Source organism: Lemur catta, chromosome 14, assembly GCF_020740605.2.
Source record: "Lemur catta isolate mLemCat1 chromosome 14, mLemCat1.pri, whole genome shotgun sequence".
In the NCBI taxonomy this organism is placed as follows: Eukaryota; Metazoa; Chordata; class Mammalia; order Primates; family Lemuridae; genus Lemur; species Lemur catta.
Window position 1 is genome coordinate 48,679,182 of NC_059141.1, and position 125,359 is coordinate 48,804,540.

Consider the following 125,359-nt stretch of genomic DNA (forward strand, 5'->3'; position numbering starts at 1 on the left):
TAAATTTCAATATATTTATTTTCTTTTCTTGCTTATGCTTTTGGTATCATATCTAAGAAACAATTGCCTAATCCATGGTTGTGAAGATTTGTGCCTTATGTTTTCTTCTAAAAGTTTTGTAGTACAGTTGGCCCTTGAACAACATGGCTTTGAACTGTGTAGCTCCACTTATAGGTATATTTTTTTTCAATAAATGTACTGGAAAATGTTTTAGAGATTTATGATAGTTTCAAAAAACTAGAAGTACCCTAAGAATATTGAAAAAAATTAAGAAAAAGTTAGGTATGTCATGAATGCATAAAATACATATAGATACTAGTTTATTTTATCATTTACTATCATAAAATACATACAAATCTATCATAAAAAGTTAAAATTTATCAAAACATATGCACACAAACACAGACCATTCATGGCACCATTCACAGTTGAGAGAAATGTAAACAAATGTTAAATATACAGTATTAAATCACAACTGCATAAATAAAGCATAGTACATACTGTACCACTGTAATAATTTCATAGATACCTCCTGTTGCTATTGTGGTGAGCTCAAGTGTTGCAAGTATCCACTTAAAATGCCATGTGACACAAATCATCTCCATTTGAGCAGTTTGTCTCTCTAGTAAAATTGTGCATTACAGCAAAAAGTGCTCACTCCAGTTCTCATGTATTTTTCATCTTGCTTAGTGCAATACCAGAAGTCTTGAATAACACCATAGGACCCATACCTTTGTACCAGTAGTGATGCTAGAAGTCCTCCCAAAAAGCAGAGAAAAGTCATGATATTGCAAGAAACGATTGAATTGCTTGATATGTACCATAGATTGAAGCCTGCTGCTGCATTTGCTCATTTCAACATAAATGAATCCAGCATAAGAATTATTGTAAAAAAAAAAAAGAAAAGAAAAGAAAAGAAAATTCACGAAGCCATCACTGTAGCTACATCAGCAGGCATAAAAACTTTGCATTTTTTGTGAAATACCCTTTTATTTCATATTGAAAATGCAGCTTTTTTGTGGGTTCAGGATTGCTATAAGAATGGCAGGCCTATAGACTGTAATATGATTAGAGAAAAAGCAAAGTCATTATATGACAACTTAAAGCAAAAGGAAGGTGTAGGATCTAAAGCTGGTAAATGTAATGCCTGCAAAGGATGGTTTGATAATTTTAGAAAGAGGTATGGCTTAAAAAATCTCAAGATAACAGGAGAAGCAGCTTCTGCCGACCAAGAGGCAGCAGACAGGTTCCTGGGAGCCATTTAGAAAATCACTGAGGAGAAATGATGTCTGTCCAAACAGGTTTTAATGAAGATGAAAGTGCCTTATTCTGGAAAAATAAAATGTCACAAAGGACATTTATTAGTAAGGAAGAGATGTGAGCATCAGAATTTAAGGCCGGAAGTGATAGGCTAACTCCACCATTTGTGCAAATGCGTTGGGTTTGTGATCAGGACTGCCCTCATCTCTAAGGCTGCTAGCTTTGTGCCTTGAAGAGAAATGATAAACACCAGCTGCCAGTTGTACGAGAAGGCGGCTTGGACAATGGGAACAGTTCTGGATTGGTTCCATTTATGCATTCCCTTAAGTTAGGAAATACCTTGCCAGTGAGGGAGTGCTTTTTAAAGTTTTTCTGATATTAGACAATGCCCCTGGCCACCCAGACCCATGAGTTCAACACTAAAGGCATTGAAGTAGTCTACTTGCCCCCAACATGTCTCTAATTCAGGCTCTAGGTCAGGGGGTCATAAGAACCTTTAAGGCTCATTACACACAGTGCTCTATGAAAAGGATTATCAACGCTGGGGAAGAGAACCCCAGTTGAGAGACATTCTGAAGGGCTGGAAGGGTTACCACTGAAGATGCCATCCTTGTTATAGAAAAAGCCGTGAAAGTCATCAAGCCTGAAACAATAAATTCCTGCTGGAGAAAACTACGTCCAGATGTTGTGCATGACTTCATAGGATTTACAACAGAGACAATCAAGGAAATCAGGAAAGACATCGTGGACATGGCAAAAACGGTGGCGGGGGTGTGTGAAGGTTTTCAAGATACGGATCTTGGAGAAAATCGAGAGCTGATAGACACCACGCCAGAGGAATGAACAAAACATGACTTGGTGGAGATGAGTGCTTCTGAACCAGCGCCAGATGATGAGGAAGAACGCGTGCCAGAAAAGAAATTGACACTGGATACTCTGGCAGGAGGGTTCCAAGTATTCAAGACTGCCTTTGACTGCTTTTATGATGTGGACCCTTCTATGATACAGGCACTGAAACTAAAGCAAGTAGTGGAAGAAGGATTGGTACCACAGAGAAATATTGTTAGAGAAATGAAAAAGCAAAAAAGTAAGACAAATTATGATGTATTTCCACAAGGCTGCACTGAGTGTGCCTGCCTCTCCTGCCTCCCCTTCCGCCTCTGCCGCCCCTGAGACAGCGAGACCAACCCCTCCTCCTCTTCCTCAGCCTGCTCAACATGAAGACAATGAGGATAAAGACCTTCATGATCCACTTCCACTTAATGAATAGTAAATATATCTTCTATTCCTTATGATTTTCTTAATAACATTTTCTTTCTCTAGTTTATTATAAAAATACAACATATAATACATATAACATACAAAACATGTTAATCGACTATTTATGTTAACAGTGAGGCTTCTAGTCATCAATAGGCTATTAGTGGTTAAGTTTTGGGGGAGTCAAAAGTTATATGCAGATTTTTTTTACTGCGCAGGGGTTCAGTGCCCCTAACCCCTGCATTGTTCAAGGGTCAAATGTAGTAGCTCTTACCTTTAAGTTTTGATTTATTTTGAGTTAATTTTTGTGTATAATGAGAGGTAAGGGACCAACTTCATTCTTTTGCATATGTATATCGAGTTGACCCAGCACCATTTGTTGAAAAGACTAAATTTTCCCCATGAAATGGTTTTTGTACCTTGTTGAAAATCAATTGACCATAAAAATATAGGCTGTGTTTTGTATTCTTGTATGAGGTGGTCAGTCAGGTGCAGTCACAGAGGAGACACAGAAGAGGCTCAGGAAAAAACCAGTTCTATTATACTCACAGGTCCTCGTCTTAGTCCATGTTGCACTGCTATAACGAATACCATAGACTGGGGAATTTATAAAGAAAATAAACTTATTTCTTAATGCTCTGGAAGCTGGGAAGTCCAAGACTGGGCGGCTGCAACTGGTCAGCTTCTGATGAAAGCCTCACGCTGTGTCATAATGTGGTGGAGAAGAGGAAGGAGAAGCGTGCAAAAGGGGCAAAACATGAGGGGTGGCCTCACTTTATAACAACCCACTCTCACAGCAATTAATCCAGCCCCAGGAGAGTAGCATTAATCCCTCAACTAACTAATCACCTCTTAAAGGCCCCACCTGGTCCCACCTCTTAATACCACCACGATGACAAACTAGATTCCAACAGGAGTTTTGGAGAGGATACTCAAACCATCGCAGTCCTCGAGACAGGAAGCATGGCACACCATGCAGGGCCCCGTGAGAGAGACACGCCCACCACCTCCCCGTGCTCCTGTTACCGAAGGCATAAATGCCCAAGCTGGGAAGGGCACCAAGCAGGAGCCAGGCAGCTAAAGGACAGAGAATTCGGGAACAGAGAATCTACAATAGGTGCATATTGCAGAGACTGGAGGATTAAAAGATCAAATTTTAAATTATTATTTTGAGCATCTACTGGGGGCAGACACTGTGTTAAACACTTCATGAGCATTATCTCATTTAATCTTTACAAGGACACTACATAAGGTCACATAGTAAGTGGCAGAGCTGAGAATTGAACCCAGGTTGGCTGAGTCCAGTACCCTTGCTCTTAACCCCCAGGTGGCTCCCTTTGACACTTAGAGGTAGAGCAATTGGGGTAAAGTGCCAAGAAGAGCAATTCTTACCTGAACAGTCTCTGGCCCCCCATTTTCTGGTCCTGCTTCCCATTTGGCATATGAGGAAAACGAAGCTGAGAGGTCCCATATTGGGCAGGAGGCAGAGCTGGGACTGGCACAGACTGAGCCCAGAGCTTCCTGAGAGCAGCGATGCTATAGGACGAATGTGGCACTGGCCAAGGCATTGGGAGACCCAGCTTCCGGGCTGAGTGTGCTCATTTATGCACGAACCAGAGGTGTTGGGAAGTCTCCTGAGTGTCCCCTTCTCCCTCTGTGCCCAATTAGCCCTGTCCACTGCCAGGGCTGTCAAAGTGCTCTAGGAACTGGGAACCACACTGCATGTGGTATGGGCTCCTGAGCAAACGTTAGGGAGCCCTTACCGCTGTCCAGCACAGCCACGCTGAAGAGGAAGGAGGTTGCTCTGGGTGACCAGACTGACTAGGCCATTAGGTGGAAGAGGCAGACTTGAGCTTCGGGTAAGAAACAGCAGCCTTAGCAAGTGAGAATCTCCTGAGGGATGCACATCAGGTGCAAATATGAAGTTTTATACAAATCCAGATGTCTGGACTGTACTCCAGGCTCACTAAACTTCTTTACTTGATAACCTTGGGATATTCTTAACATATGCCTTGTATTTTAGTTGCTATGTTTTATGTATTAAGTCTTAGGATTATGTTATATATCAAGATTATTTCCTCTGTAAAAAGCATGTTCATCTAACTTTATGAATCTGATGCAACATTCACTGACTTCTTAGGAAATAGGCTGAATTGTGGTCTTTAAAGACATTTTACTTAAGTTTCTTTGGAATGGCTTTATTATCTTGTTTTTCATGCCGCAGATACAAACCAAATTTGCTTGTCGGTTGAGTCATTCTTGTTATGAACTCTTATCATATCTTTCACATTGGAAAATTATCAGGAATAAATGAATCACAACTATTTATAAAGTAGCCTATCATAAAATAAGCACCCTTTGGAGTTAATGACCTCTTAACCACTGGGGAGGGTCAGCCAGCTGCTGGAGCATGCGCACTGGGGAGGAGAGGGGTTTCAGCCAGCTGTTGGAGCATGCGCACTGGGGGGAGGGGGGGGGTTCAGCCAGCTGTTGGAGCATGCGCACTGGGGGGAGGGGGGTTCAGCCAGCTGTTGGAGCATGCGCACTGGGGGGAGGGGGGGTTCAGCCAGCTGTTGGAGCATGCGCACTGGGGAGGGGGCAGGAAATGGGATAGGTCATCTCAGATACCAGACCCGCTCACGTTGAGGTTCTGTTTTCCGAGACTCTGCTTCTTAATATGAAGGGCAGTTCTGAGATTAGGACCTTTTATGCTGTCAAGAAGTGGGAGGAAATGCCATTCTAAGTTTACAAGCAGCTCTCTTTTTCTTCTGGTTTGGGATAGAGTTAGAAGACAGAATTAATCTTTGGGGTAAAGACAGAGCTTTTGCTCAAAAACACATAAGCAAAAGCACGATTTAAAATGGGCCTCTGGAGGAGCAGAGGCGCAGGCCCGATCCTGAAGGGCCTTGGCGACACGCGTGCTGGGGAGTGGAGGCTGGTGTGAGACGGGCGGTGAGGAGGAAGGTGTTTTCCCGGGGACTGGGCCCGTCTTCAGGGATGGGAGGGGCCAGGGGCGGGGAGCAACATGGCAGCACGTGGGGGGAAGCCGGGATGGCAGTTGGGTGCCTTCTTAGAGGAGTATCTTAAATCTTGTCTCTTGAGAGAGAGAAGAGGGACATCTGTCCATTTACACAATTTATCAAGCACCAATTCTGTGCAATTTGACAAAAAGGTAGATGGAAGATTTTCAACCTATTTTCCAATAGGCTATAAAGGGAGCATATAAGTGCCTGTGTCACCTTAAGTGTGACAAATGCTACAAAAGAGGGTGCAGCACATTGACCAGGCCTGGATGTCTGTAACAGGAGGAAACAGAAGAGGCTTCATGGAAGAGACAACATTTAAGATGGGCGTTGACAAACCTGTAGCTTTGATTTTGTTTATTTTCCCCCCAATTATCAAACCCATGTTGAAAGTTTGAAAAGTACAGACAAATCCTGTGGCAGTGTATTAAGTGCACCCTCAGCACTGTTCCCCATCTGTGCCACCAACCACACCACTGACCTTGCTCTTAGTAACTGAAACTGCTCAATCAGTCCCTACCCCAGACAAAGCTTCTGGGTGGCATTGTGAGTGGCTTTTGTTCCAGTGGCTTTTTGTCCCATGTTTCTATCTCTGTTGCTTCTCATTGCAAATACAGAATTGCTACTCCTTCCTCCTTTCCAATGCTATGCTCCCCTTGACCTCTCCCTGAGCCTGGCAGGCCTCATCCCTGTGCCTGCTCACCTGTACAAGCAACACTCCACCAAACTTGTGCTGAAGATATACTGGTCCCGGAATATCTTGTGGGCTGCACAGTTGCCTGCCTTGGAGTGTGAGCTGGCCACAGCAAAGGTCACGTTGGCCCCTGAGACAGGTGCCATGTCCAGCCTGCCCTGTCAATCATTGTGGATGCTATCAGCCATATCCTGGGCCACTCCCTCAAGAGAGCAGATTTGGTCCTAGCCAGGAAGGCTGGAAGCCAGTGCCCTGGGCATGCCAGTCGGTGAGTGCCAGGGGCAGGTGCTGAAGGGTGATCTGCTGCAGGGCATTTTCACAGAGGATGCAGGTGCCATCGGGCCACAGGAAGGAGCCCAAGTGTCAGAGGCTTGTCACATCCACACCTTCCCCAGCCAGCCACATGCCGGGCACGGACCTGTGAACATGCTGGCATTTGGAGCATTGGCTATGTGGGAGGGGCTGTGTGTTAGGTGCGGGTGAGAGAAGGATGCCTGGGAGGAACAGGGGGGTGGCCATGGAGCTGCAGAGACAGGGGGCACTAGGGAGTGGCAGAGACAGTGTCTTGGGCTTCAGCCTCCCTCCCTCTCTGTCTGCACACACTGACCACCCCTGACACTGCCACACCCAGCCCCTTTTCTCACACCTCCACCTCCTGTGGGCCATGCGAGGGGCAGATCTCCTTGGCGACGGTGGGGCTAGTGTGGGGTGCAGTGCAACTGAGAATGGCTCCACTGAGGGTACTCAGGAGCCTCCTAGAAGGAGCAGGCTTGATTCCAGAGCCAGTGGGGCTCAGTCACAGACCATGAAAGTCAACGCTAAAGCTGGAAACATCTTGGGCAAACCAGGACAAATTGGTCAGCCTAGTCATGCACACAGCCAGCACTCACTCTGACCTATGACCTCTAGGAGAGAGGCTGTTAAAATCTTGTGAATGTGCCTGGCTCTGGCCCCACTGTGGCCCCTGCATGTCTGAGACCCTGGGTGCCCTGCTGAATGGGCCCCAGTTCTGGCTTTGTCCCTCACTGGCTCTTGTGACCCTGGGCTGGAGACTCCTTTTCCATATCTGTGAACAGGGGTATTAATGTCCACCTGCTCAGCAAATCCACATTCACTGTGAATGTGAAGGGACCTAGTGGGCTGCTGGCATCATGGCCATCTTCACCATCCGCTCTCGCCCTGGTGTTGGAGAGAGTTGGGGAGTAAGTGTCCCTCACTGCCCTTCCCGGTAACCAGGCTGTGGGGCGGCAGTAGCGAGGAAACCAGCTGCCCAAATGTCACTTGGCCTGTTGCCCACTCTCCCGCAAGCAGGAGGGGGAAGGCCCAAGGAGTCCCCAGAGCCAACAGAGAGCTCCAGGTGGGTCCATGCTGAGCCTAGTTGGCCACAGGGCTGCTGAGACCCAAAGCCTGGGGCACTGCCCCTCCCAGCAGATGGACTACCTGCGCTTCACTGTCCACATTTCTTCAGATAACTGATAAACCTAATCTGTGGCTTGTGTTTGGCTTTCTGGGTGTTGACAGTGGTGCTCCTTTCCTTACAAAAGCCACTCGCCAGGGATTGAATGACTGACTCTCCCTTACCCCCATCTTAGTAAGAAGGTTAGGTCACTGGGTGTGGCAGCCTCCAAGGAGGGACTGTCTCTCAGCTGCTCTCTAGGCAGTGGGGCTGGGGTGGTACGTGGACCTATTTTGAAACTTCAGTGGTCAGTCACTTCCGAGTGGGAGGAATCTTCCTCTTGGCCAGGTGGAGGGGACTCTGGGAAGCGCATAGCTCAGGGGCCCGTGTTTTGCATCTTGTAACGTGCAATCTAGCGTCCTTTTTTAGCTCATTCCAGATTTGGGCCTTCACACTGTACTTTAATTCTCCGGGCACTGTGCTCTCTCTGTGACCCTGTCTTCCTGCCACTCTCTGTGGCCTCCACCCAAGGCCTCTGCTCAGCTCTGCTGGCCCTAAGTAGCCATCTGGTGACTGAGTCAGGGGCCCTGGGAGGAATTTCTGACCCGGTTCCCACCCCACAGCCTCCCAGCTTTCCAGCGCTGTTGGCTAATTGATCCGGAGGCCTTGCCAAAAATCATATCCTGGAGGCCGTCAGCGCGGGGCTGCCGGGGGCCCAGCTGGGCTCAGCTGCTGGGAGTTATAAAAAGAACCGCAGTGCCTGTGGTGGGCGGGTGACTAACGTGGCCACGGGGGGTGTAGCCGTCAGCTGTGGGGTGAGGTGATGTGTACGGAGCCTCACTCCGTTCCCAGGGCCTGACCGTGGGGGCTGACGTCCTTCCGCACCTTCTAGTCCAGGCTGCGGGGGCCACTTCTATCCTGTGCACAGGACTCAGTGCACAGTGCGCTGTCCCTCCTGAGAGCCGGCTGTGGTCGGGCCCAGTTCTAGGCACGGTGGCAGGCCGTGCACTGTGAGAAACTGTCACGTCATGCTGAGTGCTTGCCGGCCCTACGGGAGGAAGGTGAGCATGAATTTGGGGTGTAAAGAGCTGCCTTCAAGCCCCAACTGTGCCACTTACTAGCTGTGTGACCTGGGCTGGTTCCTTAACTTCTCTGGACCTCATTTCGTCTCATCTGAGGACAACGCCTACCCTACAGGGGTTACATGAATAAAGATAGTAGAATCGACTGTAACCTGCCCTTGAGTCCTATGGGAAGGAGTTACCCCTGGGTGGGTGACGCTTGGTATATCCAGCTTTCCCAGTGAAGGTCTGAGCAGAATGAGCTCCGATTTCTTAGCAGCAGCCTGCCGTCCCCACACTTTGCCCCACAAACCTATCATTATTACTATAACTGTATTGGTAGGAGAGGGTCTCTCCTTGGGAGCCTTTTTATCTAAGCCTGAGTCCATAAACCATGGTAGTGATGAATGATCTTCTTGGGCCATTGGTACTATTTTTTTTTTTTTTTGGCAAGTGTCAGCCTGTCACCCGGAGCCTGCCCTCCAGGTCCCCACACCAGTGCAAGTCTAACTATTTTCTATCCTAATATAATCCCTAATGTACACACCCTTTGCGGCAATGAGTTTGAACTCTTAGAGGAATCGTGTACCCTCTGGAAAGACTGCTCACCCAGTGAAGGGCTGGGGTGGGGGTGGGTAACACCCCAATATTGTCCAATGCAACACACATATCTTGAGCACCTGCTCTGTGCCAAGCCCTGGTGAGACAAAGGGTGAGCGGGGAATGGCCCCTGTCCTTAAGGAATGTATAAGAATTGCTTCAACAAGAAGTGTGTGGTTGTCTCCAGACCATAATAAGAATCTCCTAACCGGGTAATAGGTTCAGAAACCATCATCGATTCGTGCATCCGTTCATTGATTTCTCAGGCCCTTTAGAGCCTCTGTCATGTCCCAGGCTCTGTGCTAGACAGAAAGTATAGGGAAAATGAAACCTCTGGCTTGCAGCTACTAAGTCAGTGAACAATTTCAGCCCAGGGAGCCCCATACTAGACTTATGTCCAGAGTACAAGTGTGGAGCAGAAAAGGGAGTATTGGGTGATGTGCTGGTGGGAGAGTGGGGTTGGTCCTGTGTCTGGGAGCGTTTCATGGAGGTAGTGGCCACTGTGAGGGAAGACTCTTTCTTAGCTTGCCAGGTGGGTGCACAGGGAAAGGCGTCCCAGGCTGAGGAAACAGCCTGTGCAAAGGCCCGGGGGCTGAGCCATGGGCGCAGCAGAGGTGATCTCATCCACCCCCTTGTGGTTCAAATGTGTCTGGGGTGCAGAGGGCAGAGAGGACTGCCTAGAGCCAGCCAGCTGGTGGGCAGCAGAGCTTTGACTGGAACCTGGCCTCCTAACTCCGAGCTGGCGTTTTCTCTTTCTCAGCAAATGCCAGACATCATACACAACGTCATCTTCACCACTTGATGAGTCACAAGTATACGGTGAAGTCATCTGAATTTAGTTCAAAGTTTGCAAGTGGAGAGCAGAGTTGGAGGGGCTGACGTTTACTTGGGTCCGTGCAGTGCGTTCCGTGGTGACAGACATGTAGTAGGTGCTCAGTAAATGTCTGTGCCCTCTTCCACAGCCAGATGGTGAGTAAAGGCATCTCCTCTGGTACAGGACACATGGATGACAACTGTCAACTTATGATGATTTGAAGCTGGGCTTGTGAAAGCTCTGAGCAAACGGAAGGCAAGAATTTCCCAGTCAGAGCATGGGGACCTCTGTGTCACCCAGTTTGAAAGGGGGCAGGTCATCCTTGAGACAAGCACATGTCAACTCACCTCCAACCGGTCTTTGAGTGGGTACAGCGTACGCGGCCTTCTCAGTCATTTGGGGCTTTCGGTTTCAGGGGACTAAAAAGGAAGCCAAATGCCAACAACGTACGGGCATACCTCATTTTATTGTGCTTTGCTTCACTGTGCTGCACAGAGACTGGGGGATTTTGTTTTGTTTGTTTGTTTTTTACAAACTAAAGGTCTGTGGCAGCCCTGCTTCCAGCAAGTCTATTGGTGCCATTTTTTCAATAGCATAAGGTCACTTCATGTCTGTGTGTCACATTTTGGCAATTCTTCCAATATTTCAAACTTTGTCATTATCATGATAATCTGTTATGATGATCTTTGGTCAGTGGTCTTCGATGTTACTATTGTAATTATTTTGGAGGTGCACGAACTGTGCCCGTGGAAGACGGCAGACTCCGCTGGTAAATGTTGTGTGTATGCTGACTGTGCCACCCACGGGCTGTGCTCCTGTCTCCCTCCCTGTCCTCAGGTCTCCCTACTTCCCGAGACACAACAATATTAAAATTAGGCCATTTAGCAACGCTACAATGGCCTTTAAATGTTCAAGTGAAAGGAAGAGTCACATGCCTCTCACTTTAAATCAAGAGCTGGAAATGGTTAAGCTTAGTGAGGAAGGCCTGTGAAAAGCCGAGACGGGCCAAACGCTGGGCCTCTGGTGCCAAACAGTTAGCCAAACTGTGAATGCAAAGGAAAAGTTCTTGAAGGAAACTCAAAGTGCTACTCAGTGAACACACCGATGATAAGAAGATGAAACAGCCTTATTGCTGATGTGGAGAAAGTTTCAGTGGTCTGGATAGAAGATCAAACCAGCCACAGCATTCCCTTAAGCCAAAGCCTAATCCAGAAAAAGGTCCTAATTCTCTTTGATCATATGAAGGCTGAGAGAGGCGAGGAAGCTGCAGAAGAAAAGCTGGAAGCTAGCAGAGGTTGGTTTGTGAGGGTTAGGGGAATAAGCTGGGTCTGTAACATGAAAGTGGGAGGCGAAGAAGCAAGTGCTGATGCGGAACCTGCAACAAGTTATCCAGAAGATCTAGCTAAGATACTTAATGAAGGTGGCTAGACTAAACCACAGATTCTCCATGTAGACCAAACAGCCTTCTATTGGAAGAAGATGCCACCTAGAACTTTCCTAGCTAGAGAGGAGAAGTCAATGCCTGTCCCCAGGACTTCAAAGGACAGGCTGACTCTCTTGTTAGGAGCTACGGCAGCTGGTGACTTTCAGCTGAAGCCCACTGCTCGTTGACTATCCTGGAAATCCTAGGACCATGAAGAATTATGCTAAATCTGTTCTACAAATGGAACAACAATGTCTGGATGACAGTACATCTGTTTGTAGCATGGTTTGCTGAATATTTTAAGCCCATTGTTGAGACCTACTCCTCAGAAAAAACAATTCCTTTCAAAATATTGCTGCTCATTGACAATGTACCTGGTCACCCAAGAGCTCTGATGGAGATGTACCGGGAGCGGAGTGCTATCTTCATGCCTACTAACACAACATCCATTCTGCAGCCCATGGATCAAAGAGTCACTTTGACTTTCAAGTCTTATTATTTAAGAAATATGTTTTGTGAGGCTATAGCTGCCATAAATAATGATTCTTCTGATGGATCTGGGAAATGTAAATTAGAAACCTTCTGGAAAGGATTCACCATCTAGACACCAGTAAGAACATTCTTATTTTAGTTACACTTTTTTTTAGACATAGTGCTATTGTGCACTTATTAGACCGCAGTAGAGTATAAATATGACTTTTATATGCACTGGGAAATCAAAACATTTGTGTGACTTGATTTATTGCGATATTTGTTTTATTGCGGAGGTCTGGAGCCAATCCTGCAACATCTCCGAGGTGTGCCATGTGCCTTTACTGCTCCTGCTTTTTAAAGAGCTTCTGGGCCTACTTCTAGTGTTGTGTCCTTTCTTGACAGGAGATGGATGTTCCAGTTCTCATTTTCCAGATTTAGAAGACTGAGCCTCAAAGAGGGGTCATGGCCCAGGGTAACCTACTGAGTAAAGTGGGCTTGGGCAAAGAGAAAAACCACCGCCTCTGTGGTGTGGTGTCAGGGACTGAATTTCACCATTGGACTGCTACCCCATTATGTTTAAAATATGTGGGAATAAGATAGTATCCTAATTCTTTCAAAGCCAGGCCTTTGCACAGCCTATTTCCTATGGATTTTTGAAATACAGAATATATGATGATATATATCCTTATATTACATTTTATATTTATATAATTGATATATAATTATATAATATATTGTATATTTTATTATAGTTAATTATTAATATATCATATTATGCTTTAGTACAGTAGTTCTCTCTTTTTTTTTTTTTTTGAGACAGAGTCTCGCTCTGTTGCCCAGGCTAGAGTGCCATGGCGTCAGCCTAGCTCACAGCAACCTCAAACTCTTGGGCTCAAGCAATCCTCCTGCCTCAGCCTCCTGAGTAGCTGGGACTACAGGTATGTGCCACCATGCCCGGCTAATTTTTTCTATATATTTTTAGCTGTCCAGATCATTTCTTTCTATTTTTAGTAGAGACGGGGTCTCGCTCTTGCTCAGGCTGGTCTCAAACTCCTGACCTTGAGCGATCCTCCCACCTCGGCCTCCCAGAGTGCTAGGATTACAGGCCTGAGCCACCACGCCCTGCCTAGTAGTTCCCTCTTATCTGGAGGGGATATGTTCCAAGACCCCCAGTGGATGTCTGCAACCGCGGATAGTATCAAACCTGATTGCCGTCCGTTGGGACATGATTCTGTGTGTGTCTCCCACCCACAAATTTAATGCCTTTTTCATCTTAACTAAGCACTTATCATACACTGTGGCTGTGACTTTAGCCGTTTGAAGTTTGATAGCAAAATTAGCACAAATTTCTTTTTCCTTCTTCACAATTTCACAGACAGAAGATGCATTCTTACCGTAGATCTTAGCAGCCTCAGCACATGATTTTTGTTCTTTCCTTAAGTTGAGAACTTTCCACCTTTTCACTCAAAGGAAGCACTTTACAGCTTCTCTTGGCATATCTGCATTGGCAGCATCACGGCTTTTGTGCTTTGGGACCATTATGAAGTACAGTAAGAGTGAGTTGGACACAGCACTATGAGACCACGACAGTCAGTCTGAGGATGGAGATGGCTCCCAAGTGCCTGACAGGCAGGTAGCGTAGAAGGTGTGGATACACTGGACAAAGGGAGGATTCACATCTCAGGCGGGACCAGAGCTGGACGGCACGAGATTTCATCATGCTACGCAGAATGGCACACAATTTAAAACTCGCAGATAGTTTATTTCTGGAATTTTCCACATAATATTTTTGGGGCTGTGGTTGACTGCAGGTAACTGAAACTGCAGAAAGCAAAACTGCAGATAAGAGGTGACTACTGTATATATAATAGTCTATGATATTATATATTAAATAGATAATAAATTTATACATTTTATATAATTATAATATAACGTATTTTATAGCATATAAACATTTATAGCATACATCATATACTAAAATAGAAATTATATATACATCTAAGATATCATATAAAGATGTATATGTTTGATATATTTCAAGAAGACAGAGAATACTGTCATAAGCATCCCTCCCACTCTGCTTAGCAGCTCACCCCTTCTCCTCTCCCCAGTACACAGCCACGGCTGACTGCAACACCTCAGTGTGAGTGCGGAATCTGAGAGCAGGTCTGACATCTCACTAGCTTTCTGAGTCCCACTGCTGGTCCTGCTCTTCCATAGAACCCTCGAGTAGCTGCTGGCAGCCCTCTGGGTAGGCCAGACCCCTTCACAGGGTCTCTCAGGCCCTACGAGGTTGGATCTCTGCCCACATCTCCCCACCAGCCTCTCGGCCTCTGGCCCCTTTGGTTCCTTCCACCAGCCACGTGCTTCTCTCTTCCAGAGACATCTTCTCCTCCTCTTCCCCTGGCTGACTCCTCGTGACCCTCCAGGTCTTGGCTGAAACGGCACATGGGCTCGGGCTCCCTCCCCTGCCCTGCCAGCCCTGCGCCTACCCTCATCCCAGCGTGTCACTCCACCCTGCATCACCCGACCCCTTGTCTGTGACCCTCACTGTTTGGTGAGCTCTGACACGTGGACCGGCCCGCCATGGCGTATACAGCCCAGTGCTGGGAGAGGGGATGTGCCCACGTGTTTGTTGAATGTTGAACACGAGTGGGAAGGTGGTACAGGCAGCGTCCAGGGGCTGAGGGGTTGAGTGGTTAGAGCTGGCTGAGGAAGACTTGGCCAGCTCCTGCGTTCAGCTGAGATGGCTTGTTTTGGGAGGTTGGAATATCCTTGGTTTCCCTCCTACTAACCATCTACACCCTACCCTCCTTTCTGATAGGAACCGGATGATGTTCTTCTCATAAGCAGCCTCATGGTTCTGAAGAGGGGCTCGGCCCTCCCCAGGGACTGGCTAAGGAGGGGCTGGGGGTTCTGGACTGTAAGACTTGAGGGTGACTCTGTTGCCAGGGGACCTCTGAAGCCTTCACCTTGTTCTTCAAAAGGGGCACAAGAACATGGGGCCATCTGTAGGACAAACGTCCCGGTTTGACAGCAAAATTAGCACAAATTTCTTTCTCCTTCTTCACAATTTCATGGATAGAAGACGCATTCTTAGCAGCCTCACTTAGGAGCCATTGTCATTCTCAGATCGACTGTCGTGGTCTCAGAATGCTGTGTCCAGGTCACTCTTATTGTACTTCATAACGGTCCCAAAGCATAAGAGTAGTGATGCTGGCAATGCCGATATGCCAAAACCAAAACCAAAACAAAACAAAAACAAAGAGGGAACAAAAAGAAGGGAATTGTTTAGATCTGGGGTTGGTAGATATTTTTCTGCAAAGGCCAAGTGGTAAATATTTTGGGCTTTGTGGGCCATACTGTCTCTGTAGCAACTACTCAGTTCTGCCTTTGTGGCATGAAAAGCACCATGGGATCCATAAACAAGTGGGGGTGGCAGCGTCCCTGTAAGGTTTATTTACAAAAACGGGCGGTGGGCTGCATTTGGCCTCAGGTGTGGTTTACCCACCCAAGGTTTAGATGAAAAGAGGCTTCTGAGACACGTGTGATGTGTGGACTTCGCATGGATCCTGATTTGAACAAACCAGGTCTTAAAAACAGGACAAGACAAAAATATTTGTGACAGCTGGAGAAATTTAAACAATGACGCAAGATGATTTTAAGGAATTATTGTTAATTTCATCAGGGGTGACAAAGACATTATGGTTTTGTTGTTGTTGATGTTCTGACTTTGCTTTTAAAGAAGAGTCTTTATCTGTTACTGATACTAAATGGCAGATGATGTTTGGGTTTGCTATAAAATAACCCAGGGTGTGCAGAGGAGGGGCAAAGATGCCACAGGACTGGCCATGGGGTCATCACGATTGAAGCTGGGTGGTGAATGAATGGCAGGGTCTTCATACTAGTCTATCTTCTTTTGTGTATGTTTGAAAATCTGCATGGTAAAATCTTTTAAAAGGGAAGACAAGAAAGAACTCCCTTTTCCATTGCCTCTAGTCACAGTTGCATCCGGTGAACATGTGATGCCTGGAGCTAACGCAGTCATTTTGCAACTAAGAGGGGACAAGTGTGAGGATGAGACTAACCACTACGCATGACAGTGTAGAAAAAGGAAGGAATGAGGATGCTGGAAGATTCTGCTGGGCTGCCAACTTAACCATCTCCAGGACTGGCCAGTTTCAGGATTCCTTTTAATGTGAGACAATAAATTAACATTTATTTATTTATTTATTTATTTAGTTAGTTAGTTAGTTAGTTAGTTAGTTATTTTTGGTTACTTGTAACCCAAAGTCCCCTAACTGGCCTAGAGAAAGGAACAGTATGGAGGCCCGGCCACTCTGCTGCAGGATGCCCAGTGGTATCTGAGAGTTCACCAGGATAGAAGACAAGCTTGTGAGAAAGGGGCCCTCACCAAATCTCTCTGAGTCCTTCTACCACACCCACAGGGAACCGGGAAATGGGTGCGATCACTGCTTTCCGCCTTACCTCTCTTGAATCCCAGAGGGTCGATGCTGGGGCTGCACTAGACTTTGTCAGGAGAATGCAGATGCTGAAATTATAAACCCACAGTTTCAGGAGAGGAAATGGCAGAAACAGAGCTCCTGAAGGACAGCTGGCCTTTCTGGCATCCCTCCTTGCAAGAACAAGATCTCCTCTCTCTGCACCCCTGAACACACAGTAACCACAAGCACACAACGTCTACACACAGGGCACAAACAGCATTGTTTCTAACTGATCTCATGGCTCAGCTGGGCTCGGGGTGTCAGCTGTTCTGTAATGCATGACAAATCACTGTGGTTAACTTAACCCATCCGGGTCTCCTAGAAACGGTCCTTAGACACTTGCCAAAAAATGTGCAGAGGGAATGCAGGGGAGAAAAGGAGAAGGGTGATCCGGAGAAAGGCCACACGGCCCGGCCCCTCTCCCGTTCATCTGGATGCCCCTGGAGCTCTGCCAGGCTCCTGGAGTTCTGATCTGGCAGCAGCCCAGGCTTTGGAGCCTGGGGATGGGAGAGGAGGGTGGCAGCCTTTAATTAGGAGCAGGTCAGAGGTCCTTAGTTAGTTTGTTCTCAGTCTTAATTTGGCTCCAATTTTCAAGGCTTTGCTTAAATTTGAGCATGCATCAGATTCCCCTGGAGGCCTTGTTAAAACACAGATTGCTGGGCCCCTTCTCCAGTTTCCAGTGGAGGAGGTCTGGGGTGGGGCCTGGGAATTTGCACGTCTAACAACCTCCCCAGTGATGCAGACTCTGCTGGGCAGCGGGACGATGATTTGAGAACCACTGGCTTAGAACTTCCATGCACTTAGCAGGAGGAAGAGATCCAAACTCTTCTTCCTCTTTCCTTTGGGCTGAGGTAGGAACTGATTAATAATCCATGAGCAGAGGGCCCGTGGTCCTGGTCGGGAAGAACCAGTACCATTGACGCTCTGCGATCACTGTGAACAAGGAGCCAGGAGACCTGGCGTGTTATCCTGCCCCTGCATGCTGTCACTGTGTAGTCTTGCAAAGTCACCTCTGCTTTCTGGGCCTCAGTTTGCCCCTCTGTAAAATGAGCAGGTAGCATTTTTCTGTATGTGTTATCATTTTCACAACTAAAAAGTTTTTAAAAATAAAATAGGAAAACAAAGTGAACTCGGTGACCTCTAAGGCGGCAGAAGTGGGAAAATCTCTTACCGGTGTCACAGTGCACCTGGAAGCCGGTGAGTTGGAGTCGGACTTGGGTTTGAACATGGCTGAGATACTTACCAGCTGTGAGTGCTGAGTGCTGGGGCAAATCGCCTGGGCCTCAGCCTCCTCATCTATGAGCATAAGGATGTTGACCTTGCATGGTTGCAGTGGGAATCGAGGTAAAGGTGTAAAGTGCCCGGCTCGCAAGTATTAGCTAGGATGGCTGATTTTGTTATTTGTAATATTTTTGCAAGGCTTGGGGGCACCGAAAGCAACTCTTCTCTCATCCTTGTCTGACTGTGGAGCCTGGTGACCTTCATGTTCATAGTGGACTCAGAACTTCCAAGTGTATGTCTCAAGTTTTCTCCTGGAATGATTGTTCTGGGAAATGCTTAACTTTGCAAATTTTCCATGAACTGTTCCTTCTCCAACTCATATTCATTTGGTTATTAATTCAATTAATATTTATCGAGGGCCTACTATGTGCCCCACAGGGCAGGCATTGGGGATTCCAGATGTGGTCCCTGCTCCCTGGGGAGCTCAGTCTGGAGGGACGCAGATGTTACTCTGCGAATCACATGAATCAGGACAGACTCAACAGTGAGAACTGCCGTGAAGGAGACCTGAGGGCAAGGACAGGTTGGGAGGACAGCACAGGCTTCTGGAAGGAATGGCTAAAAGGATGATATCCGGAGGTAGCAGGGGTGGACTGGGTGAAGAGGGAGGGAGCACATTCAGGGCACAGGGCAGCCTGTGCAAAGGCCCTGAGGCAACATGAGCATGGTGCCTACAAGGAGCTAGGCTGGGGCTGTGGAGGAAGGAAGGTTGGCACAGGGAGTCTGCACTTTATCCCAAGAGCAACACAGCCTTTGGAGGCTCAGTAGCAGAGAGGGCCACGTGGCAGCTCACATATCTCCTTGGTCTGCAGTTGAAGAGATTCCAGGAGCCAGAGAGGAGGGGGTGATCTGTTAGGACAAAACTATGGCAGTGTCCAGAGAAGGAATGCTGGTGGCCTGGATGGGGTGGGTGCATTTGCGATGGAAGGAAGTAGCTGTATTTTGAAGATCCTTTGGAGTTGACGCCACAGGACTTGGTGGGGATTGATGTGGCAGGTGAGAGAGGTGACAAGGGCAGTCCCACTGTCTGGCTTCCTACCTGGCTGTCTAGGATGGATGCTGGTGGCTGTCACTGAGCTGGAGTAGAATTCTCTTCTCCTGTCCCGGGTATTTCAGAGCCCCACTGGTCACTGGTCACACCAAGGATTACCAGACAGGGACCCTCTTTGGGTGTTTCAGGGTCCTTGCCTCCTCAGGTAGCAATAAAACATGTAAAGCACTTAGCGTAGCAACTGGTACTCAATAACTGACAGCCACCTGCTGGGTCCCCTGAGCTGTGACAACATGGTGCCTTCCAGGTCACCCTCAGCAACCTCTCAGGAGCTGCTGGCCTCTTGCTGCAGAGATGGCCGCAAGCTGACACCCTTATTTTCTTGGTGGGGGTGGGAGGATCTGGGGCGCCCCCTGAGCTGGGGCGATTTTGTCATCTCAACCTTGAACCACTCGTCCGTGGGAAGATGGAGCAAGGGAGGAAGGGGAGCTCCAGCAGAGGTTTGCTCTTACAGGTGAGAGAGCAGGTGCTTGGATCTGAAGCCAGGGGATCCTGCCCTACTCTAACTAGCTGTGTGACCAGGTGCGAGTCTCTTTTCCTCTCTAGACCTCAGTTTAACTAACTGTGAAATGGGGTAGCTCGTTGGACTGGACACTGTCTCCAAAGCTCTCTAACTCCAAATCTCCGGGTTTTTGTCCGTGCTTGAGGGAGCACTGGTGGAGGGGACTACCTTCCTCCTCAGGGTGAAATCCTGAGGGGTGGCCCGAGCCCCAGCCCAGTGGTTCTATCTTCCGCACACTCTTGTCCCAGCCACTTTTGGGGCTAGACACCTCCACCTTCTGTGTTTCTGGCCTACCTGTTGGGGTCTTCCTGAATCGTGAGTTCCAGCTAGTCCAGCCTTTCCTCCTGGTGCTGGAGACGCTCACTCACGGCAGGCTGGCCCCCAACTGCCTGTGCTCCTGCCCTGCCAGACCGGGAGCACTTCCTCCTCTCCTCCTCTGCACCGCTCCTGTGGAAGCCCCAGCTTGGATCCACTGCGTCTGTGAACAGCCTCCAAGCCCCTCCTTCCCAGAGTCCCTGGCGTCCCCTGGGGACCTTGCCCATTCATCCAGAGCTCATGTCTCTGCCCCTCTCTTACCTGGTTTTCGGGCTTTCTCATGCACATGCCACGTCTTCCAGTTGCTTGCTGGCTCCAGGCAGCCAGCATAGACTTCTTGCCTTGCCCCCAGGCCCGGGCCGTGGACTAGAACTATTGGATACCTGTCGGGGGACTGTCAGCCAGAGGAACCCCCAAGCCGCTACCCCTGTGCAAAGTACAAAGGCAAGACACTGGAAAACCCAGAACTTGCCTTCCTAGGGGGGGGTCCCCAGCTGACACCTGGGGATTTCTTTGCTTTGGCCCTGCCCATATCCAGATGGCCACCCAGCCATCTCCCCCACCTTCTGGCCCTGACTCTGAGTTACACCCCCATGTCCCCTGTTCCTAACAAAGTCTCCCTCAGTAGAAAAGAGCTCGGACACACAATACTTGCCAACAAAAGCAAGCATTGTAGCCCCTGGGAAGGGGGTGGGGGTAGAGAAACAGGGTGAGGTTTTGCTTTCTGCTTGCCAAGACTGGCTCATGAGTCAGGCCACTGGGGTCCCAGCTGCAGTCTGTCCCTCTTGACTTATCCTGATTGTGCAGGAAGAAGGGGGTGGAACGGAGCTGAGGCCTCTGAGTTTTCTAGGGGAGTTTCTCTGGGATGGCCCCGTGGCATGGAGAAAATGAGCAATCCTTATGCCATGACTCTTCCCTTTGGTCCCTCAGGGTCCCCACTCTGCAGCTTGGGAAACTGAGACCCTGAGAAGGGAAGCCATTTTATCCTGAGATCATTTACTGGGTCTGCAAAGGGGTAAAGCCAAGGAGCACCAGCTTGGGCACCTCTCAGCCTCTTCTGGAAGCTCCCAGACACACACACACACACACACACACACACAACCTTTCACATTCTTGCTCCGCCAGTCCTCACACACAAAATGCCGTCTGGCTCTTGACTTTCGCGGACCTTAAAGGACCAGGAAGAGGAGAAAAGGGAATTCTATTCTTCCCAATCATAATACAGATCAGTTTGGTGGTACCATTTCCAAATAACTGAATACTCTGCTGTTGCTTGGAATATAATATACGTCAGCTCTCTGAACCTGCTTTTAAGTACACTGGTCCTCCAAAATCTTGGCATCATTTCAAAGATTATTTATTTCACAGTTATTTCAAAAAAGGAAAAATCTCCTTTCTCCAGTTCCCACCTCTGGATTGCATGAAATATAGTTTATTTGCAAATTGTTAGGAACACATTTATGGAGTAAAGCAAGAGCATGGATTTCCTGTTGGGCTGTCTGACTTAACTGCTGAACTGGCCTCAACACCACTGCAAGACCGGCATCCACTCTCATCTCTCAAACTTTTGGTTCTTTCCACCTTGGGCTGCAGCATGGTGTCAGGGACAGAAGTGGAAGGCAGTTATCATTTATTGAACACCTATTATGTGCGATAGTTAACATCCATTTCACAGATGAGAAAACTGAGGCACAGAGCTAAGATTTCAGTCAGGGCTGTCTATGAATCCAGGGTTCTCTCCTCACCCTCCTCATCCCTGCCCATCACAAGGACACAGGCCAGTCAGTGCACCCTGGGGCCCAGGGAGTGGCAGTTTGGAAAATGCGCAGATCCAAGTGGTTTATGGTTCGTGGGTCATCAAGACCATTATGAAAGAAAGAGAGCGACATCCTCTACTGGGGGGGCTCACCCCCAGTCCCACCCCCAATGCAGTTGACACCCCTTTAGCCCCAGGATTCTGGAACAGAAACAGAGGCGGCCAAGAAAGGGGGAGGAGAGGCCTTGGGAAGCGGATTTGGGCCACCACTCCAGGGAACCCAGGCGTCTGAGGGGACAATCGGCCCAGTGCGGTAGCAGCCGCTGCTCCGACCGGCTCCGCGTGGCACTTCCGATCCCGGGCCGCAGGCCGCCGCGCCCCGCCCCCGGGCGCGCTGCGCCCCCTCTCGGACCCGCGCCCGGCCCCGCCCCGCCCGGTGTGCCCACCCCCGGCCCGCCCCGCCGCCCCCTGGCCCCGCTCCCGCCGCGTCCCGGGGCGACACCGCGCGGGCGGACAGACCGGCCGGCAGTTGGCACGCGGGGCGCTGGCGCGCCAGCAGCTCGGCTCTCCCGCCGGCAGCCTCGGGCGCTCGAGCCAGCGGTCCGGGCGGCGGCGCCAAGCGGGGGGCCGGGAGCCGGCGGGAGGAGGCGGCGGCGGCGGCGGCGGAGGCGGGGGCGCCGGCCGGCGCTCGGACAGCCGGGGGCACGCCCCAGCCTCGCGCGCAGCCGGGACCTGGGGCTCGGGCGCCCCCCGGGCCCGCGTCCCCGCGCGGCCACATGGCTCCACTCCGCGCGCTGCTGTCCTGCCTGCTGCCCTTGCACTGCGCGCTCTGCGCCACCGCAGGCAGTCGGACCCCAGGTGCGTGCGGGTTGGGCGCGCGGGGCCCGTGGGGTCCTGGGTGCACGCGATCAGGGTGGCACTAGGGTGCCCGAGCCATCGAGGCAGCGTTCCAGCGGGTGGGAGGCAGTATGCACGCTTGGGACAGAACTGCTCTCTTTTCTTCCCCATGTGCCACTGGCGCTGTCCCGCGATTTCCCCCCATTCTGACACTAGAAGTAGAGAGAGACCACAGGAGAGAATTTGGGAACATTGAGTCTCTTCTTAGGAGCAATGTATATGTCGCTTTTTTTTTCTCTTTCTCTCTCCCCTTCCCCCTCCGTCCCTCCCTCTCTCTCCCAGTATCTATCTCTCTGTCCCGTGTGTCTCTTTCAGTGTCTTTTCTGTCTCCAGCTTGTGTGCAGGGGTGTATGTGAGTGTGTGTGTGTGTGTCACATACACAGAGTCAGGCTAACAGGTGATCGCCTCCCACCACACCCTGGACAGAAACATCCTTGGAGCCCCCCAGCATGGCATTCTCAAAGGCCGCAGACATCCTCTCACACCCAGAATGCGTCCTCCACACCTTGCAGCATGGGGTGCTGTCCTAGTGCTCTGAGCACGGGGAGGAGGCCCTGGTCGTTTCCAGGCAGGGTGCCTGCTTGTTTGCGAGCCCTGCTCCTGTGCCCCAGTGGGACCCGTCTTGCAGCAGTCTTGGGGGTCCTCTGCTGTGATAATCAAACTAGAGGAGAGTGAGCACCCTCCATCCACAACTGCCCTGGGCATGGGGGATTTTCAGGAAGCATCATTTTCTATGTTTTATCAGTACGGGGAACAGGGGAGGCGAGAGGTAGAGCTGTGTGGAAATGAAAATTCCTCCCAAACTCACACCCATGAATCACCAGCCCTGGAAGCCAGGGAGCTGTCATTGCTGCCCAGCCTGGCTGGGCTCAGGGAGAGCTGCGTTAGAATGGGCTTGCTGGCATGTGGCCTGGAGCATGGGCCATGACCTCACGCTTAATGCAGCCCAAGTGAGCAGGTCACCCCCTGTGTCTCCTTTTATTTTTGAAGATCTATATTTATCCAGCTTGGGGCTGGGCCATGCAGAAATCTCAGCAGCCACTGCGCTGCTTAAAAAAGTTTCCTTTCTAACCTTGGAAAAATATAGAACCGTGTCGTCCCTCCCTCCGTCTCCAGCCCCACCTTCTCCTTGACACGTGCCACGATCCCCTGGGTTTCTAGGTGTGTTTGTTTTGCCAGCTGCATTCTTGGGAACTTGGGGAGAAGGGCCCTACCCCAGCCTGGGCTGTGACTTCAGTACCCTGGGGGAGTTGGGGCAGATCTGGCCTCCCCTCTCTTTGCCCTGGGGGCTTTCGGGGAATTTCAGTCCTTTCCTAGGCAGTGCCCAAGGCTGGAAGGCTTGTTGCTAGAGTGACAGGACTGTTTGGCATCATTTGTTTTCTTCTGCTAAGTTTAAAAAGGATCCAGGTGTTACTGGAACAATGTATGTCTGCAAACTACCTGAACACCATGCATCCAAGCGTGGAAATCCAGGAGCTCAGGAAGCAATGCATGAAAAATGGATGCACTTGAGCTAAGGGGTCCATCTAAGGTGACACTTAGGATTCCAGATCCCTCCCTGCCCCCATGGGATTTCCGACTTCCCCTTACCTCTGCACACACTGCATCGAAGTGACTCTTTCTTTACCTCCAACAGAGCTGCGCCTCTCTGGAAAGCTCAGTGGCTATGGTGTGACAGTGCCCTGCAGCACGGATTTTCGGGGACGCTTCCTCTCCCATGTGGTGTCTGGCCCAGCAGCAGCCTCCGCAAGGAGTGTGGGAGTGGACATGCCACCTACACCACCATCCCACTTCAGTCACCCTCGGGTGGCTCGCAGCCCCCTGCACCCGGAAGGAGGGACCCTGTGGCCTGGCAGGATGGGGCGCCACTCCCTGTACTTCAATGTTACCGTTTTTGGGAAGGAACTGCACTTGCGCCTGCGGCCCAACCGGCGGTTGGTGGTGCCAGGAGCCTCGGTGGAGTGGCAGGAGGATTTTCGGGAGCTGTTCCGACAGCCCTTGCAGCAGGAGTGTGTGTACTCTGGAGGTGTCACGGGAATGCCTGGGGCAGCTGTTGCCATCAGCAACTGTGATGGATTGGTAAGGGACGAGGCCCTCATTAAGCTGACCCCCCCACATGGTTCTCTCTCTGGCTCCCCTGTGTGTGGGGTTCCTGTGGGCGTGTGTAGCCCGGGCCAAGTCAGGGCTGTGCTGCCTTCCCGAGAGCGCACCGCATGCCCCTGCTGGCTGCCGGGTTCACGCTCTGCCAGGTGTGAAGGGGCCGAGTTGGGAGGGTGCCTTTATCTTGTTCATCCCCTCACCATCTGTGGACCCACCTGGACCACAAACTACCTGGCTGGGCTGTCTTCGTCCAGACAAACTCGGGGGTGAGGAGAGCAGGCTCTGGGGTCTGACTTGGGGGGTTTGAGTCGTGGCCGTGCCACTCCCTAGCTGGGAGGACCTGGATAAGTGAATGTCTCTGTGGTTCTTTCCCTTAGCGTTAAATGGGGATTTATTCATTCTGCACATATTTATTGTTCTAGGGGAGGGGGGCTGAGACAGACATGGTCCTTGCCCTCATGGAGTTGACACGCTGCTGGTAGTAATGGGACCCATCTCACTGGGCAGCGTCTTGGGTGGTTGGCGCCTGCCTGGCGCACAGTTGAGGCTCAGCCATTTAGCCACTGTTGTAGTTTTGGCCATCGGCATGTTATGTCCTTCCTCTTCCACCTGTCTCTTTTCCCAAAGCCAGCCTGCCGCTTGCTGGCGGCTCTACATGGTCCCTTTCTTAGGACCCTTTCCCTGCTCGCAGATGCTCCCAGATGCCGGCTAGTTGGCTCCATATTGCAAACTGGAAAGCCGTGGATGGGCTCCCTCTTTCCCACTCCCACCTGAGGCTGGCTCTTGTTCCCCTCGCTGCTCCACCTTGGAGGGCGCTGGCATGACATCCTCAGGGCCCTGCTGGGCGGCTCCTTCCATGGTCTTCTCTTTGCCAGTGATGTCAGGTGTGAGCTCATGTGTCCCAAGAATGGACCCACTTGCCTCTCTGCCCTTCCACTTTGAGAAGGGGCAGGTCAGATGGGGCGGGGATGGTAGCAGGGGTTCTTCCTCCCTGGCAGGAAGGAAGAACCTTGAATGTTTCAGACATTTCTCCCTTAACATTATGCCTTCCATCTCCATGAAATTTTATTTTGTTTTAGAGGTGGAGTCTTGCCACCTTGCCCAGGCTGAGTGCAGTGGCTGTTCACAGGCACCATCACAGCTCACTGCGACCTCGGACTCCTGGGCTAAAGCGATCCTCCTGCCTCAGCCTCCCGAGTAGCTGGGACTACAGGCATGCACCACTGCACCAGCTTTCCCCGTGAAATTAAAATAGCACAGATATACTGAATATCTGTTTATATACTGCATGTATATTCATGCTTTATGTACAAAAAGATGGACTTTTTTTGCCTTCACAAGAATCAATTTCCACCCCATTGGAGGTGATAGGGCCCCCATTGAGAGATATGGTCTACGCAGGGGTTGGTTCTCAAAGTTGAGTGTGTATTGTAATCACCAGAGCACCTTGTGAGAGGTGTAGAATCTGACTTTTAAGGGAGGAATCGAGGGTCTACATCTTTACCAAACTTTTCAGGTGATCTGATGCAAGCGTTCCTTAGAGCAGACTTTGAGAAACCCAGGTGGTAAGGTCAGCTGAAGAAGCCCAAGACCTTGTCTGGCTTCTAGTGTGAGTCTCTGCTGCTGGCTGTGCACTTCTGTGCCACAGGAGCCCGCGGTACCCCCACTGGCTAGAGCTGTCTGTGGCCACAAGTTTTGGGTGAAAATTCCAAGTGATATAGGGAATTATCTGCAGTGCCCATGCAGGTGGAGAGACAGGAAGTGCTGGTGCAAACCAACAGCCTGATGGAATTATGTGTTGAATTCCTTCTAAAGTCATCCAGTAGACTGTAGGCACTTCAGTGACAGGGCTGGTGACCCTGCTTCTCTGCTGTCCACTTGGAATGAGGCACAGAGGACATGCTCAAGCAGTGCATGCTGGGGACCTAAACTAAGGCATGCATGGGTGATCACCACCATTAATAAGTCGCTGTTTACCCCCTTTGCACCCTGAAAACCACCCTTGTCTTTGAACCAGCTCAGCAGCCCATTGGCAAGTAGAGACTGGCTGCTAGGTGCTGCAGGATCAGGGCCATAAAGGACCCGGACCCAGCCCTGCACGAAGCATGATCACGTGGCTACACAGTGTGGTGTCTATGACAGCGACTCCTGCTCTGGTAGTCGGGGCTGGCGGATGGTGGGGGCAGGGCTGTTTGCTGGGCCTGGGCCTGGGCCTTCCTCAGATGGTGTTGCCGACTTTTGGTGGGCTCTGAGTAAATGTTCTCATGAGCTGTGTGACCTTAGACGAGTCACTCTCATCTCTGGGCTTTATTCTTCTCATCCGTCCAGAGAGGGGCTGCACTCGATACTCCCTGGCAGATGAGAATCGATTCTGTGTGACATTTGCCAAAGCCGGATCAGGTCTCAGTTCCCAGAGGCTGTCCACGATGAGCTTCTGGAGGCTTGTTCTGCGGCTGGCACAGAACGGTGGCTCCAGGACATGGCTTGCCTGGGTTGCCCTGTCCTTGGTGAGGGCAGAAATGGACCTGGCTGGGCTGAGCCTTGGGCTGGGCCACTGCTTACCACCAGGCCACTGCTCATGCCCTGGCTGTCTCCAGAGGCCAGTCCTGATGTCTGGCACCTGAATGCCTCCTGCTCCAGGCCCCAGGGGTGGTGCTATCTGACTGCCTGTCCCCTGGGGCTGCCAGCACAGAGGTCACCGCAGGCCAGGATTTCCTCACTTCCATCCCCCTCCAGTAAACTGCCCTGTGTCCTATGAGAGCAAGGGACTGTGCCACAATGACCCAGCTGAGCTCACCTTTGGACTCGAAGGCCACAGTGTAGCATTGCTGATGATAAGATTTAACTCTGCATCTTTACGTGGTCTGTGGATTTTAACCTTGTCTTCTCTAACATCTCAAATGCCAAAGCCTTTCACTTCAAAAAAATATGTACTGAGTGCTGGCCAGGGACAAGGTCCACAGGGAGATCCTCAGAAAAGGAAAGTGACACAGATAATGACAGCAGCCTTAATGAGTCCTTCCCACACAGCCCAGGCACAACGTGCCTGCTGCCGTGTACATGCGTTAACTTCATCCAATTTGTAGCTGAGGAAACTGAGTCATAGGGAGGTGATATGAAAGTAGTGCAGACAGCTTCTGTTAGCACAGGACTTTACACAACCCTCATGCCCCCTTCAGTCTAATGCTGTGTGTGCAGAGATTGTTACTACCCCTGCTTTGCAGGGTCAGGTCCCTGTCCCCAAGGAACTTGGGTGCCAAGCACAAGCAAACCCCACTAGTAGATTTAACATTCACTTGTTGGTTTTCCAGAACACAGTGGGGATGGGTAATCAGTAAATGGAAGTGATTATTCTCTTTGATGTCAGAGACGGTGACGTTTGAACTCGGCCTTGAAGGATGAGTAGAAGTTTGCTGGGTCCAGAGGGTGGGGAGGGTACTTTGGGCAGAGGGAAGCGCTCGAGCAAGCTAGCAATGGTCGGACAGAGGAGTGAGTGGCATGCCAGCTGGGTGACTGGCATCTGGGGTGTGGATCCTAGAAGACACCTGGGGAAGGGGCCTTGATCTGACCTTGGAGGAAGGGCAGGATGGAAGAGGGGGTGAGGGGCAGGGATGGGGCAGCCTTGTCTCTGCAAGAGGCTGGGCTGGGAGTCAGGAGACATGGCTGTGTGACTCTGAGCAAGTTGCCCTCCTTCTCTGGGCCCCGGTGACCTCCTGGATGCACTGTGGAAGCTGGAGTTGGTAAACTTGGGCCCTTTCCCGCTCTGGCATTGGCACTTTGTGGCACAGAGCAGGCCTAGCTAGCGGAGTTTGGAGCCAGGCCCCTGTAAGCCTGTCATTGATTCTTCTCTCCCTGGCGGGGACAGGGCCAGCTCTGGGCCAGGCCTGGGCTGGGCTGCAGGTTCAGAGAAGAATGAGACCAGTCCCTGAGCTTGGTTCTTACAGCCAAACCAACCTTCCATCTGTAAGACGGTCTGAAGAAAACCCCTCTGTGTGGGCAGAGACTCGCAGCCATTTGGCACCTCTGCTGCTCTGGTGAGAAGTTTGGTATCTGGCCTGGTGGCTCAATCCTCATTTCCGACTCCTCCTGCCAGCCCATAGAGTCACTGTCCTGGGGGAACCGGGGGCAAACGCAGGGTGGGTTCTGTACACTGCGGTTAATTCACACTGAACACTGGGGTTGGACAGCGCTTCTGAAGGGCCCTGTGTGTGTCATAGCGGGGGGAGGGGGAAGAGAGGGATCCAGCATTGAATACACAGGGCCTTTGCTACGGAGGAGTTTGAAGACTAATGGAGATCCAGACATAAAAGTAGACTAATTACAATCCTATGAGAGGCAGCAGCAGAAGGACCCATTTATTTTGGTTTGGGCATCTAGGAAGGCTCCCTGGAAGAGATGGCATTGTCTCAAGACTGTTCCAACATTATAAACATGGAAAATAGTGCCAGGCCTCTGGCCAGCAGGAGAATGACTGGCCCAGCCAGGCTTGAAGATGTTTGGGGGCAGAAAATAAGGGATGTGGAGAGGCCTAATCCTACCTGCATAGAGTTTCCTCTGGGGTGGGGGCAGCTAGCCTGGGATGCTGTCAGGCCCCAGGGTCCCAGGCTGGGAATGTGTCCAGGTGTCAGCAGTGACCTGATGGGCTGCTTTTCAGAGCTACTAACTCTGTGCACCTGGGAGCAATGTGGGGGCCTGGGGTGGGGGACAGTTCTTTGTGGGTCCTGAAGGGGTTGGGGGTATAGAGATGGGATTGGCAGAGTGGGGTCCCCTTCTCAGTGGGGCCGTGTGCTCACTGTGTCCATCTAGAACCCAAAGCACCAGCCTCCTGAAGGGTTGCTTCCCCCACAGCCACCTCTGCCTCCCCTGCCTCGATGCCCTGGACTGGGGTGATGGGCACTGGAGTGTCAATGCCCTGCACTAGAGTGACGGTGGCCTGCACTGGGGTGATGGTGCCCTGCACTGGGGTGTCACACTGTGCTAGGGTGACAAGGCTTGCCTCCACTATGTTTCCCCCTCAGCCTTTGGTGCCTCTGTGAGTTAGGGCCTGGCTCTGAAGCAGCCACATGTGTAAGATTTGTCACCATCTGGTTCCGTTTTCCACTCTGCAGAGCCTGCATTTTTGATGGGTTGCACTGAGTAGACCCTGGCAGGCGGCGTCGGGAGGGGCAGGGGTGGCTGAGTCTGGCCGGCTGCTCACCACTGCACCTTACCACTGAACAAGGCACAGGAGCTTTGAGCGCCGCCCTTTTGTCTTTAAAATGGGACTGCCATGGGGGTGGGGCTGGGGGGACTGGCGGCTGAAGGGTGAGGGTTTCGTTATGGGGTGATGAAAATGCTCTCACATTGTGGTGGTGGTGGTTGCACGACTCTGGGGATACACTAAAATCCATCACACTGCGCTTTAAGTGGGTGAATTGTGAGATGTGTGAATTATATCTCAATAAAGCTGTTGCAAAAAGTGCTTGGCCCACGGTGGGGCCCTCGAATGGCGGCATCAGTGGTTATGAGCTGACAGTCTCGGGCGGTGGAAAGCACAGAGTCTGCTCTCCCTGCACAGACTCGCTGTGTGACCCGGAGCGAGTGCCTAGGTCCCTCTGTGCACAGACTCCTCGTCTGCCAGGAGGGGAGAAGAGCCAGCTCTGTAGGGTTGGTCAGAGGATTAAGCGAGATAAGGTAAAGTGCCTGGTTCGTGATGGGGCCTTAAGAAATGGAGATTATTTCAGTGATTATTAATAGTAAGAATGGCTACTTTTTAACAGTAATTATTAATAATGATAAATATTATAAATATCGTAGAGTCCCTTTTATTGCAATAACATGTAGATCATAAGTGTTATCTGAGGCCACCTCTGGTTGCTGGGTTGGCCAAGCCCTGCTGTCCTCTGCTGCGGCAGCTTTGTCTGCAGAGGGGGCCAGGTGGTGCTTGCTCAGTGCCAGTGTGAGTATTCATTGGTCTGTAATACCCCGCACACCTCTGGGACAGGGGAGTGCTGAGAGGTGGCAAGTGGAGCACTCTATTAACAAACAGTCTGTCAGCCTGTGCCCAGGGCCAGGCCTTTGGCCAGGCCCTAGGGATGCAGGAATGAAACTCCACCCCTGTCCGTGTACTCCAGAAGCCCACAGTCTAGAGAGAAGGCTGGCACCCACAGGAGACAGTACAAAACGACACAGACCACACTAAACTGCAGTGGTCTGTGGGAATGTGGGGAGCATAATGCACTCCACGGGTGGCCTAGTGGTGAGTACTGAGAAAGACAGGTGCTCAGGGTAGGCTTCCCAGGAGAGGGGACATTTAGGCTGGGTTTTAAAGAATCAATAGGAGTTTTTGAAGCCACAGAGTAGTAACTGTAGGGATTCTGCAGGGAAGGAAATCCTGTGTCTCTGCAGGATTTGGGAAATGGTGATTCATCCCAGGTTTCCATAGGAGAGGGGGAATGGTGAAAATGTAACTGGAAAACATCCGCCTCACCATGGAGCTTGGACTTACCCCCAGGGCCACGGGAGCCATGACAGGTTTGTAAGCAGGAGTCACGTTACTATTTGGGAAAGACAATAATTCCAGCTGTGATGCTGGTCAGGGGAGGATTTGCCTGTGGCTCATTGGTTTTCTGTGCTAAATACCTGTCCATGCTTGGGCGGCAGCTCTTTGCTGGTTGAGTGAGTGAGTCGGCTGTCCTTGGGAAGCCGCTTGGGAAGCCCCCGGGGGATGTGCATTGTGGAGCCCTGGAGTCTCCACTGTGACTGGGCTCCTGCCCAGAGCCCAGCTGGCCTGTCTCCTTATATCTTGACCTGTGGGCCACCTGCCTGACACATCTGTGCTGAGAGACCCTGGGAGGGGCAGGGGGTCCGCCGGAGCCTGTGCCTGGCCCCATGTTGGCGCAGGCCTCACTGCCTAGCTGGCCTGCCTCGCCAGCCTCATTGGTGGCTCTGGCTGTGCAGGCTGCTGTCTTCCTTCCTCAGATGGTGTATGAACCACACACAGCAGGGCTGTTAGCTGGAGGCCTGGGTTGCTGGGGAGGCCGTATGAGCTGGGGACCAGAGTGACCCCAGAACCAGACTGCCAGGGCTAAAATCCCAGCTCTGCCTTTTACATGCTGTGATTGTGGGCAGCTTTCTAACCTGTCTGTGCCTCAGTTTCCTCGTCTGTACGGTGGAGATGACACTAGGGTTGTCATGTGTGTAAAGGGCTTACTTAGCACAGTAGCCAGTACACTTTGGGGGTTGCTATTAAGTGGTGTGGGTTTATTGGTTGGTGAGTTTGCCGGGACTGAGGGGAGGGTGGCAGGAAAGAAGAGGGAGTCAAGGGCACCCCCTCTGTCTAAGTGCCACCCAACAGGGGACTCTGGGCCTTCAGTGGGACCCGGGCCTGTGGGTTCCCAGGCTGCAGCTTGCTCCTTGCCCCAGTCGGCATGCTGGCCTCAGCGTTCCCACCGGGAGCTCCCAAAGGCCAGGTCAGAGTGCAGTCACCTGTGTGTCCCTGTGACCCTGGCACGAGGCCTGCCGGGAGAACCGCCTGGTGGGCTGGCTTAAATTCTGGTTTACATCTCTTCACCCCAGTGAGGTGAGGGTCAGCACACCTGTCATCCTCTCTGTGGCCAACTGTCCATCTGCTCCTAGGCCCGAGGTGACAGTGGAGGCATAGGCTGCCATTTGCTCACTTGAAGGCCCACTGTGGTGCTGTCCCCGAGACTCGAATCCTCCTGCGTGTGCTCCACGTAGCCACTCCTCGTGGGCCCAGTGGGCGTGGGGAGGAACCCGGTTTGCCCCCCTGCCCTAGGCACTCCCTTCCCCTGTGAGTCTGTCTCCAGGGCGCACGCCCTCCCGAGAGTGCCAGCTGGTTGGTCATGTTTGCCATTCAGGTCACCCAGTTCCCTGGAAAACACGAATCCCTTTGGGAATTTATGTTTGTAGCCTGCAAACAAGAAGTGGGCTCTTTGGAGTGAAAGGGAGCTTCTCATGACCCTCCTGCCAGGGTGGCCGTGGGTCCCTCCTGCCAGGGTGGCCGTGGGTCTTCAGTGTGGACAGAAGTCTGCTTCCTGATGACGGGGTGCCAGGGCCTGGGGCTGCACCCAGGGCCGCGGTCAGCATGGGGTGTCGTGATGGCAGCCAGATCCCAGGAGGTGGGCGGCACAGGCTTTCCTGGGGAGGCAGGCAGTGTGGGGAAACCGAGTGACTCTCAGTTGTCACTGCTGTGTGACAGCCTGAAACGGAGGAACTTACAACAGCAAAGTGTTCTTCCTCCTGGTTGTGTAGGGTGGCTGGGCGGCGCCTCTCCTGCTTGCTCCCAGCTGCCCCCGTAGCTGGGCCAGCTGGAGGGTGGGCTGGGCCAGAGGCCCCCAGCTGGCCTCATTCACGTGACTGGTGTGGCGCTGGTTGAGGGCTGGGTGGCCTCAGCTGTCCCCTCTGTGGCCTCTCGTCCTCCAGGAGGCGGGTCTGGCTGCTCTCAGGCACTCTCAGGGCAGCGTTCCAAGAGGGGAAGGGGAAGCTGAAGACCTCTTAAGGCCTAGCCTTGGAAGTCGCATAATGTCACTTCTGTGCATTCTTCTGGTCAAAGCAAGCCACAAGGCCAGACGAGGTTTTCTGAGAGTGGGAAAATGGACTCTTCCTCTTGAGGGGAGGAGCGGCAGAGTCTCACCGTGCATAGGAACAGGAGGAACGGTTGCAGCCACCTTTGCAAACATACTTCCGTACTGAACATAGGCAAGGGATTCGACGTCTCTGAGCCTCAGTGTCTCCATCTATAAAGTGGGGATCCCTACCTTGACCCCCACTTTACAGATGCAGTTTTGTCGATTAGAAATCATGCACTTAAAGTGCTGCCACAGTGCCTGGAACAATAAAAGGTGGCTTTTATTATTCTTATTAATGCCAGCGTCTTGGAGTGAGGAAACTGAGGCAGGCTCCCCAGTAGGTCTGTTTTCCGGCCTCTGACGCCCATCCCAGAGCTCTTCCTCCCACTTCCCAGAGGCCCCGTCCCGTCTGGGCCCCTGTCTGTCCGAGTGGAGTCCGGGCCTGGTCCCTGGGGGTTTCCCGTGCTCCAGGGAGTCTGGTCTTGCAGATCTTACCTCCCTTGCCTCCTCGCGGCCATGCATCTCTGTCTGCCCTGGACTAATAACTTATTTATGATATGGAGTAAAAGCCAGACATCACCTGACATGGCTCCTCGGAGCAGAGCCGGCCTCCCATTCCAGCGAGGGCTGGTTTTATTTTTCCTCCTCGGCGTCTCAGGTGGTGGCTGGAGGGAGGGTGGCCTTGGGGCTGCCCAGCGGGCTGGTGAGTGTGCCGGGGGCTGTGCTGGCCTCTCCACCTGCCTGCCAGCCTCAGCGTGGTGCAGGCCCGGCCGGGCTCTCGGTGCGTGCACGGAATTTCCGCACTCCCTGGCCCTGCAGTGGAAAGTTCCCAAACCATCTGCCAGGCCTGGCACTCAGTTTGCAGCATGTGGGCCTTGCCCTGCCTTCAGAGCCCTGAGGAACAACAGCAAGGATAATATTTACCCGCTGCTTCATCCTTGGCAGCACCAAGGGGCTCCCCGTCAATGTGAACTCGGCGTCTTCAGATGCTCCTTGTGTTAGGAAAACCTCCTTGGTGACTCTCAGCTCAGTGTAATTCCCACAGTTCACCCTGACCTTGGCCTGAGTCGGAGACAGCTATGGGAGCCCCTAGTCTCCTCTTCATTTCCAGCCCAGGAAGCTGAGGCTCGGGGAAGGGAAGGGACTCACCCAGGGTCGTGCAGCAGCAGGTGAACGTCAGATACTGGGGCCGGTGAAGTCCAAGGTCCCTGGCTCCCAGTCTGTGTTCCCCGTGGTCCCAGGCGGCCTGTCTTGAGTCAGCAGGAAAGACCAAGTCTGTGTGAACAGAGACCCAAGGTCATGGTGGAGTATATATTTTAAGTGACTTAATGCACTTTCAGTTGTATGAAACTTTCTGTGATAGAAACAGTATGTACAGCCCTTTAAATGAGCAATTGAGTCTCGACTTTTCCTTCAGTGTTGTAACTGGGGATTGTATTATCTAAAACTGCTGTAGAAAATTCATTTGTGGTGCATGGTGCAATACACTTTTTAATTAAAGCACTTCAATCCCAAAACAAGATAGGTCATAAACTGTGATGTTCAGTGATACGGTAGCCGTGGCAACAACTTCAGGGTGATGAATGCTAAAAGCGATGGGTCCAAAAGCGGCCCTCAGTGGGGGTAGGGGCACCCTGGGAACCCTTGGGCCTGGGAGGGCACTGAGTAGAGGTGTTTCTGGGGTGCCCACTGCGAGTGGGAGGGCTGCTCGACGTCTGCATGGCATTGTCTTCCCTAAAACTTGGAGGCCAACTAAGAAAAACAGATGGAAATGGTTCAGTTAGTGGGATTTGAAGTTCAAATGAACCTTCTGGCCTTTCTCAGCCCGACGTCACCATTGCCGCTGTTTTATGCATTTTCAGAATACCAGGGAGGGAGTGGGCTGCTGTTATGTACACATTACTTGTCATGGAACATTTAAAAACCCCGCAGTCTAATTTTCTTCTGCTTTCGGGAACACGCTGATGGAGCACTAGAACAGGTCCTTCTCAGAGAAGCGTCTGAAGGTGAGACTGGTCACCAGGACCCGGCTGGTCTGAATGCAGACCTTGTTCCCAACGAGTTGCTGAAGGCCTTTGTCAGCCTTTGTTTTTAAGCCAATCACATATTTATACCTTTGATCTGTCCAGAAAAAGCCTGTCGCTCCCCCCACCCCCAGCAGAGGATCACTTCCGCCCCTTAAGGCCAGCAGGAGCCCATGCTCTGAATTAGCTCCCGCAGCCCACCGACTGCTGGCCTGCGTGCACTGGGCATTTGGTACTTTGACACCTCGTAATCCATAGTGCCTGGGAGGGGAGACTCTGGGGAAAATATGCCATCCCCTAATCCTTGGCCACAAGTGTGGGAAAGCAGACCCTGCATGAGGGCGGTTGACCGAGGGAGTTTGCGTGAAGGCCTGACCCACAGGGTGCTTGTTTAAGATGGTTTCCTTCCAAAGTCAGTTCTTGTCCCCCTGAAGCTGACATCTAGAATAGGGACACACAGAGATATCTGGACAGGGATATAGCACCCCTCAAGAGCCACCGGGGCCCAGAGGAGGGAGCAGTGGGGTGGGTGACATCTGCGGGGAAGGGCCTTCCTGGCAGAGCTCCCGGCAGGGGCCCGTGTGAACTCGCGTGGTTGCAGGCATGGAACAGGTCCCGTGTGGCTGCGCGTGGGAGTTTGCTGCTAGTAATTCTGAGAGGGAAACAAAAGGGGCGTAAGAAGAATGCCAAGTGCCGGGGTGGTGTGAGCCACCTCCTGTCTCTCCGGGACGGTGGTCCGAGCCTCCCTCACTGCTCTCCCTTGCCTGCTGCCGTCCATCCGCCCACTGCAGCCAGAGCAGTTCTGTTAAAGCTAAAGTCCTCCCACGATGCGCGACAGTCCTCCGGGAGAAGCCAGCCAGGCCATCACCCTCCTCCTCGCTGCCCTCCCTGCAGGAACCTTCCTTCCAGGCACTGCCAGGGCCTGCCCTCAGTCCTCTCAGGCTTTCAATCTCATGTCACCTTCCCAGTGACACCTGGGATGTCACCTTCCCAGTGACATCCTCCCTGACCACCTTATTTAAAATTTCAACCTCCAGACCTCTCTATTCCTCTGTTTACTTTCCCTCCATGGCTCTTTCCATTGGTATTTTTCCTTATTTTTCGCTGTCTCCTCTCCTCTGTAGAGTGCTAGCTCCACGTGAAGGGAACGTTTGGCCATGTCCTCAGCACCCAGACCAGGGCCCGCTCAGTAATTGCCTGATGAAGGATGAATGAATGAATGAGTGGCATTGCAGGCAAAGGTGTAGGAGAAGCAACGTAGACATCCGAGTAGACGTGCGAAGTGAGAGGGGAACAGGCCGAGGGCACTGGTGGCCACAGTCTGGGCGTTGGTGTTGCTGGAACTGGCTAGACGTGCTTTGGGGAGGTATCAGAGTTCTGAGAAATCTGGGACACGCGCTGTGGAACACCGGCTGGTGCTGGGCCGGGGCAGGATTAGGGTCAGTAACCTGCCACCTTTGCTGGGGCTTTGTGTTGTCAGGAGCCACTCGTGGGGCCCACACAGGAATTCAGATATCTAGGTCCACACCCCTTCCCTTCTCCAGTGCTCACCTGCCTTCCGTCTGAACCTTCTCCTTGGGCACCACCAAGTGCCTCCCCTGTCACTGCAGGCCTGGCTGTGTGTCGGGCTCAGTGATAAACACGTACATGCATGATCTCGCACGGGGAGGAATGGCTTGAAACCAAGTCAGCACCCCTCTGGGCTGCTGTAGGGCTCAACCAAAGGGGAGGTATGGCTGAGACAGTGACCTGGGGGCCCCCTCTCGGGCTGGCCCTCTGCTGCGGGGGGCCTGGCCGCACTTTTTCCCTGGCGTGCATGTGAGCCCGAGGGTTCAGAGCACAGGGCCTCGATGCAGGGCGCCGCTCCTCAGCTCGGGGCCTGGCAGCCACACGGCCTGCTGGCACTCGAGGGCTGCTTCCTGTTTGCTCGTCCCGAAGCTGCAGCCGCTGCCTGGACTTGCGGCCAAGCAAGGGGCCAGGCAGAGCTCCGGGCTGAGCTTGGTGGGCTGTGGTGGTGACGGGGGTGGGGGGGTGTGGGAGGTCAGGGAGCCTCAGAGACACGTGGCTCCCGGGCACTGGGTAATGGAAACTCGGGGTGGCTGCCGGCCTGGCAAGGTCTGCCCGGCTCTGGCAGGGTTGGGTGGGGTGGGGGTGGGGAGGGGGTTTGCAGCAGAAGATGGGAATCTGAGCACCTGCAGGTGAGAGCCGTGTCCGGCCTCTGGGGGGTGAGATGGGGGTAGAAATAAAAAGCGACCACCTCTCCTTTAAAAACATTTACCAAGCTTTTGAGAACCTGAGTGACTCTTCTCCAAGGTGCTAGAGGACAGAGCCAGTTGTCCCCTTCATATCAACATCAGCACAGCGGGACTGTTATTGACTGTCCTTACTCTCTGCACTGAGGACTCCCCAGCTTGCCAGTGGCCGCTCAGCAGGTCACAGCCGCCCCAGGGGAGTCACACCTTGCAGGGAGGAGGTGGTTAGGTGCTGAGCAGCCCCTACGGCACAGCTCACGTGTGGTCTCGGTGGCCCTGGGTCTCGGTGTAAGGGGTGTGCAGTAACCCAGCCTGCCTGGACTCCCTGCCCCTGGCCCCGTTCAGGGCACTCGCGTATTGCCCGCTCCTTTCCTCTCTTTCTCGCCCATTTCCTGCATTACATCGCACTCATTCCGGGTGGACACCCCCATGCTGCTACTGCTCTCTTTGTGAATCATGGACGATCACTTAAACATTCCTTTTGGTGCCATTCCCCTGTTTGGCAGCCTCCAGGGTTGGGCTGAGTTTTTCTCAGCCCCAGCTGCACACCAGAAGCCCCCAGGCAGCTTCGAGAACATCCTGACCCCTGAGCCCCACCCACCGAGATTCGGGTGTGGCCTGGGCAGCAGTCGTTTTGCAGGCACCCCAGGCGATTTTAACAAGCACAGCACGCAGGGATGAGGACCGCTGCCATCCCATCCTGGAGAGTCTTCTGTGTTTGACGGAGAGGCTGGGATCAGGTTGTTAGGGACCAGGAAAGCCGGGCAGAGGAGGGAAGAAAAGGAGACCACCGCCCTGCCACGGGCCAGTTCCCAAGAGGGCCATTTCCTGTTCTTTATTTCATTTCATCTGCCCAGTAACTGTTTGGTTTCAGATGTGGAAACTGAGGCTTGGAGAGGGCCTGTGCCGTGCAGCTGGGCAGGGCCCTGGCTGGGATGGAACGACCAGTGTGCACCCCCCAGTGCCACCTGTACACTTCCTGGCAGGAAAGTGCGATGACAGGGAAGGAGGGCTACGTGGTGCTTCTTTCTTTTTTAAAAAAGCTTTGTCTTAGGAAATGGGAGTTATGTGATTATTGCCTGCTCATTGTATTAGGCAGACGTTCTGTGCAGAATCGCTTGCCTTTTGGGATAAGGAAATCATAGAAAAGTTAGAAGATACCTGAAAGTTTAAAGTGCAGGAAATTGCCTACCATTTTGCCACCCAGAGACAGCTCCCTAATAGCCAGGTATTCCCTACCTTTTGTCTGCACGTGTTCTTTTTCACCTTTAAAATCACCCTCTACCAGTCGCTTATTTTGGGTGAGGACTTTTCTCTGCAGGATGCTCAACCACTGGGATTTTTCTCCCTCAGGGATTTTTGCTTACAGGAGGGGGATCTGGGCAGGTCAGAGCCAGGCCACAGTGGGGCCAGGAGTTACAGAGAGACCTTCCTGTGATTCTAGAATGTTGCTCCCAGCCCCGGTCTGCCCCCGCAGGCCCTGCTCCCCAGCCATTGGAGCACCCAAGCACGCTGTGAGTGACTGTAATGACAATCACGGCAGCACACGCAAATGCTTCCACTGCCCTCGCTGCATGGTGGGGACCATTCTAGGTGCCTTGCGTCTATGACGTTCTCGGAGCAGACCTACAAGGTAGGCTCTGTTACAATCTTGAGGCACAGGGATGTCAGGTTACTTGCCCAAGATTACATGATGTGAGAGTCGCAAAGCCAGGATTTGAACCCAGGGACTCTCTGGCTCCACGGTCTCTGCATTTACCCGCCACACCCACCATATTGCTTTTCTCCTGAAAAGGATTCTTGCTGCAGATGGGCCAGGCCCAGCAAGACCTCAGCAGACTTTCACCCAGCACCTCCCAGGGTGTGGGGCTGCAGATGTCGTGACCTTGGGAACTGAGGCCCAGTAGTCATCCCAGATAAGTACCTCCGGCTGGTGGAGGCCCCCTGCTTCCTGGTGTTTCTCTGAGCCTTTGGCCTGTTCTGGGAGTTCTAATGCTGCCGGTGTGGGGTGTGGCATAGCGTGCCAGTTGAGGACAAGCCTGGAAGGTTTCAGCTCCATCCTCCAAGGGCTCCTTCTTCCTGCCTGTCCCCAAGGCTGCAGCTCAGTCAGAATCAGCTTTCAGACTTTCTTTGGCTTGGGCTGAGAGGACTTGGCGGCCCCAGCCTCCAGCAGAGCTCCCGAGGCTTGGGACTTCCACATCAGGTTTGAATTATATGAAATCTCAGCGTCTGCAGGCTTTCATCCCGGCCTTGCTGACTCCCGCTTCCATGGCAGCGGGCAGCCTGCATGCTGCATGCGTGTCTCTGTGCACGAGCGTCTGCCGTCTGCTGGAGCGTGTCCTGTCTCAGTGTGTGTCATCTCCGTGCAAGTCCCTCACCTCCCGCATGCATGTTGCCTATTTTTTTAACAGCTTTGTTGATAAATAATTTACATACCATGCAATCCACCCATTTAAAGTGTACAATTCAATGGTTTTAAAAATTATATTCACGGATATGTATAATCTTCACCATGGTCAATTTTAGAACATTTTCATCACCTCAAAAAGAGACCATATGCCTTTTAGCTATCAGCCTCTAATGCAACATCACCCCAGCCCTTGGCAACCAGGAATCTACTCTCTCTGTCTGTGGATTTGCCTCTTCTGGACATTTCCTGTGAATGGAATCACAAATGACCTTTTGTGTCTGGCTTCCTTGACTTGGCATCATGTTTTAAAGGTTCATCCATGTTGTAGCATGTGCCACTGTATCATTCCTTCTTATGGCCAAATAATATCCGTTGTATGGCTATACTTATTTTCTTTATCCATTCAGCCGTTATGGGCATTTAGCTTGTTTCCATCTTTTGACTACTATGAACAATGCTGTGAACTTCTGTGTACAAGTTTTTGTGTGGACGTATGTTTCCTTTCTCCTGGGTGCTTACCTAGGAGTGGGATTGCTGGACCATATGGTAACTCTGTGTAATCATTTGAGGAATTGCCAGACGATCTTCAAAGTGGCTGCACCATTTTATGCTCCCACCAGGAACGTACGAGGATTTCCGTTGCTCTACGTCCTCGCCAGCGCTTGTTATCTGACTTCTGGATTCAAGCCATTCTGTTTCCCTGCAGTTTTGATTTGCGTTTCCCTGAGGACTCACGATGTTGAACATCTTTTCATGTGCTTATCGGCCATTTGTGTATCCTCCTTGGAGAAATGTCTATTTAGGTCTTTTGCCTATTTTAAAATTGGGTTGTCTTTTGATTATCTAGTTGCAAGACTTGTATTCCTCATACAAGTCCCTTATCAGGAGAGCAGAGGCTGGTTCCTCATGATGTTGTGCACCCCACACCCCACCCTCACCCAGCCTCGCAACCTCTCCACACTTCGTACAGACACAAGGACACGTTGAGGGAGGGAGGGATCTGGGCCACCTTGAAGAGTCCTGGTAGGAGCAGTGGGCCCCGGGTGTCGGGGGCTGCCCCTCTTACCTACCATGCGTCAGAGACAGCAGCCCAGGCAGGATGACCCACTGGAGGGAGTGTCCCCTGTGGGTTATGCTGGGTGACACTTTCAGCTAAACTGACTGACAGAACCACCAGAGCTTGGCAGACTTGAAAAGCCCCGGTTCTTTGTGCCCACCCCTCTCCCTCTTTTTTGGCTTGAGCAACTGGGAAAAGGTAGTGCCATTTGCTGAGATGAGGAAGACTATGAGGGGAGTAGGTGCAGGCATCGAAGACCTTAAGGTTTGAAATGTCCAGTGGGGGTCCTGGTCTCTGTCACGGAGGCTGCTGGATCATCACACAGGGAATTCTGGGAGTCAGGGCTGGGGACGTCCTTTGGGAGTTATCTGCAAACACGGCATTTAAAGCCATGGAACTGGGGAAATGCCCAGGGAGAGCGTGTGGCTGGAGGAGCTGAGTGAGACGAGGACAAAGGAGTGACTGCTGGCCCTGCCGCGTGGCGGTCACAGGTGGGCAGTCTGCAGTGGTGGCTCTAGAGGCCATTTGGGGTGGGCAGCATGGAGGCCTGAGTGTGGACAAGCTCCCTGCTGTGGAAGGGAGCAGAGACCTGGGGCAGCAGCTGCACAGGGACGGAAGGGAGGGAGTGTTGCGGGTGGGAGATGCTGATGGGTGCAGTCTCGTGGGGGGGACGTCACAGCAGTGCTGGGAAGAGCGGTCCTAATCATAGGAGCTGAGTCCTCGAGGAGGTGACAGGAGGTGATCCTGAGCACAGGGTGGAGGGGCAGCACCGGTCCGCAGGAGAGGAGAGGGGCCCAGCTGTGGAGGACTGTTCACAGCAGGGGGTGTGGGCTGGGCTGGGGCGGTGTTGGGAGTCTGAGCCATTCGGGAGGACCCCAGCTGGTCTTGTGCTCACGTGAGGTGTGTGGCTGCTGAGTTCAAGTGAGACCACAGAGCACCTGTGTGCACACATGGAGTAGGTGGATATTTGGGCCGAACCAGGGCAGCAGGGTGGAGAAGCTTCTCTGGGAGACCAGGATGGAGCAAGATAGAGTTATTGTGCATCTAGACCGAGAGGTCAAGGTGGTGAGAATGGAAGTGAGGACTTGGGGGTGGGTGAATCATGCCTTGGAGGTCTTGATGAAGTTCAGTGATAGCTGGAGCCAGGTGCCAGGCTTAGGTGAGCAGGACAGCGGGGGAAGGGAAGGAGCTGCCTGTTGTGGTCCAGGAGGCAGCTGGGGGACATGCATGCAGATGCAGGTGGCCGTGTTGGGGAAGAACAAGCCACCCTTCAGGAGCCTGGTAGGAGCTGCTTCTGACCCTCATGTGTAGACCCCAGCCTCCAGCTGCTGGGTTTTCTCTTGTTTTCTGCAGCAAAACATACAGTTTCCAGCTGGATTTGCTGGGAGCCTAGATCCTGAGACAGCACAGCTGGCCAAGGGCTGTCTGTGGTCGTAAAACCCTCGTGATGGAATTTCCAGAATGAGTTCAGGCCCGAGGATGCCCTGTCCTTGTGAGGCGGTGGGCTGGTTGACGGGGAGGTGGCCTGCTCTGCTGTCTTCTCCCCCGGGGAGGCCCCGGGTAGGCCAGCCTCAGAAGCGCAAAGAAGAGGAGACCTGGCCCACGTCTCCGCTGGCTCCACTGGAGCTGCGGTGTTGCACTGGGCATTCAGTGGATGTTACGAGTCCAGGGGGACAGCACAGGGACTCAGGACCCCGTTTCCCAGAAGGCCTGCAGTTGCCCTCTCAGGCCACGCCACTTGCACTTGCCTGGACCCCAAGCTGTGTCCCTGCTCATCATCCTCGTCGTCTCTGTGCTCAGCATGGACAGAGCCCGTCCGTGCCCAAGTGTGGCCTTTGCTGCACCCAAGGACACGTTCTCCAGTCCTTGGGGCTCTGTGCTGTGGCCTCCCTGGAGATCTGCTTGTTGGCTGAGCGTACCCTGCCTCCCAGTTCACACGTACACATATGCCATTTGAGGATAAACACATTTATATATTAGTACATGCATGCATATATGTACACATAGCTTCAGAACAATCTGGCTTCTGTTACCTGCCGAAACAGTTGGGACGTCACCCTGACAGTAGGACAGCTGCCAGTGACCAACTGAACTTGCTTGTTATGGCCCATGGCAGGACACACGGGGACTTCTAAGCCAGCACTCACCTCCCCAGCTGCCATCTGACTGTCTTCTTTGGGTGCTGTAGAGTGACACCCTAAACTTGGGGACTTCCCTTGAGGGGAACCTGGATTGGGAAACCTCAGCGTGGCCGGGAGGCCTCTGGATGAAGAGGCAGCAGAAGGCGTCACCTTTGCAACCTAAATGACGTCACCCGCCACGTTGGGAAATGCAAACAGTCCTTCCCTCCCTGTCCACCACCCCCAGTCGCCCACACACACCTCCCAGGGGAGCCATCGCAGAAGCAGCCACGCTAGGGGGGTTTACAGCGTGGCTGAGGGTGGTCAGCCCTGTGCGTTGGAGAGTTTCCATTTGGAGAAACGGGCCAAGGACCTACGCGGTATGTGGCTCAGTTGGACGTGATCAGCGATTCTTTGTTTTGTTTTTATTGTGTGAAGAACCTTTCTAGTACATATTTCCTACTTATTTACTGTTTGCAAAAGAATAAGGTATGGGTGGAAATAGGTATGGCTGACATTTATTTTCTAGCCTACCATGATTTATTTCTTGCCTTTTCTTGATTTTCTTACACAGAAATATGAGTTGATTTTAGTACTTTAAAATGAGCTACCACTTTTCAGAAATATAAACATCTCGTAAATTGAGAGACGGGAGTAATTTAGTGAGGAGGCAGGGAGCCAGAAAGTTCTCACTGCCAGTCTGTCTGCCCGGGTGGTGCCTGGTTTCCTGGCCAGGACAGGGGTTTGAGGGAACTTGGGCCAAACCTCTCGTCGTGCAGATGGGGAAACCGAGGTCCGAGGGGAAGGGACCGAGTCCGTCCTGCCTCCTGATCTGGAGGCCAACTTTGCCTTCCTGTCCTCTCTCCAGGAGGAGGGTCTCCAAGGCCCGGGGGGAGCCCAGACCTGGACAAGAGCCACCTGTCAAGGCCTGGGCACAATGTACAAGACATTATGGGGACAAGGGCAGTCTCCGGGGAGGTTCTGCCCCTTGACCGTGGGGGGCCGATGGGATCCACAGTCACAGAGAAATTTAGAAACTTATTTCCCACTTGCATATCACAGAGCTTGATTCTAACTCTTTTGTCCTAAACAGTTAAGGGAGGGGTGGTGCGGGGAGAGAGAGATTTTTTAACCCTTCCCTGGGGAGAGGCCTGAGAGTGTGGCGGCTGGACCAGACCCCGGGTCTTGGGGCTCCACGTTTCTGGAGAATAGCTGATGAAGACGGTCTGTGGGGGTGAGAATCCCTTTAGGCCGAGGGGCAGTGGGAGGGGCTGTTCCTCTGGGGGCCGTGTGCTGTCTCCTCTGTTCTGGCTTCTGACTGCAGGGGCGGGTCTTGCCCAGAGGTGGAAGTGAGCAGACCAGACCCGAGGCCCAGGGACTTGCAGGTGGGGGTAGGGAAGGAGTGTTTCCTTGCTCCGAGCAGCCCCCAAGGGGAGAAACGGACCCAGGGATGACCCAAGTGATAGAGCACCGTGATTACGAGCCAGGCAGAGCTGGGCTCCGGTTCTAGTGCTGACACTTACTCGCTGGGTGACTGTGGGCAAATGACTTAACCTTTCTGGACCTCTGTTTCCTCATCCATGAAGTGGATCTGATATTAGTGCCTACCTCACAGGGCTGTAAAGATGGAATAAGATGATATATAATTATAAGCGGCAGGTACTGTTATTAATAACAATGATAATAAAACTATTTATAGAGGATGGAATGTAGGGAAGTGTTTCAGCCCAATAAAATGTTAGGAGTGTCGCTACACAGAATATGTGATGTCTTGAGGGAGGGAGCCCTCTGTCACTGGAGGCATCCAAGCAAAAGTTAGAGGTCCGCTGACTGGCGATGTTGTCGAGGTGAAGCCTCCTCACAGGCGGCAGAGCGGCAGTGGCCTTGGCGGTGTGTGCCAGGCCCGGAGGCCACCAGCTGGCCCTTCTGCCCTAGGCCCTCGAGTCCCCTGGGAGACAGGCCTCCTTTGGGGGTTCTGCAGGGCTGCAGTGACAGAGGCCCTTTGGCCACCACTTGTTGTCCAGGTTTGGGTGCAGCCTCTGCCCGTGAGCCTGAACACCTCAGCAGTCCCCAACACTGTCTTTCCTCCCTCACCCAGGGGTCCCTCTACCAGGAGTGCCCTTCCCTTCTCCAGTGGGTTTTTTGGCCACCCTAATAATTTCTCCCTTCTTCAGATGCAGTCATCACCCTTCCTCCAGCTGTGAGGGTCTAGCCAGGGTTGCTAGTCCCTGGGTGACCTTGTGACCCAACCCGGGCAACCCACAGCCCTCCCTTGGACTTCACGGATGACACTATGCGGGGAGAGTCTCCTTGTCTCTGGTGGCAGAGTGGAGATGTGCCCGCCTGGACGGGGGACACGTAGCCTGTCTGGGAGAAGAAGCTGGTGCGGAGGGTGCAGAGGGGAGGGTGCTGAGGGAGCCAGGGCGGGTGGGTCTCTCCCTTGCAGTCCCTGCCCCTGCCATGGTGTGTCACGGGGCCTCAGGACCAGTCCAGTAAGTGTGACGCTGACATTTCAACAAGCGCATCAGAACCTGTGCAGACAATTGAGCACCACCTGATAAAGTGGTTGCTGGGGAAGCCTCGAACTCATTCCAGTGATGCTGCCGTCTTTCCCTAGAGCGTTTCTTGGCCTCCTGATTGGGTCTGTTTACGAGGCACAAAAGGCGCCCATCTTGGTTTTGATCCCAAATGGTGTTTTCAGTTTGATTAATAGAAATAGCTGGAAGGGACATGAAAAAGGTCGGCCGCTGCTGGGGGTTTATGGTGGGTGTTCAGTCGTCTTGGAGGGGGCTCCCTAAGGGGCAACCTCAGAGCAGGCTGAGGTGGGAAAATTGGTGGGATTGAGTTGCAGAAAGTTGCCGCAGTTCCAATCCAAATGGGGAAGGCCCAGTCGACGGGTAAAAACGGTTCCCTCAGTCAAGGCTTTGTGTTCACAGCTGCACTCCCAGTCCCTGCTATGTGGTCGGCACCCAATAGATACTTGTCGAATAAATGAAGGAATTCAACAAATATTTATTTGTTAAATATTATTTTCCGTGCACTGTGGTAGGTCTTACTACTTTATAGACATGACGTGTTTTGTGTGTGTGCACACGCAGGCACACGTATATTGACTCACATCTAGTTATGTGTTTCACTGGCCTCGTGATCACCACCTCCACTGGGGGGTAATAGCACATTTGCTGGGCTTGGCCGATGTTAGATTTTTATGTTTTTATTTCCAAGGCCAACACTGATTTTTTTTTAAAGGGAATATTTTGTTGCAGGGAACAAATTAGATTAAAAACAGAACATGCATTCCTGGTGCACCATCCTGGCTCCTTTGTTGTCAGTGGGCATCAGGCCCCCTCTCCCCCTCGTGTGCATGCATGTGTGCTGTAAACCTCAAACAATAGCCTTTGTGTTGGAGTGGGGGCCCGGCACCCACCTTGGGGTAGCGAGCCTTTGTCGCTAGGATTTTCCCTCCTGTCTTCCCTTAGGTGAAGCCAAACCCCTGTGATGTGCTTTGCCCTGGAATGTGGTGCCTTGGTGTATACGCACATTCCTTATGGCAGTGGCTTTCTCGCCTCTGCCCTTTTCAAAGCAGTGGAACCCTTTGTTTAGATCACATTTTATGTGGCACCCCACGGGCACACAGCACAGTAAAAGTGGATCTGCTTTGCCTACACCTCCCCCCACCTCCTTGCCAGTGAACTTCCTCGCAAACCAAGGCCCTGGAGGAAGGGCCTGCACACATGCAGTCTCTGGGCACGCACACATGCGTTTGCGTTACAGATGGTCACCTGTTGGCATGCACCGTGTGTTCATGCCTCTTCTCTCTCTCCCCTCTCTCCCCGGGCAGGCGGGCCTCATCCGCACAGACAGCACCGACTACTTCATTGAGCCCCTGGAGCGGGGGCAGCAGGACAAGGAGGCCATCGGGAGGACACACGTGGTGTACCGCCGGGAAGCTGTCCAGCAGGAGTGGGCGGAGCCCCGTGGGGACCTTCACAACGAAGGTAGGCCATGGGCAGGGGCCCCAAGCGCTACTTCTGTCCCCACCTCTCGGGTGTTTTTAGGTCACTTCTGGCCCTAAGCTCTCAGTGCCTGACTTTAGTCTTCTCATCTGTAAAATGAGGCTGGGCCCCATATATTTATACCTGGTGCACTAGCAGGGAAACCCCAGGGGGTTCTAGGAGCTACTCTCACTGGCTGGAATTAGGGGCCAGGAGAGCCACTTATATCCTAAACTGTGGTCCTCGGGACTCCAGAGCTCTTTCAGGAGCTCACCGTTGCTTCTCAAAGCTATTTCTGAGCCAAGGCAGCGGGCAGAATGGCTACAGTTAGTGCTTCCCTCTAAAAATCAACTAAACCCTATAGAAGCCGCAGGAAGGAAGTTCCTGGGGTACTTGTAGGGGGGCTGTCTGGTGTCAAGGCCCGGGGTCAGCTTTGTGTCCAACAGAACATTTTTAAATCCTGCCTCTGACTTGGTCTACTGTGTGACCTTAGACAAGTTACTTAATGTCTCTGAGCCTCATTTTCCTAATCAGTAAAGTGGAGATGATCAATGTCTACCTGTTAAGGTTATGTAAACATCTCAGCATGGAACTTGGCATGTACATAGTAGGTGCTTGATAAATGGTAGCTGTCATTATGGTATTGTTATTAAGGGCAGCTACTGACATATTAGGGTGGGAGCCGCCTGAGGGCAAGGGCGTCCCTGCACCTTGGTGACCAGTGTAGGAGGCTGCACAAGCAGCGGCACTCAGGACCCCATGGCTGAGCGGGTGAAATGGTGGATGTGACGGGTTCTGCTCCTGGCCCAGGGCCAACTTCATAGTGAAACTTAGCTTTGTCACGAAGCCCCTTTGGGCAAGAGGAGATGGGAAGGCCGGGGGTGGAACTGGTTGTAAGTGGCCACACCCTTGTGCCAGGGCCCTTCGGGGTTGGGCCCAGCGTGAAGGAATGCCTGGAAACCAGTTGTCCCCACCTACGACGTGCTTTGAAGCTGCTTTCCAAGTGTCACTCATGAGAGAAGTCCCCCACCAGGGCCAGGATGTCTCTGCAGGCCTGGGGGGCGGGGGAGCTCTGAGCACAGGTGTGGATTTCGGGGCACCCCTCCTTTCACCACAGCTGGGAATAGGGATGAGTCACCCTTGCGTTCCATTTTATTTGAGGCCAGTTCTGAATCAAAAGACTGTAAATCCCCCCTTTGGGGAAGAGACCTTGGGAAGTACAGCCCCAGTCGGCGGCTGGAAGCTGAGGCCTCTGAGCACACAGAGTTGGGGTTCAGGCCCCAGCTGACGTGGGCACAGCTCTTCCCTCACCTCGGGCTGCCTGGCTGGAACCCATCTATGTTCCTCCCAGGAAAGACCAGGGACAAGAGAGGACTGTCTTGGAAATCTGTGACTCACACTTTTATTCGAAGGCCAGTTGTGGGTCCGAGCCCAACATGTGGAGAAGCATTTTTGGGTGCATCTGTCTCTATTTCACAGGCTCTACTGAGATGAGAGGCGTCACCATAACTCTTTGGGTGTGTTTCTCGGGGGGATGCCTCGGAGCCTGGCTGGGGTCCAGGGGATGGCTTCCCAGTAGTCTCTCAGTCCCTCTCTGCCAGTCTCCATCCCGTGCAGGTGTCCCTGCCCTTGGGCCCTCAGACCCCGGAGTGCCCTGGGTCTGTCCCATCTCCCACCCAGGCTGGGGGCCAGGAGAACAGGTGCCAAGTGTCCATCTCTGGGTCACCCACAGCAGCGCCTCCCTCCTGGGCCTGTGTCCAGCTGTCCTGGAGGAGGGGAGGAGGCGTCAGAGGCTCCGTCATAGCAGGTCTCCTGCTGAGCCGAGGCTGGGGAGGGGCCTCCTGCCCCGGGCTCCGCTGCGGTCTGAGGTGGGTGTGCCAGTGAACTTGGGGTGGAGGGGACTGTTCCTCTTGGCACTCAGGTCTGGCCTCAGCTGCTGCTTCCTGAGACGCACACTCGTGGCACATGCACACACTCACCCCAGCCGCACACCCACACTGACACACGGACACACTGACCTCACCCACACACTCCTGCTCACGCACCGGCACACATGCCCACCCGGACACTCAAGCTCACACAGACACAAACACACATGCACCCACCCGTACTCTCAAACCTACACACTCACACAGACTCACACCCACCCGTGCACCCACACTGACACAAACACACTCATACCCCCCACACACCCAAACTCACACACAGAGACAAGCACACACGCACAGGCAAACACACACAGACTCACACTCACACATATGCACACACGTCCTTGATGGGCCCCAGAGAAGAGTTAAGTGATTCGTTCTCAAGGGCTCCGGTGAGAAATGGGACAGTTGAGGGTCCGGAGGTGGGAGATCCCTTGGCTGGACCCTGGATGCTCCTGGCTCCTCCTTCTACCGCGGTCCTGCTCTTCACAACGCCGTTCCACCCCTAGGTCCCTCCTGAGGACGTGAGTGGGGCACGTGCCCCTGTGGCCAGACCCCGGCCCTCCCATCCTTTCCGGGCAGCCGGCCAGGCTGGGGCTCAGAGCTATTGCTGCTGTTGTTTTTTTTTAAAAAATTGAGATAAAATTATTTTAACCATTTTAAGGTATATAATTCAATTTTTTACTATATTCACAATGCTATGCTATCACCACTATCTAATTCCAGAATATTTCCATCACCCCCATAAACAACCGTGTGCTCATTAGCAGTCACTCCTATTTTCCCTCTCAAACCCCCTGACAACCACTAATCTACTTTCTATCTTTCTCAATGGAATTTTCCCATTCAGACCATCCATACAAATGAAATCATACAGTATGTGGGCTTTTGTGATTGGCTTCTTGGTCTTAGCGTATTGTCAAGTTTCACCCGTGTGTGGCAGGTGTTAATACTCCACTGCTTTTTGTGATGGGGTAATATTCCGGTGCTTGGATATACCACATTCATTTACCTATTCAACCTGTTTTTTGTTTTCCTGTTTTTGTTTTGTTTCAGAACATTACAGGGGTACAAATGTTTTGGTTACATGGACTACTTTTGTACTGCTGGAGTCAAAGTTACAAGTGTGCCCATCACCCAGACAGTGTGCATTGTGCCTGTCTATTCACTTGTGGGTGGACATGTGGGTCCTTCCTCCTTTTGGCTATTAGGATAACGCTGCTGTGAGCATTCGTGTGCATGTTTTTGTGTGGACGTATGTTTTCAGTTCTCTTGGGTATATGTCTAGGAGTGGAATTACTGGGTCGTATGGTAACTCTAGGTTGAACTTTTGAGGGGACTGCCAACTGTTTTCTCAAAGCAGCTGCACCATTTACATTTGCTGGGGGCTTCTTGGGTGGGCTCGTTGAAGCCTGCCAGTGGCTGGCTGGCCCTGCTTTGCCCTGAGGTGTGTGTTCCTGGCCTGAAGGATGAGGGACACATAGAAGAGGGTGATGTCAGCCGACCCTCCCCCAGTCCCCTGCATGTCTGCTGAGAGAGCAATCTGGGTGGGCCCTGATGGAGTGGTGATGGGGCAGGGGGAGACCTGAGTTTACATTCTGGGTTCTTGCCGTTAACTTGTTGTGTGACCTATGGTGAGTCATATAACCTCTCTGAGCCTCCCTTGGACAGACCTGGCTGCTAGGCTGGATAGAAGGCTAGCCGCACTTTCCGGATTTCCCTAAAAGGCCAGTGAGCACACATTTTTCCAACTCTTAAGTCTAGAATGTTTTTTCCTTTGTACTACAGCACCACTAACCAAAAAGGAAATAAAAAGAAACAGTAGTGCCAAGCCCCATGGTTCCTGATGTCCTCAGATTTCAGTTCCTCAGGTTCCCATGTGGATAGACAGTGTAGAGGCACAACTTGGGTCTCTGCAAAGACACCTGTTCATTCGTCCACGAGGATCACCCACATGTGGGTGGAGTCTCCACGTCCTTGCACAGTGGCTTCTGCAGGTGCTGTGCCCTTTGCTCCCTAGGCTAAAGCCGTCTGTCTCCGGTCCCCAGTCATCCCTAGCTGAGCTGTCCCCTCCTCCTGAAGCCTCCTCTAAGCTTCCTGGTTTGAGTCTCCAGTGAGGAAGCCTCTCTAGTCAGTCCTGCTGTAGCCCTTGACATTCCTATATTGGTACCATCTGATTTCTTGTCCGTCACCTCTGCTAGGTGGCGGGCTCAAGGGCAGGGACCCACCTTTGTCACCCGCCACCGTCCATCCATCTAATAAGTATGGGCCCCTCCTGCAGCTACACTCTGTGATATGGGGTATGTAGTGATAGCACCTTTCCATCCTCAGCCCCTCCCCATTGTCTGGGGGGTTCTCAAATAACTGGATGAATGAACATTCTTAGAAATAAAAGGTATGAGTGTTAAAACTTGAGGCTGGGGCAATGAGAAAGTCGTTAAACCTGAAGGCTCTAAAGCCTTCTTGAGAGACCCCAGCCTCCTGTCCTGCCTCTTAGGTTTCCCTACAGTGTCCCCCCCCCTCACTTGCTCTGATCTTCCTTCAGGCCGTGGCGTAAATGACTGACGATAGTTTAAGGTGCTACCTTTCTATGTGGCAGTCTAGATGGGTGATGTTGCAAAGGATGGGCTTTCGATTCAGGCAGACCTAGACATGCTACCTGACATCTGTGAAGCTCAGTCTGTTCACCTGTATAATGGGGACAGTAACTTGATAAGAGTTGTTGTAAGGAATAGATTGGATCGGATTAGATTAGGGTCAGGAAACTTAATTTAAGGCCCAGGGCCAAATATGGCCTGCCCCTTGTTTTTCTAAATAGAGTTTTATTGGAACACAGACACACTCAGTTGTTTATGTATTATCTGTGGCTAATTTTGTGTTTCCACTGCAGAACTAAATAGGGATAGGCACTCTTTGATCCACAAAGCCTAAAATATTTAGCTGGTCCTTTACAGACAAAGATTTTTTATGTTTTTATTTTTTAAATTTTTTTCTTTTTAGACATAGGACTTTGCTCTGTCACCTGGGCTGGAGTATGGTGGCATGATCATAGCTCACTGCAGTCTTGAACTCTTGGGCTCAACTCATCCTCCTGCCCCAGCCTCCTGAGTGGCTGGCACTACAGGTGTGTGCCACCACACCCAGCTAATAATAATATTTTTTTTTTTGGTAGAGATGGAGTCTTACTGTATTGCCCAGGCCGGTCTTGAGCTCCTGACCTCAAGCAATCCTACTACCTTGGTCTCCCAAAGTGCTGGGATTACAGGCATGAGCCATTGTGCCTGGCCCAGAAAATGTTTGATAACACCTAGATTGCATAGCTAATAAATGCTAGTTAAATAAATAAATATTTTGCTTTTAGCCAAAAGGGCCGAGCAGTGATGGGGAGTTTTGGGGTCTTGGGTGGTGCTTGGGAGGGATTTGAGAGGCTCAGTGCTCACAGGGGCATTCTAGGGGTTGCTCAAATGCCCTGCATAGGCCATGGCACCACCATGATGCTTTCCTTTATGAAGATGGTTCCACCCACTGCCACCTTTGCTTTTTACAGCAACCTGTGGGGCAAGAGATCAGGGATGATTTATCCCCATGTTACAGGGGAGGAGATGGAGGCCCAGAGAAGCAGAGGGACTTGGCGGAGGGCGCACAGTGAGATAGGACGAGGGGTCCTGCAGCCCAGGTCCCGCTCTGGGCCAGTTCTCACCCCTCTGCTACTCATTGCCACAAAGACTTAGCCACACCCTCACAGCAGGAAAAGGGCCTGTGCCCACGTGTTGAGCTGGTATGGAACAAGCCCTCATACAGAGGCAGGACAGGGGAACACGTGATGGGGCAGGGGTGGTTGTGGGTGGCGTCACAGTGACAGCCCCTCCTGTGGGTCTGACCTTGCTCTCTTCCCATCCTGATTCCAGCCTTTGGCCTGGGTGACCTTCCCAACCTGCTGGGCCTGGTGGGGCACCAGCTGGGTGAAGCGGAGAGGAAGCGGCGACACGCCAAGGCAGGCAGCTACAGCATGGAGGTGCTGCTGGCAGTGGACGACTCGGTGGTTCGCTTCCACGGCAAGGAGCATGTGCAGAACTATGTCCTCACCCTCATGAACATCGTGAGTGTCCTGTGTCCTGGGACTGGGTGGGGGTGGGCCTCCGTTCTGACTTCTCAGGCCAGGCGTTTTCCACGGGGGACTTGAGGGAATCACGGCTGGCTCCTTAGCCTGGCAGGCATGTCCTCGGCAGCTGGGTTCCACGGTGTGGCAGGCCTGGGCTGGTCTCCTGTCTGCTCAGTGGGATCTGAGCGCTGCTCTGGCCACACCAGCGCCCACCTTCTTCCCTCCGCCTCCTGCCAGCCTGTGTTGTCCGTGGCTGGTGACCCAGGTGTCAGGGAGGAAAAACAACATTTTCTCCATCTTCTTATGTTCAGTAAAGAGCCTGTGAATTAAACTAACAAAGGACATATTAGCAAGAGAAAAGAGCATCGTCACCAGTTCCCTGCCTATGGGAGTACTCGATGACAAGTAGCTCCAAGGAGTGGCTAATGTTGGGCAGCTGACATACATCATTTAGGGAGTAGGGAGGGAAAGGAGGGGAGAGAAAGCTTCCGTGGGAAGAACACATAGGTTCTTTAGGAAAGACATGGGGTTTTGAGGAGAATGAGGGGAGATGGGAAAGTTTGTGATGACACTTGTGCAGGTCGGGTGGTCTCTCTTCTTTATGGCCATGACATGTCCTTCAGGGGGACTCTTGGGAGCCTCATTTCTCAGACGTTGCTGCTTTTATTCAGATAAGGGAAGCTCTGAGATGACTCCTTTCTGCACTTGTTGAAATTTCAAATATCTTCAGCTTAAAATGACCTTTTACTAACTCTGGGAACCTCACATGGGTCCTCACACAGGCCAGGAACGGGACCCCGGGGTGACCCCAGGAGAGCGAGTGATTTACATGAGCATGTCCTGGAGGGGCCATGGCCCCGTGCCAGTCCCTGGGGTGGCTGCGTGGGGTGGGCTCCACGTGTGTGGTTCTGGGCCCTGTGTGCCCCTGGCAGAGCCCCCACCAGACCCGCTGGCTGACCTGGTTCAGAGAGGGTCAGGCCGAGTGGCCTGGGGTGGAGGGGTGCTCTTTGGGGCTATGGCAGGACATGAAACCCACCTCTGAGGTGTGGGGTTGGAAGGCAGCAAAGTGTGGAAGCTGGTTGGAAGGGTGGACGGGAACTTCTTCCAGAAGCAGAACGGAGCAGCTTCCCTCGGGAACTAGAAGAGGTCTTTGGATGGGTCCTGGAAGGAGACGTGTGCTTCCCTAGAGCAGAGTGTGCTTTTGAAACTTGGCGTTCCCAGGGCTTGCCCAGGGGGCTAGTTAGGCCCTCAGAACTGGAGCTGGAAGAGACCCTGTGGAAGTGGTGGGAGTGGGTGGGAAACTCTTTCCAAGCCTTTGAGGTTCATGACGTGGAGGCCAGCACCCCGCTGTCCCTTGTCCCGTAGGGGGTGTCCCTCCTCACGTCCCAAGACTTTACTTTTGGAGGAAGGTAAGCTTGTGATCCATTCTAGCCCTCTTGGCCAAATCAACGCGTTCTGACTTTTGACCCTTGACCTCTGACCCATGACTCATAGCCTTGTCCAGGGAGCATCATCAGCTTCCACCGAAGACCATGCCATGAGGGCATGCCATGGAGACTGCTGTTTGGATAGTCTTGGTTCCACCTTCCTTCTCACAACCTACCAGAAAGTGGGTGAGGAGAGTCCTTGTCTTCTCTGAGGTTCCAGAAGGCTGTTAGAGGCTGGGTCTTCTGCTCGCTGCTGGCTTGCCCTACGAATGTGGGGACAGAAAGCGCTGGGATGGGTGACGGGTGCCGTTGAGGCAGAGCTGCCCACTAGGGAAGCCCAGCTCATCTGGGGCGCTGGGGCCCGGCTTCTCGGCCAGCCAGACTTCCGGCCCAGGGAGGTGAGCAGGTGGGCGCAGCCACCTCTCCCTCCCGGGGGACCAGCAGCTCATCCTGTCCATTGTGTGGGAGCTTTTATTTGGCTGGGATGCTGGCAGCACAAATTCCCTTAGGGGATTTCCACCAGACCAATAAAAAGGAGGGCCTGTCTGCCTGGGACTGGTTCTGATCCTGATTTCCAGGGCCAGGGCTGGCCTGGTGCCATCGGAGAGAGGAGATCTGTTTCCTGGGATGGATGGCCCCATTGTGCTAACCCACAGATGGGGCCAGAAGCGTGAAACACTCAACATTATCTGATGGGGCCCTTGGCACTGCAGTTGGCGGGGCAGCTGTGAGAACCCGTCGGCTTGTCCTGCCTCCCGTTTTTTGTTTGCATTGACCCGGGGATGTGCTGTAAACATTAATGCAGCTCCGGATGATGGGCAAGGACTGCCTCGCCCTCCCTTCCTCACAGGCTGGGGGCCCTGGGTAGACTTGTCTTTCTCTGTGCCTCAGTTTACCTATCTGTTACAGATCACTTTCCTTAAGGTTTCTTCAAATCTGAGGACTAGAGACCCATCTGAGCCCTTTGAAACATAAAGGGTGAGTTTTCAGTGCTTTGTCAGTGCCTGTTGTGTGCCTAGTATCACAGACAGACTCCTGTTCCAGAAGCTTTAGTCTGGCTGCAGAAACAAGCCTCAGTTCCATGGACAGTTCGTTACTTGAATGATGTGGGGTTGTGGTTGAGAAGCCACCAGGAATAGCATAGAGGTTCTTGCTCGCACAGGCGGTGGCAGCCACATCACAAGTGCCACCTGGCCAACAGCGATTGTAAGTGTGAAAAGCACCTCCCAGACGGATGGAATGCGGTGTGTCTCAGGCACGCTGAGTGTTGGAGCACGTGGTTTGCAGTCACCACGTACCTTGTTCAGACTCCACGTCCTGGGACTGACAAAGGGCAGGAGAGGTCATTGTGGCCATTCCCCTGTCTGCAAGTAACGCTGGCCCCGTTCTGCCCACATTCAGAGGCAGTAGGTGCTCAGGGAAGGTCTTCGGAGGCCTGGGCCTGACCTCTGGCTGTGACTGCCATCCCTGGGCAAACCTCTCCATCGCTCTGGGCGTGCTTCCTCACCATGAAAACTGGGATAGTGTGCCCTTCTCCTTGGCGGGCTTTGGGGAAGGGCTGACTCTAGGACTCGGACAGGGAATATACAAGGTGAGCCTGGAGCTTCCTGTAGTACCAGAAGGTAACAAAGTGCAAAACAAACAAAAAAACAGTGGGGTGTGTTTAAGGGACACAGGAGCCAACTGAAAGAGCTCTCCATGGCCAAAGCTGGGACAATCTGATCAACAGAATCAATCATGTAGTATTGAATTATAACCCAGAGTATATAATAAACACGGGTCCATGCCAATAAATAAATGATTGAATAAATAAGTTGGGGGAGAAGGGGCATCTCTCCATGCAGAAGAATCCCAAATGATTTATGTAGATTCTGCATCCTTTCGGAGGTGGGTTTTAACTGCCCGCTCCTTGAGCGTGGGCTGCACGTAGGGACTTTCTTCTAAAGAGCTCAGTGTGGAAGGGGGGCAGAGGGTAGCCTTAGCGAGGAAACTGGCGAAGGGAGGGTTCTTCCCGCTGCTCTTTGGCCAGCTGTGAGTGGGGAACCACCTCCACTTGCATTTGGAACCAAGGAAGCCTTTTGGGGGTCCAGAAGTCAGGGTACACATTTGACAGGAGGAGAATATTCATAGGCAGGTTCCAGAAGGCCCAGAGAATGTGGTCGAAGCATCTGGGAGCCAGCCTCTCTTCCCACCCTTTGCCCATTTCTTCCGGCCCCCAGGTCATTCTCTCCTTTCTGTCTCTGATTTAGAAGGCATTTCCTGCCTGCCATTGTCCCTCCCTAGGCTCAGGGCCCAGGAGCACAGGCCTGCCCCACTGGCTCCTCTGGCCTGTCCTGATCTCACCCCGCCGGCCAGTCTTCATCTCTCACCTGTGCCACTCATCGCCGCGAGTCTATAAGTTGTTGGAGGACAGGACTCTTTCCATATCCCTCCCCCAGCCAGGAGGCCCATATTTTCTGAAGTAAGGAGGAGTAAATACAGATTGGAAGAGCCCAAGAGTGCTGATGGAGCAGCATGTTCATGATTAGGACCGCCTTACAAAGCCCAGGCCCCCGGGAGCTCTACTCTACCTGCTGCTCTTGAGGCTGTGATGCACCGGGCCAGGCCTGCGGGCCTAGGGCACGGACCCACCTTCTCCCTCTGAGTCGTGAACTGTCCTCGAATTCTCTTCCAGGCCAGAGAAAGCCCACCCCAGCGCCCTGCACAGAAACTGGTCCCGGACAGCAGCTGAGTACAGTGGCTAAGAGTAGAGTCCTTAGAGTCACAGTGATCTGAGTTCAAATCCTGGCCTCCCTTCTTCCAGCTGGGTGGCCTTGGGCACATTACTTAACCTCTCTGAGCCTCAGATTTCTTGCCTATGAGATGGGAATAATTCCTCTTCCCACAAGGTTGTTGTGCAGCTGTATGCCAAGTGCTTGGCCCAGTGCCAGGCACGCAGTAGGTGCTCAGGGAATAGCAGAGCCTCCCTCCAATCCCACACTCTCTACCCATCCTCCCCTTCTGCTGCTTCTTCTCCCTTTGGCCAGAGAGAGTCCTGACTTTGTTTGTTTTTCTGGTACACACCCAGTGGCTATCTCAGGCCAATATGTATGCTGAACCCTACCTGGGGGTCCTGGCAGGGGTGACTTTGGACTTGGCTCAGAGGTGAGAAGTGAGGGAACTGGACACACTGCTCTTTTCTGCCCTGTGGGTGTGCCTTGCAGCCGTCCTCCCTGTGCCCACCCGTGGGAAGCAATCCCTGAGCTCCCCTGAGCTGGCCCCCTGGCCTCCCCCACTGCCCCCTGGCATTTGGGAGGCAGCCATGGAGGGCCAAGGCTGACAGGGCCCGACCCTGGGTGCGCAGCCAGGCTGGAGCCTGTCAGGGCGCCGCCTGTGTGTGTGTTCCAGAGGGGCAGGGGTCCTGGGCCTCTTGGCTAGGGCGCCATGTGCCAGGCAGCCTCTGCAGTTTGGATGGACATGGCAGCCCTGTCCAGCCACCGCCTTGGCCTGTGCAAAGCCTCCAAGAAGCTCTAGTCAAAGCAAAGCCGCTCAAGTTCCTGCTCAAGGGCTGGGGAGAGTAGAAGCTGGGTAGGTGAGCGTGCCGGCGGCCCAGAGGACTGGACCAGGGGACTGAGAATGGCAGGGCCAACCCTACCTTTGTTTTAATGGAGGAGAAAAGGGGGTAAAATAGAAGCACTTTATTTTTATTATCCTTATTTAGTGTAAGAAAAGACCAAACTATTTCTCATCACTGAACTCCATTCCTGTCATAACCTCAAAACTATTCATTCCTTCTTTATCTTAGGCTTTCTTTTTGGGGTTATTTCCCATCTTCTCCGCAGTTTCTTTCTTTTTTTTTTTTTTTTTATAAAAAAAAAAAAATTTGAGACAGAGTCTCATTCTGTTTCCTGGACTAGAGTGCCGTGGCATCAGCCTAGCTCACAGCAACCTCAAACTCCTGGGCTCAAGCGATCCTTCTGCCTCAGCGTCCCGAGTAGCTGGGACTACAGGCATGCACCACCATGCCTGGTTGATTTTTTTTTTGTATGTATTTTAGTTGTTTGGCTAATTGCTTTCTATTTTTAGTAGAGATGGGGTCTCACTCTTGCTCAGGCTGGTCTTGAACTCCTGAGCTCAAATGATCCGCCCACCTCGGCCTCCCAGAGTGCTAGGATTACAGGCGTGAGCCACCGCGCCCGGCCCCCACAGTTTCTTTAGTTTTTGTTTACTTGATAATATCTTCATTTCAACATGGTCCTTAAAAGATGGTTCTGCTGGGTGTAGGGTTCAGGTTGGTGGTTTCTTTGTCGTGGTGCTTTGATTGTATTAATTTAGCGTCTTCCATTGCTGAAAGCCGACTCTCAACTCAGTGGCTGTCGCTCGGTGAGTGAGCCGCGTTGCTTTCTTGCTGCCTGTGAGATTTCCTCTCTGACTGAGATGTGCTTAGAGAGAAGTCCCTGAGAGACTGTGGTCACCGTTTGTCCCCAGGAAGGGAGCGGACATGCTCAGTGACACTTTAAGGGGCAGAGGTGGATGGGAAGGCTGGATGGGGCTCCTGGCCCAGAAGAACTTTCTGGCGGCTGAGGGCTCCTCACTGCTGGAGGCAGGTGAGCACTGGCTAGGAGGAAATCCCCTGTCATATGGGGACTAAATACCATAAACTGGGTGGCATATAAACGACAGAAATTTATTTCTCACAGTGCTGGGGGCTGGGAAGTCCAAGTTCAAGCGGCTGGCAGATTTGGTGTCTGCTGAGAGGCCACTTTCTGGCTCACGGATGGCGCAATCCCACTGCGTTCGCACATGGTAGAAAGGGTGAGGGTCTCTCTGGGGCCTCTTTTATAAGGGCACGAATTCCATGCAGGAGTGCTCTGCCCAAAGGCCACGTCTCCTAATACTATCACCTTGGGGGTTAGGTTTCAATACATGAATTTGGGGGGCACACAAACATTCAGACCAAGCTGTTGGCCTCAGTTACTTTGGTTGCCAACGACCCCTGGGTTCTCTTGGCAGCTCCATGCGACTCTTGCCTTCCTCTCCCCTGCTCAAGCCTCTACCATCTCCTCCTAAGGGCCCATAAGCTTCTTGGTCCAGGGACTATCCCAGCTCTTTCAGCAAGACATCCCTGAGCCCTCCTGCCACATGCAGACGTCTCCCTCTTCTCCAGATCCTGGGGTGTGGTGTGTGGGGTCTGTGCTGCAGAGCTCAGTGCACCAGTCACCTGAGCCTTCATCTCCAGGTGGCTTCTGATTGCTGAGTGGTCTCTCCAGGTGGCATGTCTCTTTCTGTTTGCTTAGCCTCTGTATGTGGGCCAGTTACCTGGGAGTGGGAGGTGCACCAGGAGGCCTCACCCAACCCTCACCAGTGTGGGCCAGTTTGGCTCAGCTCAGTTCTGCCTCCTGCCCAGAGAGGCAGCAGCCCCCAGTCCCACTGTGAAGAGCCCCCAACATCCTGGGCTGGAGATGGCAGCTATGGAAGCAAGGGTCATTGGAGGCCTTGATGAGTGGATTTGGCCAGTTGAGTGAGGGACACACTTGTGTGCCCTACCCCTCCATCCCACGGTCCCTCCTAGGATAAGTCCAGGGTGTGTGGGTTGAGAAGGACATTGTCTCTATGCATTGGAGCATTTTGCTCTCATGAAACCTTTGCTCCTGCTGGGGAGGGGAGGGGGTGGAAAGGAGGACTGTCGTCATTCCTGTGGTGGGGTGTTGGCAGGGAGCTGTTTTCCCACAGCGGGTGCTGGTCTTTGGTCTCACTACTCAATTGGATCCAGACACAGGCGCCAGGAAGGCCCGTGGCGGAAGCCTGGTGCTGGCTGCTGTGAGTCTGCCCATTCATGAACTGGGGCAGCTGCCAGTTCTGGGCACCGGGGAGGGTGGGTTGGGGCTGGCGCTCTGTGGTGCACGCGGCTCCTGCTGCCGCGGCTCTGTGCCTACAGCCTGGCTCCACTCTTGGCTGGCCCGGGGGGTGGTGGGGGGTGGTGTCAGCACAGGAGCATGTCTGCAGTTCCTCTCCTGGCTCTCCCCTCCCTGTGGGACTGTCACACGTGTGGTTGGAAGTGCTGTTCCTCTCCATGCGGTGGACAGCAGTCCCGTTGTGGGTCGTAGGTTGGTTCCTCTGTTTATGAGTAGAAGAGAATTGATGGCTGAAGTGCACGGGGAGATGGAAGTGGTGAGAAGAGCATGGAGCGCCATCCTAGCTCCTGGGAAGCCATGTGGGCCGGAGTCCGAGGCTGGTTTCCACTGCTGCCTGCGTCGCTGACCACTGACCATGCCTCTGGGCCTCTGTGCTGTGTGTGGTGCACTCGCGGTTCCCACGTGTTCATCCATGCCAGCCCTGTGACAGCCATCGTTATCCCCATTCTGCAGAAAAAGAGACAGAGGTTCTTAAGGGTAACCTGCTGTGCCCCAAGCCACCCAGCTCATAAGGGGCAGAGCTGGGATTTGAACCCAGTACTCCCAGTAGCTGCATGGCTCCACCACTGTTGTGTACTAACACTGACTCACTGAGCAAGTCATTCTCTTTTTGGGCAAGTTACTTCTCTCTAAAGTCTTTCAGGGTCTAACTAGGGGATTAGTTACATAAGTGATGGCCCAGCACATGCAGACATTGGAAATTATGCTTTTAAATACACAGAATAATGTTCCACAAAACAAGCAAAATACAAATAGTTTATTCAATATGATTCCAATTTTGTAAAATAAGACACACGCATGTATACACACGTGGCAGGAAGCATGTTAGCTGTGGTTATTGTGTATCTGGCTAATAGTAGTGTGGGTGGTTTAATTTTCTTCTTTTTTTGTAGTTTTCAATTTTTTTTATAGTAAAATGTTTTACATTCAGAAAAAAAGTTATTTAATACAAAAAAGCTGGAGTGTCCAATGAGACAACTCAGGAGTTTAGTGTCCTCAGGAGAGAGTGAGCTCCCCGTCCTTGGGGGTAAACAAGCAGAGGCTGAGTGTCTACCTCCTGTGGACACTGTCCAGGGGCTTCTAGAGCAGAGCAGGGGAGAGGACTGTGCAAGGCACTGCTCCACAGGTCCCTGGGCTTGTGAGAGGAAGAGATTATCTAGAGCTGTGCTCCCCAAACTTGACCATGAGTAAGAATCACCTGGGCATCTTGTTCAAATGCAGATCCAGATTCTGGAGGCCTGGGTAGGGCCTGAGTCTCTGCATTTCTAACAAGCTCCCAGGTGCTGCTGCTCCTCCAAGGCCCCTGAGAATGTTTCTCCCAGATTCACCCTGGAGAAGTGTCCCCCGCTGCCTCCCTAGTGCCGGGGCACTCTAGGGCAGACATCATGCAGTGGCAATTGGAAAGGTACACAGGGATGTTGGGTCGAGTGGCCTGAGCTTCCCTGGCCTGGGTGTCATTTCTGGAAGAGGCGCTTCAGACGTGGAAAGGTGAGAGTCAGTTGGAGTTGCTGGGTTGGAATCCCAGCTCTGCGGCTTGGTTGCCATGTGTCCTTGAGCAAGTCATTTCCCTGGCCCCCCAGCACATTTCTCCATCCGTAGAGGAGGGACCAGAATGCCTGCCTGGTGAGGCCACAGTGGGGCTGGAGTGGGTGCCACATGTTAGGTGCCCAGCCTAGTCCCGGGCACTGGCAGGCCGGCGGTGGGCGTCTGCTTCCCCTTACACCGCGGTCTCTTGCAGGTGGATGAGGTCTACCACGACGAGTCCCTGGGGGTCCACATCAACATTGCCCTTGTCCGCTTGATCATGGTCGGCTACCGCCAGGTAAACCATGTGTCTGCAGGCAGGGGCTGGAGGGGGAAGGGCGGTGGGGCCAGACCACTGGGCCAGCTCTGTGTGGGCAGGAGGGACAAGTGTCCAGGAAACTTTGTGTCTAGAATTAGAGTCCCAAAGCTACTAGAATGGCAGCCTCAGTAGGGGAGGCCTGTGGAGGTGGGAAGCAGGGCTTTATGGGGTCGCTCCAGGTGAGGAGCTGATGATCCCGCACCTGGTGGCCGGGAGGAATGGGGGGACAACAGGCTGAGAGTAGGGCGAGTCCTGTGGTAGTTGAGCCCAGTGCCCAGGTTCTGCAATCCTAGACCAGTCGGTCTCTTATTTTCCCCCAAATGGGGGAAACAATGGAACTTTCCTCTAAGGGCGGTTGTGACAAATAAGACAATGAATGCGAAGTATGGAGGAGGTGCCCAAACAGCATCTGCCCTGCAGGTTAGGAGAGGGGACTGGAGTCACGGGGGTCAACTCCCCCCAGCGCAGCTGGGCTGGGTGCTGGGCGTGTGTGCCTTCCCTGCAGCGGGGAGGACTGTGTGTGGCAGTGGAGTGGGGACAGCTAATGACCATGGGATGTGTCCTGCAGTCCTCTGGGCCTTGAGTTCACACCTGTATGTGGAAAGAGAGAGGCCCCTGGGTCCTGGGGCTCTGACCCTCCTCTCGGCCCCTGCAGTCCCTGAGCCTGATCGAGCGTGGGAACCCCTCGCGCAGCCTGGAGCAGGTGTGTCGCTGGGCGCATTCCCAGCAGCGCCAGGACCCCGGCCACGCAGAGCACCACGACCACGTTGTCTTCCTCACACGGCAGAACTTTGGGCCCTCAGGTATGCAAGGTACTGTATTTGCCGTGGCCAGGTGTGTGCAGCCTGCGGGGCAGAGGCGGAGGTCGGGGCTGGGCCTGGAGACGATGGGCTCTCTCTGGGGAGGTTTGAAGGGTGAGGACCTGGATGGACAGGTGGGCATGATTTCTTTGGAATGATTTCTTGGGGACCAGGGGAAGTAAAGGGGTCCCCACTAGCTTGGTGGAGCCTGCAGACAGCTGTGAGTGATCAGGCCGGGCCCTGTGCTTGCCATCCCAGAGCTCAGCTGCCTAAAGACCTCAGTGGTTTCCAAGGTGCTTCTGCCCACACTGTGTCCCTCTGCCCACGTGGCAGAGTGTGGGCACCTAGGGTGGGGCCTATGTGGGCTGCAGAAAAGGACGTCTGTGCTCTACCTCCAGCTCCAGCCTCGCTGGCCCAGGGACCCAGAGCTCCTCACCTCCCGGGATTGTCCCCACTGCCTGATGGGGAACATGGTGACATTTGCCTTCCCGCATTTCAGGGTGGCTAACAGCACCAAGGCGTGCATGAAATGTCTGTGACAGAGTGTTGACAACTGTGAGCACTCTGCAAGCATGTGCAGCTTTGATCACCCTGTTTCCCATATGGGGAAACTGAGGTATAGAGTGGTGAAGAGGCTTGCCCATGTCCCTCAGCAGAGAAGAGACAGATCTGAGGCTCAGACTGAACCTCCAGGCTCCCCGTGGAGCACTTTCTTTTTTTTTTCTGCTTTAATGCTAGAAATGAGTCAGCCGGTCCTGGGTTTCTTATCCTGAATCGCTGAAGCCCCAAATGTGGTTTCACACACACAACATGCATGTACATACGCATGGACACAGATAGACACATGCACACGTGCAGATAGACAGCGTACAAGCTTACAGACCACAAACACACAGTCTGCACATGTTTGCAGACACACAGACACACGCACACATATGCACAAGCACACGTAGACACTGACATGCACACATACATGCTGATACTCACATCACACGTAGAGCAAATCCCAGAGCTCCAGGACAATAGAGGCCCCAGAAACCTCCTTCCCACTGCAGCCTCTTGTTCTCTTCCCCAAACCATCTCAAATGAAAGAAAAACTCAGCAACTCCAAGCCAGAGGATGCCCTGCCTGGTGGACTGCAGACCCAGGCCGGGGTGTGCTGTCTCTCATCAGCCCCACCTTGGAGGCCCCTTAGGACACGGGCCCTGCACACAGTAGGGCTCAGTAACTGCTGGCCGTGGCATTCCCACTGGTCCCCTACCCCACCACGGTTCCTAGTGGCCTTTCTGCTCCTCTGCCCGTGCCCCCCCACCCCTGGAGAGTTGCCTCAGCTGTCCCCTGCTGCCCCCCTAAGTCACTCCCTGGTCTCCCTCAACCCCTTCAGTTGACACTATCCCCTTCCCTCTCCCTCCACATCACCTGCACCTGCACTTGCTCCTTGAGTTCTTGCCCTTCAGGCCCATCTGATCGTCTCCCTGCTAAACCACAGTTCTCTAAGTGTAGGGCTGGGCTTGGATCTGCGTCCTCGTCCTCTCTGTTTTCCCCGTAGGATGTGACACAGTGCCACCCCCGACTCCGGAGCAGAAAGCACTCGGAGCTTGTTTGTTGACTGACCGGCTGACTGTGGGACTGGAGGGAGGCAGCGTGGAAGTGTGCGGGCTCCACGGAAATCCCACTGCCGGTCTAGCACGGGGCTGACAGGCCCTGGGAAGCTGCGGGCCAAGAGGGAAGCCATCCAGCCTTAGCATGCGGGGCAGCTTGGCCCGGATTCGCTCTGCTGGGTGGAACTTTGAGAGCATCCTTCTTCCTCCAGGGGCTCTCTGGCACTGACCACGTGGCCAGGCTGGGCACAGACCTCGGCGTGTCCTACCTCCCCTGCCCTCTCTCCCTCTCCCCGGCAGGGTACGCGCCCGTCACTGGCATGTGCCACCCCCTGAGAAGCTGTGCCCTTAACCACGAGGATGGCTTCTCCTCGGCCTTCGTGGTGGCCCACGAGACCGGCCACGTGTAAGTGGCACCAGCAGGGTGGGTGGGGCCGTGGGCTGTGAGCTCGGAGGAGTTCTGTGGCTGTGGAAGGCCCCAGTCCCAGCGTCCTGGGAGCTGCCAGAGGAGCTGGCCTGTCCCTGAGGTGTGGCCTCCTGGTCCTGCCTGTGGAGGGCCTGCCCTGAGGGGGAGGGAGCCGAGGGTTCTGGGCAGCAGCTCGGGCCTGCCTTGGGCCCAGCCTCCAAATCCCAGGGCCATGGGACACCAGACATGGCCCTGCCTTTGGGCGGGTCAGTAACAGTGTCCCCGTCACAAACAGGGGCCTGCTGTCTCTGGGTGGTCTCCATCCCGGGCTTCCCTCCATCCCGCCCACACCTTGAGGCCCTTCTGAGACCTGTCCCAGCCCACGCTGGTGCTCAGCACTCACTGGCCTGTCGCTGACAGCCTCACTTAGAGCACGGGTGTCAGACCAGGCACAGGGCTGGCTCGCCCGATACTAGGGCTTGGATTTTGTTTAGACCATGCTCATTTTTTCATCCAATCAGTATTTCTTGAGCACCCATTGTGTGCCAGGCCCCGTCCTCGGGATGGAGCTATGGTGGAGAACAGGGCAGAGAAGCCCTCAAGAAGCCATGCGCTGGGTAGAGAAAAATGAGCCACTGTCTAGTGTCCCCAAAGGCAGGACCAAGGGACACCATCAGCCCTGTTGGATTTCATGCCAGCTGTGCTCTTGGCGGCAGGTGGGGCCTCCTTTCCACACCTGCATCACAGGGACTGACACCAGGGAAACCTCCGAATCCCCCCAGCCCCCGCCCCATGGAGAGACAAGGTCAAGCTTAGGCTCCCATGTGTCTGCCTCATGGGCAGGGCCAGAGGTGGCCACCTGGGAGTATTTAAGAAATTAGAATCATATTTAAGAAACTAGAATTTAATTTGGCATTAAATACTAAGTGTAAAGAGCAAACATTTCAGGGTAAACTGTCATTAGGTAGGTGCCTGCCACGTGCAGAACTTTGTGCCCATCCTGCAGGGGGTCTTGGAGAAGCCTGAGAGGCAGCACACAGAGGGGCTCAGTAAACGAGGTCGAATCGAATTGAATGAGACCCTGTCTTTGCACAACCCCTTTGGCCTGATTGGAAGACAGCGAATGGCTGCGAGTCGTTCATGGTGGGACAGGTGGCCTCTGCTGTGGAGGGCAGCCCACAGGGCCGGGGTCCGAGTTTGGCTTGAGCTGGCCTGGGCAGCAGTGAGCTCATGGGTGGGGCTGCAGGAGGGGCAGGGGTGGGGAGTGGAGAGCAGCGGCCGCAAAGGCTTGGGGGGCAGGATGAGCCCAACGCCACCGGGGGCAGCCTCCACCCAGCAGCCTTGGCCACAGAGGGTTGATTCTCCCCGCTGCATGGCTGGGAAACTGAGGCCAGGGTCTCCTGCCGCTGGCTGGCCTGCCTGTCTTCCCAGGGGCGGGCTCCCGGGTGGCTCAGGGCCCCTCTGCCTTCCGTTCCAGGCTCGGCATGGAGCACGACGGCCAGGGCAACGGCTGCGCGGACGAGACCAGCCTGGGCAGCGTGATGGCGCCCCTGGTGCAGGCTGCCTTCCACCGCTTCCACTGGTCCCGCTGCAGCAAGCTGGAGCTCAGCCGCTACCTCCCGTAGGTCACCGCCGCCCTCGGGGCTGGGACGGGGAGCACACAGCCGGCCACTCTGGGCACAGGTCACACGCCTGGCTGTCTCCTCCAAGCCAGTGCCCCCACCCCCTGCCCCCCACCCAAACACCCCCCTTAGCATCACAGGTGGGTTAGCCCAGTGTTTCCAGGTGTGCTCAGGTGACCACTTGCATAAATTCCTACTAAAAATGCAGATCCCCCGGCCCCACCCTACATGGTGAGTTGGATCCTGCCGGGGTTGTGTCTAGGAATCTGGGTTTCCCAAGCACTGCAGGTGGTACTCGTGCATGCTGAAGATGAGGGGCCACTGGGCAGGGCTGGGTCCCACTGTCTCCCCGAGGCCCCAGAGGGACAGGCATGCCCAGCGGTGCTCCCTGCTCCCGCACCTCCCCACCCTTCCCTGGCCCCAGTCCCGTGCACCCAACTCTGGCGTGGCTGGTCAGCCCCAGGGGCTTCAGGGATGTTTAGGTACAGAACAGGGGTCAGACTCAAGGCCTGAGAAGGGGAGCAGAGTGGGTTTGGGAGACACAGGTACAGTCACCAGCCTCGCGGGGAGCTGGCCAGGGCAGCCTGCCCGGTGTACGTCCTGCATGGAGGGCTGACTGTTCCTCTTTCAGTGCAGACTGAGCCCTCAAACTGTGCATGAATCAACCCTTAATCTTGGCCATAGCCTGTCCCTCTAAGGTGGGCAGAATTGACCACCTAAGCCAGCTACAAGCTGAGCTCCTAACTCCAGTCATGGGTGCCCTTGCCCCTGGCCACAGACAGAGCCCTCCCGGACCCTGTCACCAGGGAAGCGAGGTCCTGAGCGAGGGCGATGCTCGGGGCAGCCCGTCCTCCCTGGAAGGGACGGCTCCAGGCACAGGGAAGCAGGCGCAGGTTCCCGCAGGCCTTCCCTGCTCGTTAGAACCCAGCCCCGGGGAAAGGCGAGCGTGGGGCTTCCTGCCCCCAGCCTGCCTCACCCCCCTTGCCTCCACGGACAGTTCCTACGACTGCCTCCTCGACGATCCCTTCGAGTCCACCTGGCCGCAGCCCCCCGAGCTGCCTGGGGTTGACTACTCAATGGATGAGCAGTGCCGCTTTGACTTCGGCAGTGGCTACCAGACCTGCTTGGCGGTGAGAACCCACCCAGCCTCTCCCAGGCCAGGGGTGCCAGGGCTGTGTCCTTCTGTGGCCCAGGCTGGTCATTCTCGGGGCACCTTCTGCAAAGCTGGCCACTGGGCCCCCAGGCATGGTGCCAGCCACCACGGGGGGATGCAGAGTGAACACCGGTGGGGGCAGGTGTGCAGTGGCTGAGAATACCTTAGCCCGGGAAAGACGGAGACAGCAGAACAGAGAGGGTGGGCAGCCGGTAGGGCCCTGGCTGGGCTCCTTACCTGGGAAGCTCACTTGTGAGGCCATGCAGGTGTCACATGAGGTGTTGGGCTCTGGCCTGGCAGAGCAATAGTTCCCACACCCTTGAGGGTTTCAACAGGACATTTCAGTCTAACTCCTTGCCTTCTGCACCTGCATGTCACCTTTCTCCAGGGGGCAACTCCATGCCCCCTGCTGCCCGGGCCTCAGGACATAGATACAAGATTGTACAACGCTGTCACTACCCTGCAGGACAGGGCAGGAGGAGACCCTTGAACCTGGAGATGAGCTAGAGCCACCCAGGAGGGGACCCCACAGCTGCTAAGCAGGCCCAGGCTGAGATGTCAGAACATGGGACATCTCAGGGTAGGGGGCTTTCTGAAGGGGGCAGCCTTGGTGACTCGGGTGCTTCACACCCCTCATCTGGGAATGCAGCCCCTCCTCACCTCCGCAGAACGAGGAGCCTCATTATGTGGTCACCTTCCCCACTGTCCAGGCCACACTGGAACACATGGTCTGACCGAGCCTTTGCAGGTGGAGGATTGAGACGTGGATTTCAGAGCCCAAGTGCTGTCTTTATAGGACACTTGTCTGGCCGGTAGCGTGTGATGAGAGACTATTAAGGAAATTGGGGCTTTCCTGAAACATAAGGTTACCCACCCCGGCATGGCTGGGCGGCCAAGTTAGAGGGAGATGGAGTCTTACCCGCATCTGGGTGCTAAAGGGTCTGGGCTAGAAAGCAGCAGCCCCTGCAGGGCCCCACAAACACACAGGGTTCAGGGGGCACCATGGGCCCAGACCTCCCCAGATCCTCAAACCCTAGTCCCAGCTCTGTGACCAAGTGGCTTCTGCAAAGGCAGAGAGGGAGGCTGGAGAGAGCAGGGGCCCCTGGAGGCCACTGGCACCGGAGGCAGGGCGGAGCCTGAAGGTGCTGAGGGCTCTGGCTGCCTTCCTCGCTGCATCCACTGCGCCCTCCTCTGTCTCTGTCACTGCCCTTTGCCCTTGGACAGCGTGTCGGAGCTGGAGAGCCAGTCCCGCCTGGTGACCCCGTCCCTTTGCCGTGCAGTTCAGGACGTTTGAGCCCTGCAAGCAGCTGTGGTGCAGCCACCCTGACAACCCATACTTCTGCAAGACAAAGAAGGGGCCCCCACTGGATGGGACCGGGTGTGCCCCAGGCAAGGTACCCGCGGGGTCTGCAGCGGGGTGGGAGCGGCCTTCCAGGGGTGCAGGTCCCAGGGGAGCCCCTGGCTCCTCCCTGCGAGTCTATGGTATGGGGCAGTGCTAAAGGGCAGGTGGGAGCCCAGCCCAGGTGGATGTGTGTGGCGTCTTCCGTGAACTCCCCCTTTCTTTTCTCCCACGCCACAGCCCTGTGCCCCCACAGTTGGCCGAGGTTAGCGTGATCTCATCGCCCATCCAGCAGGGGTGCTTACTCCCTTTTTACAGATGAGAACAATGAGGTGCAGACAGCTTAAGGAACTTGTTGGGGTCACCCAGAGTGATTAGCAGAGAAGAGGGGAGGGGAAGGCTCCAGTGTCCTGCCTACTCCCCACCGCCTGCCGTCTCTGTTTCTCCCACACACGCGTCCTCCCCTGCCCTTAATGTAGTTCCTGGTACATGTTTGCTCCCTCATGCGTGCGTGGGTGCCAGGGCTCTGTTTGTTAGGGGGACCTCGTGTGGGGTCTGAAACCCACCTCTGCTCTGTTGCTGGCCCTTGACCACTGTGTGGGCCACTCATGGAATGTCACAGCCTGCCGACTCCTGACCACAAATCCTTCCCACCCCCTGGGGTTGTTCTCAAGTTACTGAGCCATGTCAAAGCAAGGGAGAGAGCTGGGAAGAAGCAAGGTGTTAAGAGAGGCGATTTAATTTTTTTTTCTTTTTGAGACGGGGTCTTGCTCTGTCGCCCAGGCTGGAGTACAGTGGTGCAATCATAGCTCACTGCAGCCTGGAACTCCTGCGCTCAGGCAATCCCCTGTCTCAGCCTCTTGAGTAGCTGGGACTACAGGTGGGCACCACCACGCCCGGCTAATTTTTTAAAAATATTTTTGTAGAGATGGAGGTCTCACTGTGTTACACAATCTGGTCTCGAACTCCTGGCCTGAAGTGATCCTCCCGTCTCAGCCTCCCAAAGTGCCGGGATGTCAGGCACGAGCTACTATGCCTGGCCTCCAAGGGAGCTGGTTACTTAGCATCAGCTGTGAGCCCAGCTGCTGGAGACCCACCCCCAGCCTGCCCTCTGCCCTCTGCCCCAGCCAGGCTCTTCCCATTCACACCCGTCCTGCCGACCGTCTCCTGGGCCCCTCACAGATGGGTGAGGCTTCCATGGCCCTGTGCAGCCCGTGGGCTCTACACCTGGCAGGCTCTTAGCCCAGCGACTGGTCATACCTGCTCCAGGTGTTTCCACTTCTTAAGTTTGCCCGGGTATTTTTGGAGTTCCGGGCCCTCCCCAGTCACAATTTCACAGAAAAGTTAAACGGTGGTTCTTGATTTTTGCTGTGTGTTGGAATCATGTGGGGAGCTTTAAAAATCCCCACCCCCAGAACAAGGAGTGACTACCAGTGGGCACAGAGGTCTTTTGGGGTGATGGAAATATTCCGAAATTGAACGGTGGTGATTGTTGCACAGTTCTGTGAATTTATGAAAAATCGTTGAATTGCACACTGGAAATGAGTGAATTTTTTGGTATGTAAATTTACTTCATTATAGCTTCTTCAAAAAAAATCCCTAGTCCTAGAGATTCTGACTCAGTTGGTCTGGGGTGAAGTCCAGGCATCTGGAGTTGTAAAACCTCCCTGGGTGACTCCATGGTTGAGAACCACTGAGTTCGTCTCTTGGGAAGGACCCAGAGGGCTTTGCCCTGTTTCTTGTGTTACCCTACAGGAAGGGGTGGGGGGAGTTGCCTTGAGCCGAGCCCTCCTTTGTTGTCTGGCCCTGTGCTGAGTCCTTTCTAGGGGTTATTGGCTTCAGTTCCTACAACAGTCCCATTTAACAGGTGAGTAAACTGAGGCTCAGCAAGGTAAAGGAGGCACACATAGCTAGTAATGGCAGAGCTGAGATTCAAATCCAAGCCTACCTTCCCATGCGGCTGGCTTGCCTCCCAGGAACACATCTGCTCGTGGCCCCTGGAAGGTGATTCCGTGGTGCAGAGCCAAGCTCAACTCTAGAGGCAGTGTGGGAAGACTGTGCTCCTCTCCCTAGCAGCACTTTATTTCTCCCGGGGTGATGAACTGAATAACTGCACATGTATTGTCGTCACTAATAATACTACTACCTGCCATTTCTGGAGGGCTGTGTGTGCCAGGCGTTATCTCACTGGGTACCGTGGCCAGGTGCAGTTATCCACGAGTCCAGCTGAGGAGTAGTCTCAGAGAGGTGACCTTGTGTCCCAGGTTGCTCAGCTCTAACCCCAGGCTTGTGCTCTTGACATTCCATTCTCCGGGCTCCCCCGTGGTGCCCACCAGCAGTGTGTCTGCCCGGGTACCCTCTAGGACAGGCTTGGCAGGAGCAGCCCAGGGTGACCTCACGCCCTCTGCTCCACCCCAGTGGTGCTTCAAAGGTCACTGCATCTGGAAGTCGCCAGAGCAGACCTACGGCCAGGATGGAGGCTGGAGCTCGTGGACCAAGTTTGGGTCGTGTTCGCGGTCATGCGGGGGCGGGGTGCGATCCCGCAGCCGGAGCTGTGACAACCCCCCGTGAGTATGCTTGCCTGGGGCGGGCAGGGCAGGGGACCCCCTCCTAGGACCGAGGGGCTTGGAGGGGAAGGCACTGGGGAGACAGGGCGCAGGAGAGAAGGGCCCCTGGGGTGGTTGCGTATGCAATGAAGGAGGACCCGAAATTGTTGGGGGGACAGAGAGCTCCCACCTACATTCGCTGATGCCCCGTCACATCTGACTTCTGTGCATGTGTCTGAACTGGTGATTCTCAAACCCTCGTGTGCAGAAGGTTCCCCAGAGTCTGTGTGGGCCAAGGTTCTGCCAGTTTAACAAGCCCTCCCAGGACCCTGGTCCTCCAGCTAAACTTTGAGAAAATAGTGATCTAAACCCATTGCCCATGTCTTCGGAGAATAAATTCCCCAAGTTTCTTTTCCACCACACGGAGCAAATCTTCCTCTAATTTTTCTAAACTTACCTCTTTGTAAAATCAAAGCCCCCCTCCCAAATTTCAGCTCTGTTGGAGAGACATCCATTTCTCCTTTCTCATCTGCTCTGCGGGGATCCCCTCCACACATCATGGTTTTGGGGCTTCTGAGCCCCGGTTCTGCATGGCCTCCACCTCCCAAGCTGAAACAGCCTGCTTAGAGCAGTGTCCTGAGAGGTGGGGACAGGCAAGGGCTGGCGTGTGGATCGCCTGGCTCTAGAAACACAGGGGTCCCAAACCTCCACATGGACAGGGCCTGGCCTCGCCGCTCGTGGCACTGAGTGGTGTGACGAATACTGCAGAATCGCAGGGTTGCAGGATCGCCGCGGCCCTAGCATCCTCAGGAGCAGTCATGCATACCTCCAGGGATGTGAGGCTCACTACCTATCGAAGCAGCCTGTTCTGCTGTCAGATGGCTCTATTGACCTTTCATAAACGTGAGCCCGACGGATTGCCTTGTAACGTCCGTCTGTCGGGGATACAGAAGCCGGGGTTATACAAAGGCCCCGCGGTCCCTGCTCTGAGAGAACCACCTTGCAGGCACGACTGACAGTTTTCCCCGTGATCAAAGCTGCCATTAACGGAGCTCCTCTGTCACGGCAACTATTTTTATTTTATGAGGCCTAAATGAAATAATGTGTGTGCCCTCAGCACCATGCCAGCACAGATTAAGCACTTAACAGATGACAGCTGCCGTTATAATTCTTATGATGATACTGTATCGCGTACTTACTCTGTGCTGGTGGGATGCTGAGCCCGTAGGTGCAGGAATCTATGGGATTCTCCCGTGTCTCTGTGAGTAGGGCGCTGCTAGCCTCGTGCACCTGGACACTTTCTAGCAATAGTGTCAGCAGTCCTCCTGGCTTACAGCAGAAGAGAGTGTATATGGCTTTAAAATACCTTTTCTTGTTATTCCCCACAGATGCACCAAGAGGCAGGTAAAATCAGAGGGATTATGGCCCCTCCCTTCAGGGGAAATTAAGGCACAGCCAGGGACTCGGCTGAGGTTGCATGGTCAGGGCGCGAATCCAGCTCTTCTGATTCCAAATCCGTGTTTCTTTTCCCACTCCTTAGTTTAGTATAATATTAAGTGGAAGTGGATGCGAATAGCAGTAGGTGAGTCGTTTATTGAGTGCCTACTGTGTACCAGGCCTTGGTTCAGTTGAAGGGCTGTGCAAATATGAGCAAGACTGATTTCTCTTCCGGCCCAGTTGGAGAGGGTTGGCCAGTCCCTCTGCCTGTCTGTCTCACACGCTCACACACCCACACACAGCGGAGTAGGTGGTGTGTGCCTGAAGGGGGAGCGGTCAGGGAGGAAGAGGGATCTGAAGGCTGAGCTCAGCAGCCCCCACCCTGGTGTGTAGGTTAGCGGTGGCCGTTGTCACGCTGCAGTGAAGGCTGAGCCGTGGCCGTGTGGGGAGCCTGGCCCTCCCTAGCACTCGCAGCCAGCAAGGCCACCCCTCTGTCTGTGTCTGCCCCAGCCCAGCCTACGGAGGCCGCCCGTGCTCGGGGCCCACGTTCGAGTACCAGGTGTGCAACAGCGAGGACTGCCCCGGGCCCTATGAGGACTTCCGGGCCCAGCAGTGTGCCAAGCGCAACTCCTACTACACCCACCAGAACGCCAAACACAGCTGGGTCCCCTACGAGCCTGAGGACGGTGAGCGAGCCCTGCACCTCCTCCCCTCCCCTCCCGTGTCCTTGGGCAGCTGCTGGGGCAGTGTGTGCCCAGGCAGGACCTCCCACCTCTGCACCTGCCAGCGAAGGTGGAGGGACAGTGTGGGTGCCAGCAGGGACATGCTCTGTTCAGGCCTGCACATTGCACATCTCTGGGGCCACCGTGCCCATCAAGGCCACCTCTGAGTTGTATACTTATGATGACAGTTTTCTGGCAGATGCAAGGCAAGTGTCTGAGGAAGGCTCTTCACCCAGAGGTGCTGCTGGGGCCAGCAGTGGTGTTGGCTATGAGGGTTGGCCGCCTGCCAGACACCTGTGCTTACCCACACGGACACGAACTGTACGGGTGTGGGCGCCCTTCACTTTACATGGCCAATGTCCTGAGAAGCTCAGTCCTATTGATGCCATGTTTTTAGGTTTTTCTGACTGGGTTGCCATGTCAGCAGAGTCACGGAAAGTGATTTTGAAAGGCAGGCAGGTGGGAGCCTGTGTGACCCTCCCGCTGACCCCTCCAGGCCACCCTGGGACAGACGCAGGCCTCAGGGCTCATGCAGACAGTCTGAATTTGGGGACCACGCTGGTGCCAGTTCCCGTCTGTTTTCAGACACGTCCAGTGATGGCTCCTGGAGCAGCAGCGTGGCCAGCGAAGGGCTGGGACTCATGGGATCCGAGAGCCTCAGGCTGGAAGGGCCCCAGCAGTCCTCTGACCCCCCTGTCTCCTGTCAGCCCCCCGCGGCCCTCCATGGACAGACGCTCACTCCCTGCCATGCCGCCCTCGGCCCAGACGCACCCGTTATGGTGGCCTTTCCTTCCCCGAGCCTGGGGTTGGCCCCAGGACCTTAAGCTCTTTGGCTCATGTTTAGAATGACAGAATCATCAAGTTGGAAGGGACCTCAGAGGCCTGTCATTGCCAGACTCCTCTGGAGTATCCCTGCAGGGGGCTGTCTTATCTCTGCTTGGATTCTTCCCACTCTGGGGAGCTCACCACTGCCTTGCACTGTTGGCTGCCAGACACCTGCTTGCCTGGGTGCACTGGGCAAGAGCCTGCCTGTCTTCTGGAGGGCGGAACCCCTGCCGGGCCAAGGTGCCCCTAGGAATCTGGCTCTGTGCATGAGATCCAAGGTGATCCTGAAGGTTGTGGCTCTAGATTTCAGTCCTGCGTGCTGGAGGCAAGGAGTCTGCAGTGTCCTGGGAGCCCAGGCACCAGGAGCAGGGAGCCAGACAGGCCCCTTGGAAACTGGCTGAGGGAGGCTTGCTTTGAAAGCCTTCCAGATCTGTTCAGAAAGCAAACGAGCAAACACAGTGTGGGGAGGGGAGTGGCTGGGAGGCCTGTGGGACAACTGGGCTTTGGGCTTTTCCCAGGACTTTTAGACAAATTCCAGGAAATTAGCTAAGCCCCCAACCTCCCTTTTTCTAAGAAGCACAGCAAGTGTTTATATATTCTCTGGTACCTCCTTTTTAGGACATCTATAGCCCAAATAGAGAAGAAATCATTTGTTAGAACCAGAAAGGACCCCTTCCCTCTCTGACTGCTGCTCCATTTTACAAGCCCAGAGACCACTTTCTGTCTGCCTTTCTTTCATGCAGCCTTCTAATGTTTATGAACATGTTAAGGTACATCATCATGCGTGTGCACAGTGAACTGATGTAGAGGTCAGAGCAGGGCTAAAGCCAGATTGCCTGGGTTGGAATCCTGGCTGAACTACTTACTGTAAGGCTGTGCAGCCTTGAACAAGTTCCTTAACCTCTCTGGTCCTCAGTTTCCTCCTCTGTAATGCTAGAACCTACCTTGTTGGAATGTCGAGAGGGTTAAATGAGTTAATTCATGAAAAGCAATTAAAGTTGTATTTTAAGGGTGTGCAAAGGTTTTAGAAATATTTGGTGCCTAGTAAACATTCACTAAGTGTTGGCTTATTAGTATTATTACTTTATCCCTTGATTTTTTTCAATAACCTGATGTGGCATTTTATGGATCAGGGGTAATAAAAATAGGGAACCGAGGCTCAGAGAGGTCAGATCATTTGCCCAAGGTCACACAGCTGATCATAAGTGACACAGCAGGGATTTTAAGCCCCCACTCCACACCCACTGCTGCGGCGCTGCCCAGAGCTGGCCCCCGGGGCTTCCTGGCCAGCCCACTTGCTCTGAGCCTAGCTGGGGACTTAGTGTGTCCCTCTCCCCACAGATGCCCAGAAATGTGAGCTGATCTGCCAGTCGGCGGACACGGGGGACGTGGTATTCATGAATCAGGTGGTCCACGACGGGACACGCTGCAGCTACCGGGACCTGTACAGCGTCTGTGCCCGTGGCGAGTGTGTGGTGGGTGCCCCTCCAGGCTGCCCACCCTCTGCTGTCGGCGCAGGGAGACTGGAGGGCTGTGCCGCGGCCCCTCCTGCCCCCGGGAAGTCAAGCATTGCCTCACCTGCCCCACTCATGGCACCCTTTGGCCCTCAACATAGCCCTGTCGCCCAGCCCCGTTGAGGAGAGAGGAGACGGCAAGAATTGTCGCCACACCAGGTTTAAGGCCTCACCCAGGTCACATGGCAGATTTGAGCCAGAGCCTGACCAGGGATCCCTCTTGGGCCAGGCTTCCTCTCCTGGCCAGGGCCCGGGGAAGGGGCAGGAGGCAGGGGCTGCAGCCTGGGGTAGCGGTGGGGGTAGGGGGGCTCCTCCCACTGACCTCCCCTCTGGTCTTAGCCCGTCGGCTGTGACAAGGAGGTGGGGTCCATGAAGGCCGATGACAAGTGTGGAGTCTGTGGCGGTGACAACTCACACTGCAGGACCGTGAAGGGGACACTGGGCAAGGCCTCCAAGCAGGCAGGTGAGCTGGGTGGGCTGGAGCAATCGGGGGGGGGGGTGACTGGGGTCCTGGCCGCCCTTCTGACGAGCCCTTCCTCCTTGAACCATGCCACAGTCCGGGGGAGGGGGAGGGGCCCTGGGGCCTGACTTCCGGACCTTCCTGGGCTGTCCAGGGCTGGGGGGCCGGAAGCTGCAGCTGGTCACCTCATCTCCTGGACATGCTGCTGCCGGAGTTTGCAGCCCAGGAGCTCCAAGGAGCATTTTCCTGCCAGGCAATGTGATAAGATGAGAGCTCAGCCATTTCTTTGGCCCTAAGACTCTTACTGGGAGGGAGGGGTCAGACAGGGCTGAAGGTGTAGCCAAGACTGGGCTGATAATTTTCTTTTCCTCTCTTACCATTTTTTTTTTAACCTGTGGCACCTCTTACTTTGAACTCTCATCTCCACCTCGAATCTGACCAAACTTGCTGGAGAAAAAGGCCAGATATTAGTCCTTTACACTTTAGTGTGAACTGGATCTATTTCTCCTTTGGGATGTTGCAGTTTTGCCTCGCCTTTCATTGTGAAGGGGAAAGGTTGGTGGCTCCGAGAAAGGCTTGTTTCTGGGCCTTGGATCAGGATGGCCACGGGGGCTTAGGGCAGTCATGTGGGAACTTCAGGGCCTGATTCATCTAAATCCCTTCAACAGCAAGTAGCTTAAGGTGTGAGAAGAAAGAAGGGGAGAGAAAGCCAGAGGAACAAAAAGGAGGAGACGGGGTGGAAGTGAGAGAAGAAGAGGGTCACGGAAGTGGGAAACAACAGTGCCTCTCACACGCACAGAGGCCCTTAAAATTTACAGGGCACGTTAAGCTAGAGCATCTCATTTGATCCTCACAGCACCCCATGAGAAGTTCCCATCCCTAGTTTACAAACGAGGCGGCAGAGGTTCAGAGAGGTTCAGTGATCAAATGGGATGTTCCTGGGTACCCAGTGGGGAGTGGGGGATGCTCACTGCTCTTCCGGATCCCGTGTGGCAGGAGCCAAGCTGGTGCAGATCCCGGCGGGTGCCAGGCACATCCAGATCGAGGCCCTGGAGAAGGCGCCGCACCACATCGGTGAGTGCTGGGGTATGGGGAGAGGGCAGCGGGGCCTGGCCCTGTCCTCCAATTTGGGGGAGCTAGGAGAGCAGAGGGCAAGATTCTAATGTAGGGGGAATTTCACAAACTTAAATAATGGGTAGAGAACCCCTTTTACTTTTCTTTCTTTCTTTCTGGTTTTTTTTTTTTTTTTTTTTTTTTTTTTGAGACAGCATCTCACTCTGTTGCCTGGGCTAGAGTGCAGTGGCCCAATCATAGCTCACTGTAAACTTGAACTTCTGGGATCAGCCTCCTGAATAGCTAGGACTATAGGTGCATGCTACCACACCCAGCTAATTTTTTCTGTTTTTTGTAGAGACAGGGTCTCACTATGTTGCCCAGGTTGTTCTCGAACTCCTGGGTTCAAGGGATCTTCTCGGCATCCCAAAATGCTGGGATTACAGGTGTAAGCCACCATCCCTAGCCTATTTTATTTTCTAATTTGTGTTGAATGGGCAACCCATTCCATGGTTTGAAAATCAGAATGTCTATAAGGGGTAAAGAGCCCCTCTTCTACTCTTGTCCCCTAGGGGCAACCACAATTAATAATTTCTTGTGCACATAGATGGCTTTGAAAGGTAAACCATTTCCACAGAGTGTATCAGTCAGCTTTCACAGCATAACATACCACCCCAAAACTTAGTGGCTTCAAACAATGATTCACGAACTCCTGGTTCCGTGGGTCATCAGTTTGGGCTGGGCTCTGCTAGCTGGTTCTTCTACTCATCTGCCTAGGTGGACTCATGCCAATGTTGACAGTTGGTAGGTCTGTTGGGAGCTGTTGGTCTAAGATGGCCTGACTCACATGTCTGGTTGTTGGTACTGGCTGTCAGTCGGGGTTATGCAGGTAACAGGGCTATGTTCTCAACAGGTTAACCTGGTGTTATTCACATGGTGCCTGTCCTAGTCCTCAAGAGTAGCAAGACAGGGCAAGCCCCCGTGTGCAAGCACTTTTCAAGTCTCTGCTTACATCATGTGTTCCAGTGTCTCATTGGCCCAAGTTACAGGGCCAAGCCCAGATTCAAGTGGTAGAAGAGAGACAGTGTATAAAGTTGTTTGAGTGAGGAGGGCTCAGGTGGGCAGGAGGGGCAGGTAGACAGGGGAGTCCCGAGGGGCCCACTGGGAAGGCCTTGAATGTCATATTCATGGCCCCCTGTGGAGGGGAGTAGAAATCGCTGTGACCCTCTCGCCCCACCGGCCAGTGGTGAAGAACCAGGTGACGGGCAGCTTCATCCTCAACCCCAAGGGCAAGGGAGCCGTGAGCCGGACCTTCACCGCCATGGGCCTGGAGTGGGAGGATGCAGTGGAGGATTCCAAGGAGAGCCTCAAGACCAGCGGGCCCCTGCCCGAGGCCATCACCGTCCTGGTGAGCTACACTCCGCGTGGCAGCCTCTACCTGCCCCCTTGTCCCCATAGCTGCCACCTCTATTGCTGAGCTGGCATGGGCCTGGTGGAAATCACCTTTCTGGCAAGGCCAAGGCTCCCCTCCATCCTGGGGTCAGCTCCTCTTCTGTGCTTAAATGCTGGCAGGGTGGCGAGTGAGGAGGGGAAAAGGAAAGGGTTGTCCCCTCACTGTCAGACCCCAGAAGCCCCACACAGGGAGTCTGTTCTCCTTAACGCGGGGTCAGAAGCAGGGACTGGTGGGAGGTGTCAGCAGGGGTGGGCTGGCTTCCCGTGTCACCCTGGCATCATCTAGAGTCAGTGTGTGTCATGGCAGAGCCAGCAACCAAGTTCATGAGTGGCATCCTTGGGCTTTTAAGGCAGCTGACCCGGGGATACTGGCCTCCTGAGAAGGGGACAGGGCCACTGTCCTGGCTGGGGCCCATCTCTACCCCCAGCCCTCTTCCTAGACCATGGGCCAGGGCTGTGGAGCAAGGATTGTTAACCCAGCAGACCAGACCATGAGGAGCTCCATCCTTGGCCCTGACTGGTGGCAGATTCTTGTGTCACCCTCACCAGTTGGGGAGCTCCTGGAGGTCAGGCTCTGTGGCCTATTGGTGTCAGCATGTTAATTCAATCCGACACTTATTTTCTATTTGCCTTATATTTATTGACCACCCATACATCCATGACCAGCTGATTTGAATACCAAGACCATTTGTGGGGAAAGGACAGTCTCTTCAAGACACAGTGCTGGGACAATTGGATATATACATGCAGAAGAATGAAGTCGGGCCCCTACCTCACACCATCCATAAAAATTAACTCAAAATAGACCAAAGGCCTAAATATAAGAGCTAAAACCATAGAACTCTTAGAAGAAAACAGAGGGGTAGATCTTTATGACCTTGGATTCTTAGCTGTGACACCAAAAGCATAAACAACAAAAGAGAAAAGAGATAATTTAGACTTTATTAAAATCGAAAACTTTAATGCATCAAGGGACATTATCAAGAAAGTGAAGAGACCACGTGCAGAATGGGAGAAAATGTTGCAAATCATGTCTCTGGTGAGGGCCCAGCACCAAGACTGTGCCCACTGACCGTCTTGCAGAGCCAGGCCGTGCGACGCTCCAGTGAGCGGATCCGACTGGCAGGTGCGGCTCCTGCCCCCGTTAGGACTTAGGCCAGTGGAAGGGAAGGGTGTTCACAGGTGCACGGACCGCTCTCACCAGGTGTTGAGCCTGAGTTTGTCACGTGGCCGCTGGTCTGAACGTCTCCCCCAGCAGCCATGCTCGGCGCGACCTCATCCCAGCAGTCCCTGGTTCTGCTCCGACCCCACAGCCTTCTCTGGCCCCTCCTCCCCGCCCCGCCCCGGCCTTACTTCTCTCTCTGGTCCTGTGCGGCCTCCTGCTTCCCCTCAGGTGCTCCCCCCAGCTGAGGGCGGCCCCCGCAGCAGCCTGGCCTACAAGTACGTCATCCACGAGGACCTGCTGCCCCTCATTGGGAGCAACAACGTGCTCCTGGAGGAGACGGACAGCTACGAGTGGGCGCTCAAGAGCTGGGCACCCTGCACCAAGGCCTGTGGGGGAGGTACTGGCTCTCCCGACCCCGCAGGGCCTCTCGGGGTGGGGACGGGGGGCTGAGGCTGTCTCCATTTGACATGTCCTTGCTCGTGCCTCAGTTTCTCCTTGGAGATCTCCAGTGTGCGGAAGCCTGCTCTGGGCTGGGCATGTAGGATGGGGCCGGGGTGCTAGAGTGGTTGGTACTCAGGGCACGGCCTCTGCCCTATGAGCTGGCCCACTGTGGGGACAGGCAGCCATCCAGAGCCACGTCCCCACAGTGAGACGGGGCTGGTCAGGAAGGCGTCCTTTGGCAAGCGATGGGCAGGTGGGCGTGCAGAGGCACATGGGGAGTGGGAGCAGTCCTCAAGGCTCCCCCCAGGACACCGCCCCTGAGGCCCTGGCAGACCAGGCCCATGGCAGCGTGCCCTCCCACAGGGCTCCAGTTCACCAAATACGGCTGCCGGCGCAGACGTGACCACCACATGGTGCAGCGGCACCTGTGTGACCACAGGAAGAGGCCCAAGCCCGTCCGCCGGCGCTGCAACCAGCACCCTTGCTCCCAGCCTGAGTGAGTGCTCCTGGGGAGGGACAAGGAGTTTGGTCCTGTGCATCGTCCTGGCCCCTGGAGGAGGAGGAGGGATGCTGAGCCGGCTTCTCCTAGCACCAGGTGGTGGAGACATAGCCCTGCAGCCAGGACCCACCCTGTGTGCCCGTCCATCAGAAAGAAGAGGCTTCCTTTGTCTGTCCTTCCCAGCATTCTTTTACAGATGGGAAACTGAGGCCCAGTGTGGGGACACAGCTTTCCTGGGTAATCCAGGGGGGCCCATAGAGGCAACGTGGATTTCAGTGCTTCCGTGCTCTGGGTCCAGGCCAGGATGCTGTCCACCACCTCCTCCCTGTCTGGTCCTCAGAAGTCCAGGGACACGGCCTGGCCTGCCAGCCCTCAGCCGTGGTCCAGCCCCTGATTTTGATTCCCTAGACTGAGGGCACACTCTGAGCACAAGGTCATGTTCTTGGGATTATTTGGAGGAGCCTTCAGGGAGAAGAGAGGTGTGACTTTTGGAGGGTTCAAGGTCAGGCCTCAACCTGTTGCAGAGTCGGCACCAGGACGTCCTCAGCCTCCACGAGGCTCCCCTGGCACCCCCAGGCAGGCCGAGGCTGAGGGTGGGCGGCTGGTAGGAAACAGCAGAGGGCCTCGTTCATCCCCTGCTTCCCCGGGGTCCTCCTTTGCAGGCAGGGGTGCTGACTGGGCCTTGCCGACTGACAGCAGCTCCTGGGAGCCCCAGGCCTGGACAGGGGACCGGGGGCCAGGGCAGGAGCTGGTGGCCTCCCTGTGCCCAGACCAGGCGTCATACCCCGCCCCTCTTCTGCCAGGACAGCTCCATAACCGCCCTCTGTGCTTCTCTTCTGCTTGTTACTTCGTGCTGTTCCTCTCCTTTCCCCACAAATGCGTGTGACCTCAGAGTGTGCAGGGTTAACTCCGCCTGAGACGCTGGGTGGGTGACCCCACCTTGGGGTTTTGTTTTGGTTTATGCAGGAAGGGGTTGAGAGAGCCCTGGTTTGCTATCAGATGCCTCAGGAAGCCGATGGGGGAGTAGGAGTTTGGCTTTTATCTAATTCGTCCAACAGGTGTCTGCTTAAGAGGCTGTTGGAAGTTGCTCTGTGGCTAAAAGACACTTGGCAGGCCACCAGCGTAGCGGCCCAGTGCTGAAGCTCTATGGTTGATGATGGTGACAGTAATAGTGCTCTTGTCCCAGGAGCCCCAGGGGAGGTTGGGGGCATTTACCACGAAAGTGTAGCTTTGATCTGTCTCATGCACTGCACCCAGCACCCAGCACGGTACCTGCACGCGGTAGGCACACAAATATTTATGGGAAGTTGAGACAATCCTGATGTCGAGATGGGGTAACCAAGGCTCAGAGGGGTTTCTAGCTTGCCCGAGGACATGCGTGGTGCCAGCATTTAAGCATGCTGTTTTTCAGGAAAGAGTAGTGATCTCCCTGAGGCCACACAGCCGGGTGGACAGCCGTCTGGGGCCTCAAGCGTTCTGAAGTCCACACACTCTCTGGCTCCTGCCTGTAGCTGTCTAGGGGTGGGAGGTGGCCCCTGGGAGGAAGTGTCTCCTTGGTCTCACTTCCTTCCTCCTCCCACCCTGTCTGTCTCCAGGTGGGTGACGGAAGAGTGGAGCCCCTGCAGCCGGAGCTGCGGGAAGCTGGGGGTGCAGACTCGGGGGGTGCAGTGCCTGTTGCCCCTCTCCAATGGCACCCACAAGGCCATGCCGGCCAAGGCCTGCCCCGTGGACCGGCCTGAGGCTCGGCGGCCCTGCCTCCGCGTGCCCTGCCCAGCCCAGTGGCGGACGGGAGCCTGGTCCCAAGTGAGTTGTCCCCTGGAGGTGGGAGGGGTTTGGGGAGGAGGTGGGTTTGAGGGATTTTCTGGTGTTCCCTGCAGGCAGAGAGTTTCTGGCGGAATTTCTCTCCCGGTATCTCATCTGGTTTCTCTCAAAACAAAGTTGAACGGCTCCCATGTATGTTGCGCTGCTGCTCCGTGCGGGGCCTTTGCTCTCATTCACTGTCTCCTGCAAGCTCCCCACAGTGCTGGGAGGCATAGGTTAATATCCCCGTGTCCCAGCTGAGCAGATTCAAGCACATTCTTGCGTGCAAGAAGTATTTACTGCGCACCAGCTGTGTGCCAGGCATTGTACTAGGAATTTGGAAACCCGGCATCCATCAGGCAGACCTGTCTTGCCCTCGTGCCCTCACGGTCCGACGAGGGAGGTGTAATAGACAAGTGAGCCAACCACAGAAGTGTTCACAGAGAGCAGCTGGGACTGTGTCGGAGTCCCCGGGGCATCGTGATCAAGGACAGAGGTGGTCAGGGAGGGCTTCTCTGAGGAGGTGTTGTTCAGGCTGACACCTGAGGGATGAGCCACAGGAAGAGACTGAGGGAGGAATAATTGTACAATGTTCCAGAAGCTTCAAGGACAGTGGGGCCAGAGTTACAGGGAGGAGGACATTGGAGAAGCAGGCAGCGGTCCGGAGCTGCAGGGCTTTGCAAGGAGTTTGAATTTATCAGTGCAATGGGAAACCACTGAAGAGTGTTGCAAGCTCTGATTTGGGGTTTCAAAGACCACTGCGGCAGCTCTGTAGAAAGCTGATTGTGGGGAGGCCAGGGTAGAAAAACGGAGACAGCAGTCAGGCTGCAGAGTAATCCTGTGCTTTGTGGCTCAGGCTCTGGGGGTGGCCACAGGGAAATGTTCCATGTCTTGGGCTTTCTCTTAAACACTCATTTGATGTGAACCTGGAAGATATTAGGCCAAGTGACGTAAGCCACACACTAAGGACAAACACTGTGCGATTCCACTTAATATGAAGTACTTAGAGGAGCCTCACTCATAGAGGCAGAAGGTCGGGTGGTGGTTGCCAGGGGCTGGGGAGGCGGGAGGGGCAGGGAACGGGGAGTTGTTGTGTAATGGGTGAGGAGTTTCAGTTTGGAAAGAAGAAAAAATTCTGGAGATGGGTGGTGGTGATGGTCGCACAGCAATGTGGATGTGCTTAACGCTACCGAACTGTACAATTAAAAGCGATTAAGGTGGTGAACTTAGTTGTGCAGGCATTACCGCAGTTTTAAAAAACTCATGTGATCAAGGCCATCGGCACAATGATGTTTATTGTAATAGGAAAATATTCGGAAATATCCTCAATGTCCACCTACAGGAGATTGGACAAAGAAATCCTGATGTGTTTATGTGATAAAATACTATACAGCAAGAAAAATGGATACGCTTGAACTGTGCTTACCAATCTAGATAAACCTCGACTAATCCAGAATAAATTTAGGGGAGAAAAAGCACGGTGGGAGGAAGGGAAAAACGCACTTCCAGTGAATTCATTTCCTTCACATTTGAGAGGCGCACGCAATACTTGAAAATAGTCCAGAACGCTGATTTATTAAAGCTGGTGGCGGCATCTGGGCAGGCGTTTGTGAACAACTCCATACTTTCCCATATGCTTGAAATAGTGTGTAATAAGGAGTATTTTTAGAGCCTGAAAACTCATGCCATTCGTGCAGATTTTATGTTCTTCTCCATAATAGATGACTTCATTCATTTTGATATAAAATAGAAAGATTGCTGGTCCTCAAAGAACCTTATAAATAAAACTGACAGGGTTGGCAGATGGTGGGAGATATTGGCCCTTTCGAGATCAAAATAAAATACAGAGACGAATCTCTAAATCTAACATTTTGTTTGGGAAGCAAGTGTTGTAATTTGGGGCATACACTTAGGGTGGTCTTTGGCATGTATGAAGAACAAAAGAAAGGATGGGGGTTTATTAGAAAGAAAAAGGTTAGATATTGTTTTAGATGAAAGCTCACTGGCACTAGGGAGGCCCTTGGGAGCTGGCAAGCTCCGAGTGACAGCGGTGGGGAAGACCCGTCTTGGAGTTAGGGGAGGTTGTGTCAGCAGCCACGAGGTGAACTGGTCTCAGGGTTCCAGCAGGCCATTTCAGCAGCTGTGCTGGCAGAACGTTCAGTTCTTGGGGCAAGTAGTATGTGCCCATGTGCTTTTTTCACCCTGGCCCCTGGACTCTTAGTTGGGTGTGACAAGAATGACCCAATTCCTATAATCAACTTTCACAGCCCCTTGTGACCCTGGTAAAACACTCGAGAGCTATTAGCTGTTGTTTCTATTGTTCATCCTGGGAGGATGAGCCATGTTTGTCCCGTGGCTCTGTGTGGCCCCGTGACCCTCGTGTCTTGCTCAGTGGTCACATGTCCAGGGTGAGAAGTGGAGCCCTTCAGGTTCTTCCCCACCCAGCTCAGAGAGGCCATGGTCAGCACTTAAAAAGTGACCTGGTCATGTTGGGCAGCCTTGCTTTCCTGGAGTCCCTGCCCCTCCACCCTAGGACTCCTCATGACCCATGTGTCACAGTAAGAAGTGTGTCAGATCCAGGGGATGAGGTGTGTGGCAGCCCCTGCAAATGGGGGTCCTCTGCTGCTCCTGCTCCTCGCACCCACGCCCTCCCCTCTTAGGGAAGAGGACACTTTTGAACTTACCTCTGCGAGCTGGTGTTTGGTGAATTGAGTGTCAAGATCATTGACTATCAGAGCTAGCAGGGTCCGTTGCCACCCTGTCACCCAGCTCTCGCGGTTCATAGAGTTGGAAACTGAGCCAGTGGAGCAGCAGGTGCCACAATCCAAGCCCCTACATCCCATTAACAAGGTATCATCTGCAGGTCAGCCTGCTGCAGGTCGTGACCCATGGTGGATTGCAGCAGGGGACTTTGCCAGAGTGAGACACAAAATGTTTAAGAACCTGGGCAGCACAGACCAGACACAGTGGATGCAGGTGGTAGTAGGTGGAATGGGACCCTGGAGTCCCCCCACCCCGAGCCAGGGGTTAACTGTTTAGATGGCAGGAAGCCCCAGGGGCTGTCAGCTCTGGGCAGTGGCTCTTAGCCACTAGTGCAGGAGTGTTTGACATCGGGCGTGGGGTCCTGCTGAGGCTCTGTGCAAGCAGCCCTCGCATGTCTCTCTGGGCAGGGGAAGGCTTGGCACTCTGCCCCGTACCCTTTCTGTCCTCGGACACTGGCTGGACTCTGAGCTCACTGGCCTGTCCTCTGTCTCTCCACCCACCCCGACCCTGGCGGCTGTGGCCTGGCCCTGGCCTCCCACGGCAGTGCTCTGCCACCTGCGGCGAGGGCATCCAGCAGCGGCAGGTGGTGTGCCGGACCGGCGCCAACAGCCTCGGGCAGTGCGACGGGGAGAAGCCGGACACCGTCCGGGTCTGCAGCCTGCCCGCCTGCGGAGGTGAGCAGCTGGGGTGGACAGGCCAGGCCCAGCCCCCCAGCCTGGACCCAAGACCAGCCCCCTAGAAATCCCACACCCTAGAGCCGCTTCTGCCTGCTCACAGGAAACCTCCAGAACTCCACGGTGAAGGCTGACATCCGGGAACTTGTGACCCCAGAGCAGCAGTGGGTACCACAGTCCGGACCCCTACATCCCAGTAACAAGATACCAGCAAGTAAGTGCAGTCTTTGGCCCCACCCCCTCCCCATACCCTTCAGTGGCCCCAGTGTCACAGCATGGGCCATGCAGCAGGCAGGCCCAACTTGCTCCTCTGTGTGACCTGAGCTCCCTGGGCCTCGGATGCCTCAGCTGTGATGTAGGGAGGGTGGTTCCTGGCCCCTTATCTGCAATTCCAAAATGCTTATTTCTAAGTTTGGTGCACACTCATTTGGAGGCAAAATCCGACCTGAATTAACAAAATCATTTATTCTTTTGCTACAGAAACATTGCCATATTTGGTTACAAGGTGATATCACAGACTCTGCTGAGGGTGTTCTATAATATAAACACACACAGTATTACTTTTCTGACCCCAGAAGTTCTGAATTCTGAATCATATTTGGTTCCGAGATTTTCAGAGAAGCCACTGTAGGTCTGAGCTGCTTTTGTCAGGCTGAATCAAGTGGGAGAATGTGTGCACTCCTGCCCCGTGGTTAGCTAACAACGACAGGAGGAATAATTCGTCCCTGCCCCATGGTCAGGAGCCCATCAACTCATCCTCCCACCCTTCCATTCAACCATCCATGAGTAGCTATTTGCTGAGCACCTGCTACGTGCCAGGCTGTGGGTGCTACTCTCCCTCCCTGGGTTCCGCTCTCTTTCCCTTCCTCACCCTCCCAAGGACCAGGGTTCGGCAAGATGAGCAGCAGAAAGATCACAGACCCTAACTCCTAGTTAGAGGACCAGTAGGCTGTGTGGCCTTGTGCAAATCCCTAACCTCTCTTAGCTCAGCGACCTCATCTGTAAAATAAAGGGTTCTCAATGTGCCTCCCAAGCACCAACCTTGTCCGTCCTCTGCCGCCGTGCTGAGGCTCAGGCTGGACAAGTTTCTGGGCTTCCTTTCATTTTCCTCCCAAAGGGAAAGGGCAGGGCCCTGGTTCTGATCCCGACATGCTGGTGCCATCTAGGGGCCAATAGCTTTCCATTTTCTCTGATCCTTCTCTTTTCCTAAGCCTGCCCCTTCCTCCCTCTCTCTTCCCTCTCCCCTCCCTCTCCTCCCACCTGGCAAAAATTAGCAGAAAGCAAAGCTCCTGCATTCACATTCTATTTGGAGAGACCCAGTGGAGTCATTACGAAAACATTTGTAGATGATATTTTAAGCAAAGCAAACTAGTACAGTGAGCATCCCTCTATGCCAGGCACTTAAAATATGTTATTTATAATTATGATGTCATTATTCATTGGTTAATATCAGCACTATCTCCATTTTATAGGTGAAGAAGCTGAGGCTTGGAGCTTAAGTGACTTGCCCAAGCCTCACAGCTTTTAAGTGGTAGAGCCAGACTCTGAACCTAATTCTGCTTGATTCCAAGTTTAGCCGTGGAGGACTTGACTTCCAGACGTGTGCTGACTGGTGGCAGGGTGTTTGCTTTGCTTGTCGCCAGTGTGGGTTGCCTGGGCGTTAGCCTGGCGCTGGCTGGAGGGGGTCCGATTCCTCTGGGCTGATCGGGAGGGGGTGAGGGTTACCACTTCCACCTAGACCAGCTGCAGCTAGAATCACCCCGTGTCCCAGCCACACCCGACTGCCCAGTCTGTCTGGGTGAAGAGGTGGCATCGGCTGTTTGTAAAGCTCCCCAAGTAATTCCCGTGTGCTGCCAGGTCTGGGGACGAGTGACGTAGGGCCGTGGTTCTCAGACTTTCCCACACATCGGAACACCCGGAGGGCTGTGCGAGCACAGTGTTCCCGGGTGTTTCTGACGCAGTAGTTCTGGATGAGGCCTGAGAATCTGCGTGTCCAACAAGCTGCCAGGTGATGCTGATGGTGCGTGAGTGGGGGCAGCACTTTGAGGTCTACTGCTCTAGAGGATTCTAGTTCCCCTTCTGTATAGAAAGGGCTCGCTCTCCTGTCAGACAGCCCTGTGCCCCCTCTGGGAGGAAGCTTTATATGACTCCAGGAGGGGCAGGGGGTGCAGGGCGGGCAGTTGGTGGTGAGGGGATGGTGGGGCCTGTGTCCTGGTGTCCCCCCACTGATGGGCACGGGTTCTTGTGCTGTGTGTGCAGCGGAGCCCTGCCTGGGGGACAGGTCCATCTTCTGCCAGATGGAAGTGCTCGGTCGCTACTGCTCCATTCCTGGCTACCACCGGCTGTGCTGCGAGTCCTGTACCAAGAAGGCCACGGGCCCCGACCCTAGCCCGGACCCTGGCCTGGCCTCGCCACCCACTGTCTCCACTCCTGGGAGCCCCTTACCAGGACCAGAGGCCCCTCCAGATGCCGCGGAGCCCACCAGGGAGCCAGCAGGATCAGATGACCTCCAACGTGGCCGACCCACACAGCTCCCAGGACCTCCGGACACAAGCTCCCTGGTGACCCAGCGTCTCTTTGCCCCTGAGAAACTGAGTCCTAGAGCATTCTGGGGCACCTCCCCTACCACCCCGGGGGGACAGCCTTGGGGCTGGACTGAGGCCCCTGTGCCAGCCTCCAAGGATAAAGGGTGGCCCAGGGAAGACCCGGAGCATCCAGGTACCAGCCTCCCTGCCACCTCCCCGGTGACATGAGCCACGCCCCACCATCTCACCAGTGACGTTTACACTGTGAGCCGCCCCGGGGAGCCCCGGCTCAGAGGACACACACAGGGGGCAGGGGCAGGCACAGACTTCCTTTTAAATTATTCGCCTTCTTGTTGTTTGGGGCTTGATGCTCTACCCCAAGGGGTGGGGGAGGGAGGAAGACAGAGCAGGGAGACCCCCACCTGGAGATACCTCAGCAAGCAGTCCGACGGCTGGCCAAACCTCTCAGGGGCTCTGATTGGTCTCCTGCCACAACCGGGGCCAGCTACTGCCCCCTCCTCACAGCCACGGGGCCCCGGGCACATCTGAAGCCCAGACTGAGAGCTGTCAGGGCTACCTGCCTTCCCCAGAACTGTGGAGACCCTGTGGGGACCCTGCCTATGTGGCCCCTCTGCCCAGAAGGGCAAAGCAGGGCCAGGGGGGGTGGGGCCGGGTGAATGTGGCATGAGGCTTCCTGCTGCAGGGCTGGGGCAGGTGGAGGCAGCTCGTCCCAGCCCAGCTCTTGGTAGCCGAGGGCTCCACGCAGCTCCAGCAGCCGAGGCCTTTGCTGGCTGGAGGGCAGCGGCCGTGGCCATGCTCTGCCCCTGCAGGTGTCACTTCTGTTACTTCTGGTGACTGCAGGTTACAGGCTGGCCTCCCAATCCCACCCTGGCCCACCAGAGAAGGGGGCTCAGGACACCCTGGGTCCCTGTCCTCACCGTACAGCAGTTTCCAAACTGGTGCTCGACCCCTGGCTGGACCAGAACTGCAACTTTGGTTATGACTCTGGGCCTTGGAGGTGACTCTGTGGGACACAGAGGAGCCGTGATTTCTCAGGCTGGGCCCTCAGTCGTTATCCTCTGCCAAAGACCACTCCTGCTGGAGTCAGGGGTCTTCTCCACCTGGCTCAAGCTAGGGAAGAGCTGTGTGGCTCCCCAGGCACTGGGGCCCCAGGGCAGATGGCCAGAGAGTCCACTCATAGCCAGGCCCTGCAGGTGACCAGGGCCACCCAGGCTGAGTGTCCCAGGGCAGATGCCAGCCCTGCCCCAGTCTGGGGTGAAGAGTGCACACTGACCTATGGTGCTTCAGGGACTTCTCTGGGCTCACCTGCCCTCCATGTTACCTCCAAGAGACAGGTAACTGCCCTAGACCCTCTGGCTCTCAGGAGGTGGCCCAAGTTCCCAGCATACCCGCAGGGTCCTCACCCCCAGGGTCCTTGCCAGGTGATAGAGGTGCTTCTCATTTCTTCCTTCCCCGGGGGAAGGGGGCTGTTCTGAGCCAGCCAGGAGGAAGGGGAGCAGTGGGCCCCTGCCCCTGGCCTGCACCTGCTTAGAGAACAGAGGTCCAGGGGGCTCCCCAGGTGCCCTTTCCACCTGCTGCCCTCCTCCTCCCCCGCCCTGGGATGCTGGGCGCACACTGCGGCATTCCTGTGGGAACCAGTTAAAGGGCGTAAACTCTTGTGCCTTGGAAATCCAGGTCTTTAAACTTTTATGTATTTATTAACATTGCCCTTGGTGCTTTGTTTTGGACCCCAAAAAGTTGTATGTGTTTTTCTTTTTCTCTCTCTGTTTTGGAGGAAGTGGGGAGTGAAGTCAGAACTCTACGGGGCTGGCCGGGCTGTAGCAAGAGGACTGGGGGTGGGGGACAGACAGGGAGGAGGCTGGAGTCTTGGCCCTCAGGCTCCCTGACAGCCCCACTCACTCTGTGACTCCTCGGCATCAGCTCAGGGTGCGGCAGGGGCAAAATCAGGGCTGGGGGCCTGCGGGTCCCACTTGAACTCCACCACTGAGGAGCTGTGTGGCCTTGGGCAAGTCACCACTGAGAACTTGGTCCAAAGGGGGAGGTGCCTAGGAGGTGGTTCTGGGGTCTGCAGGGTGTTCTAATGTCCCTGTACAAGCATGCAAGGAGTGCTTTCCTTGGAAGGTGGTGAGCGCCCTTTCCCTGGAAGAATCCAGGTAGAATGTGGATGCTGGGTAGGAGGTGGAAGGAATGTGATGCATCTTATTGGGCAGGGAGGGCTGAAGAACCTGTGCTGTGTCATTTATGACTACTGACCCACCCCTCGCCCCTTGCTCATATCAGACATCACTAATCCATCACTGCACTGTTTCAATGTGTGTATCACAGGCCCCTCCCTAACATCTGTGGGACCCAGGACAAGAGTACAAAGAAGGACCCCGCCCCCCACCAGCCCAGGGTACACTTCTCTTTCCACCCCTGGTTTCTTCCCTCCAGGGACTTCACACGCCTGTGTACGGACAGTCTAGCCCTCGTGGCCACACTCCATTCACATCCTTCTGCAACAGCCTGCCCTTGGGGGCAACCCTTTGCAGACAGTTACCACTTGGGCACGCATGGTGACCCAGTCACACCTTAGGGGGACTGACCTAGGGAGATGCTAGCATGGGCCCCAGAAGTGGGCTTAGAGGATCATTCAGGCAGGGAATTCTATGAGCCCAGCCCCCCAGAGTGTGGCCTGCAAGGAGGGGGAACATGGGCCCTGGATGGGCCCTTGCCCCTGGCCCAGTGCAACCTTGCCATGGGGGTAGTATGGGCAGAGTGGGGCCCTCTAGGAGCCCAGCACTCCAGCTCTAACGGTGTCCTGGTACATTGCACAGGGCAGAGATAACATGGAAAATGCGTGCCAATGTGCCTGCATCTTGTGCCTGTGGCAGACATTGCCAGTCAATCACTGCACTCTCCCCACTGAGCCTGCTCCCCCAAAGACTCCTCTTCACACTGTGCTCTGGGTAGTGGCCGTGGATCATTGCCATCATTGTGACAAAGAGCAGGGCTGTTGGATCAGTACTTTTAAGTTGTATAACATTAGAAACCTTCGCACACTCAGTATCTCAGGCAGAAATGCGACATCTAGAAGCAGGACTGCAGTGCTTGAATCAAGGAAGAGGACACCGAAGCCAGCCCCAAGGAACCTCTACTGAGCTCTAGGCCCTCTCAGAACCCAGGATGGGGGCAAGACATCTCTAGGGAGCCTTTGGTTCCACCTGCTCATCTGAAAAATGAGAATGGAAGCGCGTATTTGCCTTGCCTACCTGTGAACACACTGCGAAAAGAGTGTGGCCACAACATGCAAGGTATTGAAATGATGAGGACGCCTCCCAGGAGCGACATTTGTCACTAGGTTATTCCTGGAATGGGGTTTAAGGGAACCAGTCAGCTTGAGGAGACAGATGAGCTGTCACCTATGCCACAAGAGTGGGCTCGAGTCAGGGTTTGGGTTCCCCCAGACCCCCAGACCTCAGCCTGTGGGGTCCTCCCACTTCTCCAGGTGCCCTACGACCCTCCCACCCCTGCAGGCCCAGGTCATTCCCCTGACCACAGGTTACCCACACTCTGCTTAGAGCGTAGAACACCCAAGAGAACATCACTCTCACCCTAACAAGGAGAAAAAGCCCAGTAATCTACAAAGTCACACATGTTTAGCCCATCAGAGCAGGGGTTGCAAGGCAAGCATGTGAACTAAATTCTGAAGTATGACAAGCCCCTCTAAGGAGAGACAGGACACATGGAGCCTTTGTTCAGCCTTGGTGAAGCACAGGAGGAGTGGCCACCATAGAGCAGGGGAGAAAATACAACTGAAATGTCAATGGATTTTTAAAGCTTAGTGTGACACTTGAGAATCGTTGGGAGCCCCACTGGGGGCTCCTATGGGGAGACCCCATGGGGGTCTACACCTGCTCATCAGCTCTTTCCCTCAGCCCCCCACTGGATGCACAGGGGGAAAATCTGGGGCAGAATAGGAGACCTAAGAGAGCAGCCTTGGGGCCCTGCCCAAGTCTGAGAGCACAAATTTAAAAAGCAGTGCCCACTCAGAGTAGCATCGAGGATACCAAATACCTGTACATTGAACATACAAAGTATTGCTGAGAAAAATTTAAGAATACCTGAGTAAAAGTAGACCGTGTCTGTGAATCAGAAGCCTCAATAGTGTTAAAATGTCAATTCTCCCCAGGGATCTATAAATTCAATGTGATTCCAATCAAAATTCCAGCAGAGAATCTGAACATAGACCCACACGGACATGGTGGTAATGGTTAATTTTATGTGTCAACTTGACTGAGCTAAGGGATGCTCAGATAGCTGGTAAAACATATTTCCGGGTGTGTCTGTGAGAAATTAGGATTTCAATCCATAGACTGAGTAAGGAAGCTCACCCTCCCCAATGTGGGCAGGTATCATCCAATCCACTGAGAGCCCAAATAGAGCAAAAAGGCAGGGGAAGGACAAATTTTGTCTGTCTGCTTCAGATGGGACATCCATCTTCCTCCCTTGGACACTAGTGGCTTCCCTAGTTCTTAGCCTTCTGGGTTTGGACTGGAAACCTAGAATTTCCTGGGTCTCATTTTGACAGTTTTGTTATAAGTTAAATGTTATAAGTTAATGTTATAATTTTATAGGTTAAACATACACTTTCTATACAACCCAGCAGTGCCTCCCCTATGTATTCAACAAGGAAAATAAAAACATTTGTCCCCAAAATGACCGTATGCAAATGTTCATAGCAACTTTATTCAAAATAGCTCCAAACTGGAAACAACTCAATTGTGTATCAAAGAGTGAAAGGATAAATCACCTATGGCAGAGCCATACAATGGAATACTACTAAACCGTGAAGAGGAACGAACTATTCATACATTCATGTGTGAATCAACTTGGGTAGATCTAAAAAGCACTGTGCTAAGTGAAAGAAGCCAGGCCCAAAAATAAATGGGTAGTTCCATTTATATGCTATTATGGAAAAGGTGTAACCATAAAGACAGAAAGGAGGTTACCTGATCAAATTAAAAAGCTTCTGCACAGCCAAGGAAACTGTGAGAGCAAACAGACAACCTACAGACTGGAAGAAAATATTTGCATGTTACACATCCAATAAAGGGCTGATAACTAGAATCTATATAGAACTCAGGAAAATCAGCAAGAGAAAAATCAAACCACCATATCAAAAAGTGGACAAAGGACGTGAACAGAAACTTTTCAAAAGAAAATAGGTAAAGGTCATTCTCACTGAAGATAAGTGACATCTCATTGTGGTTTTGATTTGCATTTCCCTGATGATTAGAGATGTTGACCATTTTGTCATATGTTTGTTGGCCGTTAGTCTATCTGCAGAAGTAACAAGTATAGTGGAGTGATACTCATATGGAATGCATAGTTGACATGGCAGAAAACCAAGGCAGCAAAATAGAAGACAGATTCCAGAAAAGCACATGGCACACGGAAGACATTAACCCAATGTGCAGTAGAGCTGAGCTATTAGACCACCCCCTGTGAACCCATGGGAAAGATATACTTACAAGCTGTTTGACCTTGGACAAATTACTTAAAATGTCTTTTAAATTCTTGTCTATAAAATTATGCTAATAAGGGTGTCTACCACATGGAGTTACTATGGGGTTTGCAGGGTCAAGGGGATGGTCTCAAACCCCATTCAAACTGCTGGGGTTTGAATCTTGAATCTGTTTCTTGTTACTTATATTAATAAGACCTTGGACAAGTTTCTTCTCCTTGCAGCTCCTGATCAATAAAATTGTCATAATGGTAGCATGTACCTCTTAAGATTGTGTGAATTAAACACTTGAAAATTGAAGGATTCTTCTTGACACAACTTTATAAATACATGAATACTTCAGTTTTTATATATTTGATATGTAAACAAAATCAGTTCATGCCTAATGATGAGAAATGAGAAGCATTTCCATTAAAATAATATTAAAATGCCCAGTATTATCATTATTATTTAGCATTATTCTCTGGAAGTATTAGCTAATGCAATCAGATAAGAAAAAAAAAAGAAAGGTATAAATATTTGAAAGGGGATGTGTTCTGATTGAGACTTATAAAAGAGATTTGACAAGGGCAAAACTTAGTCAGGGGAAGAGAGGAAAGACTTGATTTTTGTGGCTTGGGGGACTGGGATAAGGTCTGAGTCACCAGAAAATGTAGTGCCCAAGATACCTGTTACTGTGGGTGCTAAAATGGGGGTTTCCCATGGGCTCTTTGACCTGGGGACAACCTTCCCCCTCTGCTGAAAATAGGTCTCCAGCCCATTCTTATCCATGTAAGGGGAGTAAGGAGGGCCCCATTGTTGAGCCAGCAAATGGGACAGGGAGAAGCTGACCCCTACATGTTGTCCTTAAGCCAAGATTCCCAGGGGTGGCTCTTGAGTCTATTCTGATCAGCATTTCCCAAGCTGTGGTCAGTGTGCTCTGGTGGTACAATAGATGGTACATGGAGGAACGTTTCAGATTTTAATACATTTGTATTTATTTTCATGTGTATGAGAAACTTTTATAAATCACACATCAAACCATGATGCCATGAATATTATTGCTTAGGACAAAATTATATTTAAGTTAACAAAAACCAAATTTAAAGAAACATTAAGGAATAGTACAGGTGGTAATAGTGGCAACAAAATTCATGATGGGGGTATGGGAATGGTTCGAGATTTGAAACCAAGGGCTCTTGTCAGTGGCTGGAGCACTCTGGATTCTGGTAAGTCTGGATTCTAATTCTAGAACCTCCACTTACTAGGCATATGATCTTAGATCATTCTGGATCCTTTTGATCACACGTGACATAAAAATCACACGTGACATAAAAATCAATGACTTTGGTACAGCCATTCTCATAGTAGCATTATTCACAATAGCCAAAATGTGGAATCAAGGCTTACATGGATGAATGGATAAACGAACCGTGGTCTATACATTCCATGGATTGTCATTCAGCCTTAAAAAGGAAGTTCATTCTGACACATCCTGCAGAATGGATGAAACTTGAGGACATTACGCTAAGTGAAATAAGCCAGTCACGAAAGGACAAAGATTGTATGATTCCATTTATGTGAGGTGCCTGGAGTCAAATCCACGGAGATAGAAAGTAAAGTGGCTGCCAAAAACTGGGGAGGAGGGAACAGGAAGTTATTGTTTAACAGGTGCAGAGTTTCAGTTTCGCAAGATGAAAAGAATTCTGTGTACAGATGGCAGTGATGGTAACACGATGATGTCAATGCACTTAATGTCACTGAACTGTTACTTAACAATGGTTAAGGTGGTAAATTTTATCTTAAAAAATTCATAAAAATCAGCTCTTGGAGGAAGAAGGAATTTTACTGCTTCACACGTGGGGAGGGCTGGGGGAGAGTCAGGAGCATCTGGTGTGACTGAATCCAGGGCTTCATCCCCATGGAGCAGTGATGATCCAGATGCATCCTCTGAAATTCCAGCGTTCCTCCCCCAGCACAACATATTCCCAAGGACAGACTGTGCTTGACCCAGCTTGTGTCACATGCTTATCCTGCCCAAACCAGTCCTGTGCCAAGGGAGGTGCCAGCTTTCATGCTCCCGGGCAGCCCCAAGCAATGGCCACCATAGTAGCTAAGGAGACTGGATCCCAGCAAGAACCTGGAGCCATGGGGAGAAGATGGAAGGGAAAATCTGTCTTCATGCTCCGGGGAGAGGCACAGGGGAAAGGGAGCAGAGAACTTCCATGGCCTGGAGCCAGAGAAAACTTAGGAGTGTCCAGGAAGTGGCTGTGGCATACTGACACCAGGAGAGGACATCCTGATGCCCAGGAGGACTGGGGCACATGAGACAGCAGAGCCTAGGGACTCTGCCGGGTATTGGCTGCCACTGGGGAGACATCTTCCAGGGAAGAGTGACCAAAGGCTTTCAGAACAGATGGTTTCATATTGAATGTGAAGCTGTTTGCCAGATTCACAGCAAATCCCCAACCATCATCCACTGATCCTGACTGAAGCCTGCTGCACGGGTTAGTGTGAGTGGGGTATTTGGGAAATCCCGGGGAACTAACTGAATCCACCTGAAGGGATGTGAGGTGGGGCAGTGCTGCAAGTGCAGAATGAAGCCATAGTCCATGGAACTAAAGCCACTTAGCCCATGAACTAAGGCAGTGTAACACGAGCTCAGGGCCACAGGGGACAATGACATTGTAAACTTCAATGCCTGCTCCCCACCCCAACTTTCCAGGGAATTTTCAGAAATCTCAAGGAAAACATTGGACTTTCCAGAGGGTTGAGTCATTGTCTCCAGATCTTAAAGGATAGAGACCCCCCGGCTGCCATCTGGGTCACATTTATATAATGTCCCTTTCTTCCTTGATTTTGCCAACTGCCATGTTGCTAACCCCTATGCTTTTCAGAACTGTAACCGCAGCTTCTGGTGAAGGCAGCTGTTTGTAAGGCGGTAGGGAGCAGCGGGTAAGGGCAGGGATTCCAGAGCCAGACGTCTTGGGTTTGGATCCCAGCAGTGCCACTCACTCACTGTGTGACTTTGGACAAGTTGTTTCACCTGAGTGTCAATTGATTCATCTACAATATTCTACTGCTTTGGGGAGAATCAAATATAGTACCATATATATAGTGTGCAGAGCAATTCACATGGTGCTCGCCCACAGCTTTTACCTAAGGTGCTGCGTCAGTGGCCAGCACAGGGAGGAACTCAATCATCAGGGACAGTGACCATGCTAAGGAGGCCTGGGGGCTCCCTGACCCCTGCTCTAACCTACCCAGAGCCCTGTGTGTCTTGGCTCCTGGAGGGGCAGAACCCCTTTCTCAGGCCACCCCAACTACCACCTGCCCCTCATTTCTCTAGAACATAAAAGCAGCAGGTAAGCCCCAGGTGGCCGGTAGCACCTGGGCTTCTTCCGTGGGGGTGGAGACAGTTCAGTGCAATCCTCTCTTCTGGAATAAATGACCCCAAACACACACCTATTACTGCTGGGAGAGGGGAACTGTCCTCTCAAAGGGAAGACAGGATTTTATTTAGTAGACTCTGCAACAGGAAATTAGGTGCTGCTGTGGAGGTGGGAGGGACAGAAACAACCCTGAACTTGGGGCTGCGCTTGAGTGAGGCAGGCAAAGTTTCAGGGGCTCCTCAGCTCTCCTCCATCGGCTTCGTCGTTTTCTCCTCTGTGTTCTGGCTCGAATGCACCTGGAGGACTTGTGCTTTCCCAATGTACTCTGGGGCAAGGGGAGAGACAGCCGGCAGGGGAGGATGAGGAAGGGCTGGGCCAGGCCCCTAAGCAGGAGCTGCCTGGGAGCCCCAGCAGATCCCTTCTCCCGGAAAGGCCTGGGTGGAGGTGTGAGCGCGTGGGGGAGCCCGAGTCAAGCCCGGCTTCTGCTCTCGGCTCTGCTGGGGACCTGGGACGAGCAGGTTCCCGTCTCTGAGCCTCACCACCACCCACCCTCCTTTCAACATCCAGGTAACAGATATCAGTGAAGTGTCTGCTCTATGCCAGACAGTGCCGGGCACTCAGGACCCTCGACAGTCTGATGGGGGAGAATGAGGTACATGGAGGATGTATTTTCTCTTCTCTCCCCTCCAGCCTGCTGCCCCCTCACCCAGCTCTGGTCTAAGGCACCAGGATGACTGTGGCCTCTCCCTGGTGTCCCGCCACCCCTACCTTCTGTGTGCAGTCCATGCTCCACACAGCAGCCGGAGGGGCACACCCGCCCTGCTTGCGACCCTCCCGTGCACCCACGGTCTCTGCGAGAGCCACACACCTGGCCTTTCCCACAGGCCGGCCCCTTCCTCCCACCTCATCGCGTCTCTCACCACTGTCCCCACCTAGAAGGCCTTGGCCACCCCGGGCCCGCTTGCCCTTCCTCCACCACGCCAGGCGAGGGGAGCGCTGCTTGTGGGCTCTTCCTAGACCTGCCCAGGGCTGCCAGGCCTCCTCCCCACCTGTCACACCGCCCTGCCTCGTTTGCGGCACCCATGCCCCTCGGGTGCTTTTATCTGCTGTCTGCTCTCCTCGCTAGGACGTAAGCTCCGTGACCGCAGGAACTTGTCTGAATTCTTCCCCAGTGACCCCTAGAGCCCAGCAAATTGTAAGTGCTCAATAAATATTTGTTGAATGAATGAATGAGGGAGATGAGCAGCTTCCTTGGGCAGGGACCCAACTCCAGGTTGCCTTGAATACCCTGAGACACCCAGGCAAAGTGGCCCCGGTGGGCCCTGAGAACCACCGCCTGCGTGGAGTCCTACCTGGCTTTTCGCTTTTTGCCAGAGGCGGTGTTCTCATCTTCGTTGGGTATTGACTACAACCAAATACAAAGGAGAGGCTGGGGCGGTCATTCTGAAAACCTACCCCCGCGGACGGCAGGGTGGGGAGGGAGGTGAGGATGTGGTGCAGGTGCAGCCAGCCACCTGCCCCAGGGAGAGACAAGAGTCGCCCCTCCTGGAGAACCAGAAAGGGTCTGTCCGTGGCTGGCCCCCAGGTGGCCTTCCTGCATCACCCCAGGCAGGACCCAGACAAAGTGGCTCCACTGCCTGCTGCGGCCACTGGGAACCAAGACCCTCCTGTCCCTGGAGCCGTAAGGGGATGGACGGCCACTGCACCAGCCCTCCCCCAGCCCCTCGCTGGGAAAGGTCATTCAGTTGTTCCTGAGCCTGTTTTCTCATGTGTAAAATGGCATGATTTGTAAGGACTGGAAATATGTAAAATATGCAGCATTGTCAGGCAAACATATGGGCACTCGGTATTGCTGGTTACCTTGCCGACATTTGGGTTCCACTCGCTGGCGAGGCCTTCGGGCCACCCAGGGCACCCAGTACTGGTGTGAAGGTACTAAGGCTGCCTGTGTCTTCCCACAGACCAAGGGCTTCGGGAGGGCTAGATGCGGCTCACCCAGCCCTGCCTGGTTACAGCTGACACCAGCAAACCCCTCGGGCACCCCCACAGCCGGCGGTGGCTGAGGAGCTGGTCTGGCTGCCAGGGCCTTCGAGCAGCATGGGCAGAACTGGGGAGGGGGGCCAGGGGAGGGGCTGGGCCTCTTCCTCTAGGACTGGCCAAGTCAGCCCAGCCTCTGGCCAGCGTTAGGCTCCCTTCTCGGGCCCCACTGGCGCCACCTGGGAGGACAGATGGCTGAAGGCGAGGGAATGGTTCCCGAGGGGCAAGTGAGGGGTGCAGAACCCACCTGTAGGGCAGCTGCTAGTTTTCCTGTGGAGACTCCTGAACTTCTTCGAGCTGGTTCAGGAGTCGTTCTGCAGGAATGGAGGTCAGGGGCTTGGGCAGTAACTGAGCCACTGCTGTCTGCAGGAGTCCCAGGGCAAGGTCTCTCTCTGCAAGCACATCCCAGGGGTAGAGTCCTTAGCCCTTAGCCCCTTCCTGTCCTGGATGGAACAGCCCCTCCAGCTCTTGCCTAACCCTGGTCAAGGGCAGCTTTCTCTCACTATCCCACACTCTGCCCACAGGTTCCTGCAGGCGAGGCCGGTCCCTACTCCTCTCCTGGCCCCTGTGTGCACAGAGCACCCGGCCCTCCCACGTCTTCCTCCCGCCACATAGCGAGCATGTGCCTTGTTCTTGGCCCCACCTGGCCATCCTGCCTGCCACACCCACAGCCCCCTCTGGGCAGTCTACTGGGGATCGAGTTCCTCCTCCTCCTCCTTTACTCTACCGTCCAGGAAGTCCTCTCCAATTAGCTTCCTGGTTCTCATCACTCCTCACCCCCTAGTTGGGTGCATGCTACACCCACGGTGCCAGTGTGCATCTGCATGTGTATTCATGTGCTCATGTGTGCACATGTGCGTTCTCATGTACTTGCACCTGTGTGTGTGTGTTTCCCAGTAGTGTGTGAGGGGCCATGTGCTGAGCAGTCTTGGGACATCTCCCTCCCAGGTGCCTAGACCTGGGGTCAGCGTGACGGAGGGGTCCCCTGCAAGCAGCAGGGCCACAGACATTCTGATGAGGAAAGGGGGAGGAGGAAGCAGTGACACTGTCCGGCTGGGAAGGGTTAGTTCGGGGCTCCAAAACAGAGGAGAGACCCCTGTGGAAGGCTGTGGGTGGGAGCTCAGTGACACCTGAATCCTGCAGAACCAGAGAGCAAGGGCAGGACTTTGGCAGCCTCCATGCAGAGAGGAGGTCATGGGGCTGTGTTCTCACCCCTGGGGGGAGCGTAGAGCAGCCAGAACTGGATGGCACTCAGCAAGTCTGTCTGCAGGATCTGGCAGAGGAGCTCCAGGATCTGTGGGCAGGAAGATGGCATGTTCCAGCCAGGAGCACAAGCAAACATGGGTTCAGAGGACACCAAGGGGCCCCTCCCCGCAGAGTGGGTTCCCAGAGCCACAAGCTTGGCTAAACTTGTCTCTGTGGCAGTCCCTTCCTCCCCTCTGCATCGGACTTTGTCTCACAACAGTCCTGGAGGAATATGCTTAACCTCCCTGCTGGACAAGTGAAGGTTCAAGGCCTTGAGAGAGGAGGACACCCAGCAGGGAGTCTGTGGCAGAATGAAGCCTCAGATAACAGACATGTGGACCCCTTATCCCCAGAGCCTGCTTGGGCTGGCTGGATCCCCGGGCCCCGCCCTGGGAAGGCAAAGTCAGGGCTGGACAGTCAGTTCCTTGGAGACCCACCGAGTCCCACAGGCCCTGGTCCTTGGTGTACGGATTCCGGGAACCCCACAGAAATCCCCACCCTGAAGCTCCCAGAGTCTGGAGACATTAGCAAGGAGGTAGGGGAGTCCCAGGGGGGCGCTTGAGGGTGAGTGCTGGCTGGTCCTGCCAGCTGCTCAGCTCGGGGCTTCTTCCTGCTGAGCGGCGGGTACACTTGGCTCCTAGCTGCATTCTCAGGCTGTGACATCTCTGGTACTTCAGGGCTCATTTTCCCCTGCATTCTCCACTCCAGTAGCATCAGGAAAAGATCCAGCTCTGACTCAGATGGGTAATGGGGGCTCCCTAGGCCAGCAAGTTGATGGCGGCTGCGGCTATGGCTGGCTGGAGTTGGGGCTTGAGGAGGGAGGTAGAGCCCCCGGAGTCCTAGGAAAGTGGGGTCCCCTCAGCACTTGGCCGTCAGTCTTCCCAGGACCTGGAGGGGCCTGTCAGTCCCCAGCAGGTCTGCCTTGTCCTCGGCAGAGTGGAAACTGGGCCAGGCCTCTCCGCAGGACTGTGCCTGCGTGGGGGCCCACCTTGACCCCCAGGTACCCACCCACTGCAGTGACCCTGATCTGCCCCTGGACCCTTCACCGTTCTCCGCATCCAACTTACCTGCCCTGTGCCCCCTCCCCGCAGGACCCGAGAACCTAATTCCAGGCAAGGTGAGGCCGCCCTATGGTGGAGAAAGCACCTTAGTCCTGGTTCTGCTGCTGCTTCTCTAGGGAACCTGGGCCATGATATCACCTGGCAGGGCCTCAGCTTCCCCATCTGGGGCATGGGGGTGCGGGGCTCTGTCTGCTCTATCCACTGTGCTGCACTGTTGCGAGGCTCCAAAGGGACTACGTGTCTGAAAGTGCTGGTCACGAGGGAGGTGGTGGGATGCTGGCTCTACGTATGACCTTTAGTGTGCATTTTAACAGGGACCTCCAATGCCTTAACCCATTGGAGCAAGGCATAGACTCCTCTCAGGCCTCGATGGGGAAACTTGAACGTGGAAGAGGTGGGCTCTGTGCTCACGGAAGCACAGGAGGCCCCTCTCAGAGTGTGGAGACCAGGCTGGGCCTCGCCTTGGGGGCCGTGGGGTGCAGCCTGCTGGGGTGTGGTTGGAGAGCACACGGGGCAGACCCTCCTTCTCCACGCTTCTCAACCCACCATTGCAGCTCCCTTCCTTCCCTCATCAAAAGCCACAGCTGGAGCAGACCTTCCATGGCACTGTGTTCATGCTCCCAGTTTGGGTCGACCATGGAACCAAGGCCCAGAGAGAGGCTCACCCAGAAACCTAGAGGCAGCAGCGTGTTCGAGCCCAGGCTGCCAACTCCCAAGACTGGGATTTCCCGTCTTACAGTGTTTGGTGCCAGTGGCCCGGGAGAGGCCATCCCCTCAAGCAGCCTGTGAACGTCCAGGCTGGAAGAGCCGGGAGCCTGGGAGCAGAAATTGCCACAGTCTCTGCTCACAGGCTGGGGCCTCACCAGCAGCTCCTGATCCTGCAGGATGGCCCGGACTCCTCCGTCTCTGCTGGAAGGCTGGCCCCGCTGGCCCTGGCGGGAGCTGCGGCGACCAACAGCTCGGGTGGAAGAGGGGATGAGCCTACCAGTCTCGGCTGAGTACTTGGCCCCCTGCTCCCTCGGAGGCTCCTCCTGCTGCGACAAAAGTGACCGGAGTCCCCAGGCAGCCAGTGATGGGGGAGAGAGAAGGTAGAGAGGAAGAGACAAAGAGTCTGGGTCACACCTCCAGGGCACCCCCCAAATCCCAGCATCACAGCATTGCCAGGGACCCAGGATCTCAGCCAGGCCACCCCCAATTTTGTCCTGGACCTCTCCTTGGGCACCCCGGTGCTTCCACCGTCAGCTGTTCTGTTTAAACTAGCAAAAGCTCTTCCTCCCGGAACCCAGCAATGAAGGGCTGAGTGCTGGGTACCCCCTGGCAATCACCGTCCTTCTTCCCAGGCAGGTCCTCCGTGCTGCCCCTGCCCCAGCTGGGCAGTGGGCAGTGGGCATCGCTACCTTGATTCCTAGCTCAACCGCCCCCAGACGCACCCCTGCAGCTTGGCATCCTTTCGCTGCCCTAGGAAGCCAGGCCTCTGGGCACAAGATCTGGGGCCTCTTGCCCTTGTAATTCCAGCAAAGACTGGCAGTATTCTTTTCCCCATTTTAAAGATGAGAGAAAACTGAGGCCCAAAGAGCTTGGGTGAGTTGCCCCGAGTGCTACAAGTGAGTGAGCTGTGAGCAGGAGTGTGGAGCCAGGTCTCTGCCTCTCCACTCGGTGGGGGCCAAGACACGTGGCAGGACCAGACTCAGCTGCAAAGAAAGGGCCAGGCTGTCCTCAGACCAATTCCAGCCACCTTCGAGCTGCCTCCCAGTTGTCTCAGCTGCTTTGTCACCAAACAGCACCCATGGGGTCACCCCATCCTGTTTGAAAATCTTCACTGATTCTCCACTCAAATTTGGAAATTCACAGCAGGCTCCTCCTCCCCACACGCAGTCAGCCTCTTCCCCTTCCCCACTCTGCCGTGTGCACCTGGTCTCTAGAGGTGGCCTGCTCTCGCCAGCTGCTGAGCTGCTGAGCCAGTGCCATGGCCTGGAATGCACCCCCAGTCCACGCCTGAGTAGCCCACTTAGATATCGGAGGCCTCCGAATGACATGTCCCCTGTGAACCCTGCCTGGACGTCTCCACCCAGTTGTGCTCTCCCCTCACTGTGGCCCTCCTCCCTGGGGTCTGTAGTCGCTGGCCCCTTCCCCGCCACTGTTAGGTTGAACCCACCTGGGAGGGATCTCGGTACAGGGGGGTGGATCCATCTATTCTCTTCCCAGACCAGCTCCTGTGTTCTGCACCCACCTCTTTGTTCTTCTGCTGCTCGTTCTCCTTGGTGAAGAAGGCTACCCGGGAAGCCAGCTCCTTCAGCTCGCTCTTCCAGGTCTCTGGGAGGAGGGGACAAGATCCTGCCCACTGACATCTGGGGCCCTCCCCCCTCCCTGTGGCACTGGGAGTGGGTGGGAGAGTCAGTGCCCCTTCCTGCCCCATCCTAAGGGAAAGGGGTGGTGCCCTTGAGGAAGAAGGGTCAGAAGTCACACCATAGGTGAGGACTGCCTCCTTTCTAGGGGGACAAATGCCGATGTCACAGCCTGTGGCATTACCAGGAGATGCTGGAGAACATTTGGCTTCCCGTGCCAAGATGCATGTGGTTTAATTTAGCTTTGCCTCTTTGGGTCCCTGAAGCCAGGCCTGAGGTTCAGAGGACACGGCTGGGCCCGTTATTAAGATGTTGAACTGCTCCCGGGAGAGGCTGGCAAGAGTGCTGCACCTCTCTGCCCTGCACTGGAATATCACTGGCCCCTTCCGCAGGGTGCCCCCTGCCCCCAGCAACCTGACTCTCCCGCACCCCAGTAACAGAAGGGGTAAGACTTTGCAGAGCAGAGGCCCCTGGGACACTTCCCCAGCTCCGCTGCTGAGAGTTTTGATCGGCCAGTGCCTTAGACACACGCTGCTAAGTATCTCAAATAGCACTCCACCTATCGCTGCAAGTCACGCGACAGCAGCCACAGAATCTGCTTGTCCTCTGCTTGTTCTTACTCCTCAAGCCCCTCAAATCCAAGCAGGGTGCGTTTCTGAGGGCCAGGATCTGGGGGTGGGGGTAATACAGAGATGACGCTGCCCGAGGAAAGAGGGAGAAAGTGAGGCTCCTCCCACGGTCTCCACCCACCCAAAAGCAACAGCCCTTTGCTTCTCAGGCACCCGCTCAAGGGGGCAGCCGTGGGGAGAGGTGTGAGCCCCAGGGCAGAGAGGGCGTGGCCCTAGTACCCACCAGAAGAAAGCTGGGGGTTCCGGTTGGACTGTGGGTCTCCGAGGGGGACAGAGATGGTGGGCATGCCCATCAGACAGCTGGATAAGAGTGTGGACTGAGGCAAGGGACTCAGAGAGAACTCGTCCCTGACGACACAGACAGGCTTCCCGGTGAAATCTGTGAAGGGTTGGAAGATGGGGGAAGAGAGGCCTGGCTGGCCAAGAGTGCCAAGAGGCCAGAAAGAGGCCGGTGGGCAGGGAGAGCTCCGGCTCCACTTCTGACAACCAAGAGCACAAAGATTGTCAGAGCTGCGAAGGCCCCTGTGCCCGCCTAGATCAGTAACCATCTTACTTACAGAGGTGCTTAGAATGGACAGGGGAAGGGACCTGCTCAGCGTCACACAGCGAGTTGGGCAGAGACGGGACAAGAACCCAGGCTTCCTGGGACCCTGGTCCTAAGCACCTTTTGATTTCCTATGACCGGGCAACGAATTGCAGGTGTGAGCACACAGGGCTACGCAGCTTAAAGATGAGGAATTTAAGTCACTGTCAGTGATGGGAGAGGCCTGGGCCCAAGTCACAGGGACAGAGATGGAACCAGACCGTCTGGAGAAAACATCGGCTCTGTCGGCTTGTGCTAGGCTGTGTGCGGGGCAGCCGGGTAGGGGGAGGGCAGTTGACATGTGAGGACCCTCTGGCCTGACCCTGGGAGATGGCTACATCATTGTTGACAGTTAGGCCTTGAGGACCAGCCCTGTTAGGACACGGTTGCTCTATCCTCCCTGAAACACTGGTGCCAGGACCCCTCACTCCCTGGGTTTCTCCTCGCTCACTGCCTCTCATCTCCTCTGCAATTTCTTCTCTTCTTCTCAACCCCTTAACCGTGGGGGTCCCAGGGCCCAGACCCCAGATTTTCTCCTGTATCCTCAGGGATTCCCGAATGATCCCACCCAGACAGGCCACTTAAGACAGCAGCTATTGGCTGGGCGCGGTGGCTCACGCCTGTAATCCTAGCCCTCTGGGAGGCCGAGGCGGGTGGATCGCTCGAGGTCAGGAGTTCAAGACCAGCCTGAGTGAGACCCCGTCTCTACTAAAAATAGAAATAAAAAAAAATTGTCTGGACAATTAGAGATATATATAGAAAAGATTAGCCGGGCACGGTGGCGCATGCCTGTAGTCCCAGCTACTCGGGAGGCTGAGGCAGGAGGATCGCTTAAGCCCAGGAGTTTGAAGTTGCTGTGAGCTAGGCTGATGCCACGGCACTCACTCTAGCCCAGGCAACAAAGTGAGACTCTGTCTTAAAAAAAAAAGATAGCAGCTGTCCTCGAATGGCTGTCACGTTGGTATTTCTGCCCTGAACCCCAGAGCCAACCTCCACCTGGCAGTCTAAAAGGCATCTCACACTTCACCCCACCCACGCTCAAGACCAAAGCCCTGACCCTTCCCTCCCCCTGCGCTGGGCCCTCTGTGGGCTTCTTTGTCGTCACCATCGCACTCTGGTTTTCCAGCAGCAAGAGCCCTGGTGTCAGCCTTGGCTCCTCTTCCTCTCACATTCCTCCTTAATCATGTCCTGTTGGCTTTACCTTCTACACATGTCTAGAACAGGGACAATGAGTCTTCTGCTGCTGTTCCCCTGGTCCAAGCCGTGCCCAAGACAGAGGCAGGGTGACCTAGTTAAAACATCTCACTTCTGCCACTTCTCTGCTCTCCACCTTCCAATGGCTCCATTCAACTCAGCGAGGAGGCCCAATGGTGACGACAGTGGCCCGTACAGCCTGCCTGATCTGGGCCCGCTGCCTCCCTGACATCTTCTGTTTTCGCCCCCTCCTACTCTGCTCCAGCCTGGCTGGCTCTGGTGTCCTTGCTGTTCCTCCAGCAGAGCCAGGGCACTCTTGCCCCTGGGCCTTTGCATCTGCTGATCCGTCGGCCTGAGACGGACTTCCCCCTGCTATACACAGTTCCCACACTCTCTTCCTGTAGTTCTTTGCCCAGATGTCATGTTATTGGCCAGGTCTTCCACGACCACCTTTTAAACACAGCAGTCTCCCCTCTGCAGCCTGGGCACGTGGCACCTTGTCCACCCCCATCCCTCCCTACTAGAGGTCAGCTCCAGGAGGACGGCCACTGAGTCTGTCTTGTTCAGTGTCATATCCCCAGGGCCTAAAGAATGCCTGACTCATAGTTCACACTCACTAAATATTTGATGCATGGATGGTTGAGTGGGTGGAATGGCCTCAGTTAGAGGACAGAGCACAGGTCCGGGCAGAACGTTCATCCCCTTCTCTGGTTTGTAAACTGGGAGAACCCAGTGGTAAGGGGATCCTGTAGGGCTGTAGTCCCCAACCCACCAGTCTGTGGCCAGTTAGGGACCCCCAACCCACCAGTCTGTGTCACAGAGCTCTGCCAACCCGACTCCCACGCCACATCCATGGAAAAACTGTCTTCCATGAAACTTAGGAAAGAGGGAGGGGGCGCAGGAGGTGGTTCGTCAGCGAGAGCAAAGCTCCCCCCTCCACACATACCCCCACCACCCGCCCAGTCCATGGAAAAATTGACTTCCATGAAACCAGGTCCCGGTGCCAAAAAGGTTGGGGACCACTGCTGTAGGGGACCCACCGTTGGCCCTTGGTCCTGTGCTTCTCTCCCACCCCAAAGCTGAGTCCTGGCATGGGCACTCGGCAGCTCTGGGACCCTGGCCAGGCCCCCATGTTCTCTGGGCCCCAGCCTGGAAACGGACTGAAGCCAATACGTCCTCCCCAGTTCTCAAGACCCGTCAGTGATACCCCCTCTGCCGCTGCCCAGCCAGGCCCTGGCTGACCGGCCCCTACCTGGGCTGTGGGTCACACGCTGGGGGTGGGGGTGGTGCCTAGAGAAGAAGGAGTGGTGGCTGAGGCGGTCAAAGCGGTAGGCGCCAGGGGTCTGGGCCTTGGGGGTCCTCAGCGCCTTTCGGATCAGCTCGAAATCCACGATGCCTGGGATCACCAGCTCCTTCTGTGGCCCGTCCTCCCTGTGGCTCTGTGGCCTCTGCTCTGACTTCTTCTCAGGTTTCGGCTCTGCCTTTGGACTGAAGGAGAGGGTTTAAGGAGACACTAAGGCAGCCTCCCCTGGCAGTGGTGCCCACCTGAGTCACAGCTCAGTGCTTATGACAGAGTCCATTCCTGAGGCACCCTGAAATCTGGCTTCCTGGATTTCACCACCACCCTCTTGACCCCCAAAGCTGGGCCTCCCCAGGATCCTCTCACAGCTGGTGCAATCCAGTCCCCCGTCTTCCTAAGATGCCTTAGCTGGGAGCTGGGATTCACTTGCAGGAACTCAGATGGACTGTCCCAGGACCCCAGTTTTCTCCCAGAGACCATATCTAAAACAACAAAGAGAAGCCACAGACCTACCTCCTCATCCAAACACCTGGAATGGAGCAAAGGCACCTTATATACACCTCCTAGGGCCAGCGGGCTGACCCCAGCAGGGGCCTCTCCCCAAGCCAAACTGTTGACAGCCCAGGAGAAGACAGCTATAGGCTGTCACCCTCCCCCCATGCCCTCAGGTGCAGTCTTGGCCCAGACTCCTTGTCCAGGGGCCAAAGCTGGAGCATCGGCCAGACCAGGCCAGCGCCCCCTTTCCCATGGAGTCCCTCCCGGGAGATGCAGAGCTAATGGGGCAGCTAATGGAGCAGCTGGCAGGGCTGTGATGCTGAAGGGAAGCTACAGTCTCCCCGCTCTGCTCCGCTGGAGGCAAGGTTCTCAGGTTTTCCGTCCTTACCCTGCACCCTCCCCCTCCTGAGGAGTGTGCCTCTGCCTAGAAGAGGTTGAGGCCACTCCCCACCTGCTGGGACCTGCTGGGACCACCTGCCTGGTCACTGTCTGTACTCCCTTCTCCCAGTGGCCCTGGCTGAAGGGAGTCCTTCTGGAGGAGTACCGATGGACTCTGGAAATGCTAAGCAAGGCGTGCTGCCCCGGGACCCTGGTTGGACTTCGCTCACCCAGCCCCTGAGTCTGTTCCATTCTTGGTTCACCTGTAAGAGATCTGGGACTTAAAGGAATAAAGTAAACCTTCTCCAAAGGTTGCAGCTAGCTGGCCTCCTCTACCCCCTACCAACAGAGGAAGTCACCTCCTGAAAACCCCCGGAATTCCTGTGCTCGGTGCTCCTGGCCCCTGCTTGCGTCTGCTCCCTACCTAGGGAGGGGCCTCACCTGTAACCTGGGCTAACTTGGGCCTGAGGACCCACCGGAGGCCTGGCTGACTGGCAGTGGAGGACACGAAGAACTGCCTCTCTTGAACCACCAGTCTGTTGATTTCCCCCAAAGCCACCTCTGTCTTCCACCCTGCCCCTCACCCCGTTGGTCAGCAGGGTGGGCATTTGGCGCCTTACCTTGTCAGTGGGTGGTCAGCCAATTGCACGTCCATAGCCATTGTACGGTTTCTAACAGAATAAAGACCAACACTGACTACTAGTGTTGAAGATGCATAACAGGAACTCCCACAGAACGGCGGTGGGAGTATAAACAGGAACAGACACTTTAGGGGAAAAAATAGGCAATATTTTGTAAAATCGAACATTTGCATGCTGTATCACCCAGCAATTTCCCTCCCAGATGTAAGAGACACTCTTGCAAATGTGCAACAGGAGCTACTTATAAGAATATTCATTCTAACATTGTTCAAAATGCCCAAAACCTGGTGACAACCCAAATGTCCCATGGCAGAACACATAAATAAGCTGTGGCACATTCAGACAATGGAACATTTTATTGCTATGAAAATAAATGAACCACAGCTACACACAACAACATGCATGAATCTTATAATGCTAAGTCAAGGAAAGCGGTTCCGGAAGACCACATAACATGAGGTCGTTTCTAAAAATAAAAGTTCAAAAGCAAGCACAATTATCACAAATGTGATAAAACAACAACAGCAGAAAGCAAGGAAATGCTAACCACAAAGTTCAGAGAGTGGTTGTTTCTGAGGGCGGGTAGATGTGTTAGTGGTGATATTCCAGTTCCTGGACTGGGCGGTGCATTTACTGGTGTTCTTTTATATTATTAAATAAACTAATTAAATGAAATGGATAAAAGATGATAGGTGTCAAAACCAAGAATTGTGATTAATCTAAATGTCGGGACTTGAATATACATAGTCAAAGTTCTGGGGATGGGTTTGGGACAGGAAATCAGAGCATTCTGAGAATTAACCCTTGGAGTCACAGAATCTGCAAGGGACCCCGGAGGTTCCCCAGTGCCAGCATTCGTCAGGTTCCTTGTCTGAGATCAAGGAAGAGGAGAGGTTTGCTGAGGTCACACAGCAAAGGACCAGAGCCCATTCTGACTCACAGGCTCTTGGTCTTTTCTCTAAGAACAGCTGGCACAGCCTCCTATTATGAAAGCTCTGGACATCCTTGATGCTGGGGGCTGGGCTCTAGAGTGCGTAGATGCTGCAAGCTTGAGAACAGGGCATTGGGAGCCCCAGATCCACCTCCCTACAAGAAGACGTACTCTTAGAACAGAGACTTGCAAATACTTTTGGCTGTGACGACAGTAAGAAATTCATTTTTACATCATGATCCAATTCACACACGTGTGTGTGTATGTTTGTGTGTGTCTGTGAAACTTACAAGAATATAAAGCAATATAAAGAATGTACAGCAATAATTACTTATATCACATATGATGCACCCTGATATTTTATCCTATTTTTTGTTTTCATTCTCTAAATGTTAGACATGACCCATTAAATTGGTTTAATAAGTCACCAGTGGCTCACAGCCCACAGCTGCCGTAGAGAGGTCAGCAGGGACTCTAGCAGGCCAGGCCTGCCTTTTCCAGAGAGGGGCAGGTGGGAGCCCCCACAGTCTGTCCTGTCCTGTCCTTGCTCTCTCTTCCTGGCCCCCAGCCAGCCGGGCAGAGGGGTGTGAAGGCTCCCACCAATCCAGCCACAGAACTTCCCTTTCCATCTAGGCCCCTCTGGGCCTTCTAGTGTCCATCTCCTCCCCTGAGAGGTCCCTGGACTCACCGAGGAAAGTGCTTGCTATAGCATGCGGGCGAGAAGCCCTGCTGATCTGGTAGGGACGAGCAAGGGGACAAATCTTAAAGGGAGGCTCATCGATTCTGTGGGCAAGGCTGCCGCTTTGTGATGGCATGAGCCTGGTGGTTGCTAGGTTACCCGACCCACAACTCCAGGACCACTCCCAAGCACCCCTGTCCCTCACCCACACTGTCTCCTTTTGCCTCTCCTGGAGGGGCAGACAGGGCTGCCCAGGACCTTCTCTCCCACCAAGCTTCCCCTCTGCCTCCCATCCGGCTCTTTCAGTGGGGACCAAGGGGGAGAACGAGAGTCGGGGGCTGGTTTCGGCCAGCAGCAGAGGGAGAGAGAGTCTGGCAAAGGATGTTGGTTGGGTTTGGTCCCAGCTGTCACCCAGCTTGAAGCCACCATGCTGGGTCTGCCTCTGTGCATCCTGCTTCTGGGTGTTAATTCTCAGGGGTTATGTCTTAGAGAGGAGGAGACAGCCCGTGTGACCCAGAGGCTCCCTCCTGCCCCAATCGCAGCGGGATTGCTGGGTGGGAAGGTTCTGGGTTTTCAGTTGGACAGGGGCTCGAATCAGATTCTGACACTCCATAGATGTGCCACCTGGGGTGAGTCACCCATACTGCCACAGATGCAAAATAGTGGTGAGAATCCTTGGTTCAAATCCCCTTTCTGTTACTTCCCAGCTGTGTGGCCCTGGACAATTCCCTGACCTCTCTGAGCCTTCATTCCCATCCCTCTGAAATAGAGATGATGCTCACACTTATTCTCACAGGACTGTTGGGAATACTAAGTGAGTTAATGCACACTAAAGCACTTAGAACAGTGCACACTAAAGCAGTTAGAACCAGCACCACGTATGGTCTTTTTCTATTAGTGCCTCCTCTGGGTCCGTAAAATGGGGTCCCCTTGCCTACATCTGGGGTTATTCTGAGGGACAAACAAGCTAGTGGAAGTGAAGCACCTGGTCATATGTCTGTCACTCAAGAGAGGCTCAGAAAGGATGATAATAATAATTGTTGTTATTGGCAACTTGACGGAGGTAGGATTATGTAGTGGGATGAGTCTTTCGTCTGAGAATCATCTCGGGTTCTCAGACGAAGCACCATCTGCAGATGGTGCTCCCGGCTGTCCTCAGAACGAGATTGCGGGCCCTCGAAACCCGTGGGGTGGGCCTAGTCCAGGGTCTTTGTCCTCAGTACCCGTAGCTTCATATTGGTGCCCTGAGCCTTCTAGACTGTGTCTTCCCTCTGGGGAGCAAGAAAAGAAAGGTGAGTAGCTACAGGCAAACCCGAGAGCTTTAGAAGTTCTGCCCTTCCCAGCTAAGGGGTGGGGAACAGGGCCACCATGGTGGCCACTGCAGGGTGGCCTCTGATCCTGGCCTGCTCCAAATGCCTCTCCATCCATACTGGGCAGAACGTTCCCTGTCTGAGCTCTGGCTTCTCCTGGGCCTGTCTCTGCAGGAACGAGGTGATCCCTTTGAAATGATTCTGAAAACCCCCTTTTCTTTGCTTCTGGGCGTCCTGCTGACTGTTAAGATAGATGATACTGTGTTTGGAAGAAGAGAGGGCTCTCTTCCCTCATGACAGGCCCCTCCTGCTGCCTTCAGCACTCTTGCGGGACTTCCCACTGTGTGAGCTGACACAGCTGAGAGGAAAACCCACTCTCGCCCTCCCCACTGGTGCCTTGCAATGCCTCCTTTGTACTATTTAGAGCTGATCATGAGGGGCCGCCTGTGGATTGCAGCTGGGGGGATGAAGGGGCTCCTTAGGAAATGTCTTCAACACTGGTTTGTAAGAGAAGGGCTGAGGAAATCCTTCTGCCTTCTGTCTTTGTGGAGGGTCAAAAGTGAGAGAGAGACTTGTCAGCTGGGCATGGTTTGAATCTCAGTCCTCTGCCTACATACCCCAGTTATAAAAGGAGAAATAGAAAGCTTTATGGAACGCTTCCTATGTGCCAGGTATGGTGCTAACCCCTTTAGATATATTACCAATCTCGTTTAATCTACAGCGGAGGAAAGTAATGATTGGAGAAATCCTTAGTTATATGTGCTGCAAATATATTCTCCCCTCTGTGGCTTGCTCTTCTGTTTATCAATCTTGTCCTTAATAGTTAGTGGTTTTTATGTCTTATTTAAGAGATCTTTGCCTACCAAGGCTATGAAGATATTTTCCTATATTTTATTTTCTGGAAGACTTACTGTTTTACCTTTCACATTTAGATCTATAATCAATGTGGGATTGATTTTTATGTATGGTGTGAGATAGGGGTCAAGATTCATATTTCTTCCCCATACAAATACCCATTTGACCCAGTACCATGATGTGAAACACTGTCCTTATCCTGCTTCTCTGTAGTACCATCTTTATAAAAATTCAAGTATCTGTCTTTTTGTTTGTCTACCATTGCTCCAATACTATACTCTCTTAATTACTGTAGACTTAAATATTAATACATCTTAATATCTAGTGGTGTAAGACTTCCAGCTTTGATTTTTAGGATTGTCTTAGGTATTCTAACTGTTTTGCCTTTCCATATAAATTTTAGAATAATCTCATCAATACCTACAAAAAATTTTGCTTAGATTTTAATATGAATCGAGCTAAACCTCTATATCTTTTGGGAGAGAATTGATATCTTTGCCATGTTGAGTCTTCTAATCCATGAACATGGTATGTCTTTCCATTTGTTTAGATCTTCTTTGATTTCTTTCATCAGCATTGTGTAGTTTTCAGTATACAAGCCCTGTACTTGTTTTGTTCGATTTCCACCTAAGTATTTCAGGGTTTTATTGAGCAATTGTAAGTAGTATTATATTTTGACTTTAGTGTCCATGTACATTTATATGCATGGCTAGTACATAGAAACACAATTTTTGTATGTTTTGTATCCTGCAACCTTGATGAACTCACTTATTAGTTCTAGGAGATATGTTGTAGATTTCTAGAGATTTTATACATAGATAATGACATCATCGGTAAATCAGTTTTCTTTCTTTCCTATATATATGCCTTTTATTTCCTTTTCTTGCCTTATTGTACTGCCTAGAACTTCTAATACTATGTTGAATAAGAATGGTGAGAGTGAACATCCTTGCCTTGTGCCTGATCTTAGGAAGTAAGTATTCAGTTTTTAAACATTAAATATAATATTAGTTGCAGGTCTTTTGTACACATTCTTTATCAAGTTAATGAAGCTCCTCTCTATTCCCATTTTTATGAGAGTTTTTTCATGAATGGGTGCTGAATTTTGACAAGTGCTTTTTCTGCATCAATTAATATGATCATATCATTTTTCTTCTTTAGCTTGTCAGTATGACCGATTACATTGATTGACTTTCAAATATTAAACCAGACTGGAATCCCTGAAATAAACCCCACTTGATCATAGTGCACAATTATTTTTATATATTGTTAAATTTCATTTGCAAATATTTTCTTAAGGATTATTGCATCTATATTCATGAAGGATATTTACCTGTAGTTTCCTTATTGTACCGTCTTTGTCTGGTTTTGGTGTCAGAGTAATACTAGCTTTATAAAATGATTTAGGAAGTGTTGTCTCCTTTTCTATTTTCTGGAAGAGATTGTGTAAAATTGGTGTGAATTCTTCTTTAAATGTTTGTTAGACTTCTCCAGTGAAATTGCCTGGGCCTAGAGATTTATTTTTTTGGTGTTTTAAAATTGCAAAATTAATTTCCTTATAGTCATGAGACTACACAAATGATCTGTTTCATATTGGGTGAATTGCAGTTCTTGTTTTTCGAAGAGTTGGCCCGTTACTCCTATATTGTAAAATTTGGGGTTGTTTTGTAATATTCCCTTATTATCCTTTTGATGTCTGTAGAATCTGTAGTGATATCTGCTGTTTCATTCCTGATGTTGTTAATTTGTGATTTCTCACTTTTTTGGGGTCAGTCTTAATAGATGGAGGTTTATCAATTTTATTGATGTTTTCAAAGAAGCAACCATTTGTTTTATAGATTTTTTTTCTGTTTTCAGTTTCATGGATTTCTCTTCCTTATATCCTTTTTCTGCTTGCTTTGGGTCTGTTTTGCTCTTCTTTTTCTAGGTTTCTGAGGTGGGTGCTTAGATTATTGCTTGGAGACTTTTCCTCATTTATAATGTATGCTTCTAGTGCTATAAATGTCCCTCCGGGCACTGCTTTAGCAGTGTCCCACAAATCTACATATGCTATGTCTTAATTTTCTTTCCATTCAATGGATTTTTAAACTTTCCCTTGAGATTGCATCTTTGACCCATGAATTGTTTAAAAGTGTGATATTTAGTTTCCAAATATTTGGAGATTTCCCTTATCTTTATTGATTTCTAGTTTGATTTTATTGTGGTTGGAAAACATATTCTGTATTATTTCAACTCTTTAAATGTGTTGAGGTTTGTTTATGGCTCAGGGTGTATATTGGTATACATTCTATGGGCACTTGAAAAGAATGTATATTCTGCTCTTATTTGATGAGGTGTTTTATAAATGCCAATTAGATTATGTTGACTGATGGTGGTGTTGAATTCTTATATATCCTTGCTGATTTTCTGTCTCATCCTATCAATTGTTGAGAGAGGGATACTGAAACTTCCAATTATAATTATGAATTTATCTATTTCTCTTTTCAGTTTTATCAGTTTTTTTTTCATATATTTTATGACTGTTGTTTGGTACGTATACATTTAGGATTGCTATGTCTTCTTGGTAGATACACCCCCCCCAACACACACACAACACACCCCACTATTATTTCAAGTACTTTTGCAATCCTGTTCTCTTCCTCTTCTTCTTCTGGGACTTTGATGACACAAATGTTAGATTTTCTGTTATAGTCTCACAGGTCCCTGAGGCTCTGTTTTTTGTTTTGTTTTGTTTTGATTTTGATCTAATTTTTCTATTTTTGGGTAATTTCTATCACCCAGTTCACTGATTCTTTCCTCTGCCTCCTCCATTGTGCTATTGAGCCCATCCACTGACTTTTCTTTAATACTTCAGTTATTGTATTTTACAGTTCTAAAGTTTCCATTTTGTTCTGTTTATTTTCTATTTATTTCCTGAGACTTTCTATTTTGTTTTTGTTATATCAAGTGTGTTTCTAATTCCTCACTGAAGCATTTTTTATCATGGTATAAAATCTTTGTCAGATGATTCTAATATCTGTCATTTCAGTGTTGGCATGTGTCATGTTTTTCTAAGAATTTTTCCTTATCATCTACGTTTTCAAATTTATTGATAAAGGCCATATCTTTGTAGTGTTTCTAGGACCCACAGTGAGATCTTGTTTTTCATTCCTGATATTGTATTGAATTTGTTCTCTCTCTCTCTCTGATTCTCTTCTCTCTCTCTCTCTCTCTCCCCGTCTCCTGTATCAATCCTGCTAAGGGGTATTATTTTTATTAGTTATTTTCCAAAGAACCAATTTTTCATTTTCTTGATCCTCTTAGTTTTTACCTTCTTTCTACATTGTTTGGGTTTAGTTTGCTGTTCTTTTTATAATTTTTCAAGATGGATACCTAAGTCACTGACTTTCAGTTTCCTTCTTTTAAAATATATGTTTAAGGTCATAATAACTGCATCTCAAAAGTTTGTCAAGTTTGTAAGAGACAAATGCTACCTTAGTATAGCTTTAATTTTCATTTCTTTAATGGATGAGGTTGGGTATCTTTTCATATGTTTAATGCTCTTTGTATATATTTTTGTGACTTTTGTTGTATTCTTTGTTCATCTTTCTGTTGGTTTGTCAGTCCTTATATGGATATATGAATTTATATATTAGAGATATTATTCCTTTGTAATATGAGTCATTAAAATAAACATTTTTTTATAGTTTGTTGCTTTTCTTTTGATTATGCTGTGAACTCAGATTTTAGATTCCTCTCCTGCTAACCTGCTGCTCTGCTGAGGACTTACTCACCTGCCTTTGGAGCTCAGAGAGGGTAGCTCATTTTAACTTGCTCTCCTTCGCTGGACTCTCATCCAACCCCATGAATGATTCCACAGAACAGACGCATGGGCCCCAGGGACACCCCGGCCTGCCGATCTCTAGCTACATGAACTAAGACAAGTTTTGACAACCCCTGATCTCAGTTTCCTCATCTGTAGAATAGGGATAATAATTCTCCTAACCTTACGTGGCTGTTTGATGATTAAATAAGATGATGCATAGATGATCACCCAGCACAGTGCATAATGCATGGTGTTTATTTTTTATTATTATTGTTTACCAAAATCAAGCAAACATTTCATGAATGGCTGCTGTATTATCCTGATGTTATTTCCCATCAGGGTACAGGAGAAAGTCCTGTGACCACATGCCCCTTGGCTCACCCCTATATCTTTTCTGCTTTGTACATGGAGTTTCGGATTGTGGCAGGTATCGTTGGGTGCTTTGATGAGGGTTGGCTGCTCTGAGAGTTTGAGTCTCTGCCAGGCTCTTGGGGTACACCTACCATGGCATTGTTTGGCCTTTATTGTCCTGAGGTCTACATGATTAGCCTTCTGATGGTCTTTCAGAAAAGAGAAGAGGAAAGAAGGGGAGTGTGGTTAAAGAACCCACATGGCTCAACCAGCTGTCTCCCTGGGGTGATCAAAGTTATCTGGTTATCTGTCATCTGAGCATGACTAACAGCTCTGGAGCTGACAAGTACAGACTGGTATAAGCCAGCAAACAATCAGCCACCCACATGGAAGAGCAGGCATCAGACTAGAAAGAAGAAGCCTGAGCTCTCCAGAAAGTCTAAGGTCATGAAGCAAAACAAGCTTCCTACATTCATCCCCTTTCAGGTTAAATGTCTCTTATCTGATTCCCACACCTAGTTCTCCCCTTACACTCTCTCAGTACCCAGTAATTCTTACAATTACCTGTATCTCTTCTGCAAGCCTATAAGCTCCAAGAGGTCAGAGGCCACATTTGCCTTGATCATCACCAAGCATAGGGCCTTGATCTAGGTGGGGGTTACATGGGTGTGTTTTTTTTTTGTTTGTGTTAATTCATCAAGCTCCTGGTACTGTGCCTGGAGCCCAGCAATCATTGAATGAATGAATAAAGGAGTCACAGAGCCTCAGGTATTTATTCAGACCATTCGCCTACTGCACGCTTGAGTCCTAGCCTCATTCCTAACGAGTGTTTGATAGTATTTGTCAGTTAAACATCTCTAGTGACAGGAAACTGTCTACTTCCCAAGGCAGCCTGTTCATTTGCTGTGCAGTTCTGTTGGCAAGAAAGTTCTTCTTAATGTTGAGCTGAAATATATCTCCTTGAGGCTTCTGGTTCGTATTCTTGTTTTATCCTTTATGACCACACAAATCAAGTCTGGGCTTTTGCCAAAACAACCCGTCAGACATTTGCAGTTAGTTCTCACACCCACCTTTTCTCCACCATAATCACAAAATCTTTGATTAGATACATACTGTTGAATGTCTCTGCAACATGGAATAGCCTTGAGCTGTGGTCCCCAACCCTCGGTCGGCGGCTTGTTAGGGACCAGGCCCCAGAGTTCCGGCACCCACTCCCACCTCCTGCCCCTCCTACGTGGAAAAATTATCTTCTGTGAAACTTAGGCAGGCGGGGCCGCACAGCAGGAGGTGGGTGAGAGCAAGTGAAGCTTCTTCTGTGTTTACAGCTGCTCCCCATCACGTGCACCACGGCCTGAGCTCTGTCCCCCACTACCCACAGTCTGTGGAAAAATTATCTTTCATGAAACCAGTCCCTAGTGCCAAAAAGGTTAGGGACTGCTGGCCTAGAGAATACAAAGAGGAAAAGATATAATATCTGTCCTCAAGTGGTTACCGGTCTTGTGGGGAGCCAGAGAAATTAAGATAGATTGGGATGAATTGGAGACACAGAAGAAAGAGGGCTCCAGCCCACCTAGTGTGGTCTTGAGGAAGGTTCCACAGAGGAGTGATCTATAGAATTTCTTCCATGGAGACCACGGAGGGGAGGATATTCCAAGAAAAGGGAATACCATATGCAAAAGTCTGGGGCTATAAAGCCATGGCATGTTATGGGACTTCCAAGTAGTTCTATACAGCTAGGAAAACCAGAAGTCCCAGGTTGCCTGTTGTCCCAGAAAACTCAATAATATGTCCTAAGTTTCAAAAGTGTCCCAGATTGGATGATAAATTATATGGTCACTGTAGCTATGGCTGGGTTGTAAAGTCTTAGGGTGAGATGGAAGTGGGGGAGATGAAGATGGAGAGAGGTGGGGGCTGATCATGAGGAGACTGCTGGGTCAAGTTCAAGAAGAGCATTCAGTTAACAGGGCTTTCAGGTGCCTTTCCCTTCAAGGTTATCTCCTCCAGATAGGATCTACTTCATAGACAGATCAGTGTGTTCACTGATAGACAATTAGTGCTATGGTTCCCATCCATGGAAAGCTTACCAGGTAAGTGTTTTCCACACGGGCTGGGGTGAGGCCCAGGTAATCTCTGCTAATCCTTGTTTGTGCATGTCCTGTAATTGAGTTTCTGCCAGTAGGCCTTGGGTTTTGACTTGTTTTTGTGGTTGTGAGGTTGCGTCCTGAGACAACATTTGGCAATCCCCGAAGGGCCTTCTGTTCCTAGCTAGAAACTCTGTAAGGCTTCCCTGGAGGGGGATGGCTGGGGTGAGGACATGGCCTACTATAAACAGTTTGTTTTAAAGGACTTGTGTGATTTGTGTATTGTAGGGATTCATACGAATATATCAGATGAAATGAGTTTAATTGGCTCTAAGATGATGCAACAACTGGGAATGTTGTGTCAGATGTTTGGATGGGCAGCCAGTATAAATGGCTTAAACATTTGAAGTACTTGAATTAAATGGATAGTGGATAGTAAGAGTGGGCATTTGAAATATGTATGAGTGAGTGGTTCCCTTGGCAGCATCTGTCCCTAAGTGGCAGGTGTTGGTTTGCACCCCCAAACTGAATGTGGCAGTTTCCCCAATAGATCCACAAGGACTAGCTTCAGGATGTTTTGTCCACCAGGAAGCCAGCTGGCAGTAGCTGCAGGAGGCATCCAAGAAAACTCCCACCACCCACCACTGCCCCAACACTTGCATGCTCAGGGGGGACCTGAGGCTACTGAGAACAGTCCTGTCACCTTGCCCTCCCCATTCCTCCTTTGCCAACCTACAGAGGTTTGGGGCTAGTTGGAGAATCCAGGTGTATTAGTTTGCTAATTAGGCTGTTGTAACAAAGTGACACCAACTGGGTGGCCTGAACACCAGAAATGTATTGTCTCGGGGTTCTGGAGGCTAGAAGTCTCAGAGGAAGGTGTTGGCAGGCTGGTTCCTTCTGAGGGCTACGAGGAAAAGCATGTTCCATGTCTCCCCCAGCTACTGGTGGTTGTAGGCAATCTTTGACATTCTTTGACTTGTGAAATCACCACCCTGTATCTCTACATTTGTTTTCCAATGGTGTTCTCCTGTGCATGTCTGTCTGAATTTTTCTTTTTTACACGGACACCAGCCATCTTGGGTTAGGGGCCCACCCTATGCCAGTACTACTTCATTTTAACTCATTACCTCTGCAATGACCTATTTCCAAATAAGCACACATTCTGAGGTACTAGGGGTTAGCATTTCAATACAGGAATTATTAGGGAACATGATTCAACCCATAACACTTAGGATAGATTGAAATAGCATCAGTGTGAACATAATCACTCTACTGGTGACTGTTGCAACCAACTTTTATTTTATGGGAAACTCTCAAGTCAGAAAGAATCTGACAGTTTAGGGAGCAGTACCCCAATCCTGCTGTGACAAGTTAAAGGTATAGCCCACTAGGTATGGGATCGTTTGCCCTGAGCCATGTGTGTGACTTCCCCCGTGGGATTCTTGGCTTGAAGGCACATGTGGGATCCTGCCAGTCAGGCATAGGGTAGCCTGTGGCTTTGGAAGTCTTGTTTTAATCTGTTATCTTGCTTTCTGTAGGTCCACCTTCTAAGTGTATGCCATTGCTATGCCCTGGAAACAACTTTTTTCATTCTTTGCCTGAGTAGCTGGTCTGTTCATCCGGGTCCTCTCCTAGCTGTACTGCGCAGAAGGATTGTTTTAAAACACAAATGTGATACTGTTGGCCCCTTGATGGACAGGACCTCAGTGGCTGCTTGTTGCTCTTTGGATAAAGATCAAAACACTGTCTCCTACAGGACGCTTGCCACATGCTTCCAGCTTCAGGTGCATTTATTTAAAAAAAACAATTGAACTGGTGAGGTTCTGTTTCTTGATCTGGGTGGTGCTGAACAATGGTGTTCACTCTGTGAATATTCACCTAGCTCCACGCTTCCACTTGTGGACCAGTCTGTATATACAGTATATTTCAATTTTTAAAGAACTTCAAAACAATGGATGAATTGCCCAAAGTTCTGGAGTTCCTTGGTTATATTGCCTTTTACCATCTTTTAGATCTCTTGACAATGACCAAACAACTAGAGATTTTTTTTTTCTCTCTCTCTCTATCTTGGGGGGAAAAAGATAGAATGAATAAACAGAGGTGATCCAGCAAGTTACACATCATGGTCACAAGATAAATTATGCAAATTGCAACCAGAAAACATGGTCCTACAAAATTCTGTCTCTTTTTGTCCAGAAATTGTGATGGCTTGCTGTTTCCTGTTGCTAACTAACAATAGTGACCTGCATGTTGCATCTGCCCTCAGTGCTCAGAGGAGATCAGGAAGGTATGATTGGGTAACTTTTCTTACCTCCTAGCACCTTCTCAGTTACATATAGTTTATTTACTTGTCTTGTTTATTTGTCTGTCTCCTTTCACTGGAGTGTAAATTGCATTTTGCTCAATGATACATCCCAGGATATTGCAATGTGCATTTAATAGTTTAATGAATGAGCCTGAGGCCTACATTCCCAAACGGTTAACAGCCACATTGCCGGCCAGGGCTCCAAAAGGCATGTGCATTTGCCATGCAGGCCGCCACTGACCTGTGTGCCAGCCCTGCCCCGCCCCTCCCTCTCACGCCTGTCTCTCTGTTCACACTGGCCTTCCTGCCCTACCCCTGGCCCTTGGCATGTGTGGTTTGCTCAGCCAGCATGCTCTTCCTGCCCCTATCTGGTTAACTCCTGCTCAGCCTGTGCTCTCAGCTCAAGCAGTCTTTGATCCCTCTGCCTAGCTCAAGCCCCCTGAGCATAAAGAATAACTCTGTCCTTAGATAGATTTTTAAAAACCCACTAGAGAAAATTCTTTTCATTCAGTTTTTCAAGACATAAAAGGCTTTTCAAACCCCTTGTGGATAGACTTCTCCTGGCTCCCCTGACGTCAGAGGGTACCAGGCAGCCGAGCATTCACAAGCCCGGTCCCTCTCAGTCAACCCTGGGAACTGGTTCTACAGGGCCAGGCAAGGAGCCGCCCTGGGCTAAGGGCTGTAATTGCCCCATTGGTCTTCTGTTTGCCAGGACTTACATTACACTGGGCCTCTTCATCGGTCCATCTGTGTCAACACTCAGGGAGGGCAGAGCAGAGGCCTGGCCTCCCAGGACATTCTGGCAACAGCCCATCCTCGCACACAACAACACCGGGACAAACACCCTCCCCAACCAGATAACCACGTGGCAGAGGGCCCTTCCTGAGAACTTGGAGACAGAGAGGTGGAATTACCAGAGGCTCTGGAAAGTCTAACCTAAGTGGGCCATAGAGAATTCTAGACTGACAGAAGTGGAGAGAAGCTTCCCCTCTCTACCCAATTTTGAGATGAGCAAATTGAGCCCCAGAGAAGATAAATAGTGCATCCAAAGCCACACAACACAGAGTCCCAAAGCCAGAACAAGAACCTATAAGTTTCCCTATATTTTCTGGATCTGGGCTTCTGGGGCTGGGATGTCAGGAATTCCACCTTCAGTTTCCACTACCTATAGGACTAAGGCTTAGAAATAGATGAGAATGGATAGAATTTTGCTGCTGTCACCCAGAAGTGTACAAAATGCAGGTGTCTGGCCCCCACTCCTCATTCACTTGGTGTGCTGGAAAGCCCCAACACATGGATTTTGAAAAGTTCCTCGCAGATGCTGACATTCAGCGCTATATGGGAAGCACAGCCTGGATGATGCTGAAGTCCCTTCTAGAGTGACAAAGCCCAGCTGTAGATATTCATATGAGGCTTGTGCTGGTGTGTATTACACTGAGGGGTTCTCAGTGGGGCAGGTCAGCTCCCTAGGGAGCATTCTGGAATTTAAAAAACTTTTGGTTGTCACAATGATGGGTGTGGTTCTTCCGGCATTCAGTGATGGGATGCAGCCCTCACAATGAAGAATTGTCCTAAGTCCTGGAGATCTTTTGAAGGCCCTGTGAGAATAAGCATATAGGTGAAAAGCCAGTTCACATGAGCCACAACCTCAACTTCACTTTACATACAAGAAGAAGTGGTTTGTTTTTTTCTTAAATATGGTTTTATTATACACCCTACCTGGAATTCAACTACCATGTTGAAAGTTGCATGTAAGTTGTCCTTCATTTCGTCTGGAACTTTATCAACTCCTAATCCACAGTTGTGTAAAATCATATCACCTATGGCAATGCTGCTCACACAGTAATTGAGTCACCAGGACACCCCCTCTATACCAGTCTGCATTTGTAGCTTTCCCAGTCATGATAATTGTATGCAGTCTTATGAATCTCCTAAGTAAGCCCTTATTTCAAAATGTCAAATATAAAGGAAAAAGTGACAGCACTGTTCAATTAAATATTATCTGCTGTTAAATGCAAACTTACCTGTTGTAAGTTCATGCATCTGCCAACTTCATGTACAATTTTATTATCTTGACTTTCACTTATAAAGTCATGACACTGTATTGCTATGTAAAAAAAATTCTATGTGCAGGTAGGTGCGTAAGAATTTGGTTTCAAGATAATAAAAGGGAGTTACAAAAAATATCTGTTATAAACAGTGCTGTTGGATCTGGTTGGTTTGTGACTTACTATCTAAAGCAACAAAACCTGCAGGGAAACAGTAGCTCTATAGCTCTCAGACAAGCCTTGCAAAGGCCTAGTGTGACTCAGAGAGGGCAAGAAGCACTCATCAACTTGTTAGGGTCCAGTCCTGATGGGGATTGAAGCCAGACCTAGAACAACAAGGTGAGAGGGCTGGGTTGGGCTTAGCCACTCCCAGAGCTCAGATTGGAATCTTATTTGAGCACATGCTGGAAGGGGGGGGGGGCGGGGGGCTAGACTTATAATTCTTGAGTGTCTACTGTGGGTCAGGCCCCATTTGTGTTGGGTACACACGTTCATCTCTTGCAATGGCCACAACAGTCCTAAGGTAGACGTTATTAACCCTTGTTTTACAACCGAGAAAGCCCAGGCTCAGACAGTTAAAACAACTTGCCAGAGGCCACATGGTGCTTTCTGGGTAGAGGCCTATTTTTCTGCCTTCAAAGCTGTTCTATCATCACAGGCCCCCACTGGTTTCCTTCTGCCAAAGGAAGTTTGTATTTATTTTGTTTTAGATAAGCAGTTGCTCCCTGTTTTTGATGTTTCGCTAGGAGTGATCATGCTGTCTGGACAGCAGTGGGAGGCTTCCTTGGGAAACAACACTAGGTCCTCTGGAGGCTCAGCCACTCTGACTTTGGTTGAACTGATACCTGGGACATGCACCTAGGCAAGACCATTACAACGCAGTGACTCACTGCCCCTGGCTTCTCAGTCCAGTGTGGCAACATCTAAGCACTTGCCCCCTGCTGTGGGTGTTCGTCTGGCTGGCCCTTAGCCTCTCCTTCCCCTGGAGGCCAGCTCTGTTGTGATCAACCCAGCCTGCTCCTGGAGCTGTTTGCTGGTTTCCTGCCCCTCCTTAGGCATTCTGGGCTCCATGAATTATTTGCTGGCTTCCTGCAGGGGGCTTTCCTATGGGGCCATTCCTTTCCAGGAGGGGCTCGGAGAGTGCACACCTCCTAAGATCTGCCTACAGCCCTGTCCTGAGGTGAGCCTCCAAAGACGCTGAGCAAGGGGTGTCAGGAACAGGAACTGAGGTGGAGGTGTGGGGAGTGTGCTCCTACTTTTTAGAGAGGGGAGTGCATGCTCGTATAGGAAGGAGAGTGTCCCTAACTTGGGCATGGATGGCTGCCATTCTCAGCAGAACCAGATCTGCTGGCAGGAA

At 52.7% G+C, this 125,359-nt stretch overlaps 2 protein-coding genes and 1 long non-coding RNA gene across 4 annotated transcripts; 2 read left to right on the top strand and 1 right to left on the bottom strand.

The window, feature by feature from the left end:
- The first annotated feature begins 21,915 nt into the window (after positions 1-21,915).
- Positions 21,916-90,827, top strand: ADAMTS14 (ADAM metallopeptidase with thrombospondin type 1 motif 14). Of its 2 annotated transcripts, XM_045568238.1 has the most exons (22): positions 21,916-22,273; positions 23,949-24,391; positions 46,687-46,843; positions 52,677-52,867; positions 61,930-62,013; positions 62,690-62,837; positions 64,736-64,841; positions 66,319-66,462; positions 67,461-67,593; positions 68,897-69,010; positions 71,374-71,522; positions 73,449-73,624; positions 75,827-75,960; positions 76,339-76,462; positions 77,456-77,533; positions 78,757-78,920; positions 80,358-80,526; positions 80,934-81,066; positions 82,665-82,872; positions 86,177-86,306; positions 86,410-86,520; positions 88,566-90,827. In XM_045568238.1, the coding sequence occupies exons 1-22, from the start codon at positions 22,192-22,194 to the stop codon at positions 89,057-89,059; spliced, it is 3,672 nt and encodes a 1,223-aa protein (XP_045424194.1). In that variant the 5' UTR covers positions 21,916-22,191; the 3' UTR covers positions 89,060-90,827. The 2 variants fall into 2 exon arrangements, with proteins under 2 accessions (XP_045424194.1, XP_045424195.1); XM_045568239.1 differs by lacking the exon at positions 88,566-90,827 and having other exon boundaries at positions 22,127-22,273; positions 86,388-86,512.
- A 5,582-nt stretch (positions 90,828-96,409) lies between these two features.
- On the top strand, positions 96,410-98,928 carry LOC123650020. Its single transcript, XR_006739222.1, has 3 exons — positions 96,410-96,844; positions 98,297-98,381; positions 98,856-98,928. It is a non-coding gene; the product is annotated as an uncharacterized LOC123650020 (long non-coding RNA).
- Positions 97,806-108,723, bottom strand: TBATA (thymus, brain and testes associated). The gene is made up of 9 exons (XM_045568384.1): positions 108,637-108,723; positions 108,076-108,311; positions 105,270-105,425; positions 104,228-104,385; positions 102,936-103,106; positions 100,979-101,060; positions 100,014-100,158; positions 99,082-99,134; positions 97,806-98,054 (listed from the first exon to the last, which is right to left on the bottom strand). The coding sequence occupies exons 1-7, from the start codon at positions 108,642-108,644 to the stop codon at positions 100,028-100,030; spliced, it is 942 nt and encodes a 313-aa protein (XP_045424340.1). The 5' UTR covers positions 108,645-108,723; the 3' UTR covers positions 97,806-98,054; positions 99,082-99,134; positions 100,014-100,027.
- Between the last annotated feature and the right edge of the window lie 16,636 nt (positions 108,724-125,359).

Excerpts from the sequence above, each read along its gene's own strand:
- ADAMTS14 (XM_045568238.1), top strand. The coding sequence starts at position 22,192 with ATGGCTCCACTCCGCGCGCTGCTGTCCTGCCTGCTGCCCTTGCACTGC. Across the intron at positions 46,844-52,676 it reads TGGGGACCTTCACAACGAAG|CCTTTGGCCTGGGTGACCTT; the intron begins GTAGGCCATGGG and ends TCCTGATTCCAG. Across the intron at positions 62,014-62,689 it reads TCATGGTCGGCTACCGCCAG|TCCCTGAGCCTGATCGAGCG; the intron begins GTAAACCATGTG and ends CGGCCCCTGCAG.
- TBATA (XM_045568384.1), bottom strand. Across the intron at positions 105,426-108,075 it reads GCGTGTGACCCACAGCCCAG|ATTTCACCGGGAAGCCTGTC; the intron begins GTAGGGGCCGGT and ends AACCCTTCACAG. Across the intron at positions 104,386-105,269 it reads GAACCCCCAGCTTTCTTCTG|AGACCTGGAAGAGCGAGCTG; the intron begins GTGGGTACTAGG and ends CCCTCCTCCCAG.